This window comes from Phoca vitulina, unplaced genomic scaffold (genome assembly GCF_004348235.1).
Source record: "Phoca vitulina isolate PV1807 unplaced genomic scaffold, GSC_HSeal_1.0 scaffold14, whole genome shotgun sequence".
NCBI lineage: Eukaryota > Metazoa > Chordata > Mammalia > Carnivora > Phocidae > Phoca > Phoca vitulina.
Genome location: NW_022589717.1, coordinates 1,038,570 through 1,182,748, shown reverse-complemented (window position 1 = coordinate 1,182,748; position 144,179 = coordinate 1,038,570). Strand labels below are relative to the sequence as shown.

The 144,179-nt window shown below is 38.0% G+C and overlaps 1 protein-coding gene and 1 non-coding gene across 2 annotated transcripts; both read left to right on the top strand.

The window, feature by feature from the left end:
- Positions 1-33,403: 33,403 nt before the first annotated feature.
- QRFPR (pyroglutamylated RFamide peptide receptor) lies at positions 33,404-77,880 on the top strand. The gene is made up of 6 exons (XM_032412747.1): positions 33,404-33,743; positions 68,245-68,403; positions 71,273-71,334; positions 75,186-75,421; positions 76,622-76,719; positions 77,470-77,880. Exons 1-6 carry the CDS (start codon positions 33,404-33,406, stop codon positions 77,808-77,810), a joined length of 1,236 nt encoding a protein of 411 aa, XP_032268638.1. The 3' UTR covers positions 77,811-77,880.
- On the top strand, positions 44,696-44,826 carry LOC116637679. Its single transcript, XR_004300537.1, has one exon. It is a non-coding gene; the product is annotated as a small nucleolar RNA SNORA63 (small nucleolar RNA).
- Positions 77,881-144,179: the final 66,299 nt, after the last annotated feature.

The window sequence follows — 144,179 nt, the reverse complement described above, 5'->3', positions numbered from 1 at the left end:
AAGATACAAAGAGAAAAACAAAAATCTACTAAACTCCAAGATACAGAGAACAGATTGGTGGTTGCCAGAGGCAGGGCCCAGAGTAGGGGGCGGGGCACAAAAATGGGTGAAGGGGGTCAGAAGGTACAAACTTCCAGTTATAAGTCCTGGAGATATAATGTAAAATATATTAAAAGAGAGAGAGGGACAGACAGACATACTATGTGAACAGCAATCTAAAGAAGTAAAGGAGAGAACATGGTAGAAATCTGGAGGAAAGATCCTTCTTGCTTGACTTGGTGTAGTCAAAGAGGAGCAAGAAAGCACTGTGGCTGAAGCCGAGTGATCAAAGAGACTATTGGCAAGAGATGAACTTGGGCAGGGCTAGACCCTGTAGGGCCTTGGAGGCCTTTGGTAAGGAATTTGGATTCTTTTTTTAAGTATGATGGAATAGTACTGGAGAAATTTGAAGAGGGAAAAGATATAATACTACTTACATTTTAAAAGACCACTTTGGTTGTGGTGTAGAAAGAATAGATTGTGGAGAAGGAGAAGACCGGAGACTAGTTAAGAAAGGTGTTCAGAGCCTAGACAAGAAATTATGGTGGCTTGAACTGGACTGGAAGCTGTGAAGATGGTGGGAAATGTTGGATTTGGGATATATTTGAAAGTAGAGTCCATAGATGAGTTGTGTCATGGGTTGAATGGTGGCTCCTCAAAAAAATATGTCTACATCCTAACCCCTGGAACATGGGAATATGACCTTATTTGGGGGGAAAAAGGAGTGGGCCTTTGCAGATACAATTAAAGATCTCTAGATGCGATCATTCTGGATTATCTAGGTATTCCCTAAATCCAATGCCAGTATCCTTATAACAGACAGAAGAGAAGATATATACACAGAAACAAACAAAACCCACAACGACCATGATGATGAAAGCAGATTTCAGTTATGTGGCCACAAGCCTAGGAAGGTTTGGAGTCATCAGAAGCTGGAAGAGACAAGGAAGTTTTCTCCCCTATGGCCTTGGAGGGCACAGAGTCCTAATAACACACCTTGATTTCAGACTTGAGGCCACTAGACCAATAATACAATTTTTGTTTTAAGACACCAAATTTGTGATAATTTGGTATAGCATCCCTAAGAAATTGGATATGCTGCATGAGTCTGCAGTTCAGGGGAGACCCAAGAAGGTCTGTACCAATACATATAGCAATGAACATGGCAAAGAGTAGTGATAAAAACAGAATTTTAAAAAGAGAAGAAAACAGTTATGTACAAGGGAAATTCCACAAGACTGTAAGCTGAGTTTTCACCAAAAAACTTTGCAGACCAGAAGAGAGTGGCATGGTGTATTCAAAAAACTGAAAGGAAAAGTCTGCAGCCAAGAATACTCTACCCAGCAAAGCTATCATTCAGAATACAATGAGAGATAAAGAGTTTCCCAGACAAACAAAAGTTAAGGAGCTCAAGACCACTAAAGCAGCCTTACAAGACATGTTAAAGGAGACTGAGTGGAAAAGAAAGACCACAGGCATGCATAAAAAAAGTAGGAAGCATAAAAGTAGTAAAATTAAGTATATCTATAAAAATCAGTCAATGGACTCACAAAACAAAAGGATGTAAGGAAGGACACAATATACCTAAAACAAGGAAGAAGGGGGAATAAAGAGTGGGTTCAAACATAAATACCCATCAACATAATATGGACTGTGATATGCAGAAGATGTTATATACAAACCAGATGGTAAGCCCAAATAAAAAAAAACCCATAATAGATACACAAAAAGTAAAGAGAAAGGAATCTAAGTATATAGCTAAAGAATGCCAGCAAACTGTGAGAGCAGAGAACAAGAAAGAAACAAAACAGAACTACAAGAACAACCACAAAACAAGTAACAAAATGGCAATTAATGCATACCTATCAATAAGTCCTTTGAATATAAATGGGCTAAATACTGTAATCAAAAGATAGAAGGTGAGGAAGTGGATAAAAAAAAGGGACCTATCTATATTCTGCCTACAAGAGACCCATCTTAGACGTAAAGACACACGTAGATTGAAAGTGAGGGAATGGAGAAACGTTTATCATACAAATGCATGTGAAAAGAAAGCCAGGGTAGCAATAACTATATTGAACAAAATAGACCTTAAAACAAAAACTGTAACAAGAGACAAAGACGACACTATATAATAAAGGGAACAATCAAACAAAAAGATGTAAGCATTGTAAATATGTGCCCAACATGGGAGCACCCAAATACATAAAGCAGCTGATAACAAACATAAAGAAAGTAATCAGTAGTAATAAGATAATAATAGGGGACTTTAACACCCCACTTTCATCAATGGGCAAATCATCTACGTAAAAAATCAACAAGAAAACCATGGCTTTGAATGAGACATTGGACCAGATGTTTCTAACAGATTTGTTCAGAACATTCCATCCTAAAACAGCAAAATACACATTCTTTTCAAGTGCACATGGACATTCTCCAAAACAGATCACATATTAGGCCACATAACAAGTCTCAACAAATTCATAAAGATTGAAGTTATATCATGCATCTTTTCTGACCACAACACTATCAAACTAGAAATCAACCACAAGAAAAAATCTGAATGACCACAAATACATGGAGGTTAAATAACATGTACTAAACAATGGATGGATCAACCAAGAAATCAAAGTGGAAACAAACAAAATACATGGAGACAAAGGACCACAAGACACAACAGTGCAAAATCTTTGGGATGCAGCAAAATTGGTTCTAAGAGGAAAGTTTATAACAATACAGACCTACCTCAAGAAGTAAGAAAAATGTCAAACAATCTAACCTTACACCTAAAGGAGCTAGAAAAAGAACAAAGAAAACACATAAACAGCAGAAGGAAGGAAATAATAAAGAGTAGATTAGAAATAAGTAAAATAGAAACAAACAAAAAACATTAGAACAGATCAATGAAACCAGGAGCTGGTTCTTTGAAAAGATCAAAAAAATGATAAACCTCTAGCTGGATTCATCAAAAACAAAAAAAAAAACAAAAAAAGAGAGGCCTCAAAAAAATCAGACATGAAAGAGGAGAAATTACACCAACACTAAAGAAATACAACAGATTGTAAGAGAATATTATGAAAAAATACATGTCTAAAATTGGACAACCTAGAAGAAATGGGTAAATCCCTAGAAACAAATAACCTACCAAAACTGAAGCAGGAAGAAAATTTGAACAGATCAATTACCAGCGTTGAAATTGAATCAGTAATCAAAAACACTCAAAAAAACAGAAGTCCAAGATAAGACGGCTTCACAAGTCAATTTTACAAAATAGTTAAAGAAAAATTAATATCTATTCTCAAACTTTTCCAAAAAATAGAAGAGGGAGGAAAACTTCCAAATTCATTCTATGAGGCCAGCATTACCCTGATACCAAAACCAAAAAAAAGACACTACAAAAAAAAAAAAAAGAGAGAGAGAGAAAGCTACAGGCCAAGATCTCTGATTTTGCACAGATGCAAAAATCCTCAACAAAATATTAGAAAACTGAATCCAACAATACATTAAAAAAATCATTTACCATGATCAAGTGGGATTAATTCCCAGGATGCAATGGTGGTTCAATATTTGCAAATCAACCAACTTGGTACATTACATCAACAAGAGAAAGGATAAAAACCATATAATCATTTCAATACACACAAGAAAAGCATTTGACAAAGTAAAACACCCGTTCATGATAAAAGCCATCAACAAAGTAGGTTTAGAAGGAACATGCCTCAACACAATAAAGACCATATATGAATAACCCACAGCAAACATCATACTCCATGGTGAAAAACTGGAGCTTTTCCCGTAAGGTCTGGAACAAGACAAGGATGTCCACTCTCATCACTTTTATTCAACATAATACTGAAAGTCCAGCCACAGCAATCAAACAACAACAATGAAAAATAAATAAAAGCATCTTTGCTTTTGGCAAAGAAGTTAAACTTTACCTATTTGCAGAGGACATGATATATATATATATATATATGTCCTAGCCTCAGCAATCAGACCACAAAAAGAAATAAAAGGCATTCAAATTTGCAAAGAAGTAAAACTCTCTCTCTTCACAGATGACATGATACTTTATGTGTAAAACCCAAAAGACTCCACCCCCAAATTACTAGAATTCATACAGCAATTCAGCAATGTGACAGGATACAAAAATCAATGCATAGAAATCAGTTGTTTTATACACTAACGATGTGACTGAAGAAAGAGAATTTAAGGAATCGATTCCATTTACAATAGCACCAAAAACCATTAGATACATAGGAATAAACCTAACCAAAGATGTAAAGGATCTATACTCTAGAAACTACAGAACACTTATGAGAGAAACTGAGGAAGACACAAAAAGGTGGAAAAACATTCCATGCTCATGGATTGGAAGAATAAGCATTGTGAAAATGTCTATGCTGCCCAGAGCAATCTACACTGTCAGTGCAAAACCTATCAAAATACCATCAACATTTTTCACAGAGCTGGAACAAACAATCCTAAAATTTGTATGGAACCAGAAAAGACCCTGAATCTTCAGGGGATTGTTGAAAAAGAAAACCAAAGCTGGGGGCATCACAATGCCTGACTTCAAGCTGTATTACAAAGTTGTGATCATCAAGACAGCATGGTATTAGCACAAAAACAGACACATAGACAAGTGGAACAGAATAGAGACCGCAGAAACGGACCCTCAATTTTATGGTCAACTAATCTTCAACAAAGCAGGAAAGAATATGCAATGGAAAAAAGACAGTCTCTTCAATAAATGGTGCTGGGAAAATTGGACAGCCACATGTAGAAGAATGAAACTGGAGCATTCTCTTACACCATACAGAAAGATAAACTCAAAATGGATGAAAGACCTAAACGTGAGACAGGAATTCATCAAAATCCTAGAGGAGAATATAGGCAGCAACCTCTTCGACCTCGGCCACAGCAATTTCTTTCAAGACACATCTTCAAAGGCAAGGGAAACAAAAGCAAAAATGAACTTTTGGGACTTCATCAAGATAAAAAGCTTCTGCACAGCAAAGGAAACAGTCAACAAAACAAAGAGGCAACCCACAGAATGGGAGAAGATATTTGCAAATGACATTATAGATAAAGGGCTGGTATCTAAGATCTATAAAGAACTTCTCAAACTCAAAACCCAAAAAATAAATCAGTCAAGAAATGGGCAGAAGACATGAACAGACACTTCTCCAAAGAAGATATACAAATGGCTAACAGACACATGAAAAAATGTTCAATATCACTTGTCATCAGGGAAATACAAATCAAAACCACAATGAGATACCACCTTACACCAGTTAGAATGGCAAAAATTAACTAAACAGGAAACAACAAATGTTGACGAGGATGTGGAGAAAGGGGAACCCTCTTACACTGTTGGTGGAAATGCAAGCTGGTACAACCACTCTGGAAAACAGTATGGAGGTTCCTCAAAAAGTTAAAAATAGAGCTACCCTATGATCCAGCAATTGTACTAATGGGTATTGACCCCAAAGACACAATGTAGTGAAAAGAATGGGCACCTGCACCCCAATGTTCATAGCAGCAATGTCCACAATAGCCAAACTATGGAAGGAGCCAAGATGCCCTTCAACAGATGAACGGATAAAGAAGATGTGGTACGTATATACAATGGAATATTACTCAGCCATCAGAAAGGATGAATACCCACCATTTGCATTGACATGGATGGAACTGGAGGCGATTATGCTAAGTTAAATAAGTTAAACAGAGAAAGACAATTATCATATGGTTTCACTCATATGTGGAACATAAGGAATAGCATGGAGGAATACAGGGAAAGGGAGGGAAAACTGAAGGGGGAGAAATCAGAGAGGGAGACGAACCATGAGAGACTATGGACTCTGGGAAACAATCTGAGGGTTTCAGAGGGGAGGGGGTGGGGGGGATGGGGTAGCTGGGAGATGGGTATTAAAGAGGGCATGTATTGAATGGAGCACTGGGTGTTCTATGCAACTAATGAATCATTGAACACTACACCAAAAACTAATGATGTACTATACAGTGGCTAACTAAGCATAATAAAGAAAAAGAAACCCTAAAGACTCCACCAAAAAACTCCTAAAAAATGATAAATGAATGCAGTAAGGTCAGAGGACACAAAAATCAATTTATAGAAATCTGAATTTCTGTACACTAATAAATGAAACAGCAGAAAAAGAAAATAATCCCATTTATAATTGTGCCAAATAGAATGAAACACATAAAAATAAACTTAACCAAGGAGGTAAAAGACCTATACTCTGAAAACTATACAACATTAATGAAAGAAATTGAATACAACACGAAGAGAGACTTTGTTTTGAAAGATATTCCATGTTAATGAATTGAAAGAATATTGTTAAAATGTCCACACTACCCAAAGCAATCTACAGATTCAATGCAATCCCTATCAAAATACCAATGTCATTTTTCACAGAACTAGAACAAATAATCCTAAAATTTGTATGTAAACACAAAAGATCCCAAGTAGCCAAAAAAAAAAAAATCTTGAAATAGAAGTACAAAGCTGGAGCTATCAAAATTCCAGATTTGAAGTTATACTACAAAGTTGTAGTAATAAAAACAGTATGGCATTGGCATGAAAATACACACATAGATCAATGGAACAGAAGAGAGAGTCCAGAAATAAACCCATGATTATATGGTCAATCTTCAACAAAGGAGGCTAGAATATACAATGGGAAAAAGTCTCTTCAACAAATGGTGCTAGAAAAACTGGGCACTTATATGTGAAAGAATGAAAATGGACCACTTTCTCACACCACACATAAAGATGTGGTATAGATATACAGTGGAATATTATGCAGCCATCAAAGAAATGAAATCTTGCCATTTGCAAGAACGTGGATAGAACTAGAGGGTATTATGCTAAGCGAAATAAGTCAATCAGAGAAAGACATGTATCATATGATCTCACTGATATGAGGAATTCTTAATCTCAGGAAACAAACTGAAGGTTGTTGGAGTGGTGGGGGTGGGAGGGATGGGGTGGCTGGGTGATGGACATTGGGGAGGGTATGTGCTATGGTGAGTGCTGTGAATTGTGTAAGACTGATGAATCACAGAGCTGTACCCCTGAAACAAATAATACTTTATATGTCAAAAAAAAAAAAAAAAAGATAGAAGGGAAAAATGAAGGGGGGGAATCGGAGGGGGAGGTGAACCATGAGAGACTATGGACTCTGAGAAACAGACTGAGGGTTCTAGAGGGGAGGGGGTGGGGGGATGGGTTAGCTTGGTGATGGGTATTAAAGAGGGCATGTACTGAATGGAGCCCTGGGTGATATATGCAAACAATCATGGAACACTACATCAAAAACTAATGATGTAATGTATGGTGATTAACATAATAAAATAAAATTTAAAAAAATCTAAACTCAGAATGTATTAAAGACCTATGAGATCTGTCTGAAACCATAAAAATCTTAGAGGAGAGCACAGAGAGTAATTCCTTTGACATTGGCCATAGTAACTTCTTTCTAGATAAGTCTTCTGAGGCAAGGGAAATAAAAGCAAAAATAAAGATTTGGGACTACTTCAAAATAAAAAGCTTCTGCACAGCAAAGGAAATAAGCAAAAGAACTAAAAGACAACCTACCAAATGGGAGAAGATATTTGCAAATGACATGTCTGATACGGGGTTAAAATATATAAAGAATTTATACAACTCAACTCCAGAAAAAAGAATAATCCAATTTAAAAATGGGCAGAAGACATGGACAGACATTTCTCCAAAGAAGACAACAGATGGCAAACAGACACATGAAAAGATGATCAACATCACTAACCATCATGGTAAACACAAACACACACACACACACACACACACACACACAGGGAACCAGAAATGTTGGCAAAATTGTGGAGAAAAAGGAACCCTTGGGCACTGCTAGTAGGAATGCGAATTGGTGCAGCTACTATGAAAAACAGTGTGGAGGTTCCTCAAAAAATGAAAAATAGAACTGCCATATGATCCAGAAATTCTAATACTAGGAATTTAATCAAAAAATACAAAAACACTAATTTGAAAAGATGTAAAATCCTCTGTTTATTGCAACATATTTACAATAGCCAAATTATGGAAACAGCCCAAGTACCCATCAATAGATGAATGGATAAAGAAGTGGTGGGCATGTGTGTGTGTATCACTCCATCATAGAAATGAATGAAATCTTGCCATTTGTAACAACATGGATGGAGCTAGAATGTATAATTCTAAGGGACATAATTTAGAGAGAGAAAATTCCATATGATTTCACTCATATAGGGAATTTAAGAAACAAAGCAAATGAACAAAGGAAAAAGAGACCAAAAAACCCAGGCTCTTAACTATAGAGAACAAACTGATGGTTGCCAGATGGGAGATGGGTGGGGGATGGGTGAAATAGTTGAAGAAGATTAAGAGTACACATATCTTGATGAGCAGTAAGTAATGTTGAATCACTCTATTGTACACCTGAAACTAATATAACACTGTATGCTAATCATACCGGAATAAAAAATAAAAGCAAAAATATATTTTAAAAATCCCATCTAGAATACATAACCTATGTACAAAGAAAAATGTAAAAATTCTGGATGTTTGATCACACTACATAATTTTTTTAAAAAGGTTATTGGTTGAAGGTTTTTCTAATTTACTCATTCCTTTAAAAACATTGTGAATTTTTATAGTTAGTTCAGTTGCATTTATGGCACAAGATTTTTTTCAAAACAGAGGAACCAATTTCCCTTAAATGTAACAGCACTCTATTTCCAGCAACAATTATATTTTTAAAGATTAATTTGTAGAACAAATGTACAACTAATTTTCTACTCTGCTCACCAGTTACATTATTTACAAGGCTAACATCTACATATAGAACAATCTTTCACTTGTCCCCCCTCCTCCATCTTATTCAAAGGTTTTTTCCCCCTCCCACTTCATTTCTGACTTAGTTGGGGAAGTACAGGAGTTTCAGACAAGGTATCTATGTTTTTTTCAATGGGATTTTTTTCCCTTTGGTAATCCACCTGAAATGCTGTCCCAAGTACTGATGGCAGGGGTTAGTGATCTTGTACATGATATTCTTAGAGGTAATGCATGAACTTGTTTTACAAACTCTTGGACTATGTATTTGATGTAAAATATGTACAGTCTTAATGTCAACCATCTCTTAAAAGTGAGCCTATAGGGGCGCCTGGGTGGCTCAGTTGTTAAGCGTCTGCCTTCGGCTTAGGTCATGATCCCAGGGTCCTGGGATTGAGTCCCACATCGGGCTCCCTGCTCAGCAGGAAGCCTGCTTCTCCCTCCCCCACTCCCCCTGCTTGTGTTCCCTCTCTCGCTCTCTCTCTGTCAAATAAATAAATAAAATCTTAAAAAAAAAAGTGAGCCTATAAATACTGTGGAATAATTTTCTTTGGTCAGAAACATTTGGACTGAGTAGTGCCCATGGGTCAGGATTTTCTTCAATGCCATTTAGCAAATGGTCTTTAGCCTATGCCATTAGCAATAATTTTGTATAATGCAGGGCGCCTGGGTGGCTGTCGTTAAACGTCTGTCTTTGGCTCAGGTCCTGATCTCAGGGTCCTGAGATCGAGCCCTACATCCGGCTCCCTGCTCCGCTGGAAGCCTGTTTCTCCCTCCCCCACTCCCCCTGCTTGTGTTCCCTCTCTCGCTGTGTCTCTCTCTGTCAAATAAATAAATAAAATCTTTAAAAATAATTTTGTATAATGCAGCAGAATACCTTGCAGTTGTCTCACTTTAAACTTCACATGAGGGATTCTTCGCTATTCTTCAGAACCTAGTCTAGCAAAATTAGAGGAAAAGCCCTAAGGAGATTTATTTCTGTTAAGAGAAAAAGCCTACGTTTTCAAGCTCAACAGTTGAATCCAATACAGATAACAAATAGTGTCCACTATCTCAACCCTTCAGAGTTGACAGTGTTTTCTGTAATCAATTTGTGCTTTCTGTGGGGCAGTTGGATAAAATTGAGCAGCTAAAATTTCGAATCCCATGAATCTCCTAGTTTGTAAATTGACTTGCAGACACAAAGTAACAACTATCCTGCATATTTATTGTTGGTTTTTCTGTTTAGTTGTGTTTTTTGTAAACAGGCGAAATTTCCAACCAGGCACATGTCATTCAATTTTCTGTCAATCACACAGTTGTATAAAGCAGCAAAACTGAAGAGGGGAAGGATTGTTGTATACACTCTAAATTGCTTTGCATAGTCTCATTTGAGATAATTGGTGTAAGAATCTTGACTTTTATATTACTATAAACAAAAGTGGAAATGAAGAAAAAAAATTGATTTGAAGGTCACATGGAAAACCTGAAAAAGAAGATCTAGTAGTATATAAGGGATGCCTAGTCCCATTAGGTACCAAGACATAAAGCCACTATACTTAAAAGCAGTGAATATTGGCACACACACAGAAAGACCATTGGAGAAGAAGACAAAAGTCAAGAAACAGACCCAGGTACATGTGAAGATTTAGTACTTGATAAAGATGATAAAGATGGGCTTTTTTTATTTATTTTTATTTTTTTTTAATGTAGTGTTCCATGATTCATTGTTTACGTATAACACCCAGTGCTCCATTCAATACGTGCCCTCTTTAATACCCATCACCAGGTTAACCAATCCCCCCACCCACCTCCCCTCTAGAACCCTCAGTTTGTTTCTCAGAGTCCACGGTCTCTCATGGTTCATCTCCCCCACTTCATTTTTCCCTTCCTACTATCTTTTTTTGGGGTGTATGTGCTATGGTGAGCTCTGTGAATTGTTTAAGACTGATGAATCATAGACCTGTACCTCTGAAACAAATAATACATTAAATGTTAAAAATAAAGATGGGCTTTTAAATTATTGATGTTGAAACAAATGGTAGCTATTGGGAAGAGAAAAGCTCAGGTATCCATACCCCACACTATAGATTAATCTCAAATTGATGAGCTAAGAGTTAAAATAATAAGTACCAGAATAACACACAAGCAAAGTCTTTTATTTCTTGGAATTGAAGGTTGTTCTAAATAGGCCTCTAAATTTTAACATATAGTGTAAAAAAAAAAAAAGCATATTTTCATCAAGCTCCAATATATGCTGTGAAAACTCAGTTTACCCATTAGCCTTAATATAAACATTTTCAATGTGAGCCAGGCTATAAAATGTCAAGAAGCACTGCTCTACACACTTTTTCTGCACATTCCAGACACTTAGCCTTTTGTTAGGATTCCTCTATTTTTAGGAAGTTAAAAATCAACCAGTTAGAACATTTGTAGGCAAATGACAAGGAATCATTACATACATGAAACTTTTTACTTTTGCAAAGAATAACATCTTTTTGCTCCTTGACGGTGCCAAGATACTTGAATTCAAATAAATACAATTCTTAAGGAAAGTGTCATTATAAAAAAGCTTTTGTTCTTTTACTTCAGTGTTCAAAGTTACATTTAACACACTTCAGAATTAAAACTTACATAAAAGCTTTTTATTTTGATGTAGTCCCAATAATTTATTTTTGCTTTTATTTCCCTTGCCTCAGGAGACATATCCAGAAAAATGTTTCTATGGCCAATGTCAAAGAAATTACTGACCATGTTCTCTTCTAGAAGTTTTATGGTTTCAGGCCTCACATTTGGGTCTTTAATCCATTTTGAGTTTACTTTTGCATATGGTGCAAGAAAGCGGTCTAGTTTCATTCTTTTGCATGTAGCTGTCCAGTTTTCCCAGCACTGTTTATAGAAGAAACTGTCTTTTCCCCATTGTACATTCTTGCCTAGGTCCCAGATTAACTGACCATATAAGCATGGGTTTATTTCTGGGCTTTCTATTCTGTTCTATTGATCTAGGTGTCAATTTTTTGTGCCAGTACCAAACTGTTTTGATTACTACAGCTTGGTAGTGTATCTTGAATACTGGAACTGTGATACCTCTAGTTTTGTTCTTGTTCAAGATTGTTTAGGCTATTTGGAGTCTTGTGTGATTCCATACAAATTTTAGGATTATTTGTTCTAGTTTTGTGAAAGATGCTGTTGATATTTTGATAGGGATCTCACTGCATCTGTGGATTGCTTTGGATAGTATGGACATTTTAATATTAATTCTTCTAATCCAAGAGCATGGGAATTTCACACATTGCTCACTGAGAAATCATGTTCTACAACACACACCCCTAAGAAAACTGTCTACAAATTCTTAGAGAAAAAAATGAATTTAGGCAAAGATAATATCTAGAAGGTGCAGATGACAATTCTACCAACAGAACAAAAGTTAGAGTTTTCAGTTGTCTTCAAAATATTCTTCATTCTTGGGATGTAGGTAAAGCTTGTGTGATACGGATATAAATGTTGTCATTTCTCAGAAAAATTGGTTTTAAGATTTAAAACTGTTTTCTCTACTGTAACCTCCAGTACTATTTCAAGGCATGGTTTTATTACATGGTCAGCTAAAAGTTTAGAATTAGTTTTAGGAACGAATGTGGTCACTCAACAGAAACAAATTGCTTCTAAGAGAGTTGCAGAATAGTGTGAGTTTAGGATTCTACCAACAATAGTTCTTGTTTCCCAGAATAAGATGGAATGAGAAGCCATTCAAGCCATATGGGCTCTGAACAGAACATAAAATTAATTTGTTCCTTCAAATCAGCTACAGATCTTCCTTATGGCCTGGTAAACCCATTTTAATTTGAAAATCTTGGAAGTTAAAGATGCATTTAATGTACCAAACATCTTAGCTTACCCTTAGCCTACCTTAAACATGCTCAGAATACTTACATTAGCCTACAGTTGGGCAAAATCATCTAACAAAAAAAGCTTATCTTATAATTGTTGACTATCTAATGTAATTTCTTGAACATTATACTAGAAGTGAGAAATAGAATAATTGTAAGTTTATCAGTTGTTTACCATCATGATTGCGTGTCTGACTGGGAGCTGTGGCTTGCTGCTCCTACCCAGCATCACAAGAGAATATTGTATTGCATATCACTAGCCCAGGAAAAGATCAAAATTCAAAATTACAGTTTCTACTGAAAGCATATTGCTTTTGCAACATCATAACATTGAAAAATTTTAAGTTGAACCATTCTAAGTCAGAGACAGTATTTATATCAAAATGGTTACACCCAAGAGAACATTCCTATTATGGCTACATAGTCAAGGTAGAAATAAATTTTAGGTCCTGAGATTTTGTTTCTTACAAAGCAATTTGGTTGTTCTGCTAAAGGCAGGTCTTATTCATCAGACCATGTAAGTGCCGTGTATATCATTTATTAGTAGTGTCCATGCTGATTAGAACCATCTAGGCTGACTCTGCTAGAGCTCAGGAAAACAGACAGCAAGTTGGGGTCACTATGAAGGAGAAGTCTTAGGTGGGTAACTGGAAATAGAAGAGAAAGTTGAGAAAGGAGACAGAGTAGGTACACAGAGCTCTTAGGATTGTCAGCCACAAAAAGGACCTCATTGGCATTCTTAGTGACTGGAGGTCTCCAGTGTAGAGGATTGAACACTGAGTGCTAAGAAAACTTATAGAACTGGTAATGTAACAAGAATAGCAAGAATGCACTTTACTATAATAGAAATTAAGATACCTTCATTTTTCCCTGTGCTTGACTGGTTACTTTTTAATCACAAAGGAGCTCAAAAGTCTAGTAGTTTTGTGGGTGCATGTGGATGAAGGTGCATGAATGCATGAAGGGGTTCTTAAGGATTTAAACCTGGCCATGCCTTGACTTTCTAGATTGGACATCAAGAAACTTGAGTTTTTCTGATTTGTATTCATCTTGGGAAATTCACTGGTCTGAACCCAGAACACTTCAAAGACTGGTACCTTGGTGATCTAGAAATTCTAGCCCCTCTAGGACTATGTGGTCCTAGTCACAATTTATTTTTCTTGGTGGCGGACACTGGTAAAGATTTGTAATTGAGGGGGCCCGGGTGGGTCAATCGTTAAGCGTCTGCGTTGGGCTCACATGCCCCTCCCCCTGCTTGTGCGTGCTCTATCAGATGAATAAATAAAATCTTAAAAAAAAAAAAAAAAAAAAGAACCGTGTCTCTATTTTTCTGTTCTGTATACTCACCTTCACGTTCCAGCCTCTGATGCAGGCCCCAGCCTGAGATAATGGCCCTTCCTTATTTCCTTGCAGCCCCCTGGGGTCTGTAGTCAAAGCCCCTAATTCCAGCCCCCAGCCTGGACTGGTCACCAGCAGCTAGATCTTGCTGATACCCACAGGCTGCTCTCGTGGCCCTCAGCCTCTGGCCAGGCCCCTCGGAATGTATTTGCCAATCTCCCCAGATGCTTTTTGCTTTCCTATCAACTGCTGAGACTTGTCCCAGTGACTTTCTCTGCCCCTGGGGTTTTGGTGTGCTTCTGATTATTGATCTTTTTTAGCCTGACCTATCCCATGTGCCATTTGAGCCTGAGGTTTGGCTGCCTTCTTTCCACTGGAGATGGAGTTTGTGATAAATTATTTAGATGCACATGGAATTTAGTTTTTACTGAGCTATATCACAGGATTCTAGCAATTTCTCCCACCTGTCTCAGGATGGCTGGCCCAGATGGATCCTTGATTAATGGGGCCGGGTTCTTTTTAGTAAAACATTTAAAAACCACATCCAGGGAGGCCTGGGTGGCTCAGTTGGTTCAGCGTCCAACTCTTGATTTCGGCTCAGGTCATGATCTCTCAGGGTCATGAGATCAAGCCCCACAGATGAGCTCCATTCTGGGCGTGGAGCCTGCTTAAGATTCTCTCTGCCCCTCTCCCTGCCCCCCTCCTCCTGCTCTCACATTCTCTCTCTCTCTAAAACAAAAACCAAAAAACCCACATCCAAACAGGACACATTTGTAAGCAGGTGCCCAGTAGTTTCGTAGGGCATCATTCCTTCCCACACACTCACCGTTTCTCATCCTCTTCTGCCATCATTGTCCAACCTCCACCCCAGGCCCATCCTCCTTTACTCCTGCACTCCCTCCTCATATGCACTACCCATCAGTTTCAATACCCATTCTTCAGGCTGTGGTTGCATATTAGATTCACCCGAATCACTTTAATTAAATCAGAATCTCTGCAGACAGGACCCGGGCAGTGGTGTTTTCACGGGCTCATCAGATGATTCTAAAGTACCTGGAAGCCTGACTTAGCAAAATTTAGGCTTCTGTTCTTTTATATGAAGACCAAAAGTCTCTGTCACCCAGAATTGCATTGTATCCAATTTATCATTTTATTCCTAATATATAACATAGCATGTAGCATATCTTGGAAACAGTGTATATTTGATGAATAAATAAATAAATATTCTGAAATGTGTTTGACTTTTTCCTATGGCTGAAGCCTATGATTCCTGTTCACTAAACCCAAAGTGACTAGAAAATTTAAACAAACACATTCCAGGGGCGCCTGGGTGGCTCAGTCGTTGGGCGTCTGCCTTCAGCTCAGGTCATGGTCCCAGGGTCCCGGGGTCCTGGGATCGAGCCCCACATCGGGCTCCCTGCTCTGCGGGGAGCCTGCTTCTCCCTCTCCCACTCCCCCTGCTTGTGTTCCCTCTCTCACTGTGTATCTCTCTGTCAAATAAATAAATAAAATCTTTAAAACAAACAAACAAACAAACAAAAGAAAACAAACACATTCCAAGTGTGTTTACATCTAATTATAAAAATTTTAGATATTGACATTCCTGATTGCTCTACTTTTTACAATTTAATATATATAAATATTATATAATATATATATATAGCTTCTATATATATATTCATTGTAGGAAAAATTTAAAAATACTTATAACCAAAACAAAGTAACTAAAAAACACCTGTACTTGTACCACCCAGAAATAACCACTGTTAATCCTTATCCTCTCTCCATTTATTATGTACATACATTCCTGCATGTATTAGACTGAATCTGAATCATACCTTGATCAATACCTAATATATTGTGTTTAATCTTACTTTTATTAAAACATAATTTATAGACAAGTGAGCTAAACATTAGGGAGGTTAAAATATAAATGTCAAAGTTCTCTAGAAGGCCCCTAAGACCTTTCTAACATTCAGCTACTCTTGTGTTCCACTAGTAGTCAAATCCTTAAATAACATTTGTGTTTGCAAAATATAAAAAGTTACTCTCCAGTGACTATATATGGGAACAAAAGAAAAGATTTTCATGAAAATGAAAACATTTCCTGAGGGTTTTGAGTCTTAAACTCATAACATTCCTTCAAACTTGTGCTTACTTTTTTAAAAAAAAAATTTGTTGTTATGTTAATCACCATACATTACATCATTAATTTTTGATGTAGTGTTCCGTGATTCATTGTTTGTGCATAACACCCAGTGCTCCATGCAGAACATGCCCTCTTTAATACCCATCACCAGGCTAACCCATCCTCCCACCCCTCTCCCTTCTAGAACCCTCAGTTTGTTTCTCAGAGTCCATGGTCTCTCATGGTTCATCTCCCCCTCCGATTTCCCCCCTTCATTCTTCCCCTCCTGCTATCTTCTTTTTTTTTTTCTTAACATATATTGCATTATTTGTTTCAGAGGTACAGATCTGTGATTCAACTTGTGCTTACTTTTTTAATTTTGACAGAAAACAAATCACAATAACTAATGTTTATCAACCACTTTTTTAAGGGACTGTACTAAACAATTTACATGAGTTATTTTGTTTTCTGTCTCTCCGTAGAAGTGTTCAGTAGGTATTAAAATCCCCAGATCAGAGTCAAGAAGACTGTGGCTTAGATGGGTTAAGAAAATCATGGGACTTCTGCAGTTAGTAAGCAACAGAGCTGAGATTCATGAATAAATACGTTATTCCCTGCCCCGTGTTCTGCTGTTACTAACAACACAAAAAAATATGTAGTACTTGGACAAAATTGATTTTACTAAAAACCTGTGCTGATTATCTCCCCACCTTTATTATGTCACTCTAGAATTTAATTGGCATCAAATTTATGGTTTAAAATCCCCATTTTCCTTGTGGGGGAAGTTGAGAATTTACCCATGTCTAGTCTACACTGTGTTTCTTTGTCTTCTGATTTCCTAAAGATTTTCAGCAGTTGTTCTTCCACTGGTTGTTAGTCCTCGTGCTGCACGCGTACCAATCTGTTGCTGACTCCATGCAGAATTGGAGGGACCCACTTGAACAGTAGGACAACACAGCTGAGCCCTTTAACTTTTCATAACGAATTCACTAATTGGTGAATGTGTTGTATCCAGAGCACATGGATCTCTTTTCAATCAACAGCAGAGATTACCTCATTTATCTCAATTTAGAGCCATTTCTTGTATAGCTCCTAGCTAAAGCCTGACAAATCAATTGATAGTCAGGGCTGGTAGTTTATGAGTCACGAGTGGTTACACATTCCCTAAGCTTTCTCTTACTGAATCAAATCACCAGGAAGTAGCACACCTACATTCTGGCTCTCCATACAAACCACTTTAAGGACTGCGACTTGAATTACGCCATTAGCTTGCCTCAAGTTTACATTACTGCTATGTGCAGAATGATCACTGCTATTGAAGACACTGTGCATTATGTATGTCAATGTTTCTTATATAAAGACTAATATGGTAAATTCTTCCCAGAGTTCAGAGCCAGAAAAATGTTGGCCTCTTCTGATATACCAAAATGCTTCTTTTCTTTTTTTAGATGATGAGGACTGCAATATTCCTTTATATTTTTCTTTTGGCCCTGACTCTCTAGTGGTCAGGAATCGAAATATTCTCCTCAGTTACTGTAGCTTCCTATAGTCTAGATTTGCTGGTATAATTACCTGCTTGGCTTTTCTCATCGCCAGCCTCATGCCCCCATACCCTCCCTCTCCTTTTTCCTTTGTCCTAGTAAGTTTGCAGCTTTTTGCTTGGTAGTAAAAGCAGTATGGGCTTAAGAGTGTGACTTTCTGGAATTCTGAGAAACAAACTAATAGTTTTTAACTGTGTGAGCTTGAGCAAGTTTCATAATATTCTCTATGCCTCCCATTTTCACTTATAAAATGCGGATAATAAAAGCACTTGCCTCATGGTTGTGAATTTTTTTAAATGATAAAGTATGGTTCAAATGATGTTATTAATGTGATTTTTTTTCCTTTTTAAAAATAATTATGGGGGTGCCTGGGTAGCTCAGTTGGTTAAGTGTCTGATTCTTGGTTTCAACTCAGGTTGTGATCTCAGAGTCGTGAGATCCACCCTCAGCATGGAGTCTGCTTAAGATTCTCTCTCCCTCTCCCTCTCCCTCTGCCCCTCCCCACTGCTCTCACTCTCTCTTTCTATAATAAATAAATAAATCTTTAAAAAATAAATGAAATGGGGCACCTGGGTGGCTCAGTCGTTAAGCGTCTGCCTTCGGCTCAGGTCGTGGTCCCAGGGTCCTGGGATCGAGTCCCACATCGGGCTCCCCGCTCAGCGGGAAGCCTGCTTCTCCCTCTCCCACTCCTTCTGCTTGTGTTCCCTCTCTTGCTGTGTCTCTCTCTGTCAAATAAATAAATAAAATCTTTAAAACAAATAAATGAAATGAAAAATTATGATCAACTGTAAATAACATAAAATGTAATATCTTAACCAATTTGAAGTGTACAGTTCAGTAGTGTTAAATACATTCACATTGTTGTGCAACCAATCTCCAGAACGCCTTACTTCTTGTAAAACTGAAACTCAATACCCATTAAACAACAGTAATCTATTCCCTCCTACCACTAACCGCTGGCAACCACCATTCTACCTTCCATCTTTATGAATTTGACTACTCTAAGTACCTCAGATAAGTGGAACCATACAGTATTCATCTTTTTGTAACTGGCTTATTTCACTAAGCATAATGTCTTCCAGGTTCATTCATGTTGTAGCATGAATGAATTTCCTTCTTTTTCAAGGCTGAATAATATTCCATGGCACATACAGACCACATTTTGTTTATTCTTCCATTGATAGACACTTGAGTTGCTTCCACCTTTTGGCTATAGTTTTGTTTGTTTTTGTTGTTGTTTAAAGATTTTATTTATTTATTTGACAGAGAGAGAGCACAAGCAGGGGGAGCAGCAGAGGGAGAAGGAGAAGCAGGCTCCCTGCTGAGCAAGGAGCCCCATACAGGGCTTGATCCCAGGACCTTGAGATCGTGACCTGAGCCAAAGGCAGATGCTTAACTGACTGAGCCACCCATGTGCCCCAACTTTTGGCTATTGTGAAAAATGCTGCTATAAACACGGGTGTATAAACATCTCTTTGAGTCCCTGCTTTTAATTCTTTGGGGGATAGACCACAGAAGTGGAATTTCTGGATGGTAATTCTACTTTAAATTTTTTGAGAAATTATCATTCAGTTTTCTATAGTGTCCACACCATTTTACATTCACACCAACAGTGCACAGGTTCCGATTTCTTTACGTTCTTGCCAACACCTGTCATCTCCTGTTTTTGTTTTTTTTAAAAAAAATAGTAACCATCCTAATGAATATGAGGTGGTAGCTCATTGTGATTTTGATTTGATTTCTCTAATGATTAGTGATGTTGTGCATCTTTTCATGTGCTTGTTGGACATTTGTATATCTTCTTTGAAGAAATGTCCACTCAAATCTTTTGCCCATTTATTAATCAAGTTGGTTTTTTGTTGTTGTTGAGTTGTAAGAGTTCTTTATACACTTATCAGATATATGATTTAAAAATATTTCCTCTCATTTCATAAACTGCATTTTCACTCTGTTGATTGTGTCCTCTGATGCATAGTTTTTAATTTTATTGTAGTCTTATTTATTTTTACTTTTGTTACCTGTGCTTTTTGTGTCATATCCCAGAAATTGTTGCCAAATCCAGTGTTCTTAAGATTTCCCCCTATGTCTTCTTCTAAGAGTTCTATAGTTTTAGTTTTTACATTTTTGATTCATTTTAGTTAATTTTTACATATGGCATAAGAGTCCAGTCTTTGTCATGTGATATTCAGTTTTACCAATAATTTTTTTTAAAAGATTTCCCTTTCCCCACTGAATGGTCTTGGCATCCTTGTTGAAATTGGTTGACACATATGTGAGAGTTACTCTTGGGCTCTCTATTCTATCCCATTGGTCTATATGCCTGCCTTTATGCAAGTACCACACTGTTTTGATTAATGTAGCTTTGTAGTAAATTTTAAAATCAGGAAGTCTGAGACCTCCCACTTTGTTCTTCTTTGTCAGGATTGTTTCAGCTATATAGGGTCTCTTGAGATTCCATATAAATTTTAGGATGGCTTTTTCTGTTTCTCAAAACAAAATAAGAATTTTGGTAGGGTTTTCATTAAGTCTGTCAATCACTTTGGGTAGTATTGACATCTTAACAGTATTAAGTCAGTCCATGAACACAGGATTTTTTTTTTTTTATTTATTTGTGTCTTCTTTCATTGCTCTCAGCAACATTTTGTAGTTTTCAGTTTCCCTGGTTGAGTATATCCTTAAGTATTTTATTCTTCTTGATGATCTTGTAAATCAATTTTTTGATTTTCTTAATTTCCTTTTAGATTGTTCATTACTAGTGTATAGGAACATAACACAACTGGTTTCAGTGTGTTGGTTTTGTGTCCTGCAACTTTGCTGCATTATTTATTCTTACATTTTTTGTGTGTAGAATTGTTAAGGGCAATTTTTTTAAAGACATAAGGTATCTCTAATTTTCTTTTATGATAATTAATATGGATATAAAAATATCCAATATATATAATTAAATGATCTTATTTTCAAATTAGTGGACCTAGCTTTTACTTGTTCAACTTCTTGCTTTCAACTTAGAAAAAGCCCTCTCTGTTTCTCTTTTTCTTTTTTGCTGTAAGCACTTTTTACAAAAATTAGTTTATTGTAGGCCTTCCCAAGACCACTTTTGTTAGGTGTAATCAAATGCAATTCCTGCTCATAATCAAATGAATTTCTGCTCTGTAGTAGAGTTCAGAATATTGATATTATGAATCCTTACACCTTACACTATTATGAATCCTTACACTATGTGCCTGCTTTTTGTTTGTTTGTTTTTCTCATTTTGATACTCTGCTACTATGTTGTGAAAAATTTAAATTGTGGAGCTGCTCGGCCCTCCTTCGCCAGTTTCTATTTTAAAAATTCAGACTGAGAGATCATAGGGACCTTTCTAAACATCATTAACTGTGTTCTGGAAGCTTAGAATTCCCATCTGACTGTATGTAGCATGTCCTACCTCACTTCATACTTGAAGTTGACAACAGCAATCTTCTCAGCAAGCTTTCTGTCACTCTCACATCACCATCAACTCTTTCCACATCGGCCAGAATTAAGAACAGAATACCAGTTCTTCCAGATACCTCTTCCTTCTGAGTGACAAAATTCCCAGCCAGGTGAAGAAAACATTTACTATATATTGTGCTTTTAGACTACTTATATCTTTAGCCATTGTATAGTTAATCCCTCATCTCTGACAATTTTGTAATCTTTTCTAAGAAAGACTTGATTATTATACCCTCTGTCTGGTATGTTCTAAACCTCAAGGTTTTAGAACATTCTCATAAAAGTATGGCTTGCCTCTTCCTTTGCACTTTATCCAGTTACTTTCTTTTGTTGTTCCTACCCTAAAGGGGAGAGAGCTCTTCCATGCTTCCCCTTCACTTGGTCAGCTGGTGTTTTTTATTTGTTTTTTTGTCTTTTAAAGGGACTCTCTTTCACTGCTATCTTCTCATCATGGGTATCAGAAGCCCACCCTACATTCCATGCTTTATATTTGTCAACATTCCCTATCTTTAGCATAATCATTTCTACCTCAGTGCCTTTGGGGAGGCTGTTCCCTCAGTGTGAAATGAGTGGTCTTTCTTTCATCTCTACCTTTTCTTCTAGGCCCAAGTCACACTCTCCTTTCTCTATGCAGCATTGGTGGATCTGCCTTGCTTGAATGTCTAGAACATGTCTTTTCTGTGTATGGGTGTGGCTTTTACCACCTTGCTTTGGGCTATGCATATTTGTGTCCATCCTGCCTCTTTAACAAGATCAGAGGTTGGCAAACTTTTTCTGCCAAGGGTCAGTTTGTAAATATGTTCTGCTTTGAGGGCCATACAATCTCTGTTGCCAATATGCAGTTCTTCCATTAAAACATGAAAGCAGCCATAGGCAATATGCAAACAATGAGCATGGTTGTGTTCCAGTTAAACTTTGTTATTTTTATAGACATTGAAATTTAAATTTCATACAGTTTGCTGTCATGAAATATGTTCTTCTTATGATTATTTTTCAATCAGAAAATGTAAAAACCATTCTGTGTTAATGGGTTGTACAAAAGTAAGTAGTAAACCATGTTCAGCCTGGGCTGTAGTTTGCTGACCTCTGAACTAGATTATGAGCCGCCCAAAGGGTGGCTATATTTTATGCCCCTGTGTGTAGGCTACAGTTCTCTGCCCATCAGGAGTTGCCTCTTAAGAACAGGGGTTGGGTCTTTTTCTTCACCACACTACTCCCAATGATGAGTGCAGTGCCTGGTACACTACAGACATCCAAAAAATTACTGAGTAGAGGAATACATAGTAATCTACTTTTTCAGTTTTCTAGCAGTAAGCAGAGATCTGATAAACTGGACCACAAAGAGTTCGTGGGGTTAGGATGGAGGAGAAGGTCAGGAATACTGGGAATGCCCTATGAGATCAGACTTGGGTTGCCTTAGTATGGATAATTTCACTTGGATAGGGACTGGAAGTGGATGGCTGAGATGGAGTGGGTTGAGAGGATAGGGAGTGAGGGTTGAAGAGGTGAGGATAAGTGATAGAAATGACAACTTGTGTAATATTAATAAAGAGAAGAAAACAGAGAGAGAGTTTGAAACTTTAAAGGTGAACTTTATCTTTTTCCATATTTAGCTCCAATTCAACTCTAACATCAATCATATATTATTTTGATTAAAATTCTCTATGGGGCTTTTCAATACAACCCAGGGAGCCACTGAGAGAGTTAATCTTTCCTTTTCCCAACCCTCCGATTCTCTAATACCCCTTCACCTGTTTTGAAGAGTGCTGCATAGACCTAGGGCTGAGGCGGCCAGGTCAGCACCACTGCTGTCCAGAGTAACATATGTCTACAGAGTGTGAGGAATTGAGTATAGTGACATCAGACTCACTTCAGCCTCTAAGAGATCCTGAGACTTCTTCTGTGAATCACCTAGAGTTAGAATTGGTGTGCAGCTGTGCTGCTAGCCTTCCTTGATCCCAACACCAAAGGCCTGGGAGAGGGAGGGCGTGTCCTCCATCTCTGTGGTTTCTGCACCATTTGAGGGCTGCCCTCTGTGACCCAAACCTTCAACCCACAGCCCAGAGAACCAGGCTCATAGATGTGGGCTATCACTCCTATAAAGAGGTTTAAGTGGATTACAATCATAAAGACATCTTTTCTTAGGCTTCCCTCAATAGTTACAATGTTACTCTTCATTTATCATTGCTTTTTTGGAATTTCAGACATTTTGTATATAATAGCATGACACTATTGCTTGTTTTTTAAAATTGCCATAACAACATTCCCAGACATTTGCATTAATATGTGGTAGATGCCAGGGTTGGGTTTAGATCAATACCAGGTGTGGGTCAGCATGTGGATTTCTGAATATTCATATTCTGAGTTTTTATATTTCTCAGTTTTTATGTTATCTTGAAAGACAATGAGAGAGAACAATAGCTACAAGATTTCTATCAAATTAAGGAAAGAACTGAGGCAAAGCAAAATTAGAAAAAATGGAGGTGTCTTAGTCTGTTTAGGCTGTCATAACAAAATACCTAGATAATGTGATTTAAACAACAAAAATTTATTTTCTCAGAGTTCTAGAGGCTAGAAAGTTCAAGATCAAGGTTTTAGCTTATTCAGTTTCTGATGAAAACTCTCTTCCTGACTTTTATGACCACCTGCTCACTGTGTGTTCACATGGTCTTGGTACATGCACATGGAAAGAAAGATATCTCTCTTTTTTCCCTCTTGTAAGACCACTAGTTCTATTGCATTAAGGCCTCATCCCTATGATCTCATTTAACCTAATTACCTCTAAATATCCTATCTCCAAATATGGTCACATATGGTGGGGAGGACACAATTCAGTCCATAGCAATAAGTGTACATTATAATACTTATATTATTATTTGAATGTAAAAGACTGGAAGGCAGTGGTGGTGAGGGGGGAGGAGGGATGGATATAATGAAAATAGTTTTCCACAAAATTTCGTTACAGCCTTCTCAGTGTCTGGAGTAATCACCTTGAATTGCCAAAACTTCTATTGCAAAATAGACAGGTGAATGCTCCAGAGCAAATTTATAAATTCTTGTATTTCTGGATTTTCACCCCTGCCTGGCAGTAATGCAGGGGTATCTTCTATTCCCCTGATGGAGAGGTGTTAGCAGATGTCAACAAAAGGAGAATTTAAATTAGATTCAGAGTCTCATAACATAATACCTTCAATTTCTAGTTTTAAGGAAAAAATACTCATTATATCAGTAACCAACAACATTTCGACTTAATACAAAAAGATTGACATGAACACTGAGATATCAGGGATGCTAGAATTATCTGACAAGAATTTTAGGGGCACCTAGCTGGATCAGTTGGTAGAGCATGCAACTCTTGATCTGAGGTTTGTGAGTTCAAGCCCCACGCTGGGTGTAGAGATTGCTTAAAAACAAAACCTTAAAAAAAAAGAATTTTAAAGCATCCATCATAAAAATGCTTCAACAAGCAATTATAAACACATTTTATGCAAGCAAAAGGAAAAAAAGAAAAAGAAAAAGTGTCAGTAATGAAATAGAAGACACAAAGAAAAACCAAATGGAAATTTTGGAACCAAAAATAATACCATAACCAAAAGGCAAAACTGAGTAAATGCGCTCAACAGCAGAATAGAGGGTGAAGAGGAAAGAATCAATGAACTTTAAGATAGAAATGTAGAAATTATCTAATCTGAATAACAGAGAAAAGAGACCAATAAAAAACATAAAGAAAAGAAAAAAAACAGAACCTCAGGAACCTGTGGGATTATAAAAAAAGATTTAGCCTTCATGTCATCTAAGCCCCAGAAGGAGAGGAGAAAGAGGGCAGGGTTGAAAAAAATGTGAGGAAATAATGACCAAAAATTCCCCCCATATGGCAAAAGGCATAAACTTACAGATTCAAGAAGCTCTGGAAATCCAATAAAAAGGTCCAAAGAAATCAACATCAAGACATCATAACAAACCTTCTGAAAACTAAAGATAGTAAAATAGTCTTGAGAATAGTGAGAGAGAAATGACACCTTACCAATAGGGAAAAACAATTTGAATGATAGTGAATTTTGCTAGAAACCATAGATGACAGAAAAAAGTGGCAAAGGCTCTGTCAATGCTGAATAAAACAAAAGAAAGCAAAACAAAAACCACCACCACCACCACCACCACCACCACAACAAAACACTATCAATTTAAAATTCTATAACCAGTAAAAAATATCCTTCAGGAATGAATGAGAAATCAATACATTCTCAGACAAAGGAAAAACTAAGAGAATTAACTACCAGCAGACCTACCTGAAAAGAATGGTTAAGAATGTTTCTCTATACAGAAACGAAAGGATAAGAAAAGAGATCTGGGAATATCAACAAGAAAAAGAGATCAGTAGAAGGAGGAAAAATATTAGTAAATACAATAGATTTTTCTTCTCTAGAGTTTCCTAAATTATCTTTGATAGTTGAAGCTAAAATTAGAATATTGACTAATGTGGTTCTAAATTTATGTAGAGGCAATACTTGTGACAATTATATTTGGGGAAGGATAAAGGCACATGAAAGGAAGTAAGCTTTCTATACTTGACTCAAATGAGTAAATGTTGACACATTAGACTATGATGAGTTATGTATATATAATGTGTCATCTACAGTAGTCAGAAAAAGGTATGTAAAGAGATATACTAAAAAACACTATAGAGAACTCTAAATGGAATCTAAAAATGTTCATGTAACTCACAGGGAGGAAATAGAAATTATAAAAATTAATAATACAAAAAAAACCAAACAGAAAACAACAACAAAAATAAAATGGCTAACTTGAAACCTAACATATCAATAATTGCATTAAATATAAATGGTCTAAATACACCAATTGAAAGAGATTGACAGAGTGGATTAAAAAATGACCCAAAGGCAGATTGTCTAAAGAACCTCAATTTAAATGTAATGACATAAGTAGGTTGAACGTACAAGGATGGACAAAGTCATGGCATGAAAACATTAATAAAAAAGAGCAGGGATGGTTATATTACTATGACATAAAATAAACTTCACAGCAAAGATAATGATCTGGCACGGACAGGGTTATAATATAATGATAAGAGTCAGGGCATCAAAAAGACATATTAGTCTTAAATGTATATTCAGCAAGCCACAGAACTACAATATGTGTAAAATAAACACTAACAGAACAGAAATGAAAAATAAACATATCCACAATTATGGTTGGAAATCCTCTCTCAACAATTGGTAGAATAAAAAGAGAGAAAATCAGCAAGGAAATAGAACTCAACCTCACCATCAGTCAAAAAGATCTAATCAATGTTTGTACAACACACCATCCAACACACCAGAATACATATTCTTTTCAAATGCCCTTGGAATGTACACCAAGGTAGATCATACCCTGGAACAGAAAAAGACTTCAATAAATACAAAAGAATTGTAATCACATGGGGTGTCTGGGTGGCTCAGTTGGTTGAGCTTCTCTCTTTTTTTTTTTTTAAGATTTTTAATTTATTTATTTGAGAGAGAGAGCACGAGCAGGGGGAAGGAACAGAGGGAGAGGGAGAAGTAGACCCTCTGCTTAGCAGGGAGCTAGACATGGGGCTCGATCCCAGGACTCCAGAATCATTACCTGAGCTGAACACCCAACTGACTGAGCCATCCAGGCACCCCATACTTCTGACTCTTGGTGTGGGCTCAAGTCATGATCTTGGGATCATGAGATTGAGCCCCATTTTGGGCTCCATGCTCAGCACAGAGTCTGTTTGAGATTCTGTCCCTATGCCCCTCCCCCATTCACATTCTCTCTCTCTCTAAAGTAAATAAAATCTTAAAAAAAAGAATTGTAATCACACAAAATATCTTCTCTGACCACAATGAAATAAAATTAGAAAAAAAAAAGATAACAGGAAAATCCTCAAACACTTGAAGACAAACAGACTGCTAAATAATTCGTGGGTCATAAAAGAAATCTTAAAGAACATTAAAAAACATGTTGAGTGAAAATGAAAATATAACATATAAAAACATATGGGAGACAAAGTAGTGCTGAGAGGGAAATTTATGGTACTAAATGCTTACATTAGAAAAGAAGAAAAGTTGCAAGGAAGTAAATTAAGCTTCCATCTCAAGAAACTGGAAAAAGATCAGCAAAATAAACTGAAAGCAAGTAGAGGAAAGAAAATAATAAGGGTAAGAGCAGATATCAATGAGATTGAAAATAGAAATATAATAAAGAAAATCAATGAAACAATGAGCTGGTCCTTTGTAAATATCAATGATTACCAAACCTCTAACAAGACTGACAAAGAAAAAAAGAAGACAAAAATTATCAATATCAGAAATAAAACAGAGGTTATCATTACTCATCCTGAAAATATCAAAAGGATAACAAGAAAATACTATTAACCCTATACACATAAATTTAATAAAATTTATCAGTTCCTCAAAAAACACAAACTACTACAACTTAATAGGAAATAATTTGAACATCCCTATAATATTAAGGTAATTAAATTCATATTTGAAAAATCCTAAAATAGAAATCTTTAGACCCTGATGACTTCATTTAAGAAATCTATCAAACTGGGGCACCTTGGTGGCTCAGATGGTTAAGCATCTGCCTTCAGCTCAGGTCATGATCTCCAGGTCCTGGGGTCGAGCCCCATGTCAGGCTCCCAGCTCAGCAGGGAGTCTGCTTCTCCCTTTCCCTCTGCCTCTCCCCCTGCTTGTACTCTCTCTTTCTCTCAAATAAATGGATAAAATCTTTTAAAAAATTCTATCAAACTTTAAAGAATAATTAATACCAATGCTACACAATCTCTTCCAGAAAATAGAAAAGAAGTGAACACTTCCCAATTCATTCTATGAATCCAATATTACCTGGAGAGCTGTAAAGGAAAAATGCACTTCTATATATCTCTCCTTTACACTCACACTACTACCACCTGCAAACTTCTGATACCAGCTGTGTGGGGTTTCCACACATCATGCAATTTTCTGACACCAGCTGGGGGTCCTTCAATTTAACTCAATTCTGACACTATCTTCCTAGAGATACTGTCAGATCATATAGCTTAAGAGTTCAATTACACAATACACCCCCCCACACACACACGCACCATTTCAGATGCAAATTGCAAGTCTCAAGTTGTCATCTGTCTGTCTTACCTACCAGCTATACATCAGGATTCCCATCACCCCCTCCTTGGGTTTGATATTTGCTAGAATGGCTCACAGAACTCAGGGCACCACTTATGCTTACTGGTTTATTATAAAAAATATTATAAAGAATGCGTATGAACATCCAGATGGAAGAGATGCATAGGGCAAGTTATGAGGGAAGGAGCACAGAGCTTCTATCCTTTGCCAGGAGTGTTATCCTCCCTGTACCTTCATATGATTAGTAACCTGGAAGCTCTTAAACCCTGTGCTATTAGAATTTTTATGGAGGCTTCATCATATAAGCATGATTGATTATTAAGTCCATTTCTAGCCTCCCTCTTCTCTCCAGAAGATGGGGATGAGGCTGAAAACTCCAACCTTCTGGTTATGGCTTGGTGTTTCTGGTGACAAGCCCCCAACCAGGAGCTCACCAAGAGTCACCTCAAGTGACAAAAGATATTCCTATCAACCAGGAAATTTCAAAGGATCTAAAAACTCTGTGTCACAAAAACAGACACATAGATCAATGGAACAGAATAGAGAACCCAGAAATGGACCCTCAACTCCATGGTCAATGCATCTTTGACAAAGCAGGAAAGAATATCCAATGGAAAAAAAGACCGTATCTTTAACAAATGGTGTTGGGAAAATTGGACAGCCACATGTAGAAGAATGAAACTGGAACGTTCTCACACCATACACAAAGATAAACTCAAAATGGATGAAAGAACCTAAATGTGAGAGAGGAATCCATCAAAATCCTAGAGGAGAACATAGGCAGTAACCTCTTCGACATTGGCCACAGCAACTTCTTACTAGACACGTCTCCAGAGGCAAGGGAAACAAAAGCAAAAATGAACTATTGGGATTTCATCAAGATAAAAAGCTTTTGCACAGCAAAGGAAACAGTCAACAAAACTAAAAGGCAACCTACAGAATGGGAGAAGATATTTGCAAATGACATATCAGATAAAGGGCTAATATCCAAGATCTTTAAAGAACTTCTCAAACTCAACACCCAAAAAACAAAAAATCCAGTCAAGAAATGGTCAGAAGACAGAAAAGACATTTCTCCAGGAAGACATACAAATGGCCAATAGACACATGAAAAAATGCACAACATCACTCAGCATCAGGGAAATACAAATTAAAACTACAATGAGATACCACCTCACACCAGTCAGAATGGCTGAAATTAACAAGTCAGGAAACAAATGTTGGCCAGGATGTGGATAAAGGTGAACCCTCTTACACTGTTGGTGGGAATGCAAGCTGGTATAGCCACTCTGGAGAACAGTATGGAGGTTCCTCAAGAGAACTACCCTATGACTCAGCAATTGCACTACTAGGTATTTACCCTAGAGATACAAATGTAGTGATCCAAAGGGGAACCTGCACCCCAATGTTTATAGCAGCAATGTCCACGACAGCCAAAGTATGCAAAGAGCCTAGATGTCCAGTGATGGATGAATGGATAAAGAAGTTGTGGTGTATATATATACAATGGAATATTACTCAGCCATCCGAAAAGATGAAATCTTACCATTTACATTGACATGGATGGAACTGGAGGATATCATGCTGAGTGAAATAAGTAATCAGAGAAAGACAATTATCATATGGTTTCACTCATATGAGGAATATAAGAAACAGCCCAGAGGAACATAGGGGAAGGGAGGGAAAAAAAGAATGGAAGAAATCAGGGAGGGAGACAAACCATGAGAGACTCTTAACTATAAGAAAGAAATTGAGGGTTGCTGAAGGGGAGGTGGGTGGGGGGATGGGATAACTGGGTGACGGGCATTAAGGAGGGCACATGATGTGATGAGCACTGGGTGTTACATGCAACTGATGAATTACTGAACTCTACATCTGAAACTAATGATGTTCTATATGTTGGCTAATTGAATTTAAATTAAAAAAAAATAAAAGCTCTGTGTCAGGAACTAGACTCAAAGACCAAATATTAGAACAAAAGATGCTCCCAGTGCTCTTATCACTTAGGAAATTACAAGAATTTCAGGAGCTCTGTGCCAGGAACTGGAGGCAGAGAGATATATATGTTTTCTGTTATTTTATAATATCAAAACCTGACAAAGATAGTACAAAAAGAGAAACTCATAGACCAGTATTACTCATGAGGAGAGACATGAAAATTCTTTAAAAAATGGTAGAATTCAACAATATGTAAAATCAACTATATACCATGACTAAATAGGGTTTATTTCAGATATTCAAGGCTGGTTCAATATTCAAAAGTCAATCAATGAAATCCACATTAACAAGATGAAATAAAACAACAACAACACATGATCGTATTAATTGGTGCAGAAAAATTATTTGACAAAATTCAACGTCACTTATGATAAAGTCACTCAACAAATTAAGAATAGAGGGGAATATCCTCAAATTATAAAGAACATCTATAGCTAACATCACTCTTAGTAGTGAGAGACTGAATGTTTCCCCCTCTGAGACTGAGCATAAGGAAAAGATGCCCATTCTCATCACTGCCATTTAACATAGTACTGGAAGCTCCAGCCACTGCAATAAGGCAAGAAAAGGAAATATAAGTCATACAAATCAGAAAGGAAGAAATAAAACTGCCCTTCCACTCAAATACTATGATTATCTATGTAGACAATCTCAAGAAATTTACAATAACAACAACAACAAAATCTCCTAAAACTCATAAGTGAATTCAGCAACATGATAGGTTTTGAGATCTACATACAAATAAATCACATTTCTATAGTAATGAATACATGGAACTGAAAATTAGAAATACGATACTGTGTACAAATGCTTAAAAAAGATATACTTAAGTGCAAATCTAACAAACATATACAGGACTTATATGCTGAAAACTGAAAAATGCTGATGAGAGAAATCAAAGAAGGCCTAGTTATATGGTGAGACATACTTTATTCACAGATTGGAAGACTCAACAGAGTAAAGATATCGATTTTTATCAAAATCCTAGCAAGGTTTTTTTTTTGGACATAAACAAATTTATTGTAAGATTTATATGAAAAGCCACAGGCCTTAGGATATCTAAAATAATTTTGAAAAAGAGGAATATAGTGGGAGAAATCACTCTACCTGATTTCAAGACTTACATAACTAAAGAATTCAAGACTGTGTGGTACTGTAGCAGTTAGACACATAGATCAACACATGGAACAGAACAGAAAGCCCAAGATGAAAATGTAAAATTATAAATTTTTAGAAAAAGACATAGAAGAAAATTCGGGGGACATAGGATTTGATGAAGAGTTATTAGACTGGACATCAAAAGTATAATCAATAAAGGAAAAATTGATAAATAGGACTGATTAAAAATTAAAAACTTTGATTTGTGAGAGCCCCTGTTAAAAGAATAAATAACAAGAAACAGACTAGAAGGAAATATTTGCAAACCACTTATTTGACACAAGATTGGTATCTAGAGTATAAAAGAACCCTCAAAACTAACAGCAAATAAACCAAACAGTTCAATTAGAAAATGGGCAAATTACATGAAGAGACATTTCACTGAAGAAAATACTAGGATAGCAAATAAGCACACGAGAGAAGATGTTCATCACTAACTATTAGGGAAATGAAAATTAAGGCTGAAGGAAATACACTACACCCTTATTAGAACAGCTAAAAAAAATAATAATGACAAATGCTGGTATGGATGTGGAGAAACTGAATCTCTCATATGTTGCTGTGGAAAATGTAAAATGGTACAGCCACACTGGAAAGTAATTCGGCAATTCCTTCAAAATCAAAATATATAAACCATAGACTCAACAATCAAACTTCTTGGCATTTCCCAGAGAAAGAAATAACGTTTGTTCACACAAAAACCAGTACATGATTCTTCATAGCAGCTTTATTTGTAATAGCCCCAAACTGGAAACAACCCAAATGCCTACTAAACATGAATGGTTAAACAAGCATGATACATCCTCAGCAATAAAAAGGAATAAGTATCGATATACCTAACAACTTGGGTGGATCTGAATAGCATTATGCTTGAGTGGGAAAAAAAAATATCAAAAGGTATTATAATGTGTGATTCTGTTTATATAACCTTTTGTCAAATGTATAGAGATGGAGAACAGATTAGTAATTGTCAGGGCTTCAGGGCTAAAATGACACAGACTTTAGACACAACACAGTACCTATGTCAAATTCCGAATTTTGTATTGAACCATAATTAAGTAAGATGTAATCAATGGGAGAAACTAGATGAAGGATATGTGGGACCTCTCTGTACTATCCTTGCAATTCCTGTGTGCTGTAATTATTTTTGAAAATTCAGAAAAAATTAAAATAATCCTATTTTGCCTTGGATAGCACATTACTTCCTCAGAGGAGAAGCCGTGAGACGGTGGAAACCCCCATACTGGGTTTTACATATAAGCATGACCTGGGGCAGAAGAAAGGCATTGGGCGGCAGAACGTGGGGAGCCAAAGTGGTGTTTCCCCGGCCCTGGGGATGTGGGAGGCAGCGTCCGCGCCCCTGAAGCTGGGAGGGGAGTGGCGCGCCGCAGAGTTCCAGCCCCACCCTCCGTGGCTCCTGGAGCCGGTTGGGTGAGTGCACCAGAAGGCTGGGCAGCCAGAACTCTTGAGTGACGCTCCAGCGTGCCCGACCGCCCCAGCCCCTCACCTTAGAGAAGAGCAAGAGAACTTTCTTTGAACTGCGAACATTTTTGGTAACAGGATAATCTCCCAGGCTTTGGCTTTCCGCCTCTTGATTGTGAGTTTGATCCCGCGCTGCTTTCCTTCTCCCGAACCTCGTGGGGTGCAGCCGGGAGCCCTCCAGCGCGCCAGAGTCCCCCGCGGACGCTGCGCTGGTCTCCGAGGGTGGGAAGCGGCCGCCCGCCCGGTCTCCTCGCAGTCCCCGCCCCGCCGCGCCGCGGTGCGTGGGGGGGGGGGGGGCGGTGGATGGCCCGGCTGTAGCGGACGGTGCCCGGTGCTCGGGGAGCACCCGCGGCATGCAGTCTCTCAACATCACCAGGGAGCAGTTCTCCCGGCTGCTACGGGACCACAACCTGACCCGCGAGCAGTTCATCACGCGGTACGGGCTGCGGCCCCTGGTCTACACCCCGGAGCTGCCGGGGCGCGCCAAGCTGGCCTTAGTGCTCACGGGCGTGCTCATCTTTGCTCTAGCACTCTTTGGCAACGCGCTGGTGGTCTACGTGGTGATCCGCAGCAAAGCCATGCGCACCGTCACCAACATCTTTATCTGCTCCTTGGCGCTCAGCGACCTGCTCATCGCCTTCTTCTGCATCCCGGTCACCATGCTCCAGAACATCTCTGACACCTGGCTGGGGGGTGAGTCCGCGTCCGCACCTTCTTTCCTAATCCCCCAGCCTTCCGCGGCACTCTCCGCGTACCTCTGTTCCTTACATTTCTCTCTCTACCAAATGAATCAGAGCTCTTTCTTAGAACTTCCTCACCTGCGCTCACTTGGAGAGAAGTTTTTTGCTACTTGATTCGGTCCAACGTTTCTTCTCCTTGTCGCTTAAAGACACAGTTAGGTTTCTGTGCATTGCCCGGAGGACCACAGGGGAAGGGAGGGAAAACAGAATGGGAAGAAATCGGAGAGGGAGACAAACCATGAGAGACTCTGGACTCCGGGAACCATACTGAGGGTTACAGAAGGGAGGGGGGGGGGGGGGGATAGGGTAACCGGGTGATGGGTATTAATGAGGAGGGCATGTGTGGAGATGAGCACTGGGTGTTATACGCAACTAATGAATCATTGCACACTTCATCAAAAACTAATGATGTACTATATGTTGGCTAACTGAACATAATTAAAAAAAAAAAAGACACAGGAAAATGCTAGGAAAGGTACAAGGCAGTGAGATGAGGAGTGGCACTGCTCACCAGTTATTTTAGCTCCTTTTCCCATAAAGCCAGGATTTTTTCTATTTTTTTTATAAAAGTAAGATAAAAATATTTCAAATAATAAAAATACTGATATCCGCTCATCCTCCCAACCTCCAGCTCACTCCACAGTTGCCTATTGTGGCTTCTAAACAGGTATTTGTAGGACCCAATTTATATAGGGACTTAAAACTATATGTTTTATATATGTATGTGTATATATACACACACACATACACACACACACATATATCTCCCCTGCAAATGTATTATACATATATGTGTGTGTGTGTGTGTGTGTGTGTATACACCCACACATATATTTGCAGGGGAAAAAAATCTTGGATTAGTCATTTTTTTCAGACTGGATTAACAGAATCAAGCAGGGAGAAGGAACACAGAAAACATATCCCCTTCCTGACTGATAAAGAAAGAGACCTTGATTCCTTCTCCTTCCTTAAAAGGGGAGTGGAAATGGTAGAGAAGCCTTTCAGAGTTCAGAGTCATTGAGCTGGCAGCAGTATGTGGAGGTTGAGAAAAGCCCAACACTGCACTTCCCCAGGTGATCCAGTCTCCAGACACACAGCTGCAGAGCATCTTCTAGTCCCTAAGCAGTCGTGCCTTCTATTGTCACCAGTGTTTCATGGTGGGCCTCGGGGATGAAGCACTGGCTGTACTCCCATTGTCTTGGATGCGTGCATTCTTGAAACCACATCAAAATTCTTAGAAAGTGATTGCCAATACAGAGAGACTGTGAGAGAAATGCATCATTGTGCCTTCAAGCCTTGCCATTCCCATCCTTTGCTACTTCCTTTTAATCGCATGGGAAGTTTCTTTTATCCTACCATTAACAATTTGAGATCTTCAGTTTCTTTCCCTGGCATTGCTTTTTTTCCCATTAATTTACATTGGGTTTATCTTTAGTGGATCAAGAGGCTAAAATCTTTGATTCCCATTTCATCTAAAATTAAACATTTCCAAAAATGCCCTAACCATTAGAGAACATAGCATTGCTGTGGGAGTGACACGTAATGCAAGAAGTTGCAAACCAACCTATGGCTTACAGCCTTTCTTATGCACTCTGATGAAATCATTGTGCTTGGGCATTTTAAAGTTGTCCCGTGCAACTAACCCCGTAAAATTAATGGGTAAATTTTGATCATCATATAAACTTAGTTTTTTGAGAAAAGGGCACAGGAGTTTTCATTTCTACATGTTGGTGAAGGCAGATTTATGAACCATATACGTATTGCTGGATGATGATAGCTCTGTATGTTAAGGTGAACATAATTAAGAAAAGTGGGATGTTATACTGGAAATCCAAAGACCTGGGTTCCTACTTTGGCTCTAATACATGTTAATTTAACACATCTGGGCCTCAGTTTTTTGTTAAAATATTAGAACTCTAGAAGCTTGGAAGTGGAATGAGGCAGATGTTTAGCCCCGAGGCAAAATAGGAAATCACGCCTGGGAAGACTACAGAGTAGATCTTCCTTCCCAAGGACTTTGGTGGTTCATGCAAAAGTTTTTCTTAAACTTTCTGTTTTCCTTGCTTCCTAGTTCATGGAGGACATTTCACTTTAGCTTCTAAATGCTGAGAAAGGGTAATGCATTGTGTATGTATTTTACAGGTTAGAGCGAGGATAAAGTATATTAGTAAAAGTGCTTTGAAAAAATTGATCATTCCATGAAAGTGTAAGGTATTAATTCTATGAAGGAGTGTTTCATTTTAGGTGGCTTATGTTTATCCAGGACTAGATTTATAGAATAAATATTCTTATAAATCAACTAAGTCACACCCAAATTGAAGATCAGGGGAGAGGATTGAGTTGGCCGAGTTTTTGGAGCTAGTGATGCAAACAGAATTAACTTGTCCTTTATAGGATAGGATAATAATTACAAGACTCCCTTGATAAATTGACAAAAGAGCTTTCAATGGAGTGTAATCTAATAGTTCAAAGGTAATTCACAATTTATTATTTCATAAAGCTATTGAGGATCTTCTTTAAGGCAAAACATTCTACCTTGGTAATCCAAAAAAAAAGGAATAAAGCTTATCTAATCCCTTTTTGGGCCTCCGAAAATAGGAAATATCCCTAAATGAGTAAATATAGGATTTAATAGAAGATGATCCGCTCTGCTGTGGGAGCACAGAAGTCAGGAAGGCTTCTCCAAAGAGGGGACTTTCGAGCTACATATTGAAGAATGATTCAGATTGTTTCCAGCAGAGAAAGAAGGATGGAGTGTGTTCTGGGAACAGGGGTCAATCCAAAGTTTGGAGGAAAGAGAGAAGGTGATGAATTCCAAGAACGCTGTATAAGCCATTTCAAGAATATAGTTTATACATGAGGAATGGTGGGAAATGAGACAGAAAGGTAGGATAGTGCAACTGGGGAGGAAAAAGTATCAGTTATGCTAAACCTAAAATATGAATACCCCTCAAATTCCTCCAGAGGTAAAGGAGGAAATATAAACAAAGCGGTGGAGACCACTAGGAGGCAACAGAGGCAGGACAAAGTCTCAGTACCACCCCTAGAGGGGGCAGGATCCCTGCAGGCAGGGCTGTGTGCCCTGAATTGACAGATCTTTTGTTGTTGCTGTTACTGCCCCCCCTTTTTTTTCTCCAGAGAAGCTGGAGAAATGGAATTTTGGAATTTTATGATCTTGGCATTTAGTTCAAATTTAAAAAAATAAGATGCAATTGGGTAAAAGAAAAGCTCTCTGTGGGTTTGGCCACAAGTCATTCATGGACCTCCAGTTTGTGACTTTTCTTCAAAACCTGCCCCTCAAATATTTCTGACAAAGGTAGGGCTATAAATGACTGTTTTCGTCTTCTTTTTTTAGTCCACTTATCTCCCTTGCTAGGGACCAACGTTACCTACTGAGTCAAAGCCGGCATTTGGACAAGATTCCCAGGTGATTCATAAGCACATGCAAATTTGAGAAGTACCACTATAAGTAATGATTCTCAGACCTGGCTGCACAGAGAACCTCCTGAGGGGCTTTAAAAATGTTCTGTGCCAGCCCCAGTCCAAACTAGTTACATCTGACTCTCTGGAACCAGGTTGCACTGACTTACAGAGACTATTGTGCACATCTCTACCCTTTTCCCCGTTCAGAGACGTCATGTTATTGGCTTGAAATCAGTCATGGCGGGAGTATTTACACTGTGGATGTCAGCAGCAAAAACTGTCTTTTAAAAAAAACTAAACCAAACCAAACCATACAGTTGTTTTCCAGCACACCACTGAGCAGTTGAGTTTCCTTTGGTATAATGATGGTGCCGTAAATGACAGGTGCAACAAAGTGTATCCGTAAACGTTTGGTTTATGTGAGTTACACTCAATTTAGAAGGAGATCTAAATTCAGCATCTAAGTGTTGGTCAGCATTGAGGCAGGTGTACGTGCAATTCTTGTACATGTCTGGCATTAGCATCCCAATGCCAACACTCTTTGATCCACCAGTTGCTTTACTCCCACACTACTCCCCAGAACATCCAACACAGAGCTTGCAGGAGTGGGGATTCTCTTCCCACAAGAATAGTAAATAGCATTTGCTTATGGTTTTTTTAAAATCACTAACATGAGGATGGGGTTGTGTTGTTATAGCAATTATGAGTTAGGCTTTGGAAGTTCTGTGTGCATTCTGCTCACCAATCGATTTGGTCCACCTCTACCAGCGAACTTGCCCATTGTACTCTTGGGGCCATGGAATTTACCTCTTCTTATTTGCAGTCTGTTTTTCCTCATTTTGTCTCTTTTTCCTCCTCCTTTAATCTCTTTCTTTGAAATATCTACATGTTCCTCCAAATTCACTGTCTGAATATGTTGTTTTATTCAACTAAATTCCACACAATAGATTTTGCTTCTCAACAATGATCCAGAACACTTTTCTCTCTTCTCTAGGTTTCCATAAGCTTCTCTTTTCCTTCTTACTTTGTTATCTTTTTGTCTGTCTCTTTCTTTATATTCTGCCCTTTGATGGTTCTCGTAATTCCTCTTAGTTTTTGAATGTGTGTCCACTTAAGCCTAGCATACAATCTCTTCTTTCATCATCCATTTCTGCATAGAGGCTCCAATCAGAACTCTCCTTTCTTTGCTGATAATTCTGAAATCAGTATCTAGTTATCTGAAGCCGTAATCCCCCTGATCTGAGAATAGGCATTTACATATAGATGTCTTATTAGCATCCAACATTCTCTTGCTCTACCTTATCTCTCTGCCCAGGGTCTAAACTATTACCATTAATACTCTGAGTCATCTTTGTATTCACCATTTTCTGGGTATCTGCTGTGTGCACTGGGATATTAAAGGTATAGAGAAAGCTGTGTCCTTATGGAATTGCCAGGTTTTGGTTAAAGGAGGATGGGGAAGATGGCACTCAAAGAAAAAATGGAGAAGGCAGGGGATTTTGTTGTCAGAGTTCCAGAGTGCACTGTGGAGAAAGCACAGGGGAGGTGTTGGGGAACGGGGGGCTTGGATCAGAATGGGGATGTTTAGAGCTTGGATTCGGTCCAGGGGCAAGGGATGGTCTAAGAGAATGGGACTCATGGTGACTGAGGTAAATGTGAATTTAAAACATGGGGGGATTAATTCTGAAGAATTCCCAGAAGGAGGTAGAAAATCAGTTCTCATTCTAGCCTCCTTTATGGCTCTCAGCGTTCATGAATTGAGATGGGGAGGCCTTGAAGCTCTTGCCAGGAACCACAGCACTCTCTGCCGGCTTTTATCCTGTTGTGGGTAGAGTGACAGCCGGGGGTGGGGAGGGAATGATCTCCCCAGGTGCACCCAGAGCTCTCTGCATCTCCCTGCAATCCTGCTGTGAGCACTGAAAAGAATTTTCTAAGGATGACTGGTAAATTGACTAAAAGCAATTACAGAAACGGAATTCCAAAAATAGCCTAAGTAAGGGCAGCCTCACTGGGAGAAGTGCACTTTCGTGTATACTTGCTACATCTGAAGACTGCTTGCTTGGGCAAGAAAATATAAAAACTTATTTTCTCAGCAGCTGATAGGAAAATTCCTCTCAGAGTGGTGGTCCTCAGTCTTGTCAACACATAGAATCACTCAGGGAGTTTTTAAAATGATGCCTGGTTCCTACCCTTGGAGATTCTGATTTAATTGGTCTGAGTACCCAGGTATTGGATTTTCAAAAGTTCCCCAATTATATAATTTGTAGCCAAGGTTGAGAACCACTGATGTAATGCAAATGCTGACATCGCTGAGACGTGGGCTATTGTGAAGATGAAAAGAAATAATGGATATAAGGTGCTTCCGTAGCACAGCGCCTGCCCCATATGCCCACGCAAAGTTGCTCTATATTGTAAGGAAAAAATAGCCGTCGGAGTTACAGTGGTTGGAGGATGCACAAGTCAGTTGTATAAAATGAAGCTAGACATGGAACTCTGAGGCAATTCTCCCATGATACTCAGTCAATCACGTCTTTACTAAAGCCTTGAAGTTTTTTGGAGTCTTTCAAGGTGGGTTTAGAAAGACGTCGAAAATGATTAAAATGTTGGGATACCTGAGATATGACGAAAGACTAAAAGAATTATTCTCTCATCTGGAGAATAAAACTCTAGTTTTAAGTTAGCACACCCCCACAGCAAGGTTTTCAGTCCGCGTTACCCAGAGCCTTGGTGTGGAGCAGGCAGGTTCCCAGGCTTCATCAAAACAGCTCCCTTCTCTCTTTTTAATAAATTGGGTTTTGCATAAGATTTCATGTTTGTAAAAAAGGATTTTACTGGAAGGAAGAAACTGGAGGGAAGGAGGGTAGGAGAGAAAAAAACACTCACTGTACATCATACAAAAATTTTAGGTGGGGGGCACCTGAGTGGCTTAGTTGGTTGAGTGTCCATCTCTTGATTTTGGCTCAGGTCATGATCTCAGGGTCGTGAGATCAAGTCCAGCAGAGCATGGAGTCTGCTTGAGATTCTCTCTCCCTCTAGAGAGAGAATGCTCTCTCTCTCTAAATAAATAAATAAAATCTTAAAAAAAAATTAGGTGAGTTTTTACAGATTTCAACCTGATAAATTGTGAAATGGGTTATTAAAGGAAGTTGTTGGGGTGCCTGGGTGGCTCAGTCGGTTAAGTGTCTCCCTTCAGCTCAGGTCATGATCTCATGATCCTGGGATTAAGACCCGCCCCCATCCCCATCTGGCTCCCTGCTCAGCGGGGAGCCTGCTTCTCCCTCTCCCTCTGACCCGCCTCCCGCATGTGCACTCTCTGTCTCTCTGTCTCTCTCCCTCAAATACATAAATTAAAAAAAAAAATTTTTAAAGGAAGTTGTTGAATTATTATGTGGTGAAAAGATCTTAATTTGGGGGGCCAGCTCAGAGCAGAGGGATTACACTGGAACTTCTTCGGGTCTATTTTATTATTTGATTAGTGGTTAGAAAACATCACTTACAATAATAATTTTCCCTTTTCTATAACATTTTAGAAACTTCAGAGTTCCTGGGGGAGATTAAATATGGTGAAACTGATATAAAATCAACAGTATTATGGGGCTTTTAAAAAACTTTTAACAGGAATGATGAAAGCTGTTGTCAAAGAATAGACTCACTGAAGTAGAGAAGTTTAAAAAAATAAAAGAAGTAAATCAAGAGAAGGCCCAACAACAGTAGTTTGGAAGTCAAATAAAAAATTGTGCCATAGGGCTAGCCTCTGGGTGATCTTCTCTTGAATCAATTATATGCACACTTTAAGAAAACATGCCACAGTCAAGAAATTCACTAAGTTTTCTCAGGAGGCTGGAAGGTGGTAGTAACAGCAGTAGGATTTGTATGAGTCTCTACATAGGGCAACAACATTTTACAGTTAAAATAAGGACACAAAAGGATTTGGCAATGAGAAAATTTGAAAAATTTCATTGTGTACTTAGGAGGCATAAAAAAAATTCCCTCTTTCATTTGCTTTTCTAGAACATAGCTTAGCATGTTCTTTGACCAGTGGTTGGTTTATTAGGATTTTTGTTTGCAAGTAGAGAAGCCCATCTTAAACTAACTTAAGAAAAGGGGGCAGGGGATATTCTGTCTCATGGAACTGAAAAGCTCAGGATTAGGTCTAGCTTTAGGCACAGCTGGATCTCGGTCCTCCAACAGTGACTCCAGGGCTCTGCCATTCTCCCTGCCTGTGCCCAGCCTCACTGTCTTCTGTAGTGCAGTTTCATTCTTGGATTAGCTTGGTCAGTTCGTTTGAAAGATGGTCCTGGAGCTATTGGCTCATGTTTTCTTTGAAACTCCCTATTTCAGGGGTGCCTGGGTGGCTCAGTCGGTTAAGCATCCAACTCTTGGTTTCTGCTCAGGTCATGAACTCAGGGTTCTGGGATCGAGCCCCATGTCCAGCTCCACACTCAGCATGGAGTTTGCTTGAGACTTTCTCTCCTTCTCCCTCTGCCCTTTCCCCTTCTCTCTCTCTCTCTCAAATGAAAAAATAAATCTTAAAAAAAAAAAAACAACTCCCTATTTCAACTCAAATGTGTATCCACAGATAATTTTGTAGTTTCATTTCCTATTTTAAAATTAAGAACTGGGGCACCTGGGTGGCTCAGTTGGTTAAGTGTCTGCCTTCGGCTCAGGTCATGATCTCAGGTCCTGGGATCAAGCCCTGCGTCAGTCTCCCTGCTCAGCGGGGAGCCTGCTTCTCCCTCTCCTTCTGCCTGCCACGCCCCCTGCTTGTGCTCTCTCTTTCTCTCTGTGTCAAATAAATAAATAAAATCTTTAAAATTTTTAAAAAAATAAAATTAAGGACCGATTTCTAATGATTAATTCTGAAGTAGTCAAGTGTTTAGTGTTTTTATCTATCTAGACAAGACTAAATTTGTTCTTCCTGTGGCTGTGTTTCTGAGAAATACATCATCTATAGTACCAGGAACACTGCAGATTATTAAGGACTAGTGGAATTCTCCTTAAAATATAATGTGTTCTCATAACCTGGGAGAAATAAAAGAGATAGACAGTTTGGTGCGATGAAAATGAATATGTACTCTAGAGTGGACAATATTGGGCTCTAATCCTGTTGCACCATTTATGACTCATAAGGCTAGTAACTACATTTCCTTGCATTCTGCCTGCCCCTATTAGGAGACCAAGGAGAGAAGTTATAAAATTGTATCTGATGTTGCCCCCCAGTGGTCAATGCAGCAGCAGAAATTACAACAAGGATGCAAGATTTATATTTTTTTATGCTGTATTTTATCAAAAATATTAATGCATATCCAGCTTTTATGATTTCCCATTGTATTTCAGTATGAAGTATGCAATATTTACACATTTCCACCTATAAAACTTGAAACAAACTTGAAGGTCCCTTTCAATGCATGCTTAAAAAATATTATTTGAAAAAAAAAAACTCTTTGTAAAATTGAGAAGCATTTAATATCTGCAGTGTTCTTTGCATGTTGTCAAACACCGTGTTTCGCATTGGGACAATTATTTTATTTCTCTTTGCTATGGTTTCCCCATCTGTACATTTGGGAAAAGCTATGCCTACCTTATAGGGCTGCTGTGAGAATGAATGACCCTGTGTGTAAAGCACCTGGCACTTAGTGGGTAGTCAATGGAAGGAAGCTGATTGTTGTTTACAGTTGCAAAGTATTACTATTTAAAATGTTAGGCATGTTTGCGTACAATAGATGTATAGCTAATAAGGATGATAGAGTTAAAAAACTAATTGCAATATTAATTTCTCAAAGACCTCTGATATGCATTTATATAAAACCACTATAAATAACCCTGTCCATGTATAACTTATTTTTGTTAATAAAGTCTTGAATAATTACTGTGAAAATACTCCTATCCTCAAACAATGAAAATTCAAACTAATCGCTTGTACTCAGAAAACAGAAAAGAGTGTTTGCTTTCATTTATCTTAGAAGCAATTATACATCCTGAAAAGAGGCTGAAGTGCTAAAAGATTGGTTGGGGCTGATATAGATTCCGTAGTTCCTTGCCAGGCTCGTGTATCTCTGCCCAGGACACTGCAGATTGGTAGGCACACGGTTGCCACACTGGTATTAATACAGAGCCATCCCCAAGACTCATGCCCCGGTCTTGTAATGCAGGACTTCCCCATCCCACCCCCAGGGAACCTCCCTTGATTGTGAACCTAGGCTGCCAGTAACCTTGTGAACATTCTTGCTGTCTAGCTCATGGCCTGAAAAGGGCTCATGACTGCCCCTCAACGTGGCCACCGGAGTCAGGGTGAAACAGTGACATCAGTTCCATGACTGCTGTCCTTTGCTGCCCTAGCGTGCTGGCACAGATGCTGGGATCTGGGCAATTCTGACTGCCAGAGCCTCACTCCGCACCGTAGAGAAGTGGGAATAATGATATCAAAATGAATGCCAAACTCCTAGAGCTTACTGTGTGACAAGTATATTATCATGCCCATTTTACAGAGGAGAAAACGGAGGCACAAAAATGGGGTTAGTATCAGTTATCTCTTTTGCATTGCAAACTTCTCAAACCTTAGTGGATTAAAGAAACCACTGTTTTGGGGCGCCTAGGTGGCTCAGATGGTTAGGCGTCTGCGTTCGGCTCGGGTCGTGATCCCAGGGTCCTGGGATCGAGCCCCACATCGGGCTCCCTACTCGGAGGGAAGCCTGCTTCTCCCTCTCCCACTCCCCCTGCTTGTGTTCCCTCTCTCACTGTCTCTCTCTCTGTCAAATGAACAGATAAAATCTTTAAAAAAAATTAAAATAAATAAAATTTTTTTAAAAAAATAAAAGAAACCACTGTTTTTTGTTTTTGTTTTTGATTTTTTTTGCTCGTGATTTAGTGGCTCAGCCATTTGGCTTGTCTCCACTGGGCAGTTCTTTTGCTAGTCTCACCTGAGGGCCCTCATAAGACGAGGTTCATCTGGTGGCCTGATAGAGGCTCACCATTTTCGATGGCCTCAGCAGGGACAGGCTATCTTTGTCCCATGTGGTTTCCTTCTTCAGCAGGGTAGTCCCCAATTCTTTATGTGGAAGTACCGTGTTCCAAGAGAGTGAGAGCAGAAGCTTCAAAACCTCTCGAGGCCCAAGACTGGAAGTTGCACCGATGTCACTTCCGTGATAAAGCAAATCATGGCACGGCCCAGATTTAAAGAGTGGGGAAGGAGGTCCCTCCACTTGATGAGAGACCTGGCAAAGTCACATTGCCCGGGGTGAAGGGGACAGGGTGTGGGGGAGCTTGCAGACAGTGACAGGGGAAATTGGAGCCTTTTTTTTTTTTTTTTTTTGTATTTTCATCACTTTTTTAAAGGATTTTTTTTACAGTCAACTTGTCAGTGTTAGAAACGTCCCTACACTGGTGCTATATTTAGATTGTAAACAGCAAAACTCTAAACATGCAGTTGGGATATCTGGAACCTCATGTAGATCATAAGAGTAGTTAAGAATAGTCATGCTTATGCAGGATCTAGTTATAATGTAGCTGTAAAGTGCTGCCTTGTCTTTGCCCCCTGCTCAAAATAAAGCTGTTACCTTTCTAGCCCTGTCCGCCATGGTGCTTAGCAGCCAGGGATGCATGGTCTCAGACATGTTTACCAAGTAAAACACTGACTAGAGGGACGCCTGGGTGGCTCAGTCGTTAAGCGTCTGCCTTAGGCTCAGGTCATGATCCCAGTGTCCTGGGATCGAGCCCTGCATCGGGCTCCCTGCTCAGCGGGGAGCCTGCTTCTCCCTCTCCCACTCCCCCTGCTTGTGTTCCATCTCTCGCTGTGTCTCTCTCTGTCAAATAAATAAATAAAATCTTAAAAAAAAAAAGAAAGAATAGTCATGCTTTCCACTGTATCTGCATTTACTTCATAGAATCATCAGTTGTTTCATTATTTTTATTGCATTTTCTTTTTCTTTTATTTTATTATGTTATGTTAGTCACCATACATTACATCATTAGTTTTTGATGTAGTGTTCCACGATTCATTGTTTGCGTATAACACCCAGTGCTCCATGCAGAATGTGCCCTCTTTAATACCCATCACCAGGCTAACCCATCCCCCCCCCCCCCCCCCCCCTACACCCCTCAGTTTGTTTCTCAGAGTCCATAGTCTCTCATGGTTCGTCTCCCCCTCTGATTTCTCCCCCTTCATTTTTCCCTTCCTGCTATCATCTTCTTTTTTAAAACATATAATGCATTATTTGTTTCAGAGGTACAGGTCTGTGATTCAACAGTCTTACACAATTCACAGCGCTCACCATAGCACATACCCTCCCCAATGTCTGTCACTCATTAATCTATCACATTTAGGACATTGCTCATGCTCATATAAATAGGAAGTGCTGCTGCCGGGATTTGCGAGCAAGAACTGTGCTTCTGTGTCGGGCTTTTCACCACAGCAACTCTACCTGAATGGGGCATGAGTTCTGTTTCTGCAATGCGTTGTTCCATCCCCTGCTTCTACCCTGTTTGTGCACAATGCTGCTTACCCAGTTAGACCTCAGATACTCTATTTCTGGGACCTGGAGGACAAATTTCTGAAATGAAGAGTTGTCCTGGTCTTTTCCCCAGAAACCTCCCTGAGAATGGACTCCTGCCCATGGTCTCTCGGTGGCTCTGCGCACCTGCCTGCTGACGCCTGCACCTTAACACACACATAGTCATAGAAGTCCATATTGACTCAGGTTTAGGAGCCCTGTCAAGCCAGTCTACAGATTGAGCTTGGCTTTTTAAAACTTTTCCTTTACTGCATTATCTATAAACAATAAAGAATTTATTTTTATAAGGAGGAATTTTATCGGGTCAAAATCTAATCTAAGTATCAATATAAACCTGATCCAAGCAGTGATTTCCTCAGTGGGTCTGAGGAAGAGACAGTGGAAATGTATTTTAAGAGGACAGTTTTACTTTTTTATAAAAAGGCAGGGTGATGAAACCTTGGAAATTGGCACTGATCTAATGCTTAAAACAAATTAAAGGAAGACTTAATGAAAGAAAACTTCACTCTGGGCAAGATGTAGATCCTGTTAAAATTTTATATTACCTATCAATAAATCATTAGGTATAAAATACAGATCTTCACACTGTGTTTGCAAGATGCACAAACAGCTGGCTAATTCAGTGAGCACACTTTTCAAATTAGATTTTCAGTGGTGATGAAATAATGCATGTGAATTTTATGACTTTGAAGATACAATCTATTTGTTTATTTTTGTTTCCTCCACTAGAATATGAGCTCCATAAGGTCAAAGACTTGATCTCTCTTGTTTATCCAGCACTTAATTGTGCAGGAACAGAAAGCTCTCAATACCATATAGTAGGTTCTCAATAAATATTTTTTGAATGTATTGAAGTATATCACCTTATTTGTCCTTGTACTAATATTTGAGGCTTTTAAGAAATCAGTTGTATTTATTTTGGGGATATACAAAAGAATGAGATTGTATTTATCTTTTGTATATAGTCTTTTTTGGTTGCAAGGAACAAAGATTCAATTTACCTCAAATAATTGGAGTTATGGCAAGCCTATTTTGTAGCAGTAAAGAAGAGGGGGATCTCTTGAATTTAAGGACAATAACAGGTGGGTCTCCTGGAAATTGAAGGGGGATCTAAAGCAGCAGCTGTGTGGAGCTCAGCATGAAGAATTCATGAATCTCCAGGGCTCGGCCATAAATGTGACTTTGGTCCACTGCACCAGTGGACGAAGGCTTGCTTATTAAGTCTGATTGCTTTCTACTACCATAGTGTGCAGTCTTTCAGTTTATTCAATCTTTTTCCTACCATATTATCTGCCACCTTCTGCTTTATATTCTTGGAAAACTGAATAAATCCTAGTGCTCCAAGTGTCAAATTCAAAGAGCCTTAGTCCAGTGACTAACACTAATGTAAAATAATTTTGATCTTTACTTACATGTCTCAAAGAAATTTTAAAAGATTTTAATTCATTACTCACAAGACTGTTCCTTAAAACCCCTTTCTTCCATTTCATTCGGGTCTTTACTATTACACTTAGTAGTGTTCCACAGAACACTTTTCACCTTGCAAAGATCACGTGTCTTTTCAGGTCACCCCAGACTGTAGACACAATGTTGCCACACTAATATTAATACAAATCCATCACTGACTCATGCCCCCATCTTGTAATGCAGGACCTCAAGGTCTCTCAACTTCCCCATCCCACCCCAAGGAAGCCTCCCTTGACTATGAACATATGCTCCAGTTCCTTGTGGACACTCTTGCTGCCTACTTCCTTCCCTCCATCCTCATCAGCCTATCTCCTTCTTCACTGTTCTCCCTATTTCTAATCCTTCTCACTCCTTCTCTCTCTTTCTTTCTGTCTCTCTCCCTCCGCCTCCCACCCTTTTTCTCTCTCTCTCTTTAAATCTCAGTCTTATTTATGCAAATATCCCATCCTGATATCTGACCCAAATTATTCTGCACAATCTGGTGAATAAAATGGCCCATAGAGGGAACTATCCAATAGGCATGTCTTTTAGTTAAGGAGAGAAAGAAGCTAGGAAAACTCATACCCTAATTTTAGCCCTGTTTTATTTGTTTGTCTTTAGATTTTCTACTTTCTCATAACCCTTGTGGCCCCCACTCTTACTCATGGCTTTGTTTTGAAGAAAAGATTCACACAGCCGTACTCTCAGTTTCGAAAAGGAAAAAAAAAAAAAAAACACTTTACTGCTATTGTAAAAATCTAATAGAAACAGAAAGAAGAAAAGGGAAATCTACGCATAGATGAGAGCAATAGTAAGCAGTAAAGCAGAATAAGACAGAGTTACATCAAATGGGGTACTTACAACCTCATCAGCTGGGGAAGCCCCTTGGAGATAGCCAGGCTGGAGTCTGGTTTGAGAGGCCTGGGTGGAGCATCCTCCCCTCAGGTGAGACTTCCAACTGACCATCCCCATAAGGGCCATATTTATGGGACAAATGACAGGGCCTGAAGTTGAACATTTGTTCGTTAGCCTACGTGCAGTTTGGAGCAGCTGCATTTCTGTGTCATCACGTCTTTACATCTTCAAGGAGCCTGGGCTAGGTGTGCAGATCCCATTCTGGGGGGACAGCCCAGCTTGGAGCCGGAGGGGAGGTTAGGCAAGATTTACAACTCTTGGCATCCAGACCAAGAGGGCCAATTCTGACCCGGAAGCCAGCTAATGTCAACTAACCAGGCTCCCAAGGACACTCATGCAACACAAGTCTCGCAAACAACATTCTTGAGCCTGCCTGTGTTTATGCAAGTCGCAGTGGTCAGTTATGCAGGACAAATCACAGAAATCCTCATCCCTACAATACAGGCTTTTCTGTATATCCATTGGCTTCATCTCACAATGCATCCTTATTCTATTTGCTACGTCCTAGCCCAAAGAGAAGCAATTTGACTGGCTTAGACTTTGGGTCCAATATGGTTCAATCAGTAATGGGCTAGGAGGAACAGGTGGCTTCATGTGACCCATATAGGGCTTCTCCTTCCACAGAGCTGGAGAGAAAGGTCACTACTTTAGCCTGGCAGGATTGGCGGGAGGTAAGATGTAGTTTGGGCTCCTTCTTTAGGAAATCCCTAGAGGCTGAAAATGCACTAGGCTTGCATGGATTGCAGAGAGGTTAATTGACTAATTCATTTCTTTTAAATTATCTGTGGCATTCTCAAATTTTTGTAAGAACAGTTCTCTGTAATATATTTGCAATGTTATTTCAATAACAATGATGAGAATTTTAAGTCAGCTAAGTAGGAACCTTGGTTATTATCTAAATTGGCTTTGCTTTATCCTTGTCAGACTTCATTTTCAATGGTCTTTCTTGTAATAAACATGTCAAAGAAAGTTTTTCTGTATTTAAAGTAACTCTGTATACCTGCACTTTTTTTCTTTTCCTGGGGAAAGGTATATAGCAAAAAGTAAAAAAGAAAAAAAAAAAAAAAAAAAAAAGAAAGAAAAGAAAACTTTTAAGAAGGGAGAGAACTGGGGTAAAAACATCCACACTTTTCTAATGTTGTCAGAAAATCTTGACTTGCAGATGTTACTGACAGATGGGAAACTGACTATATGAGAATGGAATTTGATTATCTTCCATTAAAAACCTTCAGGAAATCTCTAACAGAAAAAAATTATTAAGTGAGAGGCATGCAAGTCAAAATTCTATACGGAGCTATTTGGGTTCTGCATGGCTTCTATTCATCTTTTCCCCATGTTTTCAGGTCTTGGTAGTAGCAATGTCGAGTATTACAGACAATTGAAGTTATTAATTTCTTTTAAGGTACTGACATGAAGAGGTAAATAAAAAATGGCTGCTTCACTGGTAACTAGAAGATACTTTATTTGGGGAAAAACTGTACTGGTTCTTATAATTTGAAAAGGGAAAAGAAGCTCCTTGTCAGAGAAGCAGCCTAAGGGAAGGAGAGGCTGCTCCTTTACTAAAACAGTTCTGCCGGCACAGTAGGTCTTTAGGTCAAGTAGTGGTAGGACCCACTTGTGGCCCAGTTACCTCGGTAACGAAAATGTTTGTGTCAGGAAATAGTGTTCCCTAGGAGCAAAACAGTCTTCAATATACTGTGTACTTTTCTGGCCACTTAGAATCTGCTCCATGGACCAGCAGCATCAGCATCACCTGGAACCTTGTTAGAAACAGTCTCAGGCTCCATCCCAGAACCTACTGAATCAGAATCTGTATTTTAATGAAATTATCAGTGTGGTGCCTATGCAGAAGGAAGTTCAAGGCTGGTTTATAATATACCATTGCTGTGTTCCACTTTTGCCTCTGAGGAACTCAGGATAGATTATTTTGACCAATGGTGAAGGGCTACCAGTTAGCAAATAGATTGGCTAAAACTTCTCTTTAATTATCTGTTATACCATAGAGGCAGTTACTACAATAACCAGGACTTATGTCATTACAGCTTATTTTTCCAAGTCATCATTATACCGAGAAGGGCACAGAATTTAATACACAATCAGCTGTACTTGTGGGCTTGATTTATTGATGACAAAAATCAAGCTGACCCTAAATGGGTGAAAAATTCCTGAGTAAATAAGCTTTTATGAAACGGATTACTCTGGTTTTCAGAAATTACAATTTTCCTTAATAAACCTCTAGGTTATTGAATGCTTTTTCTCCTTTCTGTAACCAATGTCTGGGTTTTCACAATGAAATCAATGGGATTTTATTGTCAAAGTATATTCTTTAGATGCTGAAAGACCTTTTCCATTTGTTCATTTATTCACGCATTTACGCATCCAACTATTATTTATTGAATATAGTAATAAGCCAGCCACTATGTTGAACTCTAGAGACAAGGGTGAATGGTACACCATGTAGATATTTTAAAGGTTTTGAGAGATACCAGGCTTCCCGGAAAATATAAGTAGTTCTGTAGGCCTGGACTTTAGCATTCAAAGCAGGAGTGGTGAGAGATGAAACTGGAGAGAAAGGAAGACAGATCATGAAGAGCCTTCTAGTGCTATTTTAAGGAGTTTGAATGTCATTTTGGAGCAGAGGCATCTCTGTTCTAGGGCAGTGAATTTCGAAGTAGGAGTTGCAATGTCTTAATGAGTCAGGAAATTATTTGGCTAGTCAGGATTAGCAATTGAGAAAAAAACCAAATATATTAGAATATAAAATATCAAAGAACATTTACATGGTAAAACTTTTGGTTGTGTGTGTGTGTATATATATATACACACACACAGAAAGAAATACTTTTACGTGTGTGTATGTATATGTGTAATGGAAAGGTATTTCTTATTATTGTAGGGTTTGGTCAAATCCACTGCTGGAAAGGGAGTCTGGTTAGAGCAAGTACAGTTGACCATGAACAGGTTATAACCCAGCAGGACTCAGCAACACCATGATTCGGGCTTATTGCTACACAGTGACTATACTTCAGTTCAGCCAACTCTCACAACTGGGTTACTAAACTGGAGAAATTGATGATGCAATTTATAAGGAACACAGATAATTGAAGAACTGATTTACCTCTGGTTAGTTGCTAATAAAGTAGTATTTTATTCCTCTTGGAATGTGTGGGTATAAATGAGACTGTGACAAAGGAGAACTGTTTAGATTAGATTATGGCAGAAGACACAAGTGGTGGCTGAGTGGAAGAATGGCTGTCTTACATAGGATTTTTGCCTAGGGCCTCCTAGCTCTCTGTTTTTTATTACTGCAATAAAAACAGCTTTTACGGGAAAAAAAAAGTATGTACTCTTTCTGGACACTATATTTTAATTTTTAGACCGTGTGAAGTTAGAGATCAGTAAATTATAGCATAGGAGCCCCACTGTTCAAATAAATTTTAGAAAAACATTACCCCAGGGGCACCTGATGGCTCAGTAGATTAAGCAGCTGCCTTTAGTTCAGGTCATGATCTTGGGGTTGGGGGCCCTGGGATGGAGACCTGTGTCAGGCTCCCTGCCCCTCGCCCACTCATGCTCTCTCTCTCTCAAATAAATAAATAAAATCTTAAAAAAGAAAAGAAAAGGAAAACATTACTCCAATAAGATTTGAAAAGCTAATGTTTAGAAAAACAGGGTGGGAAAGCAATAGGAAATGTGAAGAATATAGAGATGAGATGTAGAGAAGAAGGAATGGAGATAATCAACATCTTTAAGTCTAAATATACACACAGGCAGAGAATAAAGTTGTATTAATTTGGCAAGTAGTGAAGTAATTTAAAAGAATAGCATTGATGCTTCCAAACCATTGAGATACACTGAATACTCACTTCTTTGTAAGGCCTGCACTAGTTCTTGAAAACCTGTGATTTAGGGGCTGTTTTTCAGGGTGGCAAAGAGCATAGACTCTGGAGCCAGACTGCTCACTGTATCACTATGGAATATAGGAATGACCTTAGGGAATTTGCTTTAGTCCTCATTTCTTTCTACAGCTGGAGATAGTAACAATTTCTACCTTATAGTGTTGCTGTGAGGACTTTATGGCATTCATGGCTTGAGTTAATGCTTGCTAGAACGGTACCTAACACATGGTAAATGCTCAATAAACGTTACTAGAGTGGAAGTTAGTCCTTTAATTTTGAAGATCATCATCAGTGGCTCAGCCAAGGACACTTCTGGCTGGTATAGGGTACTAAACAGGGACAAAAGAAGAGAGAGCAGAGGAGAGCAGAGATGGAATTTCATGCTGTTGCAAAACTCCAGAAGTTAATGAGAGCAGTGCAGAGAAAGAGATGAAAGATAACATATTAGTCAGGCTTCTCTAGGGAAACAGAACCAATTTTATTATTATTATTATTATTAGAATTGGCTTATATAGTTATGGAGCCTGAAGAGCCCCACAATCTGTTGTCTGCAAGCTGGAGAGACCCAGGAAAACCACTGGGGGTGATAGTTCAAAGGCCTGAGAGCCAGAGAGCCAATGTGTAGATTCCAGTCTGAGTCTGAACGGCTGAGAATCAGGGACCTCCAGGGTAGAAGAAGATCAGTTTCTCAGCTCAGGCAGTCAGGCGGAGAGTAAATTCAACCTTCCTCTTTTAGTTCTATTTAGGCTCTTAACAGATTAGATGCCCACTCATGTGGGGAGGGCCATCTGCTTTACTCAGCTCACCAATTCAAATGCTAATCTCTTTTGGAAACGTCCTCACAGACACAACCAGAGATATTGCTTAACCAGATATGTGGGCATCCCATGATCCAGTCAAGCTGACATCAAATTAACTCTATAACAAGAATTCATCTATATTCTGTCTTCTCATTCATTCATGCATTTGTTCATTCATTCACCTATGGGTCATATACAACTTAAGGCTTTTTGAATACAGAGCAAGACAAAACATAAACACTCCCAACTGTTCTTCATGGAAAGAGAGCAGACATTAATATTCCACAAATAAACATTTCATTACAAAGTAGTATTCCAAACAATTCAGTTTGAATACAGTCAAGGATAAAGGAGTCAAAATATTTAAAAACCAAAAGCAAAATGTTGAACTAAAGTTGATTGAGAAATGACAAAAGAAAAATATGCATTAAAACAATATTGGCAAGTAATGTCTAGAATGCTGTCTATAGCTTTTTGCTTTATTACCCTAATGTTTAATCTGGGCTCATTTAATTCTATTATTTGAAAGTCTTATTATTGCCATTAATGGAGAGGAAAAAAAACCAATTCAGTTCTTTTTCTAAAATAATATTTGTAGCTATTAGAATAATGAAAATTAGAAGAAAAATACCATAAGACACAATTTTACTGTACTGAACTTGTTTTCTGGCACAAATGTACACCCAGAAAATTCTTCTTATAAAGCAATTGAAGGAAGCACTCTGAGCAGAACTACAGAATTAGTATGAGATTTGGCTCCACAGAGAAAAACCTGAAGGTTTTGCAATCTGTTAAGTCCCTACTCATTCTAAATCAAAGTCTTTCTGGGGATCACTCCAGCCCATGTACGCACAGAATGCCAGTTGTCTTTCATGCTGCCACATTCTTAAATATGTAAAGGCAACTAAGGATTTGTAGACAGTTTGAAGAAAGTTTGCAGAATAAAAGGGAACAAGACAGATAAGTGAAATTAGAAGAAATGGATTATTTATAAATATATTTAGAAATAAAACTCTAAGTAGTATTTTTATATTTACAGACATATCCTGAAAAATGTCTTCTCATTTAATATTTTCCCAGTGGAATTAGTATTTGTTTTGTTTTGTTTTTAAGTAGGATGTGGAACCTAATGCAGGGCTTGAGCTCACAACCCTGAGATGGAGACTTGAGCTGAGATCAAGAGTCAGATGCTTAACCAACTGAGTCACCCAGGTGCCCCCAATTTGTTTTTAAGTCTTGAACTTCTACAATAAATGTGTCATTCAGCGCCACAATTTTTAAGCTCATGTTTACATAAGAAAAACTTATGTCCCCAAAATTAATAAAACATTTTAAACAAAAATGATACGTAGAAAAATTCTTGAGCTATATTCCAAATATAGTTGGTAGAACATCAAAATTACAAATAGATGTTTTGAAAAGCATGCCTAGTGTCCACAAAGGGCTGTGTGTGCCAAATGTTGCTGATATCGGAGGAAGCATCACATCATTTTATACATTCTTTGCAATTGAGCCATTCTTTGCAACTCTTTGTTAATTCTTGCAGAGAAGACTGGCTTTGAGAAGAGATGGATGAAGAAGATGTTGAAGAATCCTTTAAATATCATGCTGACAAATTAACAAGTACTGAACTTGTTTAGAATATCAGTTGGGGGGGGGCGCCTGGGTGGCTCAGTCGGTTGGGCAACTGCCTTCGGCTCAGGTCGTGATCCCAGGGGTCTGGGATCAAGCCCCTCATCAGGCTTCCTGCACAGCAGAGAGCCTGCTTCTCCCTCACCCTCTGCTATTCCCGCAGCTTGTTCTCCCTCCATCTCTCTGTCAAATAAATAAATAAAATATTTTTTTAAAAAAGAATATGAGTTGGAAAAGTTAATCACAGTGATAACCTGGAAAGCATATAATTAAACCACTAGATATTGCTTGCTGAAAATAATTTGATAATTATTAATGATAATAATTATCTTTGAAAGTGGTGGAGATATTATTGCTTGATATTTCTTATAATGACATGCAAAGAATTCTATAAACATGAACTAGAGGAGAGTAAATAAAGCTCTGTTCTGCCTCCCTGAAGATCCATTTAGGTCTCCCTACCTCAGTATAAGAGCGATAAAGAATCTGTAAGCTTTTGAGGGCGCCTGGGTGGCTCAGTCGTTAAGCGTCTGCCTTCGGCTCAGGTCATGATCCCGGGGTCCTGGGATCGAGTCCCACATCGGGCTCCCTGCTCCGCGGGAAGCCTGCTTCTCCCTCTCCCACTCCCCCTGCTTGTGTTCCTGCTCTCGCTGTCTCTCTCTGTCAAATAAATAAATAAAATCTTTAAAAAAAAAAAAAAAAAGAATCTGTAAGCTTTTGAGTCTCATAGTTTGCCTGAAATTGTACCTTTGCAACCCAGTTTACCCATGACATCACTTTTCACCACCAATGACAATGATTATACTCAACCCCCCTCTCCTGTCAAGTTTCTGGGCTGTTCCTTTCTTCATGAATAACAGAACAACCAAGGTTTTTGTCCCACTGTTGTTGCAAATTTTACCTTCATTTTTCTAACATATTTATTAATGTTTGCTATTTGCTATGCCTTGTTGAAAAAGAAATATTTATGATGCACCATGAAAATGCTGATACAGAGCAGCATACATACATACCATTTGATTACAACCATTCTGTTTTTGTGTAAAGAGCATTATTTTAAACATTTTATATAGTAAATGATGGTTTTACTGTGTTTTAGTTACAAGTTACACTTGAAATGTGTTGGAAATTTAACTTGGCTTTTTAAATAATGGGAAATAGGCTACCAGTGCACATTTCACACAGAATATCTCCTTTTCACGAAGGAGTTACCAATGTTGAGTAGGAGATGTCTGGATTTAAGGAGATACTGACTTCATAAATCATGAGGAAGTTTCTCTGAAAAGAAACACTTTTGAGAATAAGAAAAAACTCTTAAAAGTGAAAATATGACCGTAGAATTAATATATAAATTATAAGAGCTAGAAGACAAAGACAAGTGAATCTCCATAATGTGGAGCAAATAGACAAAGGAAATTTATAAGGCAAAAAATATATATAAACAAAAGTGGTAAACATAAGAATATCAATCCAGGAATTCCAACATCTGATTAATAGGCATTCCACACAATAAAAGCACAGAAATAAAAGAGAAGTCTCGAAATTCTAAAGGTGCAGACAAGGCCAAAGACAAAGAGTAAAAAATGACACATGCTTCAAAAATTCCAATTTTTGGAATTTGGAACACAAAATTCCAATTACAAAGAGATCAATAAAAGCTTCCCAATAGTAAGCAGGATACTTGTAAGGGAGAAAAAATCAGATGGACAATAAAAATGCATTCACGCTAAAAGTCAATAAAGCAAGGTCTTCAATATTCCAAAAGAAGATGATATTGAATTTAAAGTCATATTATAGCCATTTTCGGATATGCAAGAGCTTAAGGAGCTTACTTTAAAATCATTATTTTGAAGAAATTACTTGGAAAATATTCACATGAAACACAAGAAATAAGAAGCCATGAAATTAAAGAAACAGTGGAGAAGGAATCCAATGAGAATGAATTTTAAGATAATAGCTATACAGCAGTCTCAAAAAAAAAAAATTAAAAAACTTCAGTCATCAAAATTGGAAGTCAGTAGGGGCACCTGGGTGACACAGTCAGTTAACCATCTGACTCTTGGTTTTGGCTCAGCTTGTGATCTCAGGTTCGTGAGCTTGAGCCCTACATCAAGCTCCATGGAGTCTGCTTGAGATTCTCTCTCCCTCTCCCTCTGCCCCTCCCACTCATGCTCTCTTTCTCTCGAAAATAAATGAATAAATCTTAAAAAAATTTGTTAGTAGTCTTCTAGAAGAATCTTAAAAGAACAAATATTGATGAAGTCCCAATAGTTCATTTTTGCTTTTGTTTCCCTAGGCTTAGGAAACATATCTAGTAAGAAATTGCTATGGCTGATGTCAGAAAGGTTACTGCCTGTGTTCTCCTCTAGGATTTTGAAGGTTTCCTGTCTCACATTTATATCTTTCATCCATTTTGAATTTATTTTTGTGTATGGTGTAAGAAAGTGGTCCGGTTTCATTCTTTTGCATGTTGCTGTCTAGTTTTCCCAACACCATTTGTAATTGATTTGCAGTAAATATGCTATGTGAAAAGTTGAGATATAATAGTAAGAGTAATGAGGATGCTGATGATGGTGATGATGACAGCAATAAATGTAGCTAACATTTGTGAATGCACTTTCACATAGTGCTAAGCACTGTTGTAAGCACATTATACTTATTATTTCATTTGATCTTCTAACAGCTATATGGGACAAGTACTATTATCATCACCTACTTTAAAGATAAGAAAACCCAAGACACAGAGAAGTAAGATAATTTCCTTTAGGTCTCACAGTTAACTAGTGGTAGATCCAGGATCTAAACATAGGCAGTAATTCCAGAGGTCACACTATAAACCACTAGAATGTGTTGAAAGAACATACATGTTTCTTCTTCCAAATAGAAAAAAATGCAATAAAAAACTCCAGGAAAAATTAAATAAACAAAAATGCTCTGCTAGAAAGTTATGGCCCAGATTAAAATATGGCATACTTTGGAGCAATAAGTAAGTTAACAAGGATCATAATTATAAAATCAGAGAAAAAGAAATGTATTTAGAGCATACATGTTGGCTTTGTCATTATAGTGTTTAGTCATAATAATGAAAATGCTGTTTATAGTTTTAATCTTTTATAATTAAAATGTAGGTCAAGTGCAGAAGACTTAATATGGCTATGAAACAGAATGGAAAGCTATCCTGGTTGATAAAGTAAATGTAAAGACAAGCTGACAGAAGTTTGAAGGAAGAAGAGAGAAAGAAAAGGAGGTGGAATATCATTATCTTGCAAAGTGGGGAACAAGATAAACTGTTGGAAGTTGATAGGCCAGTGAATAGGATTTTAAGTATATTACTGTATGAGTCTAAGATAGAGGAATCTACATGCAAGAATTTAGGAAATAATCTCCCAAAACCTTTCCAAAGGAGTTATTGAAGAGTGTTATTACTACAAGAAAATTAAAAGCTGTAGGGAAAGGAATAAGAGGTGATAAAAGTGAACCAAAAGCCCATCTATCCTAGAAGAAAGTCAATATATATCATGTAAAATCAGTAAATGAAGAAAAGGCATCTAAAGCACTTTGTTTCAAGATGTGAAATTACCTGGTAGAAGAATTAAAAACAAGTAGGTGTTGGGGACTAGGACAGCAGGTGAGCAAGGGTGGGCAGAGACCTATTCTTTTTCATTGTAGCCCTTCTGATTTTAAACCATATGTTCATAATTCTGTGATTTAAAAGACATTTTTTGGGGTGCCCAGGTGGCTCAGTCAGTTAAGCATCTGCCTTCAGCTCAGGTCATGATACTGGGGTCCTAGGATCAAGCCCCACGTTGGGCTCCCTGCTCAGTGGGGAGTCTGCTGTCCCTCTCCCTCTGCCCCTCCTCCTCCCTTCCCCCCACTGGTGCTCTCTCTCTTGCTCACTCATTCTCAAATAAAAAAATAAATAAAATTAAAAAAAAATAAAAGACATTTTAAAAACGAAAGTGACAAAAAAATACTTTGCACCTGAAAATCTCCCAAAAAGAAATCTCCAGGAATTACACTGGAGAATTCTATGAAACATTTAAAGAATTAATGCTACCTTTACACAAACTTTTCCAGAAAATTTAAGTGGAGGGAACAATTATTAATTCATTTTATGAGGCCTTTATTACTCTGATAAATCAACCAGAGAGAGACAATACAATAAAGGGAAAACTGTAGGCTACTATCTTTCATGAAATTAGATACAAAAACCTTGGTTTTTAGCAGACAGAATCCAACAACATATAAAAAGGATGATCAAGTGGGATTTATCCTAGGTATATAAGACTGACTCAATATTGACTCAAAATTTATTAAAATAATCAATGTAATCTACCATAGCTAATCAATGTAATTAGCTAAAGAAGAAAAATCATATAATTATAGCAATTGGCAGGGAAAAAACATTTTACAAAATCCAGGACCATTCATGATAAAATTCACAGCAAGTTAGAAATAGAAACTTCCTCGACTTGATAAAGAAAATGTAAAATGTAAAAACCTACAACTAGCACCATATTCAATGGTAAAAGACTGAATACTTTTGTTCTAAGAGCAAGGATGTTTGTTCTCACCACTCTTATGTAACATAGCTCTCAGAATTCAAGCCACTGCACAAAGGCAAAGAAAGGAAATAAAAGACATACAGTTTGGAAAGGAAGAAATAATACTATCTTTATTTTCAGATGACATTATTTTCTGCATAGAAAATTCCAAGGACTCTACCAAAAACTCCTATAATAAGTGAATTCAGCAAGGTCACAGTATACAAGATCAGTGCACAAAACTCAATGGTATTTCTACATATTAACAAGTAACATTCAGAAACAAATGAAAAATACAATACTACTTATAATTAATCCAAAGAAAATGAAATACTTAGGTATACCATGAAACAAAGCATACAGGCCCTATATGCTGAAAATTGCAAAATGCTAATAAAGGAAGTCAGAGAATACATAAGTAAATGGAGAGACATACTATGTTCGTGGATTGGAAGACTCGATGTATTAAAGATGCTTGTCTGGTTTTGGGATCAAGGTAATTCTGGCTTGAATGAGTTTGGAAGTTTTCCTTCCATTACTATTTTTTGGAACAGTGTCAGAAGAATAGGTATTAATTCTTCTTTAAATGTTTGGTAGGCCTCCCCTGGGAGGCCACCCAGCCCTGGACTCTTGTTTGTTGGGAGATTTTTTGATTACTGATTCAATTTATTTCCTGGTTATGGGGCTGTTCAGATTCTTGTTTCAGTTTTGATAGTTTATATGTTTCTAGGAATTCATCCATTTCTTCCAGATTGCCTAATTTGTTGGCGTATAATTGCTCATAATATTCTCTTATAATTGTTCATATTTCTGTGGTGTTGGTTGTGATCTCTCCTCTTTCATTCATTATTTTATTTGGGTCCTTTCTCTTTCCTATTTAATAAGTCTGGCTAGGGAGTTTCAATTCTTGTTAATTCTTTCAAAGATCCAGCTCCTAGTTTCATTGATTGGTTCTACTGTTTGTTTGTTTGTTTTTAATTATTTCTATATCATTGATTTAAGCTCTGATTATTATTTCCCTTCTCCTGCTGGATTTAGGCTTTATTTGCTGTTCTTTTTCCAGCTCCTTTAGGTGTAAGGTTAGGTTGTGTATTTGAGACTTTTCTTGTTTCTTGAGGAAGGCCTGTATTACTATCTACTTCTCTCTTGGGACCACCTTTGTTGTATCCCAAAGGTTTTGAACTGTCATGATTTCATTTTCATTTGCTTCTGTGTATTTTTTTAAATTATTCTTTAATTTCCTGGCTGATCCATTCATTCTTTAGTAGGATGTTCTTTAACCTCCATGTATTTGTGGTTCTTCCAAGTTTTTTCTTGTGGTTGATTTCAAGTTTCATAGCATTGTGGTCTGAAAATATGCACGATATGATCTCAATCTTTTTGTACCAGTTGAGTCTGTTTTGTGATCCAGTATGTGAACTATTCTGGAGAATGTTCCATGTGCACTTGGGAAGAATGTGTGTTCTGTTGCTTTAGGATGAAATGCTCTGAATATATCTGTTAAGTGAAGGTCCAGTGTGTCATCCAAAGCCCTTGTTTCCTTGTTGATCTTCTGCTTAGATGATCTGTCCATGGCTGTGAGTGGGGTGTTAAAGTCCCCTATTATTACTGTATTATTATCAATGAGTTTCTTTAAGTTTGTTATTGATTTATATATTTGGCTGCTCCCAGTTAGGGGCATAAATATTTACAACTGTTAGATCTTCTTGTTGGATAGACCCCTTTATTATGACATAGTGTCCTTCATCTCTTATTACAGTCCTTGGTTTAAAATTTAGTTTATCTAAATAAGGATGCCTACTCCAGCTTTCTTTTGATTTCCATTGGCATGATAAATAGTTCTCCACCCCCTCATTTTCAATCTGGAGGTGTCTTTGGATCTAAAGTGAGTCTCTTGTAAGCAGCATATTGATAGGTCTTGTTTTGTTTTGTTTTTTTTTAATCCATTCTGGTACTCTGTGTCTTTTGATTGGAACATTGAGCCCATTTACATGCAGAGTAATTATTGAAAGATATGAATTTAGTGCCATTGTGTTACCTGTAAAGTCCCTGTTCCTGTAGATTGTCTCCATTCCTCTCTGGTCTTCATTACTCTTGGTCTCTCTTTATGCTCAACGTGTCCCCTGTAATATTTCTTGCAGAGCTGGTTTAGTGTTCATGAATTCCTTTAGTTTTTGTTTGTCTTGGAAATGCTTTATCTCTCCTATTCTGAATGACAGCCTCACTAGATAAAGCATTCTTGGCTGCTTATTTTTCCCATTTAGCACGTTGAATATATCATGCCAATCCTTTCTGGCCTGCCAGGTCTCTGTGGACAGATCTGCTGCCAGCCTTATGTGTCTACCCTTGTAGGTTAAGGACCTTTTCGTCTCTAGCTGTTTTTAGGATTTTCTCTTTATCTTTGTAATTTGCAAGTTTCACTATAATATGTCCTTATGTTGATCTATTTTTGTTAATTTTTTTGTGTGTGAGTAAAGGGATAGAAGTTTATTAAGTGAAGATACAGAAAAAGCTCCCAAGAGTGAGAGGGGTCCCAATAGAGTTGCCTTTTTTGGTTGATTTTTGAGGAGAGTTCTCTGTGCCTCTTGGACTTGAATGCCTGTTTCCTCCCCCAGATTAGGGAAGTTCTCAGCTATAATTTTTTCAAATAAAGCTTCTGCCCTTTTTCCCCACTCTTCTTCTTCTGGGATTCCTGTAATTTGGATATTATTTTACTTTATGGAATTGCTGAGTTCCCTAAGTATGCCTTTGTGATCTAATAGTTTTCTTTCCATATTCTTCTCAGCTTTATTATTTTATTTTATCTGCATCATTTTATCTGCTTTATCACTGATTTGCTCTTCTGCTTAGTTCATCCTCATTTTATGGCCTCCACTTGGGACTGTATCTTGGTTATAGCATTTTTAATTTCAGCCTGACTAGATTTTAGTTCTTATATCTCTACAGTAAGGGATTCTCTAGTGTCTTCTCTGCTTTTTTTAAGCCCAGCTAGTATCTCTATAATCATTGTTTTAAATTCTATTTCAGACATCTTACTTATATCTGTATTGATTAAATCCCTTGCTATGAGTACCACATCCAGTTCTTCCTTTTGGGGTGAATTTCTCTCGTCATTTTGTCCAAAAAAGAAAAGAAGAAAGAAAAAGAAAACAACAACCACAAAGGAGACTTCAGGAAGTGTTGCTGGTGTATGCTGTGTGAACTCTGCTATTGTGTTTTGTCTGCTCTTTCCTACTGGTCCATCCTCTACAGAGTTCCTCATTCCTTATAGTGGGGAGTGTTTGGACCTTTAACCAGGTGTGCTTTGCTGGTCTGAAAGTTAAAGTAATCTTGACAAAAAAGAATGCAGTGGGAGGAATCCTTTACCTGATATTAAAGCTTCCTATGTAGATAAAGTAATCAAGACATTATGGTATTGGCAGAGATAGACAGATGAATAGCATAGAATAGAGAATTCAAAAATATATCTACACAAATATGCTCAACTGCTTTCAGTAAAGGTGCATGTCAATGGAGGAAGGACTTTCCTGTTCAACAATTATTGATGAAGCAATTGACATTCATAGGCCAAAAGAAACAAACAGAACACACAAAAACTCCTTAAATCTCACACTTTATATAAAAATTCTCTCAAAATGGATCATAGAGTTAAAAGTAAATGCAAAACTATAAAACTTATAGGAAAAAAAAATGAGAAAATCTTCACGATTGGACACAGAGTTCTTAGAGTTCTTAACTGACACCAAAAGCACAATGCATAAAAGGAAAAATTGATAAACTCACCTCATCAAAATTAAACACTTACTCTGTGAAAGCCCATGTGAAGAGATGAAAAGACAAGCTAGACTGGGAGAAAATTCTTATAAAGCATATATCTTTTGTCTGACAAAGGACTAGTGTCTAGATCATATAAAGCACTCTTAAACCTTAGTTGTGGAAAGACAGTTCAATTAGAAAACAGACAGCAAAAGATATGAAGGGACATTTTATCTGAAAGAATATACAGACAGCAAAGAAACACATGAAAACATGTTCAGCATTATTAGAAATCAGGGAAATGAAAAAAAAAAGGCAAGATATCACTCTACAGCTATCAGAATGACTAAAATTTAAAAAATGAAAAATCTAAATTTTGACAAGAATATGAATAAACTGGGGTGCCTGGGTGCACATTTGGTTAAGTGTCTGACTCTTGGTTTCTGCTCAGGTCGTGGTCTTAGGGTTGTGGGATTGAGTCCTATGTCAGCTTCCACACTCAACACAGAATCTGCTTTAGACTCTCTCTCTGCACCTCCCACCTGTGCACTCCCTTTCTCTCTCTTTCTCTTGCTCTTTCAAATAAATAAATAAATCTTTACAAAAAAAGAATATGAAGAAACTGGGTCACTCATACTTTGCCAATAGGAATGTAAAATGATACAGCCACTCTGGAAAATTGTTAGACAGTTTCTTATAAATGTAAACATGCAATTGCCATACAACCTGTAAATTACATTCTTGGGCATTTATCCCAGAAAAATGAAGACTTGTGTGTACCAAAACCTGTACACAAATATTCATAACTGCTTTATTTGTAGTAGTAAAAAACTGAAGTAGCCCAGATGTTTTTCAATGGATGAATGATTAAACAAACTGGGGAATATTGGTAAGCCATACAAAAGAATAAACTACTGATACATGCAAAAACTTGGATGAGTGTCCAGGGGATTGTGCTGAAAGAAAAAAAGGACAATCCCAAAAGGTTATGTATTGTATTAATTTATGTAACATTTGTGAAATTAGAAAATTTTACAAATGGAAGACAGATTAAAAATGGAAGAAGACAAATGGAAGATTGCCAGTGGTTAGGGACAGGGATGGGCAGAGGCAGGAGGGGCTTGGTTGTGGTTATAAAAGGGCAGCAGGAGGGACCCTTGGGTGTTGGAACTGTTTAGTATCTTGATGTGGTGGCAGATACCTAAACCTACACAAGTAATAAAATCATATAGAACACACACACACACACACACACACACAGGAAGGACTTAAGTAAAACTGGAAAATCTGAATATAATCAGCAGATTGTATTAATGTCCATATCTTGGTCATAATATTTTACTATAATTTTGCAAAATGTTACCATTGGAGGAAACTGGAAAAACTACACAAGGGATCTCTCTGTATTATTTCTTACAACTGCATGTGAATCTATAATTACCTCATAAAAATTTCAATTAATAAAAAGAAAAAATGAAAAATGAAAAATAAATCAAAGAATGTCTGTCACAGTGATTGTTACATACCAAACAACCCTCTTTTATTTCAGGCAGCATTATTTCAATCATGCAAACCCAACCAACCCCAAGAGTTCTGTGCCTCTGAGTTGAGAATCTCCCCAAGCAACAGGCAGCACCCACAGGGAATATGTGTGTGTCCGGTCCTAGGAAGGGCCAGACTTCTCTCATCAGAGAGATTACCAGAAGAAGAAGCTGAAAAAGGAAGGGAGGGTTGGAAATTTAATGAAACACAGAGAAAACAACAACAACAACTCTTCAATGCCTATTTTGCTTTAGTCTTCTAGACCTTGGAAAATAATGTCCAAATTTAAAAAGAGCATATCAAAAATGGTTAGAATGAAAATAAAGATCTAATATAAGTGAGTAGATGGGAAAAGAGCATCTATTTATTTTTTTAAAGAACTCAAAGCTTCAGCCTAGATAAATACCATGCCATAACATTGAAGAAACTTGGCAATGTAATCAAGATAACACTGTCAGGGGGCACCTGGGTGGCTCAGTCAGTTAAGTGTCCAATTCTTGATTTAGGCTCAGATCATGATCTCAGGGTCATGGGATCCCGAGCCCCGCATCAGGCTCCATGCTCAGCACGTGGAGTCTGCTTGAGATTCTCTCTTTCCTTCTCCCTCTGCCCCTCCCCACACTTGCGCACTCAAATAAATAAATAAATAAATAAACTTTTTTTTTTTTTTTAAAGATTTTATTTATTTATTCATGAGAGACAGAGAGAGAGACAGAGGCAGAGGGAGAAGCAGGCTCCCCGCGGAGCAGGGAGCCCGATGCGGGACTCAATCCCAGGACCCTGGGATCATGACCTGAGCCGAAGGCAGACGCTTAACCGACTGAGCCACCCAGGCGTCCCAATAAATAAACTCTTTTTTAAAAAAGAAGAAAACACTCTCAGTAATTTCGTAGAATATTGGTTGAAGAAATATCAGAGGGATGAGTTGGGCTAATGCTGTCTGGATGCATTAAAAGGATAAGATGACAGATTATAGAACTACTACAACAGTACAAAATTCTCAAGTGGACTATGAAATAAGATAATTAAACATTTATGAGACAAGAAAACTGCCATATAGCATGGGTGTATTAAGTTAAGTGAAGGTGACATAGTGAAAAGAATTGGATTCAGATGACCTAGGCACATGCCTTAATCTGTCAATAAACAGCTGTGTGGACATGGGGAAATTGCTTGAATTTTTTGAGCTGCAGTATCTTTATCTGGGAAACGTTATAAAACTATATGTTCTTTAATGGGTAGTTTAGAATCTATTCACAAAAAATCTGTTAGCTCTAAATGTACCAAATTTACCTCAATTCTTTTAACCAGGTTGTCTGATGATAAAAGAGCTTCCATTTATTAAGAAACACATCTGTGCTGGGTATTTATGTGATTTTATAAAGCACACACTTTGGTCCTATGACAGATGGGTGTTATTAATCCCTTCTTACAAATGATAAAATCAAGGCTGAGTGGCTAACTAATAGATCAGGTGAATCAGGATCACAGTGTGTCCATTCTGATAGCAGGGGATCAGTTGACCAATTTCTCATGCTATTATGAGAAAGATGAGTGTATTTAGGATGGATAACACTACCATGAGATAAGACTACAGTGAACATTACCATAATAATTATTAGTTGCTTGGCTAGTTATACCTAAACTGTGTTGATAATGAGTCCATGTTTTCATTTCATGGAAAGTTTCTTCTGGTGTTTCTTTAACCTCAGCCTGTCCAGCTATTTTTTTTTTTTTTTTTAATAAACAACTTGGTTAAAAGAATAGAAGAAATTCTCATCAGATTTAAAAACAAAAACAAAAAAAGGAGAAATATTCAGATAAATAATTTATTCATATATTCCTTTATTCAAGTCTCACATCCAAAACAGGATTTAAGGTAATTTAATTCTTTCACAGTGTGATCAGTATTCAAAGAGTGAAATACATTAGTATTGAAAGCAAATTTCTGCACTTGGCATATAAACTATCTTGCTAGATAAGGAAAGACCTTAACATTGAACAGGGTTGGGATTTGGGGAACTGGAACAGAGGATGAGAATGAATGTGATTGGCTTTTGGGTTGAAATTTGGAGCTTCCAAAAAGGACTGGAAAGGGGGTATCTAGAGTGATATCTAAATACATTTTTTTCCTTAGTCACAAGACCTTGGATTAACAAAAATTTTCTATAAAAACAATAATTTTCTATTGGACAGATCCAGTTTATTTCAAGTTGATTTCAAGTGCAACAGAAACCAACCATGTGAAAATTCTAGCACCAAAGGCTGATGTAAATTTTAGTTATAGTCACAGAAGAGGGTGTTCAGACCCTAGGAGGCAATATAGTCTTGCAGTTTCTGCTTTAGCCAGGCCACATCTTGAGGATGGTAGGTTTCCTTCCTTCTGAATCGTGTAGTTACTAACCAGAGGAAGTCCTTGGAAGGTGTCCAAGGAATTGAAAGGTCTGAAAAGCATGTCAAATGAGGAACAGCTGGGACAACCAGAAAGGAAAAGACTTAGGAGTGACATGAAAGCTTCTTTCAAATATAAGAAGAGCTGATGTTTGGAAAAGATAGTTGGTTAGTTCTGAAACTCTCAGAAAGCAGAAAGCGAAACTGGAAGAAGTGGGTGGAACAATTAAAAAGCACTTTCTCCAGTGAGAGCCTTTCCAAAGTTGAATGCGGGCACTTCTAAAGGTCAAAAGCCTCCTGGGTTACTCATTATCTTCAATTCAGTGAATGTCAGTTGAGATCCTTCTTGTGCCATTCTAAATGCTTGAAATGTGTCAGTGAGGAAAACAGACAAGAATCCTCACTCTTGGGTGTTTACATTCTGGAAGGTATGGGGAAACTTTTAATGAGCAATGAAGCCAATCAGTAAATTATGTAGTCTGTTGGAAGGTGAAAGAGTTATGGGAAAAGAGTAGAATAAGACCAGAGTGATGAGAGGAGGCGGAAGGGGAATGGGGCAGACCTTAGTTACAGATACACTGTCAGAGCAGGTCAGCCTCATTGAGGAGGAATTTGAGCAAAGTCTTTGGTGAAGGGTGGGAGGGAGTTCTCTGGGGGAAGAGCATTCTAAGCAGAAGAAAAAAAAAAAAAAGCCAAGCATCAGCTTGAGATGGGAGTATGCTGGCAAGCAAGACTCCTCTGCAGGTGTTTAAGCAGAGCTTGGCAGAGCATCTGAGAGAGAAGCTGAAAAGACGATTTCTGGTTTTGGTGAGAGCTTGGACTCCATGACTTCTGAGGTCTCTTCCAACTTTTCATATTCCTTGAGCTTCTGATTCACTGATAATTCAGAATAATTAATTTGGTAGCAATGAACAGGATAGATTCGAGAGTGGAAACACCAGACCAGGGTTACAAATAAGTGGTGGAAGGGCAAGACAGATAGTGTAAACATTTCATAATGCTGACAATGTATTCACATATTGTAATAATATTGTGTAAATCATGCAAAGCATGTGTGCAGACCAAATCTTGCCCAGGGGCCACCAGTTTGAGACTTTGCATTGGAGAAAGTGCAATCAGTTGAGTGTAATGATGTAAGCCACACGTAAGGTTGTGGACAGAAAGTCAAAGGAGAATAAAAAAAGAAGAGAGCCAAGTCTTTGGTGAGAATTCTTCCTTTGTTATGATTTGACAGAGAACAAAAAAAGAAGAAATAATCAAAGATTACTGTGTGGTTGAGACTCCAGGAGACCAGTTCACACTGCCTTTGCTCCTTCTTAAGCAAGACTCACATTGATTTTCTTTTTCCTGCCTATTATCAATAACCAGATACTTACTTGCCTTTTCATTGTCCTCTTACAAGTAATCACCTATAATTTAGGTACTTAGAGAAAATATCAGCCAGTCCAACCTTTCTCAATTATTTTGAATCTATAATGTAATTATAGTCATAAAACTTTTGAACAGAGGCTCAGAATTAATTAACTGCAACAATTACAGAGACACAGATAAAACTTTTACTCTTGATGTTTAACTTGTCCTGTTTCCTTGTTGCAGGTGCCTTCATTTGCAAGATGCTGCCATTTGTCCAGTCTACTGCTATCATGACAGAAATTCTCACCATGACCTGCATTGCTGTGGAAAGGCACCAGGGACTTGTGCATCCTTTTAAAATGAAGTGGCAATACACCAACAGAAGGGCCTTCACCATGCTAGGTGAGGATGTACCAGGGGCAGCATTGCCATTCTTTATTACAGAACACACAGAATTTCTTCACAGTGAACCGTATCGATGAACCAGACAAGTAGCTTCTTGTCTAGCTTGTAGGCATCGGGGTGTAACTTCAGGATTTTAGACCTCTCCCCATTTACCCTGACCCTCACTCCTTTTCTCCTTTAGGCCTATCCCCACACTTAAAATCTCCCATTTCAGAGTTACTTCTTCAGTTTAAGTCTTAACTTTTAAGCACTAGTTCCAGCTAATTTAAGATAACCTTTCAGTGGCATTACTACATTAACATTTATTAGATTAGTAAATGGTCATCCTCAGGTAAGAGGCATCTAAGCTAAAATGCCCTTCTTAGAACAGGTGGATTTTGATAGGGGAAGGAAAGGTGCTTTTTAGAAAGGTAAAGAATAGGGGTGCTGCTCAGAGGTGGCCCCAGTGGTGAGGCCGCAATAGCAGAAGTCCACAGGGCTCATGAGATCCCTGGGTGCTGAGTGCTAGAGGTGCCTGACGAACACAAATTCCATCCACTTCATAATTTTGCTTCAGGCGTTCCTGAATCCTCAGTTTGCTGTAACCATTCCTGAGTCAGCAAGTCATGATGAGCAGCTACCTCTTGATAAGTGGCAAACTTGAAGCAATGTCCTAAAACCTAGCATAGTAAGAGAGAAGAATTTCTCTATTCGATCATTATCATTGAGGCATTTAAAATTTTAATGTGCTTCCCAGTGGTTTGAATGTATGATAGTTCATCAATGAGAGATTGAGGGAACAACTAATGCGATAACCAAAGAGCAATTTTTACTACTATCTCACTTGAGAGTAAACATTTATTTCTGCTATAAGAATTTAGCCAGCATGGGAGAGTAGAATTACAGAAAGAACTCCTGAAGTCTTTGCAATGCCAAACTTATTTTACATAGTTTGAAATGAATAGATAAATCAACAGGGAAAATATTCATCAGTTTTAGTTAGTTAGTTTCAAATGTATGGCATATCCTCCCTACAAAGAATTCAAAGGCCTCATTGCTTTTAATAATTGACATCTTTCCACCTTCAAAACATCTGAAGAGCATGTGTGGGTGTGGAAAGCGGGTGAAAAAAGGAATACATGGAGGAGGGAAGTTATTAAAAAAGGAAAGAGAAGTAGAGAGTCTCAAGATCTGAAGGCAAAGTCAATAATAGGAAGTCAAGGCAATTTCTACTCAAAAAAGTCATGGGAGACAGAAAGGATTTTAAACCAAGAAGTCTCATCTCCCCATGGGACTTTCGTGCAGTGTTGCCTGATATCTTCTCTCTAGCTCTGTTACACTGGGAACCAGCCTTGTCTTCATGCCCAGTACCTCCTAGCTGAGACTGCTTTGCCCCCAGGCCCACCACCAGCAATGACCTGCCAGACTCACTTGCCCACAAGTGTTCACAGATTATACCAGTAATATAAATCTAACCCTGGCCCTTCAATCCCTGAACAGGCAGTAAACCCAGAAGGACTGGCAATGAAGTCAATCCAATTAGACTCAATTCCTCCAGAATTTCTACTGAAGATTGGAAAAGTGATTGGACATAAGATAATATGAGATACTGATCGGACTAGAATAGAATATATGTGTATGGCAATGTGGAGAGAGATTGATTTGTGAGTCAGAACTGTCTTAAATCTTTGAATAATAATGACTCTCTATAGGCAGTGCCAGTTCATGTGTTTCTTTATAATAAACCCCAGTGACAGTTTAAGTGAGTCTCAGTTTCTTGAAACCCAAGGCAATATACTGTTTTCTCAATGGTGCTACTCAATATAGAAAGAACAGGAAGAATTTGAGCCAAGAAATTGCTCTCAGAATTGATGTTGGGTCTCTTGGTTCTGGCCTCATCCTAGTCTGTTCAGATTGTCTTTTGTTTCTGGCTAAGGACACATCATTAAAGCAATTCCCTCACCAAACATGGAGGACGGGGAATTTGGAAAGAGCACTCTGGTTTCTGGTTTTAAGTGTTTGTTTTTGTAAAGCCTCATGTTATGAGGCTCAAGATAAATGATACTCAGTTGTAAGAAGAAACCGTAGATGGTGATCTATATCATGTTTAAGTTATTCATCCGTTTGAGAACCAAACAGCAGGTGCTTGATCAACATCTACTGAGGGCCAGGAGTTTTCCTTGGACTCTTGTTTGGGGAAACAAACAAAAAAAGTAAATTGCATTGTCTTTGCCCTTAATGAGCTTAGAGGATGTTGAAAAGAAATGACTAAGGGCAGCAAATGACTAGAGGGCACATGGAGACAACAGGGAACTAGCAGTCAGTTCTATCTGGAAATGATGGTGGCCTTCAAAGATTTCCTAGAGGAAGTGACATTTGAGTCAAGTCCTGGAAAATGAGTTCACAGATAGTGGGAATAAGGTGCCAGTCCAGGGTGACAGTGTCGGGGCACAGAACAGCTCAATGCATTCTGGGATATAGGGACTGAAAGCAACTATTTAAGTTCCTCAGTAGAGGACTCTGGTTTAAAGAACAAGGACAGAAATGTAAGAGGAGAGAGGGGCAAGTGAGAGAACCTCAGGAACCATGTTAAGGGTTTGGGTTTTATCTTATAGTCACCAAAACACTATTCAGGAGTTTTATTGTTTATTGTTTTAAGGAGTTTTAATTAAACATTTAAAAATGTTTCAGGAAGACTATTCCAGCAGCAATTTTGAAGATGGTGAAAGAGTGGCCGTGAGAACAGGTAGAGCCCTGCACTGCTTGAGGGCAGAGATGATTGCATATAAGGAGTCTTTATGATCAGCGCATGTGCTTTATGCATAAGCATGCATGTGTTTTGCTTCACTGATGGAGCCATGTTCTGATGATTTTAATGTTTTGGCAGGTGTGGTTTGGCTGGTGGCAGTCATTGTTGGATCACCCATGTGGCATGTGCAACGCCTTGAGGTAGGTTGGGACTGGGATTGGTAGTCATATTATTGAAATGTTTCCCAGCCCTCTCAATGATAATCTGATTTCTTCCTGCAAATTTGTATGATCCCAGTTATTTCACTGAAAATTTTTCAAGTGGAATAAATTAATTTGTTTTAAGATTTTTTCTCCCCTCTGTTTATCTAGCTCTCCCTTGATTTTATATTGTTAAGCCTTTAATGCTTAAAAGAAAATTTACCAGGGTCACTTTCTACTTTGTCTTGTTACATTTGAAGAGTTCAGTGGTTGCTCTAGACTTTTCTTTTCTTTTCTTTTTAAGTCACATTAAAAAATTATCATCAATTATCTGCTTATTAGTTGATTCTCCTTCACAAGTCCTTTCTTATCTATCTCCCATACATTGACAAATTGAAATTTGAATTGGAATGTGTGGCAAGATCATCTTATCTGACCTCTCTCTTTCCCTCACACCTCTATTGGATGGGCCCAGCATTGCATGGGGATTCACAGTGGAGGGAGCATGGTGCTGTTTTTGGCGACCCAGTCTCCCCAGTGGGGCATACATGCTTCAACATGTCCTGCATAGGTGATCTAGCCCAGACGTAGTCTTCAAAGGCAGTAGGGAGTTGTTCACATACACACTAAGATAATTTTTTAAACCATGTGTTCTTTTTATACCTTTTTAAATTGACGGAAGCAAGTGTGAAACTTTATTGGATTTGCAATGTCCATTGGAAGGATAACAAATGAGCCCTCAGGCAAGGATACATTGAAAACATGACTTGATTTTTTATGTAACCGGTATATTGAATGAGCTAGACTCCATAGGTGAGAGCAGGAGGTAATTTTATTCTGTCCCTTGCTACCTACAGAAATGTGATCTGAGGACTTCCCAGTACTCTGATGCAATGTCGTGGATGAAGCCCTGAGCAGGCCCTGTTACTTTTCCAACCATTCAGAGAGCAACATTCCTCTGGTCACTTTCAGTCACAACAGCAGTGTTAAGTCTGTGGTTAAATGCCCAGGCCAGTGTCACAATCACATAAATCCCTACTCTCAATCGATGCAAAACAACCCCTTCCCTCAGCTTAAGCTATTTTTAGGTCTAGAACCCTACAATATGGAAAAGGGGCATGATCCCCCTCTCCTCCCCTTCCTTACTGTGCATTTCTCTCTTCCCATTCAATTGACTGCCTCTGGCTCCTTGGGAGCTGGTTAGAAGGGTGAGGAGAGGAAGGGACAGCTGTACTCTGGTAGTGACGCCCTCTGCACGCGACTGTTGCCCATGCTCCACTCTTTGCTTGTGGGGTTTTCAAAGATAACATCACTGAGGCTTCCGACTGCTATTCCCTTCTCCAGCAGGCTGCTCATCGAGACCCTTTAGCTTCCACACACAACTTTTTGTGGCCAGCTCTTTTCTGCAAGGCCGTCCTTACCCCAGCAGGAATCCTGTACCAAGGGAGTCCTCTCATAAGTGACCTAACCCAGCACTCCTTTGTGGGGTCCATTCCTGGCCCCTAGCCACAAGGGGATTTGTCTATTTCTTCAAATAAAATTATTTTATCATATGCTCTAAATATAGTTTAAATATGTAACTCATTTAGTTTGTAGAAAATGCATACGTAATTGGCAAAGCCAGTCCTCCGTGTCAGACAAATCAGCCGAATCAGATTTGCTTTCTGTCAGGAAGAAGTGTGATTTCGTTTTTCATACCAGATAAATGTATTAATATGCATCCTCATGGCCTCCTTCTCACTTTTAAAATTCTACTAGAGAGAATGTGTGTGAGCATGCACAAAGCCTGAATTTCTCACCTGGGTGAAACAAAGCACCACCGACTTCACCATTTCCATCCACTGAAGTTCTCTTTGCTTTGCTCTCACTGGGCTCTCTCTCAGGAGTGATGTATTTGACAATTTTCAGGGGATGGAAGCAATGAGGTGGTTAAATTAAAATTGTCATCACTTCTGCCCCTTCACTGTATGAAAAATGTAAATTTACGACATCTCAACACCTGTCAAAGGACCTTTTTTCTAATGCCAAGCTTTACCCTGAATAGAAATATGTTTAATATAGGGAGAAGCACAAAGCCCTGTCATGTATTTATGGTTTCTTGATCATGGTGGCTTCACTGGCATCAGTAATTCAAACCACCTCCTTTTTCAGTGCCTCCTAGTAAGACTGGGGCTGGGTAAGAGATCTGGCTTAGGTAGCTGGGAAGAAGAGGGATTAGAAACGAGGAACTGGGAACGTAGAGCCAGCACAACACTCAGTCTCAGGCTTCTCCTAGGCAGTGGAATTTTAAAGATTTTATTTATTTTAGAGAGAGTTAGAGCTAGAGAGAGAGCATGAGCAGGGGGAAGGGGCAGAGGCAGAGGGAGAGAGAGAATCCCAAGCAGACTCCCCACTGGGCACAGAGCCTGACACAGGGCTCGATCCCAGGACCCTGAGATCATGACCTGAGCTGAAATCAAGAGACGGCCACTTAACTGACTGGGCCACCAAGGCACCCTGAGGCACTGGAATTTTAGAGAACTGTACAAAGATCTGAAATTGGCTCCTTTAAAGCCATCTGCCCGTGCCCTGAGAAAGTCTCCCCAGGGCAACATGCACCTATTTGGAGACTGCTGGGGTAGCTTTGTGTCTTAAGATATACCAATGTGTTGACCCCATGGCTGTTGACCTTTGTGGGCTTTGCCTACATGGAATCACTTTCACTTTATATCCGGTTCACTTTATTTCCGGTTCCCAGGGAGTCTGGATCTTGAAATTATTATCCAATAAGTGTTTTCATTCCTCATTTATTTGTAAATAACACCTCAATCAGAGCTTGAATTTTCTTACCTTTGATGAGTATACGAGGAAGCTTTTTCCCCAATTCAACTGACTAAAGATTGGTGATAAAATTTGCAGGAATGAAGGCAGAAATACGTCTAAGACCTAGGTATTCTTCATCTGGAAAGCTCTTAAGAGAATAAAATGGCAGTAGTTTTGCTAAATTCCCTTTTGTTCTTATTATCCAGATAAATGACTCTTGAATATGCTTTGCTTAGTTTGTCCCTTATTAGCATTCGCTATTATTATTAATATTGTTATTAATAATATTTTGAACTCATGAGTCTGTCAGAAATAGTATTAATAAAGAGACATTGCCTTTCCATAAAATATCTACCTCAGAGGCTTATAGCTGAGTCTGAATATTTGTAGATTGACAATAGTTTGAATCCCAATTTCTTATTCATCTCAGAATCTTAAAGGTATCAGTTACCTTTCTAAAATCTTTGCAAGCAACCTGATCATTCCAGTCTGAAATAGCAGTAACAAAAGACAAGCTTTCAGTACTATCAATTGAGAGACATCTGATGCCTTGCCAAAATTTGTCTCTTCAACAATTGAGGAAGCAAAATAATGTAACATTAAACTAGCTGGCATACAAATACAAAATACTTTTCTCATACATACTTTGGTTATTGTCATGTATTCTTCATCTGGAAAGCAACGTTCTTCATCTGGACGGTATACATACATACTCTGGTCAAAGAGTATAGCTTTCTTTCACAGAATTCAAGAATTATGACTATCAGGTAAAAAGTGCTAAAAGATTAAAAAAGTAAATAAACCAGCTATTGACCTCAATTCCGTTTAAAATAGAAAAGAAAGTATAAAACCATTAAGAACATAAGGAATGAAGTAGAAAAATGACACTTCACAGCAAAAGAACAATAAAAATGTATCTCATTTGCAATATGTACCCACAGTAAATATGTAAGGATCTGAAAAATGCAGCATTAGAATAGTACTTGGCTGCTTTCTGTTCTTTTGATGCTGACTCTGGTTCTTCTAATTGAATTGTTCTTATGTTAAAGGTTAAGTATGACTTCTTATATGAAAAAGAACATGTCTGCTGTCTGGAAGAGTGGGCCAGCCCTGCACACCAGAAAATCTATACCACCTTCATCCTTGTCATCCTCTTCCTCCTGCCTCTTATGCTGATGCTCATCTTGTACAGTAAAATCGGCTATGAACTTTGGATAAAGAAAAGAGTGGGCGATTGCTCAGTGCTTCGAACTATTCATGGAAAAGAAATGTCAAAAATAACCAGGTCTGTTTAGTGAAATATTCACCTCTGTTTAAAATACTTTTAATTAGTCGTGCTTGAAGGAGCTGTTGCCAGAGCTTTCTGAATTCCTGGGAAATTTAGCCCAAGTGCCATTTCTAATTCATGTTTAGGGCATGGGCTGACTTTAAAGTTTGGAGATTTTAGGTATGGTAGGAATTTAGAAAATAGTTACATTTTCATCTCCATGTCAGTATGACATGGTGGGAAGAGCGGTGGTGTGGTCTTCCCCGCCACCCACCAGCCACATGCTGTGGATGAGCATCCTTACTCCTAAGCCTCCGGCTTTCCTCCTGTGTACCAGGGAGCTTAATAAATATCCATTCTCACTTCCTCCTACCCAAAAGTGATGCTAAAAACATGAGATATGTATGAAAGTCCTTTGGTGACCAGAGTATGCTATTTACTTTAAATTATTATTATTGGTATAATAATAAGGGCTTTCTTTTCTGATCACATTCATTAATAAAAATTTTAAAACACAATTTACTGATATGGTACTTGTAGTCCATATGGTTTATTTTGTAATCTACATGGAATGGCTATTACAAACAAAAGCAAAAACAAAAACCTTATAAAGAGTTTTGTGGTTTCATGAAATTTTCTTATTTCTTCAAGTGTGCAGCGACCTCTAGTGACGCAGTTTGTATGAAGCAATCCTCCCTGTCAGTGCAGAGCCCTGGACTATTGAGCACCTTGGGACTTATTGCTGATTTAGCTCTCCCACTTCTTCAGAAGAGTGCTCTTCAATATAAAGTGAATAAGAGCTTAAGCACTGAAGTTAAGCTGCCTAACTTTAAGTCCACACTAGCTCTTACAGTTAAATGCTTACTGGTCATCTGACTTTGCAAGTGACGTAACCTTCTCTGTGCCTCAGTTTCTGCATCCATCAAATGGCTTACTGAGAAGATGAATGATGTTATCCATGCCAAGCATCTAGCAGAGTGCTAGACCCGTCTTGAGCATACATCATAAGGATGTTTATAATCTCAGAAATATAGGGATGAGGGTAAAAGCGATGGTAAAAGATGAGAAACAGTCCACAATTAACCTGTCATGAGCTTTATTAATATTTGAAAAATTATGGTTGAGAGCTTTAGGCTCAAACTTGATTTAAGAACGTTGATATCAATGTGACAAATTTGCCAAGAAGTTAACTCATACAATGTATCCTTATGGGTCCAGGAAGAAGAAGCGAGCTGTCATTATGATGGTGACGGTGGTGGCTCTCTTTGCTGTGTGCTGGGCACCTTTCCACATTGTTCACATGATGATTGAATACAGTGAGTGCTTTTCATTCTCACTTGATAGACGTTCTAGTTCATTTCCTGCTAGAATGGACAATGAATCAATGAAAGTTGTTGCTATTCACTTGGGGAATCAAATATCAAACACTAAATGGGATTCTTTCATGTTTTCAAGACCACCAGATCGTTACATGGTAGGTAATTATGTATGACTTTGACCAAATCTTTAATAATTACAGAAGATACAGAAACGTTTTTGAGTCTTCTTTCATGCCATGCTTCCCATTCTCCCTAAGCCATTCAAACACTGGGAGAAGTGTAACATCCTCCGAGTGTTCTCTGTTTAGATTTTAGAATACTGACTTGAACCACATGTATTTAATAACACCTAGGGTTTCAGCCAGATTGTCAGTGTATCACCTCTGATAATCTGAGACTTAACATAATTCTCAGGTGATTGTGTTTCCATAACACAAGCAAACATTTGAACGGTAACTGCTGCTTCCAGTTTACATGAAGCTTGGAATCCAGTGGCAATGCCGTAAGCTCTCTAATATGTGCTGAGTGCCAGGTTGTGCTTGCGAGCCAAGACTCTCGAAGAATGAGGACGCATCACAGAGCTTATTTTTCTTCAGAAATCAGATGGCTCTTCCCAAAATTGTCTTGACACTTTTTCACACCTTTAGCCACTTGTTAAAGTGTTCGGTAAAGACAGATGATAAACAGAAATTTTACTTTCTGCTCATTAGAACATAATGCATTCTACACTATTACTTTTTATTTCAGGCAATTTTGAAAAGGAATATGATGATGTCACAATCAAGATGATTTTTGCTATAGTGCAAATAATTGGATTTTCCAATTCCATCTGTAATCCCATTGTTTATGCATTTCTGAATGAAAACTTCAAAAAAAATTTTTTATCTGCAGTTTGTTATTGCATAGTAAAAGAAACCTTATCTCCAGCTCGAAGGCATGGAAATTCAGGAATTACAATGATGCAGAAGAAAGCAATGTTTTCCCGGAGAGAGAATCCTGTGGAAGAGACCAAAGGAGAAGCATTCAGTGATGGCAACATTGAAGTCAAATTGTGTGAACAACCAGAGGAGAAAAAATATCTCAAATGACATCTTGCCCTGTTCAATTCTGAACTTTCTGAGAATTCTGCTTTAGTCAGTGGGCACTAATTATAACAAGGTCTTCATAATTAGTACCATTCATAGCTTAATCAGAAGAGAAAATTATTTTGAACAAAGGTCAAATAATTTTTATTCTTGGAATGATAAAAAGAAGGAAACAAATCATTTTGTCATAAAAAAATATAACATACATGAAAACACAGTTTTGAAAAATTAGTAAATCATCCTTCTAGATCATAAAAGTGGATTTAAGAAAAAAACCTGTACAGAAATAAATGTTCTTCCCCCCAATGCAGTCAATGTAATATGACTTTTTTTTTTAGACTTGTTTATTTATTTTATTTTATTTTATTTTATTTTATTTTTTTTAAAGATTTTATTTTATTTATTTGACAGAGAGAGAGGGAGACAGCTAGAGAGGGAACACAAGCAGGGGGAGTGGGAGAGGGAGAAGCGGGCTCCCGGCCGAGCAGAGAGCCCGATGCGGGGCTCGATCCCAGGACCCTGGGATCATGACCTGAGCCGAAGGCAGACGCTTAACAACTGAGCCACCCAGGCACCCCTAGACTTGTTTATTTATTTTAGAAAGAGAGGTGGGGGAGAGGGGCAGAGGGAGAGAATCTCAAGCAGACTCCCCATTGAGTGAGGAGCCCAACGGGAGCTCCATCTCAGGACCCATGAGTCATGCACGACCTGAGCCGAAACCAAAAGTCGGGTGCTTTACCAACTGAGTCACTCAGGCACCCCTGTAAGGTGACTTTCTATGTATTGCTAAATTCCGTGAGAAAATAACTTAAAAATTATACCTTCTTAAAAAAAAAAAAATATACCTTCTTTCTTGAATAATTTAATAGTTGAATACAGTAATGTAATTTTCAGTGCACTTTTGGAGCTTGGTGATACAGTCTCTTGCAAATGAGGTCTGACCAATAATCATAAAGTCCAAGAAGATGGAGAAGCCGCAAAATGACAGCTGGATGAGATTTAGAGGCAGATGCCGGGTTTGAGCTCCTTACGGCCCAGCCAGGTGCCACTGCCATGATGACTGGCAAGGTACTGAGCCACTTTAAGCCTCTATATTTTCCTGTGTCAACTGGGGTGCTGCCTCCTTTGCCTCACAGGGCCACTGCCAGCCCTTCGTACTCTAAAGCACCCTCATGTTCTGAAGCATTTTCCAGGCCTCCCCTTTCTGCTTCCCGAGAGTGGCCCGTAACCCAGTCCAGCTTTCCACCTGTGCCTGGTTGGTAGCTGGTTCCTCTAATTCAAAAGGAGGCTATTTCTGGGATCCTCATGTATAGGTTGACTGTAATAGACGTAGGCCAGTCTAACTATCTCAACTATTTCTATTTTTAAACCCCTTATTTTACTGGTGGGATGAAAGACTGACTGTTATATAAAAGGACTTTCTGATGTAGTTAGCAGATGAGAGAGAGAATCAGCTCCAAGCCCATGAGATTTTACTGTGCCCAAGGCTGACCCCCAGGAGAGCGAGGCCAGGAAGAACAACAGAGTTCCCCACCCATATTCCTGACCTAAATCTCCCTTGAGCTTAACCCCTCTTCTTTCCAGTCTTCTCTTCTTACCCTCAAATGTCATGGAACCAGTGACCACGTCCCAGGGCCCTGTCACTTCCCCTTTAACACCTGAGGTTCCCGAAGTCCATTGACAGCCTCTTGGCTCAGGTGGTTCTTCTGCCTCCAGGTTTCCAGCACTTCCTCTTCCTGCCAGAAGGACAGAAAGGAAGAGAAGCTCACGAATTCTCACAGTATTTCACTTGTGAAGCTTCAAGGCTTGGGAACCAGAGAACTCTGGCCATGGGGATCTTTCAAGATATAGACATTTAACTTTATAGGTGTGTCAAGATAAGCATGGATAAAGAAACAAAAATGTAACATTGTGTGGTATTAAGAAAAAATGGCAATATGACACAAGAAAATTAACAAAGTCAAGAGAAGAAACCTGATGATTTGGTTTGTGTTGAAATGGACTTATTATGGGTTATGTGTGTGTATCCTCCTGTTATGACTAGCTACCCTGTGGCAAAACAATAATTGTCATCAAATCATTAAGCCATTACATATGAATCAGATTCTCTGATTTTGGTTATCCTTATTTAATCAGTAAATATCCATCTAACTCTTCCTAAATTTGGTGTGTACACATGCTCCAAATATAACTTAATGAAGAACGGATAAATCAACACTGTTACCATTTAATTATTAAGATTAGAGATTTTTAAAATTCCTAAGCATTGCACACCTTGATCTAAAAACATTTAGATATTAAATTATAATTTAAATAATTACTCTAAAATGTCCATTCTATGAAAGACTTTCCCCCCCTCACATTGCATTAATGCCATTTCAGAAACAAAAATAGAGCACGTTTTAAAAAATATTTTATTTATTTACTTGACAGAGAGAGACACAGCGAGAGAGGGAACACAAGCAGGGGGAGCGGGAGAGGGAGAAGCAGGCTTCCCACTGAGCAGGAAGCCCGATGCGGGGCTCGATCCCAGGACCCTGGGACCATGACCTGAGCTGAAGGCAGACGCTTAACGACTGAGCCACTCAGGTGTCCCAATAGAGCACTTTTTAAATTGTCCTTTAAACATGCAATCTTTTTACTCTGTTATAAAGGTTTGGAAGAGAAAACTGGTCCAATCCATTATTGAGAAACTGATACAATTAGCCAAAGCAGCTCTGAGTCCAGTCTGGGCACTGAGTCCTGACGAAGTTGTAACAGCTTATGGAGCCCAGAGAGAGTTCACCCTCGATTTGCAAAAGGAGCCGTGGTTATGGTATTTATTTTGCTTTCCTCTGACTTCACAGGCCCCTGAGTCTCTTAGGGCCTTTGTCCTCCACCCAGGCATCTGCTTCCTCCCCCCCTTTTTTTTCCTTTGCCTTGGGCTGTCATTCATTTTATTCCATCTGATTTCCCCTTAATTTGTGCTTGAAGTGAGAATTGAAAAGGTCTCTTTGGATCCAAGAGGTAGGGTTGTGGAGGGGTACAGAAAGCTAGTCATTAAAACCATTCATTAGCATTTGGGTAAAATGTCTATGAAATCAGTGAAAAGATATGCATCCCTGCTCAGACCTTTAAGCCTTTTATTTCATTATCGATCATTATGTCAAAAAGAGCTGTGTCTTTTCTTCCACTCTACCAAAACAAAAACAAAAACAAAAGCAAAAAAAAGAAATCACCTCTTTTATCATAGTTTGTTATGGATCAGGACATTAGCATTAAGCATGCTAGTTTGACTAAGACTAATTTCTAAGTCCAAATATGTTTTAAAAAGAAGAACCAAGTTGCAGGGCATATACCACCTTGTTTGAAGACCAATTATAAATTACAATAATCAAAAGAGCGTGGCGTTGGCCTACGGATAGACATATAAACAATTACAAAAGAATAGAAATCAGAAGTGGATGCACATATATATGGATGACTTATTTTGACCAAGGTGGCAATATAATTTAATGCAGGAGTCCTTCAAATTTTGAAAGAGACCCACCCATGAAAAAGTGTAGATTGGCTACACATTTTTAGATGTTATTTATTCACTTATTCAACAATATTTTTGGAGTTCCTACTATGTGTCAGACCTAGACACCCTATTTCCATTTCAAGATCAAGAAAATCCTTTCTACTCTGAACTAGATGAGGCTAAAGAGGGTTGGTTGGCAAATGAGAGAAAAGGGGGAAGAAAGTCATAAAATCAGGTGCATCTATGTACTTTAAAAACATGCACAGCCTTGGGTACCTGGGTGGCTCAGTCATTAAGCGTCTGCCTTTGGCTCAGGTCATGATCCTGGAGTCCTGGGATCGAGCCCCACATCGGGCTCCCTGCTTGGCAGGAAGCCTGCTTCTCCTTCTCCCACTCCACCTGCTTGTGTTCCTGCTCTCGCTGTCTCTCTCTCTGTCAAATAAATAAATAAAATTAAAAAAAAAAAAAAAAACATGCACAGCCTTACTGGCTTATATCTCAGGCCCTTTGTCCTTTTGTTCACTCAGATTTTTGTTTTCTAGAACTGAGATTATGATTCATCTATGAAAGAAAAAAAATCAGAAAGATATGAGATAAAAGGACATACTCCAATTTGTGTATTTAGAATCCTGAGAAGACAGAAGTAAGTGAAATATTGTGCCAACTCCACTGGTTTCTGGTCACCATGACAGATGCCCGGGCTGTTGCTATGTTTACAAAACTGTGTTAACTCAGGAAAACCTACATATGAAGAAACCATTTTTATTTTTATTTTATTTTATTGTTATTATTTTTTGAGAGAGAAAGAGTGCATGCACATAGACTATGGGGAGGGGCCGAGCGAGAGGCAGAGAGAATCTCAAGCAGGCTCCATGCTGAGCATGGGGAATTCAATCTCATGACCCTGAGATCATGACTTGAGCTGAAATCAAGAGTTGGACGCTTAACCAACTGAGTCACCCAGGTGCCCCGAAACCATTTTTAAAAGAAATCTTTGATCTGGCAAAGGTAGTTTTAAAAAAGGAGATTTCAATGAAAAAGATCATCTGGGAAACTAATTATTGCTCCTCTTTGTAGGGAGTAGACATTCAAGTGGCACAGTTTTTCTCTAAACTCCACCAGCCTGAATGGGTTCAAAAATAATTAAAGAATTTCTTATTTAAGATAGCGGACTGTGTAAACATTTATTTTCCTTGCTGAAATGCTACCAGAATGATGACAAAAGAGTAATGAAATGCACAAACCCACAACATTGATGAAAAGCAAAGGGTAGTCACTGTGGATGAGAATTTTCAATAAATTTCTTGAAAACATAACTTAGATGTTGATTATGAACATCATAATCATGAAGAAAAACAGAGGAAGTTATAGGTTAGAAAATACCCAGAGAAGACCAAAGCGAGAAGAAGAAATTACTCTCTTCAGCAGAATCCTAGAGAGACTTGGGATCTTTTAGAGGGTTCTGAGAGGGAGAGTGAGAGAAAAAGATGGGTTAAAAGGGAAGGAATTCCTTGATGATTTGTCTACAGAAAAGTTAGCCGCCCCAGTCCATCCCATTATTGGCCATTATGTACAAAATGGCCATAACAAAGGTGTTTACTTCTCAGTACTTAACAATTCCTCCCCCACCCACAAACACACAGGTTTCCTTTTGAATGAAATTGGAGAGCTACAGCAGTTAGTGTGACTATTGGCAGAAACCACAGGGTTTCTGTGTAAACCTGGTGTAATGAATCCACACCCAATTAGCCTAATCAGAGCCAGTCACTTGCCACCATCCGCCCATGTTCATGGAGCTCTCGGTCAGTTCTCATTTCTGCCTCCTTAAAGGATTGTTAGACATTTTAGAACATCCTGAAAAATGAAGGAATGGGACTATGATAGAGGTAGAAAACTAACTCTAGAATAATCAAATAATTCAAGATAGGAAAAGAAAATTTAGAAATGAATTTAATTAGTACTATTCTCACAGAGGTGTAAGAAGTTATTATTTGTATAAAACTATCAATAAAGCATGCTACAAAAGGAAAAACTTGGGTTAATAAAACTCTAAGAAATTAAAAATAGATTGCTGAAATTAAAAATAGATAATTTACTTATCTTTATTCCCCATATATTTAAGAGGAGCCCAAAAAATTTCCTTCACAAGTGTTTCCTAAAGTATGTTTATATGGCAAACCTCTTGAGGCTATGTTTATTATTCAGAGTGTTGTCTAGAGACAGATGGCACACTCAAACTGAGTAATTTGAAGGGACATTAATAAAAGGACAACTTACAAAGGAGTGGGCAGGATACAGAAAAACAGAAGGATTGGTGCAGTACCAACTGCTAATGATAGCAGGGCAGTGTTCCCATCCCTAGGCCTGAAGGGCAGACAAAAAGATGGAGGAGGATGAGCAGGAGGAAGAAGAAGAACAGGAGGAGAAAAAGAAGAAACTGAGAGACAGTGAAAGATCTGTGTGTAGGGAGCCACCTATTGAAGCTGTGACTGTCAGTGGAGGTGTGAGCCAGCCCATGCTACTCCTCATGGCAAGTGCCATGAGCACAAATGCACTAACCTGACTCATGCTTCCTCTGATCTGCAAGTGGTCTCCATTCCCCAAACACAGTTGAGAGGCAAGAGAGCCGCCTTGATCCAGGTATGGAGCAGAATGATGCAGGGTGGATGATTCCCGGTGGACAAACAGAAAATATCCAGTACATGAATGCCTGAACATCTTTAGTCATGTGTTCATACTTAAATAGTGGTTAGGTAGATATAAAAGTCTAAGTTCTCAGTTCATTTCATTCACTACATCTAAATCTGTGATGTTTTGTTTTATTTCAATGTAGCTGTTTAGAATTCTGATGTCAGTCTGAGATATCGTCTTTCTCTTTGGCATCTTTTTAAAATTTGCTCTTTGGCTTAGATCGTATAAAATTTTACCACCATGTATTTAGATGTGTATTTTTTTTTTCCTTTGGTACTCTTTGAGTACTTTCAGTCTGACGTTTCTCATCTTTTTTTTTGGAAAGCTCTAGTTATTATTTCTTCAAATATTTCCTTCCCTCCCTTTATTTTTGTTTTTTCTTCCAGAATTTCTATTCTGTGGATTTGACACTTCTACTTCCACTCTTCATTTCACTCAGTTTTTCATTAATGATTTTTTTCATCTCTTTAAACTTCCTTGATGTCTTCTGGGAGCGTTACTTAATTTGATATTCTTGCTCAATAATTTGTTCTTTTTCTCTATCTACTCTGCCTTTTGATCCTGGCTTATGATATTTTTATTTCAAATTTTATATTTTTCATACTGAGCATATCCACTTGATTTTTCATTGTAACTGTCAGTTTCTTTTTCATATCACCAGCATCCTCAAGATTAAAAAATTTTTTAACATTTCTTGAAGGATATTTATTATGCTTATTTTATTTTTTTAAAGATTTTATTTATTTATTTTATTTTTATTTATTTTTTTTTAGAGAGAGAGAGTGTGTGAGCAGGGGGAGGGGCAGAGGGAGAAAGAGAGAGAGAGAATCTCAGGCAGACTCAGTGCTGAGTGCTGAACACAGAGCCTGATGCGGGGCTCAATCTCATGACCCTAAGATCATGACCTGAGCTGAAATCAAGAGTTAGATGCTCAACTGACTGAGCCACCCAGGCACCCCTGTTACGCTTATTTTAAATTCTTGATCTCCTCATTCCATTTATTTTACATGACTACATAGATTGGTTATTCTACCTTCATCCTTTAATAGCAGCTGTGTTTTTCAGATGTCTCCTTAATTTACTCTGTGTGTCCTTATTGCCTCTTAAAGTGTTAGAGATCTTGGCTAGTAGTATGCAGGAGACCTGAAGAGGGGCTGCATCCAGGTGCTGCCCTCTTCGTGAGTTTACAGAAAGAGAGGATGTCCCTCAAGGCATAGAGTTGCTAGCACCCCGATTTAGACCATTCTATCCTTGTTTACTCCTTTGCCCTCAGGTAACCTTGGCCATTTTATCACAATGTCAACTGAATTCCTTTTTCCAATGAGGATGAAGTCATCACATTTTTATTCTATCCATTTATCTATCCGTCTGATATATATTTGTTGAGTGACTTCTTTTTTTTTTTTTTTTTTAAGATTTTATTATTTATCAGAGAGAGAGAAAGACAGAGGCAGACAGAGGGAGAAGCAGGCTCCCCACTGAGCAAGGAGCCCGATGTGGGACTCGATCCCAGGACCCTGGGATCATGACCTGAGCCGAAGGCAGACGCTTAACCCACTGAGCCACCCAGGTGTCCCTTGTTGAGTGACTTCTATATGCCAAATTTGCATTTACAAGATAGTAGCTCTACTCATTAGTTATTAGTCCATAGAATGGGCTTTGAACAAAACTAACTGATCATCTTGAAAACAAGTAGATACACATAACTACTAATTAGCCATTTTCAAAACTTTTGAGAACATGATAAAGCAAGAATTTATAAAATGTGCAAAACTTACATATTTATGCCTGTAAAATAATTGTTTATACTTTAAAATGCAGCCTTATTGTGAACTCTGAGACAGAACTCGGAGCTGTTCTATTTTTAATAACAGGAAAAAAATAACGAGAAAGCGGAAGAAAACAGGAGGAAAAGAACTGATTTTCTTTGAGTAGATATGAAAGGCTCTCCCTCTCTCATCAGACACAGATAAGAGGGGTGGCTACAGGAGGAGGGTGGGAAGTGTGCACGCCGTGTGGCACAGAAAACATTGGCAGGGCAGACTTCTGTGAGTAGATGAGATTTTGGGTTATCTGGTATCATTGCTTTCGTTGAAAATTTGGTGTGGCTGAGCCTCTGGACACCACCTCTTCCTTATCACCTCTCTGGGTGGAAAAGGAAGAGGGTGTTTTTCTCTTTTGAGGTTCTTACCTTGCTGGGAATAAGGTCCTCTGAGACTGGAATCTCATTGAGTCTTTCAACATTCTGTAGGAGAAATGTTAGCTTTAAGATTGCCCGAGAACTGGTTAAAGTTGTGTGTTTCCATTGTTATAAATGACATCCTCATCCTTAGCTGGTCTTTCGTCAGTACATGCCTGTGTCACAAGAGGGATAGGATAGGAATATATGGTTGAATCACATCCAAGAAGGTATTATTTACTGGGGGAGGGCGGAGAGAAGCAGCTAAAGAATACCATATTAATTTATTTGCTTTAGGTAAAATAAAGTTAAAATTAATAAAATTAACTCTAACTACAGAGTTTCTATTTCCTAGGTTGGCAGGAAGCTGGGTTAAACATTGAGTCACTGGCTACTCCATGTGCAAATATGAAATTTATTTATAATGTATTGTTAACAGAAATGTGTACCATACTGTGTAGATTTAATTTAAATGCCTACTCAATTAAAACTAAGTTTTTCCAGAAACATGATTTTCTAAAACAAACAAACAAACAAATAATAACAACAAAAAGTAAACACATAATTAAATGAAAATAAAAAAGTCATACTATACTTACATTTTACTTTTGGTAAAAGAATAGGAAGTTGGGCTTCATAATAAAAATAAAAGAATGTAGGTAAATGAATAACTTAAATTGGAATAATTCAAGCAATTTTTTATCTCCAATATCTGTTTTGGGTTTTTTATCTGATGATTACCTTACTTTTACAGATCATTGAGAGTATAAAACTCAAGACCTAAAACAAAAGTAGATATTCTTATTTTGCCCACTAAAATTGAAGTACTACTTTTCTCATGTTATAAATCTTTATTGCCTCACATTTGGAAAAAATGCAATGGAAAGTATAGTAAATAGATAAAGCCATTTATATTTGGTATTAGAAGGCAAGTAGATTTAAATTACAGCTGTGCTTGATGTTAGAATTCGTATCACTTTACCAAAATAGTGAAGTTGTCCTTTATTTATGCTCATTAATTTTGTATGTATTTATTAAGTGCCTATGGTGGTTAAAATGCTAGGCATGCAACACAAAATAAATGCTCACTCTGAGAGCTTATAGCCTGTACTAGTATAAGAAAGGGAGAAAAATTTCAGGTAAAATGGGCAAATTGAAGAGAACAATACACCTACTACAGAGAAATCAGCTGGTTTAGAATCAGAGGAGGAGGACTATGTTGGAGATGGCAGTGAATAGTAATCAGGAATAAGCTATGATAGAACTGACCATAAATTGAAAGGAAAAAAGCCTTAAATGACCAGACATATATTCTAAAATTATTTAATACTTTTTAGTCAGAAGCTCATCTGTGGGATATTGAACTTGTATGCCCTGAAAATTTCTTTGGGTGTGTTGTGTGTGTGTGTCTGTATTTATCTTCTAGCTATTTCAATTATTTTTCTATTATTCTGTTCAAGATTTTTCTGAAGTGTTTTTCCCTTATGTTTTATGCATGATAGTTTGATTTTCAAATTAAGACTGACAGTCTTCCAATTAGGATTTCTTGGATCAACTCTTTCCTGCTTACATCCTACTGTGTAGACTTTCTTGTATTCTCTGTGATTATAACAAATGTAATAAATATATATAATTATAGTAATATAATACATAAAGTAATAAAATATCATGCTGTTGTAAGAATTCAGAAAACATTTATGTAAATGCACCAACACCATGATGCATATGAAAACACTTATTCATTCCATTGATAATAGTTTCGTTGCTTGCCCACTCTACCTCTGAAATTTTTTTGAGAACTCACTTATTCCAAGATATTATTTCTGGGAACTGAAACACTTGACATACATAATTTCTTTCTGACTGAGAAGGGGAAGAAACTCTCTAACGAGGCATGTAGAGAGTTAGATTTGGTTCATTTTCATAACAGTGAAAAAAATTTTTTTTAATGCTTAGCAAAAAGAAAATTGCCTTTGCTTTTAAGACACCTAGATATATTTTTTTTCCAATGCATTTCACATAGCGTAAAATTTACCATTTAAAAGTATGAAATTCAATAGCTTCTAGTATATTGACAAAGTTGTGCAACCATCGCCGCTCTTTAATTTCAGAATATTTTCATTATATCAAATCAAAACCTTGTATTCAATAGGAGTCACTCTCTACTATGCCCTTTCCTAGGCTCTGGAAACCACCAATCTACTTTCTGTCTCTATGGGTTTCCCTATTCTGGCACCTATTTGCCTTTTCAGCCTATTCTTAACAACAGTAACAGCAAAATAGAACAATTATAACAATATACTGGAATAAAAGTTTTGTGAATGTGGTCTTTCTCTCAAAATATCATATTGTACTGTACTCAACCTTCTTCTGAGGCTGTGAGATGAGGTGATGTGAGATGATGAAATGCCTCTGTGATGAGATGAAGTGAGGGGGATGACATAGGCATGGTGATGTGTTAGACTAATATTGACCTTCAGAAGGAGGATCCTCTGCTGCCAGACCACTGTTGACCACAGGTAACTGAAACCATGGAAAGCAAAACTCCAGACAAGGAGAGACTATTGTAATGTTTACTATGTTGTCGTATGTACTAGTAGCCCATTCCTTTTTAAGGATGAATAATATTCCATTGAATGGATATACCACTTCTTACCAATTCATCAGTTGATGAACATTTTTTCTACCTTTTGCCTAGTATGAATAATGCTGCTATAAATATTCATGTATGAGTTTTTGTTTGAACATATATTTTCAATTCTGCTGGATATATACCTAGGATGGAATTGCTGGGTCATAAGGTAACTCTATGTTAAGCTTTTTGAGGAAATGTCAAACAGTTTTTCATAGTAATTACACATTTTTTCCTTTCCAGCAGCAATGTTCAAGGGTTCAAATTTCTCCACAATCTCACCACACCTGTTATTCTCCAGTTTTTTGATCATAGATGTCCCAGTGAGTGTGAAGTGGTATTTCACTGTGGTTTCGATTTGCATTTCACTAATGTGTATCTTTCCATGTGCTTATTGTCCATTTGTATATCATCTTTAGAGAAATGTAGATTCAAATCCTTTGTCAGTATTTTAATTGGGTTATTTAGTTTTTTATTGATGAGGTGAAAGAAAGAGTTCTTTATATATTCGAATCTAGCTCTTTATTAGATTTATGATTTGCAAATATTCTCACCAGTCTGTGGATTATCTTTTCACTTTCTTAAGTGTCTTTTGATATACAAAAAATTTAAATTTTGATGAAGTCCAATTTACCTATTTTTTTCTTCAGTTGCTTGTGTTTCATTGCACATCTGAAAAAACATGCTTAATCCAAGGTAACAAAGATTTAGATGTATATTTTCTTCTAAGAGTTTTAGAGTCTTAGCTACTACATTTAGAACTTTCATCCATTTTGAGGTAGAAGTCCAAATTCATTCTTTTGCGTATGGCTATCCAATTGTCCCAGTGCCATTTATTGAAAGACTATTCATTCATTCATTGAATGGTTTTAGCACCTTTGTCAAAAACCAACTGACCAAGAATGTTTAGATTTATTTCTGGACCCTCAATTCTATTCTATTGATGTATATGTCAATTTTTATGCCAGTACCACACTGCCTTGATTAATGCAACTTTATAATAAACTTTAACATCCGGAAGAATGAGTACTCCTGCTTTGTACTTTCTTTTCAAGATTGTTTTGGGTATTCTGGTTCCCTTGCATTTGCATATGAATTTTAAGATGTTCTTTTTTTAATTTCTGCAAAGAAAAAAAAAAAAAAAAAAAAGCAGTTCAAATTTTGATGGAGATTGCACTGAATCCATACATCAATTTGGGGAATATTGCAACCTCAACAATATTAAATCTTTCAGTCCATGAACATGGGATGTCTTTCTATTTATTTGTCTTCCTTAATTTATTTCAACAATGTTTAATAGTTTTTGTGTACAAGTCTTATACTTTTACTTAAGTTATTCCTAAGTGTTTTATTCTTTTTGATACAATTATAAATGAAATTTAAAAAAATTTCCTTTTCTGGTTGTTCATTGCTACTGTGTAGAAATACAACAGGTTTTTGTATATTGAACATGTACCCAGTAATCTTGTTGAACTTCTTTATTTGCTCTGATTGTTTTTATTGTGGATTCCTAAGATTTTCTATGTATAAGGTCATGTCTTCTGTGAATAGAAGTAGTTTAATTTTTCCTTTTCAATGTGGATGACTTTTATTTCTTTTTTTCCCTCATACCCTGACTAGAACCTCTAGAACAATATAGAATAGAAATAGTGAGAATGGATAACTGCATTGTTCCTGATTTGGGAAACAGTATTTCTCCATAAAGTATGATATTAGTTGTGGGTTTTTCATAAATGCCCTTTATCAGGTTGGATAAGTTCCTTTCTATTCATGTAATATCTATTGAGATGTTCATGTGGTTTTTGTCCTTTATTCCATTAAAATGAGGTATTGCATTTGTTAATTTTCATATGTTGAATAAACATTCCATACCTGGGAAAATCCCACTTGGTCATAGGTACATAATTCTTATATGTCACTAAATTTGGTTTGCTAGTGTTTTGTTGAAGATTTTTGCACCTATAGTCATAATAGACACTGATGTATGATTTTATTTTCTTGTGATTATTTTATCTGGTTTTGGTGTCAGGGTCATACTGGCTCATATAATGAACTATCAACTTGTTCCCCTTTTTCTGTGTTTTGTTTTGTTTTTGGAAGAGTTTGTGAATATGTTAATTTCTCTTTAAACATTTAGTAGAACTCATCCATAAAGCCATCTGGGCCTGGGCTTTTTTTGTCGGATTTTTTTTTTTTTTATTACTAATTCAATCTCTTCATTTATTATTAGTTTATTCAGATTTTAAATTTCTTCTTTAATCAGTTTCAGTAGTTTGTGTCTTTCTAGGATTTTTTTTTTTTTTTGGAGAAAGAGAGCACAAAGAGGGGGACAGGTATAGGGAGAAGGAAAGAGAGAATCTTAAGCAGGCTCCATGCTCAGTGCAGAGCCCTACACAGGGCTCCATCTCACAACCCTGAGATCATGACCTGAGCTGAAATCAAGAGTTGGACGCTTACCCAACTGAGCCACCCAGGTGCCCCAAATCTTAGAATTTTTTTTTTTTTTTTAAGATTTTATTTATTTATTGGAGAGAGAGAGAATGAGAGACAGAGAGCATGAGAGGGAGGAGGGTCAGAGGGAGAAGCAGACTCCCTGCCGAGCAGGGAGCCCAATGCAGGACTCGATCCCGGGACTCCAGGATCATGACCTGAGCCGAAGGCAGTCACTTAACCAACTGAGCCACCCAGGCGCCCCCCCAAATCTTAGAATTTTTAAGTTTTATCTAAGTTACTGAATTTTTATACAAAAAAATTGTATAATTTTTATAGTATTCTCTTATGATCCTATTTCTGTAAATTCACAGTAATATCCCACCTTCCATTCTACTACATAGACACACAGAACTAAATTTGGTAATATTTTCTTCAGTTTCCCAGAATTAGGCAAGAGTCCACTAAAATGAGAAAACACATGGTTCTTGATTTTATCCTAAATTTTCTGAAAATGGGCCACAATTCTTCCTCAAAACTTTAAAATCATTCATATTTTTTATTATTAATCTTTTATTGCTCTGTCATCCTGCATCTATTACGGTTCAATTACTGACAGGAGAACACACATAGACTCTAGCCTCATGTATTTAAACAGATCAAGCCTTTCTTTTTTTTTTTTCTTAATTACCCAACATTGACAGGTGGGGAACTGGGAAGCCAGTTCTTGCTGCTGGCTCCAAGACCACACAATTTCTGCCCCTATCCATTCCATGAGAATGGACAACTTATGATCTGCTGTTTAACACTGGAAAATGAGGAACACAGCCTTGGGACCTCTGCATTAGCTGTCGCAGAAAAGCCAAATTTTCTGTGACTATCTTTACCCGCAGCATCCAGAGTTTTGCCCACACTAGTTTCAATTCTCAAGGTGATACCATTGGGACACACACACGTTTCCTAATGCTTTTATTATAATTTATTTATAACTTTAGCCACTTAGAAATGTAAACAAACTTTATGAGTAATTTTCTCTTTAGATACAATATCTGTCCCCAGTAGCATCTTTTTAAATGTGTTCTTTGCTCCTTTCAGCTTTTATAGACTTTTAGAAACTTTCTATGTACTCTTCTTCACATAACTCATGTTTGCAAACCTGCTAGCTTTGACATTTTTGTTCTCTGAGTTAAAGTTTACTTCAACTTCCTCTCTACAACATCATTACATATTTCTGAGATAATAAGTACTTATATTTTCTAAGTATTTGAAAGAACACCTACACTTTAAACCTCTGAAACTATAATGCAATAGCAACAAGCATTTACTTGAAGCCATAAGGAAGAGAAACAAATTACATGATATGGAGGGAGGGCATAATTTAAAAAAAACATAATCTTCACTCAAATCAGTGGAAAAAATTGCCGATGAGAACCCTGAATCAAGAGTAATTTTCAATACTGTTTTCCCTTTTGACTTAAATCCATTTGTCTTATGGTGCAAAATAGGAGATTCTTGGATATGAAAAGCAATACTCTGCATGGGGATTCCCAGAACACAGTGGTATACCTTTGTCTTGCTGTCTTCATTCTACCAGAATACCTAATCTGCATTCATTACACATTCTTTCCATAGAAAATGTCTTATTTATCCTCATCCACCTATGTCCAAGTTTATTTGGATGAAATCTCTTGGCACGTCTCTCTTTCTATTATAAACTTTGTATTGGAGTATTTTATATATTATATATAATATATATATATATATATATATAATATATATATTATATATAATATATATTACATATATAGAGAGAAAAAAGTACATAAATCATAAGCATTGAGCTCAAAAAATGAAAGGAATTTTAGAATTTTTTTCTACTGACACCAGTGTTGGCTTTATTATAAACTATGCTCCATGTTTTCTTACTGAGCGACATCTCAGCTTACCGCATTGAAAATAATTGTCAAATGGTATATAGTTAAATATTTCAGATTTCCAAAGAGATCAGTTACTATATTAGAAACTGAAAAATTAGAAAAAATCTATTAGTTAATCATTTTTGGAGCCACCAGGTGATCGCTCTGGCAACCATATACATGTGTTATGACTGAACCCTCCTGGGAAAGCGGAGGCCAAGGTTTACTGAGGTTTATAGAGGTAGAGCAGCACCAGACCTATATCTACAGCCTGCACTTTTTCATGCACCAGGTTGCTCAGCAAAGGTACACAAGATGAATTTTTGGTGGCATTCAGTTGAACATTTTGAAACTTAAAGGACATATATTTATTTTAATATGCCCTGGAAAAAAAACTAATGGTTCTATCAAGCTTATAATTTCTCAAAGAAGAGTTTGGTGAGTCACAGAAAAAACTTTTAGGCCGAAATCCTGTGAGGCTGGTACTGAAGATTGGCTCCCTACCTCCATTCCCACCTGCATGAAGTGGAGCTTACTGCACATTACAGTCTGGGAGATATGGACTACATTTCCTCGATGCCTGTAGAGGTCAGACTTCCCTGTGATCTACCATCAGCCTGGGATCTAGGAGACACACCTATTACACTTATGTATCTACCTTCATAACTGTCATCCATAATTATTTAAGAGCATAAATGGAATTTAGGAAAAGGCCCCACTTCTGCTGCTCGTTCTGCCTCTGTGGAGAAACACAGCCATGGGAGCACCCGGTTTTCTGTGGCAGCTGCAGCAGAGGCCCCCTTGACTCTCTTCCATCACTAACCTATTTCACCCCTGTGTCATCATAGTTAGGGTTTGGCTGAAGGCAATAGAACACCCGTTAGTCAATTTATGTCAAAAAGGGTTAAATAGCAGTTTTGCGGTGTCTCCTCCTACTTTTGGAAGGGCAGGAGGAGCAAGCTCTAGACTGGGTTTGCAGGAATTACTCTCATAAAGTGTTACTGACCTGACTAAAAGCCCCTTTCTCTGCTACAGTCTGGAAGATGAGGAATCAAGAGACTACCCCTGCAGTTACTGGCTTCAAGACCCCATCTGTTTGTCATGACTCACGTACTACACGGATTGTGATTTGTCCATCCCAAATTTATGATTTTTCTCTATTTTATTTTTTATCTCTTCCTTTTTCACATTTTTTAAAAGATTTTATTTTTATTTATTTGTCAGAGAGAGAGAGAGCACAAGCAGGGGGAGCAGCATGCAGAGAGAGAAGCGGGCTCCCCACTGAACAACGAGCCCGATGTGGGACTCAATTCCAGGACCCTGGGATCATGACCTGAGCAGAAGGCAGACGCTCAACTGACTGAACCACCTTTTTCATATGTTTAAATAAAACAGTCTGTTGATAATGAAAAAATGCAGAGCTGTCTTTTAATGTAAAGATAGCTTAAACTTACCAGGTGCATATAGTAAATACACTGTAAAATGCTATAGTTCTAAAAAATTATATTTTTCCACTTTTTCCACCAAATCTGAGCACCATCTCCGAGGCACCTGTCATTTTTTTACACATTGTTCTGTAGGTGGCGCCATTGCTGCACAGAGGCAGGTCAGCTGCATAAAAATTGGCCTTCCAGAGGACTCAGAACAGGTTAATTTTAAGGATCATCGGCAACTCCGGCACATGGTTGGGTCAGAGCTAAGTTTTTTCAGGTTTGGTCTGTGATTAAATGTTGGTGAATTGCCTTTACTGCCTGGAAAGTAAAGGTAAAAAAGAGTTGGCAGTCTTAATCCACAAGTGGGTTTGTCAGCAAGAAAGAAGGTACAGTGCCTTAACCTTTAGTGGGATGCTCTTGACAGCCCAGCTCATGCCTTGCTTTGCTTCTTTCAGAGCTCACCTGGGCTGGTATGAAAATATGCCATTCTGCTCAAGAGACCATCTTCACCTGTGGGAAGGTGGGTGAGGAGTTGCCTGGGAGAGGAAGCCATGACACTGGGGGAGCCGTTTTTCATTCATCAAACTCATGCCTCGTCCTCCTCTTTCCCTGACGCTCTTTCTTCCCTTAGTAACAAAACAGGGATTCTCTTTCTGATTTTTGCTTTATGGAATAAATCATTCCCTCAAAACTTTATTTTTGGAAGAAAAACTAAAGTAGAATACGAATGTGAGCACTAAAGCCCAAATAAAGATAAATTCTGGGGCTCATTAACCTATTCAAAAGCCAAGACAATGTAACTGAATAGGAACATTGGCTCCTGTGCCTTCCTTTCGACTCTTGAAATCTTCTAGCAAATTTGAAAATGGGTGGAAGAATAATAATTCTTAGAAAACCCCAGTTACTTAGAAATCTATGTGAGCCACATATTTGTAAATGAATGTAGTTGCATTAATAACACTATCAAACAAACATGCTTAGTAAAGATTCACCCAACCATGACTGTGGGTCAGCTCTTTTGGGGAAAGTCCACTGTATTCTCAGCACTGTGATCTGCTATGTGCTTCACAGAATATAGTTTGTACTTCACATGTACATTTTTGATAGAGATTTTTGTGTGTTTGTACTTAAAAAAAAAAAAATAGCCTGGAGGAGTGACTTCCATATCTTAAAACACAAATTTCCTGAGCCCCACCCACACAGATTACAATGCAATTAGGTTTGAGGCAAACCTTGGGAATCTCTATTTCTAAATGCTCTATAAATCACTCCAAGAATTTGGCGAGTCTTGGAAGTCTGGCCTGTAAAGAAGGAATCAGAAAATTGGTGTTAGAAACCAGAAAAGAGAGATGGCTACACTTGCAGGGCTTGTGTTATAATTTAAAAATCAGTACATTTACAAAACTGGAAATTAATAAAAAGATGGGCTGAGGGTGAGAAGTGAAAATTTGGATTTCTGGAATCTAAATCCCTTTACTGCCTTCTGATGACATCTTGATCAAAATTGCTTTTCCTTTCAAGTCCACTTTAGTACAGTGGTAGAGTAGAATCATACTCACCCTCCAATGATATCTAATAATGGGATAGAACATATTTGTGGTAAAAAAAAAAAAATAATCTTTGTGCTGGCCCAATTCTTTATGGGCTGGTCTCTGGCTATTGGACATGCTGCACACTTACATGTCTTGGTATAGCCAACTTTCGTGTCAAGTGAATGGAGAAGGCGGTGGAATCTAATACACACCACTGTGTAATTTAAATTGACTAATAGAGGGGCATCTGGGTGGCTCAGTCGGTTGAGCATCTGACTCTTGATTTCGGCTCAGGTCATGATCTCAGGTTGTGATGGAGACCCACATCTGGCTCTGCGCTCAGTGGGGAGTTGGCTTGTCTCCCTCTCCCTCTCCCTTGCCCCTCCCGTTGCTTGCCTTCTCTCAAATAAATAAATCTTTTTAAAAACTAAAACTAAATAATAAATAAATAAATAAATAAATAAACAAACTAATAGAGAAACGTAGTCCTAAGCTATGGGCATACTGATACAGAATGGGAAAGAAAATGGGGACTATAATAAGGTACATGTTGGTTCTAAGAGCATATTAAAATAACATGAAAAACCCAATGTAGAAACTCTTAGTTCAAATAGTTCAACCTCTTATTTAAAAAAAAAGTAAAAAAAAAAGTCAGAATCATATTCTTCCATTCTTTACTGACTATAGATATTACTTCTTTTTGCATTAATAAATTACATTTTATTATATTTTATTATAACTATTTTTGTTATACATTTTTGCATTGCTATTTTAGAGATTACCTTAGAAATACAAAATACAATCATGATTACAACAAAGTAGTAAAAATAGTAAAAGTCCTAAGTACTGTAAGGGGATTATAATAGCTTAACTCCATTTATCCTTACTATTATTTTTGCTATTGTCACATTTTTTCCTTCAACATAAGTTATAAACTCTTGAATTTCTGTTCCTGTGCTTCTGTTTTTTCATCTGGGGCCATTATCTTTGACATGAAAAGCAACCTTTAGTATTTCTTCTATTATAGGTCTACTAGCAACAATTCTTTCAGCTTTGGTTATATGAAAAGTCTTTATTTCTTCATTTTTTGGAGGATATTTTCACTCTGTATAGAGCTCTAGGTTAGAAGGTTTTGTTTTTATTCTCATTCAGTTCTTTAACAGAACCTTCTAGCATACAGTTTTTGAGTGGTATTTCTGTGAAGGTAATATGGTTTTTCTTCCCCCCCCCACCCCGTTTGAAGGATTTTTCTCTTATTAGTTTTAGAATAACAAGAGTTGAAGTTTTCTTGGTATTTATCTTGCTTAGAATCTGCTGAATTTCTTGAATCTGTGGGTTATTTTTCACCAGATTTGAGAAGGTTATGGCTATTACTTCCTCACATAGTTCTTCTGTCTCAATGCCTCTCTTCTCCTTTTGGGACTCCAGGTGTGTGTATGTTAGAGATCTTAATCATATATCGTATCTCTTCTATGTTGCATTTGGTTTCTTCCACTCTCGTTGGCTGCCTGTGCCTCCTAAATACTTTCTATTGAAAAAGAGTCTACAAACCTTGTGTTGTATGTTCAGCCTGCTCTTAAACTCATCAAAAGATGTCTTAATTTCAAATTCTGTATTTTGCATTTCTAGAATGTTTGATTCTTTCTTACAGAGTCTAATTCTCTATTCTAATCCTCCATCCTTTTATCCGTTTTCTTCATATTTACCTCAACTTTCTTTAACTTATTAATCATGGGTACTTAAAGTCTTAACCCTTAACCACAACTTCTGGATTTTCTCTAAGTTTGTACCTATTGGCTACTTTATCTCATGTCCCCTTTGGATCCACTGTTCTGTGTTTTTATAGTATTTTAGATTCTTGTGTCTTGTATCATTTATTTCTTCTGAGGTCTGTGCATCCACCAGTTCATCTGGGATTTTTAATAGTACTTCTTATTCTATCCTGTTTTTTTATACCATTTATCTCTTACGAGGTCTATGTTGGAAGATAACTCTCAATTGCAAGGAATTCAAAGTTCTTTCTATCTGTAAGTTGTTGCAAAGTCACACCTTGAGAACAAGTGTTTTGAGAAACTGTTCTGAGAAAATTTCTGTGTTCTGGCCACTGCAGAGAAGCATGAAATGCTAAAATCTAAGGATTATTCATGCTTAACATATTCTGCAAATGCTATCTGCAGCTTATTAGTCCAGATTAACTTTATTTTTCCATGATTAAATTTCTCTCTGTGTCTTATTATTCATGGCAAGAAGAGTATTTATTTTAAGTAAATTTCAAAAAGGGAAAACAAAGCTTCTGATTTGCTCCATTATGAAAAGGGTTCTCTCTTTTGAAAATTATAGCTCACATAGAATCCTTTTCCTTTCCCAATTCATCAATTCCACTTCTCATGTTCCACATATTATTATTTTCTTTAACCACTTCATAACCATATGAGCTACACAAATATTATTTATGTATAGACTAATGCCAGAATGGTTTATTTAGCTATAAACTGATTTTCCTCTAAAAAAGTAAACATGTTACATGTGCTTTGTACTTAAAAGAGTCCCAATCAAACATTTGAGACCCACTTAATTGTAGAGAAGGAAGGAAAATTAATCTAGGGGATTCAATCCCTGAGCCCATTTCAGAACAGCATCATACATTTTAAAGCAAAGTTGACCATTTTCTTTGTTTCTTTAACATATTTTATTAAACCTTTACTATCAGGAACGATTAATAAAAGAATATGCCTTTACTATGCAGACACCCTTTCTTCTATTAGGGTCACCATGACCTAAAAGCATTCTTCTGAACTTCCAGCAGAAATGGCCCCAGATTTATTTGTCCTTCATAGTCCTTCAGGGTACATATAATGATACAAATTTGTTTAGATTATGAGTCCATTCGATTTTATATATATAATTTATACATATAAATCCCAGGCAAGCAAGATTTATAAACAAATTTTAAATAGATTTGCAGAAATTATTTGTTCATCTCCCTCAGGTAATAAAGGAAGATTGGTTTTGTTTTGCTTTGCTTTGCTCTTGTGTCTTGTATCATTTATTTCTTCTGAGGTCTGTGCATCCACCAGTTCATCTGGGATTTTTAATAGTACTTCTTATTCTATCCTGTTTTTTTATACCATTTATCTCTTACGAGGTCTATGTTGGAAGATAACTCTCAATTGCAAGGAATTCAAAGTTCTTTCTATCTGTAAGTTGTTGCAAAGTCACACCTTGAGAATAAGTGTTTTGGGAAACTGTTCTGAGAAAATTTCTGTGTTCTGGCCACTGCAGAGAAGCATGAAATGCTAAAATCTAAGGATTATTAATATAGATAAATCTAAGGATTTATCTATCGTTAAACAAGGCATACCTTGTTTAACGATAGATAAAAGACACAGCTTGTTGAATCAGATTTGTTCCTTTAGAAGGAAAAATCAGAGACAGCAGTGTCAAGACAGCCTCAGACCCATGTAGGGGATTTTTCTGAGGTTTTCCAGTAATACCCACCCACCTCCTTAAACTCTGGTTCTGCCTTGACATATAATTCTCACTTAATACTACACACAATTTCCCTCTGATGAATATTTCAGTTCTCACATTCAGATTCACAACATTTTTAACTAGCAACCTCTCAGATATCATCTAATGGTGGTTATAGGGAAAACATTTACTCTATCCTACCTATTATCACTCCATTATCTATCTTCTGACTACTACAAATAATTTATAATCTCCACATACAGTAATCCACACTCAGGAGAATACTTCCCAGCACTGAAGCAGAGAATCATTAGGATATATCATTGGAAAATCCATGAAAAAATTATTACTACTTATCATTGACAAGGCGATTGAGACCTCGCACAAATATGATCCCAGAATGTCTCCCTAGCATATCTGAGGCTGGGTTGCCGTGGATTGAACGAGGTACTGTGCAGAAAGTGTTTAGTGTGATGGCCTACATTCAGGAAACTCAAGCAATTTTAGCTATTATTAATATTATTAATATTAGACAGCAGTGTTTTTTCCAACTCAGTACATAGCCATATTTCTCTTGACATTGATGTGTCCCAGAATTCTTATAAATAAAACATGGGCCATTATCAGAAAACCGTCTTTTTTCCAAAAGATGATTAAGTTGCACATAATCACTTAATTATATCATAGTTAAGCAAAGTCTGCAGTCTCTCAAATATTTGATTTATCCTTGTTGAAACAAAGTTTTAAATTTGTCTTTTCAACTGAATGGCTTACTTTTCTGACAAAGGTGGAACTGGCTCCTAATTTCATCATCATGTAGAAATATGCTGAGTGGATCATAAATGTGTAGCTCCTTGATTGAACATGATTCATAAAGAGCTATCTATTAGCCTGCATAAACATCCATAGACAACCTGCTCAGGTTTGTGGGTGAGTGTGTATAAGGTTGCGAGGGGAGGTGAGGAAGACAGCAGGTCATGTTTGTATTATATCAGGAAAATTCCTTTCTAATCTTCTCATGAACAGATTCAATTGAATGGTTTATTATTTTTAACCAATTCTCTACCGTTAGAAGTTTCAGCTTTTTTTTCCCCTCACAAGGCATTAAAGAAATTCAGCAAGGCCCATTTCACTCATTTTCTTTTTATCATGAGCCAAATGTGCTTTAGTAATATGAGTGATTATGTCATTTGTTAAGTTCGACATGTGATTAAGTGGGCCACTTTAAGCAGCATGCAGTGATGAAAAGGTAGGATTTTAGCCACACATCTACAGCACACTTACATAATGCCAAAACTAGGTGGGTTGTATAATTTATTATCTAAATTGGGACACTTTAGAGAGTAAAAAGAGGCTCTGTTCATAAAGACAACAGGAGAACAGGCATGAACTGAGACTGTCCCCAGTTACCTAGGATGTATGGTCACTCTGACTGTAACCCTCCTAAGATCTTGGAAAAATACTAGAAGACATCAGATGTCTTTTGTTTCCTTGTAAACTATCCTGTAGATCTATATGAGGCCTGGCCAAACTGTAGCTTAATAGTTAGGTGATATTAGTTGGATAAGTACAATCTATTACATAGATAATAAACCTTACAGAGGAGGAGAATGAATTTAACAGCAGATTGGGGACAAGGGAATGATGCCTGAGCATGTTCTTTAGGAACTATATCAGAATGTCTGAGCCTGCCTAGGACTCAGTTTCTGCCAGGTGTTTCCACATTGAGGTCCAGCTCACATTTCCTAGATATTCTGGGGTTCTGGCCTCAGTTACAGGCCTATCTATGCATCCATCGAGACGAAAGTTGGAATTAGGTCTGTCAGGGTCATGCAGAAAAATGAAGGTCTCGGGAATCGTGGCTTGAATGTGAAATAAAAGGGCATACAGAAGTTGTAGAAGAGAAATCAGTCAGCAGGAAGGACCTCAGGAGACCTTGGGTTTAAAAAATCAACATCCAGAAAAAGTTTTCAAACTGAAGGAAAGATTCTGCCTCGGATTATCATATACATCCAAGAGATTAGTTTGAGCCTCAGAGGAGCCCAGGCCTAGGTGGTGCTTTAGTTTAATGAGACCTGAGAGGCAGGATGAAGCAGAGATAGGAAGTTAAACATCTCGGCTGGATTGAAAGGAACTCAGGCAGTCTGAGATTTAAATCTTCCATTCCAAGGTACTGGAGAGAGGTGGCTGCATCTGTAAATGGTTCTTGGTATGTATTAGGACCTATGTTTCTGGACAGATAAAAATGCCAGGGAAAATAGCAGTAAGTAGACAGTGAAAAAAGTGTGGGTTTCAGCACTGAATATTTTCATGTGTCTGCAAGTATCTAAGAAGCCCCTCCTTTCTCTTTCTCAACTCTAGGGAGCAAACAGCCCCAAAAGATTAAGGGCCACAGAGGTCCCGAGAGCTCAGTTTGCAAGTCTTACCCCAAGAACAAGAGGAAGACGTGTTTAGGAAATGTCAAAGAATGACTGTAAAAACATTAACAAAGCTTCTGGGACTTTACTCTTCGGGGAAAATTCATAGAACCATGAGATCAGAGAACCAGAAAGGAACCTGGAGACCAGTGATTCTGCTCCCCTTCCCATGAGAGATGAGGCTACTGAGACCCATATTGTTAGGGTCTCATTAGCCGCATCTGTCCAGAGTTGTCACACACCCAGACAGGGCCAGAACTAGTACTACAGCGCAGGGCTCCTCACTCCCTGTTCAAGTCAGTGGAGGGAGGGTAAGAAAGAAGTGTTTAGGGGGAAAAAAGACTCTGAAATCTAAAAGGTGGGAGATAGTGAGATAAATTTTAAAAGTGGATTTTCAAGGGGCACCTGGGTGGCTCAGTCATTAAGCTCGGGTCATGATCCCAGGGTCCTGGGATCGAGTCCTGTGTCAGGCTCCCTGCTCAGCGGGAAGCCTGCTTCTCCCTCTCCCACTCCCCCTGCTTGTGTTCCTGCTCTCGCTCTCTTTCTGTCAAATAAATAAATAAAATCTTTAAAAAAAATGGATTTTCAAATTTGGAACGTGGAGTTAGAAGAAAGCATAGGAGTGGAAGAAGCAAGCAATAATCAGAAAGTCAGGGAGGCACCATGTCTGGAAGGGGCAAGCACTGGAGAGGATTAGGAGGGCAACATTAAGGAAAATCTCTAAAGGCAACAAACAAAAACACCAATTAGGATCATTCTAGCCATATATCATGGTCACCTGGATTATTTTTTCAACAATGATATTTTAGAGGAGCTGCCTTGACACTCTGTTCCCCAACACCTACAACATTTTCTTTTGTGTTCTCTAAAAATACCTTGTACATTAGTCAAAATGGTTTGTCATGGCATCCATAAACTGGCGGGTGGGGTAATGGCATGGATTCAGATCTGACCTCTGAACTTTTTGTGCAAGTTGTCCAGAACCAAAATCTTTGGTTCGTGGACACAGATGGCATTTCACGCAGGCTAGTATATGCTTACATGTCTCACCACTTGGCTGTACTGAGATAGCCACAATGTTCATGATCTTTCCTGGAATACTCTTCTCCTTCCTTACACTCTTCAAAGGCTGGGATTAGATTTTGTTAACCTCTGCAGGTCCATTACCTACCACATGCCTGGAACATAGTAGATACTCAGTAGATATTTTTCTTTCGAGTCCATGAAGGATAGATGAGTGAATAGCCATCACTAATTACATGATCTAGTGAGGTTGAATTGCCTGGAACATCTCATTCAAAGAGAACTTGTTACTTATTATTGGGATAAGGAAAAGAAGGAAAATGCATATTTAATTTTATACATATAATTTTACACATATAAGAAGCCCTGATAAAATGTGATAACCACGCAATTACTGGAGCATGTCCAACCCCCAAATAATTTTCCAAACATGTGAGGTTTTTTCATGACTCAACTCCTCTACACTTTGTAATAACCAAATACAGAAATGAAGACCATATAGGTCTGTATTTAATCTACTCCTTTGACCTTGTTTCACTCCTCAATCAACCAAAGTCAAATGAAAACTGCCTGAAGGAGCTAAATTTTAATAAAACAAAATTTTAGAGAAAAATCTAAAAGAAAAGCACACTCTGACAATGTAGCTAAGTGGATCAGGGCTTCTGTTTTCATACTGCTGAAGCTTAGAGTCACAGCCGCAGGGAACCGTGTCACCAAGGAGCAGCCAACCACAGCCCCAAAGTTCCCCAAGTAACGGAGCTGCGGGTGGCCTGGAGCCAGCACACACTGCCCTAGGCTGGCTCTGCCTGGAGGATCAGCCCCACAAATGAGAGCTGTAATGTCAGTTTCCGCCAGAAAAGTAGCTGAAGACTATGTTTTTAAAGGCATGCATTGTTTTTGTGTGCATTGTTTTGACTGATGAAAGAGTGGAACTAGTAGATAACATCCTTCTCTTCCCAGTACAGCTAGTTCCGGTGCAAACAGGCTGCATCTGAGAGGGAAGGAAATTTAGAGCATATGAAAGAAACAGTAGCCAATCATGAAGCCCCGCCCCCCCCATAACCTTCACTGGGGGAAAATGGGCACATCAATTAACCACCAAGGATGTTTTTTGAGGCATATTCAGTTACCTGCGAAGAGTCAATCACTTTAAGAGAGCATAGAAGTTGCCTTCTGGGTATTTTCAGAGGAGTGTAGCAGAGCTGCAGAAGAACTCAGGTGTTCAAGCAGAATATAATTCCTTCCTTTGCAGAACTCGCTTGATCCTTCTCATGAGATCCTACTCACCTGAGCTGTGGAGAAAAGCATTTGGTGCAACTTGGAAAACCACGTTTGATCTAATAATATAAATATTCTCTTGGATAACACTCGGTTTTTCAGGAATTGCCTTCTTCCTCACCCCTGTGCTCTACACAGGGAGACCCCAACAGATAGACAGACTCCCCAACAGTGTATGGCTGGGAGTGGGGAGCTTGCATAGCCTCATAGCAACAGAGAAGAGGGGGGTCTCGGGGGCCCCCACATCAGTCCCTGCAGAGCCCTCAGCTCTTCCAGACTTGCCACACACTGTTCCTTCCACCTGATTACTGTACAACCTACGGCATAGAAAGCTGAATTTTTTGGCAAATGAACTCAGCTCTCTCAGGGTCCTTCTTCCTCACTTGGCCCTACTTTGGTTCTGACAGGTTCAATTTCTATTCTTGAGGTTGGGCTCCAACTCAGCTTGTGGCCTTGGATCCAGGGGCATTTGCCTGTGTGGCTGTGACACCCCCTTTCACCTAAGCTGATTGACCTGGGCCACTGCCTACTGTCCGTGTCCCTCCTGAGGGAACGCAAGATGTTTTTTGGGTTTTTTTGTTTGTTTGTTTGTTTGTTTTTTAAAGATTTTATTTATTTTTTGACAGAGAGAGACAGCGAGAGAGGGAACACAAGCAGGGAGAGTGGGAGAGGGAGAAGCAGGCTTCCCGCCAAGCAGGGAGCCCAATGCGGGGCTCGATCCCAGGACCCTGGGATCATGACCTGAGCCAAAGGCAGACGCTTGACTGACTGAGCCACCCAGGCGCTCCACGCAAGATGTTTTTAACACCTTCGTGCCGCAAAGAGTTTAATGGGGACTCTGGAACTTTGATTCTGGCCATGTGGCAACCAGTCGTGGATCCCAAGTCTCTGTTGGTGGTGGTGGGGCAGCATCAGGAAGAGCTGTGTGTGTGTGTCTGTGTGTGTGTGTGTGTGTGTTGTGCATTGCCTTCAAATTATTTAGCATACCTTCTACATTCAGAACTTTTGCTCAGAGATAGGACTTCTGGAGATGGTGTCTCTCTACCTGTTTTGTCTTCGATGCCCATTTTCCTCCCACAAGCCAGCAAAACAGTAAGAAGCAGACCTTCCCATTCTTCTTTCTCTCAGGTAAGGAATTCCCTTACAAAAAACTGAAGGATTAGATCTATCAGGCCAGGATTTTGATATATTTAATAAATAAGTTAGAATAAGTTAGGATTTTTTTTTTTATTTTGATAAAGACTGTGCATCACTACAATTGTCTTGCTGTAGCCTAGAGAAGGCTACGTGTAAGAGGCAAGGTTGATGGTAGACTTCCTACTCTTGGAAAGGTCTGCCCTCTCCTTTCCTACAGGGACCTCAGGACTTAGCCTAGGGACTTCGAGGGAACAGCATTCATAGGAGGAAATGAAACACATCCGTATATTTTCCTCAAAATACTATCCCCACTTTAAGAGTGGGAGGTGGCTGCTGGGTCTGTTCTGTCTCCCCCTTCATTCTCCAGGCTCAGCTGTGCCCTGTAACAGCCCATAGACCATCCCCTCTTCTTTCTCTGGCTTCCTCAGGATCCTGGCAGCACCCCCCCAAACCTGACCTCAACCATTAATGTGAGGAGTGAGGAGAAAAGCATGTCAGCAGGAAGTATAAATGATCATGCAGTTTTCCAGAGACAACCTCAGAACCATCTTAACTGTGGTTAACAAGGAGAAAGGTACACACACAGCATTGTTCTTGAGAGCCCTTTTTTCTATAGTAAGGCAAATTCAAGCTTTTTCTTGCATGCAAGGGAAAACAGAAGACAGTCTTTCCATACTTCTCTTACCTCTGTCATCAAACCAGGAACATGATATCGTAAACTCATTTCTTACTGATGTTCAGAAATGCCAGTGTTTTTTGACAGAGATGGGTGGTATATGAAGAATAACAACAGCAATAATTACACTTCTCCCAAGTGAATGGGGTCAGGATGTCATAGTTCTTGCAGAGGAGGTGTTATGTGAGGCAGAGTCCTCATTTATATATATTGTGACTAATTGAAAACTCAGAATTGAGGCAAAAATTATATTTTAATTTCACACTGCTAAAACCGGAAGAGTGCCTGCCAGGTCCAGCTCGTACCAACAGAGGATTTTATTTTTTGCTTTATAGCATTTTATAATCTTCTAGTTCACAGGCTCCTATGATGTACTAAAGACTAAGTGAGAAACAGTTTGGGAGAATCAGAACCATCTTGCATTTTAAAAGGTGGTTGTTAACCTTTAGGGATTTCCTGGGTGGCCTGGGTCATGGTCCCAGGGTCCTGGGATCTAGTCCCAAGTCAGGCTCCTTGTTCAGTGGGAAGCCTGCTTCTCCCTCTCTCACTCCCCCTGCTTGTGCTCTCTCTGACAAATAAATAAAATCTTAAAAAAAATAACCTTTAAAGAAGGTCTAGCAAAAAAAAAAAAGAAGAAGAAGAAGAAGAAGAAGAAGAAAGAAGAAGAAGAAGAAAGAAGAAGAAGAAAAGAAGAAAAAGAAGAAGAAAAGAAGAAAAGAAGAAGAAAGAAGAAGAAAGAAGAAGAAGAAGAAGGAAGAAGAAAGAAGAAGAAGAAGAAGAAGAAGAAAAGAAGAAAGAAGAAGAAGAAGAAGAAGAAGAAAGAAGAAGAAGAAGAAGAAGAAGAAGAAGAAGAAGAAGAAGAAGAAGAAAGAAGAAGAAGAAGAAGAAGTTTTGGCGATTCTGATGAAAGCAGATTCATGAAGTGAAGGTGGTGGAAATCGGATCCAGGTGGGTTGAGATATGAATGATTGGTGAGGAAGTAGACGCTAAAAGCAAGCAAACGCTTGCTAGAAATTTGGAATTTAGGGGAGACTAAGATAGTTTTTTTTTTTTTCAATAAGAAAGATTAAAGACTTAACCCCAAAGGAAAATGGGACTTCGTTAAGCAATTCAAACTCTTACTTTGAGGTCTTTCTTGGCTTCTAGGGGACCTAATTCTATAGCAAAAATTTTGCAGATTTAAGGATGGTGGGGAAAAAAATACTGAAACCTTGATCGAGAGGATTACAGTAAGTTAATTCTCTCCCACTCTTATTTCTTCCTTCTCGGACCTGGGATACAGTGAAAATAAGTCTTGTGAAGAACAGAAGAATTCAGAGGAATTTGATATTTTTAATCTTTTGTTTCTTATTGATTCAAAAATCTTTCCCCCATCTCACACAATTCACTTTAGCTTAGTGAAATATAGTAGGTGATGACTTGGTAAAAAGCAGAAATCATGATTATATTGACAAGAAAGAGTTTGAGTAAACACTGGTAATTGCATTCATGCGCAGATATGTTATGGACTGTTAAAAGTATAAAAAATAATTTTAACCAAAATGAAGTTATACAAATTTATTTAATCCCATTTTACAAATAAACACTATGTAATCTTTCAGAGATATTTTTGTTGCATTATCTACAAAGACATATAATCAATGTCCCTTTTTTTTTCCAGCAGATTGATTTTTTTTTAAGTAGCTACTTCCTCTTTTATTTTTTTTATTTTTTATTTTTTTAAAGATTTTATTTACTTGACAGAGAGAGACAGAGCGAGAGAGGGAACACAAGCAGGGGGAGTGGGAGAGGGAGAAGCAGGCTTCCCGCTGAGCAGGGAGCCCGATGCAGGGCTTGATCCCAGAACTCTGGGATCATGACCCGAGCCGAAGGCAGACGCTTAACGACTGAGCCACTCAGGCACCCCACTACTTCCTCTTTTAAAGGGCTACACAAAATAGTCTCATAAATCTGGTCTGAGGACTATTTTTCATTTAAGAATTCCTCCTTCTAACAGACCCTCACCACATTTTCTCTGTAGGTGAGCTTCCTTCTCTCCCACAGCAAATCCACCCAGGTCTGGATTAAACCAGCCTTGAGTATCTGCCCCACATGCTCACAAGAAACCAAGGACACTGTCCCAACAGTCTTTGCTTTGGATATCTTTATTTTATACTTTTGAAGACAGATGTGTAATAAAAAGCCTTCCTTTCTTTATGAACTTGATTTAATGATCTACAACTTGTTTTTCCTTTTGTGGTCAAGGGTTTACACAACCCATTTAGACTCTTTATACTCATTTATGCTCTTTTGCTCAATGTATGTAGTGACAAAATGAAGTAATTAATTCAATAACTATTTTTTAATGTGTGCCAGGGTATGTGATAAACCTCAAGAACACAAAGGTGAATAAAACATGGTTTTACCATTTAATAGAGGAAGGAAGGTGTTTAAAGAGGGAAATTTACTGAATATGTTAAAGATGCTATCATAAAATTATGTCTATGGTGACATGGATCCACAAGAAAGGAGCAATCTTTCTGTTGAGGGTCTGGGGGGAGTTGGGGAAATCTTCATGAAGAAGATGATCAGGACCAACTGAATTATAATTCCCAGGTCCTCACTGTCTCTCTATAACAAAATTATGCATCCATGTCATTTTCCATGAGACATTACAGTTGACCGTTGAACAACATGGGGGTTAAGGGCACGCCCCCCACCATGTAGTCAAAAATTCATATATAACTTTAAATGCCCCCAAAGCTTAACTACTACTAGCCTACTATTGACCAGAAGCCTGACCAATAACATAAACAGTCAGTTACCACGTATTTTGTTTGTTATATGTATTATGTACTGTATTCTTATAATACCATAAGCTAGAGAAAAGAAAATGTTATTAAGAAAATCATAAGGAAGAGAAAATACATTTGTAATACTGTACTGTAGGAAATCCACATATAAATGGGCCCATGGAGTTCAAACCTGTTCAAGGTCAATGGTGCTGCGACTCTGGCTGTCGAATGGGGAGAGTATACTTTTCCACTCCGCTGATTTTGTGCTTTGCCATGTACCTTGCATCAAGCAATGGAATGTTAAAAATCTTTAAACTTATTTTAGTGATTGACTGCTTTCTGGACCTGCCTGCCATTCACCAGGAGAAAAAAAAGGCCCTCAGTAGCCCCAGGTCCCATAATGAGAGACACGAGGAGAAGCTGTAAACCTGACCCACAGCCTGACACAGAGCTTCCCCAGCTCATCTGCAAACCTGACAGCATGAGATAAATGATTATGGTTGTCATCTACCAAAATTTGGGGATTATTTATTACCCAGCATACGGCAAATGACACTTCAGTAATACCATGATCCTTGATCAAAGCAAGGAAGACATATGTGTCAGGAGGATGGGGTATAAAGGGTATTCCAAGTGGACAGCATGGGTAAGTTCCTCCAGGTCCACAAAAGTCTTGCTATGCACTGCAAGTTGTTCAATAGATGGTAACACAGGGCACGAGTGGGGCACAGGATTAGACTGAGATAATCAGGAACAGAGTATCATAGAAGAGTTTGTTACCATGCTATAAGGATTTAGCCTTTATCCTATAGGTATTAAGAAACCACTGGAATAGGGACACCTGGGTGGCTCAGTTGGTTAAGTGTCTGGCTTTGGCTCAGGTCATGATTCCAGGGTCCTGGGATCGAGTCCCGCATCGGGCTCCCTGCTCAGCCGAGAGCCTGCTGCTCCCTCCGCTTGTGCTTTCTCTCTCCTCTCTCTCTCTTTGACAAATAAATACAATCTTAAAAAAAGAAACCACTGGAATAATTTAAGCAGATAAGAGATATAGTTAACTCTGCATTTTAGAAAGATTTTAACAGCAGTGTGGGGACAGTGTGGAGCCAGGCCAGAGCCAAGGAGATTCAGGGTACAGTGAGCAATACTGACAGAGAGGAGAATGCAGGCTCTAGAGAGCTTATGGAATTGAGATCATCATCAACAGTGTCATCATTTTTTTTTACAAAATCAACCTTCTACAATACTTTTCAAAGTGAGCTTAGGGGAAGTTCTCACAAAATCAAATTTACTGACAGCCAATATTAAAGCCTGGTGATGGGTATTAAGGAGGGCACGTTCTGCATGGAGCACTAGGTGTTATACGCAAACAATGAATCATGGAACACTACATCAAAAACTAATGATGTAATGTATGGTGATTAACATAACAAAAAAAAGAAAAGAAAAAAGAAAAGAAGATCAATTAGCTAAAGGCACATTCATTTAAAGCCAATTGGCTAAATAATTCATTTCTCCCTAAACAGTAATATAAAGTGAGTATAGGATAGAGTGAAGATACAGAAGAGGGGGAGGCAAGTCCAGACGTTGGGGCAGACGAAAGGGTTGGGTGGGGGAGGGGAAGCAGCAAAGTCAGAGGGGTGGGGAGAGTTGGGGAGAGGAGTAGGGAAACCACAACAAATAGAAAATCTTGAGGAAAACAGTCCTTAATACTTCAGCAAATTAGCTTTTGGCAACAGATTTTCATTGATTTCTGGTGACTTCCTTTTCATCAGTTGGAGCCCCTCAGGGTCTCTGCTCCAAGTAGCCTACAGTGAAGGCAAGGAGAGAAAACATACATCAAGGTAAATAACTGTACGAACTAATATATACTGAATGCTAAATGAGGCCAATGGGTAATTAAAGCCACAGAATTCAGAAAGGTAGGATTAAAGTTAGGTGATTCTCTTTAGTTTATCTTTTAGATTTTGTGACTCATGTGGGTGAAAATGTTTTCCTCTTTTTATTTCAGAGCAAAATTTGTGGCTCATTATCAGGTGGTATATTGAACTTTATGGCAGATGTTTTATGCATATAAACTTTATCCCTGGCTCCATTTTATACTGTGGTCTTTGTTTTCTCTTGCTCTGGTTTTTCTTACATAAAGCCTAGTTAAGTTATTTTCATGTTTTGGAATCAGAAAAGTATGACTCAAATTCTGATGCTGCCATTTATTAGTTGAATGACCTCAGATAAATTAAGTGTTCTGAGTTTGGTCACTTGTAAAAGTTTAACCTAATGTAATTTTGTGAGAATGTATATACTTAGCACATAGCACCGTAGGTTTAGGTTAATCTGAGACCCCTAGTGGTGCTTTTCTTAATCAGGACTTTTGTCTTCGAGATTCAGCTAAAGGAGCAGATGGAAGACAGGGGGTGATAACTGTCCCCACTTTCAAAAATTAACTGCTGGAGGTCTCAATGAGAGCATACAACTCCTCACTGGGGAATTTCTGGAAATTTGAAGGGGTAATTTTTGCTGTCAAAGGGGGTAGGAGTGCTGCTTCTGACAGTTAGTGGGAGGACTTGGGGATGCTTGACATCCTGCAGTGCATAGGACAGTCCCCCACAGTGAATTGTCCCACTTCCCCCACAAACCTCCAATATTCCATCAGTGAAAAACCTCTTTATAATTCTCTAAACCCAGAACTTAACTCCATTGCACATGTAAACACCCAGAACTTCTAGCACCATTTTAACAAAGCCTGATTTTGCAGGAATGGAAATACTGAGTAAATAAAGGGAAGAATGCACGTTGCCTTGTTTGGAAATTAACCAAAAGTTGTTCACAGTTTTGGAAAACTACACAGGAAGCCTCCCAACGAAAATCGCAAATGTGCTCAAAGGGCATCTGGTTCTGCCTGTCTTATAGGGCACTATTATCACATCAATTATAGGACCCTTTGGAGCTTTGTGCCTTTCCCCTACTTGTGTCTTCTGGCCACAACACGCAAGAGAAGGAAGCAAGACATGAATGTTGCAGAGTTGGAAAGGCAGTAGGAAGAACAAGTCATCCTTCTTCCTCGCTGAAGTCTCCAAGCCACAGGACAAAATTGACACTGTGAAATTTTTGTATTGACTGTTAAGAGTCTAAAATTGAACTTCTGCATTGGATTGGACTAGGAAGTTTTAAAGCCTGAAAACAAGTTGTAGTTACTAGAAAGAGGCATAACTGAAAACTATGGGGACTGTCTAAGGTGATTTCAAGGGCAATGTCCGACATTGAAGATGTCTAAAATGCAGTCAATTCCTGACTGTTCTCACTTCGAGATAAACCCATTCAGTTCACCAGTTGATAAGTGATCTAAACCTTATTATCACTTACCCCTATCAGGGTCATGCTCTAAACAAGTGAGCTTGCAGATGCTGTAAGCAAGACTCTTCTGGCAACATTGCGTGAGACACACTCTAGCCTTCAGGTGCTGGAGCATGCTGGTCTCCTTCCAGTCTCTTTTCCACAGCATGCAGGGGAAGTTCTCTAAAATCAAGTCAAAGAAAAATTGAACTTTTAGGGACTCTTAATTAGATAACCAATAAGGAGATAGAACTTGGGGGGTTTGAATAAAACTGGACCAAGGTAAATGCTATTCTTTTAGAAATCCCTGTCTCTCCCCAAAACTTCTGCTCCTTCAGAGAACTACACTATGTTGCTGGGTTGGCCCTTGGAAGACCAAGAGGGGACTGAGATGGGATCAGGGAAAAGGAGCCATGGAATGAGTAACCAGGTGCTGTTTCCATGCTCACATGTCATGGAGGCGAAATCATTAGGATTGGCATGAAAATAGTGATTTGGGATCCACACCAGCTGGTAATCAAGCAAGGTTGTTTGTTTAGTGTATACTCTAACCATGTACTTTTCAAGAAGCTGGTGTATTTGTAGGCAGCAGGATAAAGATTTGAAAGTTAAGACCCTGCCAAATCCTTTCTCTAGATCATGACAACCAACTAACCCCAGAGCAGCCCATTCTAATAGTTTCGTTCTGTATCCTATAAGAACTTCAAACATTTTCTCCCCAAGGGAAATTGGTTTCTAGCATTATTTAATTATGATTTTTAATAATTTGGGTGAGTAATTTGACATTTCAACTATAGAACTGGGTTTAAGAAATACTCATAACAAGAGATAAAAGAATCTCATTTTCTGCTACTTAGGGAATGCTACATGTTTGCATACTTATTAAGTAGCAAGTTTTTTGTTCTTATGCAAATTATAGTGAAAATATTTTGGGGAAATTTTAATTCTTATAAATTTTGCTAAGTTTAAGAAGCAAAAGTGTTTACATATTAAAATTCTATGAGTTATTGTTAGATTATTGACATAATTGTTGTTATCTGAAGAACTAATTCCTAAGAAAGCTTATTTAGACTTGAAAACTCCCAAGTATAAGTTATGGTCTATATTGATTTTCATCTGTGTTCAAATGGCATTCCCCCTGACTTTTCCTAAGGCTTCAATACCAATTTTTTCCTTTCTGTATCCGAGCCTGGGGAGTATCATAGAATAAAACAGGAAGAAAAGGAATCATATTAATTAATCACTCATAGTCAGTCATGGAGCTAAGTGTTTACTTGTGGAGAAATCGTGTTTTGCATTTTAGAATCTCTTCCTAATGAGAATCCTGAGGACAAACTTCTTAGCCTTTTTGTTGGTACTGGATGTCCTCGTGAGCATTGATCTTTTAGATAACTGATGGAGCTGATCATGCTTTCCTTTCTGTTTTTTTTTTCCCCCACAGCAAAAATTAAAGCCAAAATTGAGTTCTCTGTTTTGCAAATATTTAGAATTTCATGGAGTACATTTGCAGATTAGCCTTATTTCTGGCTCTAATATATGTTACTACCTTCTTATCACTTTACATCAGTTCTAATTTATGTTATCTTTTTGCTTTGTATATCTCTTTATAAGATGATCTAAATCCTTATATTCTGGAAAAAGAAGGCATCAGGCATTCATACATGTAAAGCTCATAGATTATGCTTAGCAATATATGTTATATACAGCTACTTATTCATCAATTGCAGGCATTATTCAGGGACAGAAAGCCCAGAGGGAAAGACATTTATTCTGTTGCCCTGGAATACTTCTAGGGCTCTAAAGCAATGGAGAATAGGTTACAGGTACCCTCGCTTTCTAAATAAAGCTGCAAGACATATTTCTATGGACCCATTCAGAGGTGGCTAACTTAGTCCTCTGCATGTTCACCCTGACATTTAGTTCTTTGGGAGAATTCAAGGAAGAGATTACACAGGGGTGGAGAACACAGATTTTTCTTCCCACCCCTGCCTTAAGCCTATGGGGACTTTCCAAAGAAGAATCATCTAAATTCTCAAAATTTGAGAACCATCTCTATTCAGGCAAGGAATGAGTGCAGTGAAAGCGCTCTTAAGAGAAAAGCAATGGGTGTTCCCTAGGGCTAGGAAACGTGAATGTAAAACTGGTCCCTTCTTCTATCTGAAGAACTCTGAAGTCAGGAGGCTGGTGGGAATAGCTTATAATGTCAAGGCAAGGAGACAGGGAAGTAATGAGAGCAGCTCCACTTAGAGAAAAATTTCTGGCAAGAATGTGGAGGAGTAAAAGAACCATGAGAGACTATGGACTCTGAGAAACAAACTGAGGGTTCTAGAGGGGAAGGCAGTGGGGGGATGGGTTAGCCTGGTGATGGGTGTTATAGAGGGCACGTTCTGCATGGAGCACTGGGTGTTATACGCAAATAATGAATCATGGAACACTACATCAAAAACTAATGATGTACTGTATGGTGATTAACATAACATAATAATAAAAAAATATTATTAAAAAAAAAGAATGTGGAGTTTTCCATTGGCCAAGTAGGTACCATCAAAAGTAGCTAAACTCAAGTTTCTTAAAACTGTTCCACTCAATGGTGATCTCCTGCAAGGGAAGAATTACTCCAGTGATAAACCACTAGAGATGGGAGCTTAGGAGGGGTCATCTGGGTCAGTCAGGGAGTTTATTACCTATGTCAAGAAAGTGCAGTTCAGAGGCTCCCATGGAGCCCACATATATGCCTAGGAAATGCCAATATTTGATTACCTGCATCATTGGAGGACATGAAATCCAGTCTGTACAAATCAGCACCAGTTAAATTTAAAAACCTTGGCCCTTTTTCCTTTTTTTTAATTGAACTATAATTGATACACAACATTATTAGTAGAACATAATGATTGGATGTTTGTATATATGCAAAATGATCACCACAATAAGTCTAGTTAAACTCCCTTCACCATACATGTTTATAAAATTTATTTTTCTTATGATGAGAACTTTTAAGATTTATTCTCTCAGGAACTTTCAAATATGCAATGCAGTATTACTAACTACAGTCTCCATACTGTACATTATATTATCATAACTTATTTAAATTTTAACTGGAAGTTTATACCTTTTGACCCCCCTCATACCTTTTGCCCACACACAATCCCTGCCTCTGGTAATTACCAATCTGTTCTCTGTATCTATAAACTTGGTTTTATTACATTTTTTTAAATTTTATTTTATTATGGGCTAACCCATCCCCCCACCCCCCTCCCCACTAGAACCCTCAGTTTGTTTCTGAGTCCATAGTCTCTCATGGTTTTATCGCTTTTTTGTTTATTTTTTAGATTCCCCATACAAGTGAGATCATGCAGTATTTGTCTTAATCTGTCTGACTTATTTCACTTGGCATAATGCCCTCAAGTTTCATCCATGTCATCACAAATGGCAATATTTCATTATTAATGGTTGAATAATATTCCATTGTATGCATGTAATATTTTATTTTATTTATTTATTTATTTTTTAAGATTTTATTTATTTATTTGAGAGAGAGAGAATGAGAGAGAGCACATGCGAGGGGGGAGGGTCAGAGGGAGAAGCAGACTCCCTGCTGAGCAGGGAGCCCGATGCGGGACTCGATCCAGGGACTCCAGGATCATGACCTGAGCTGAAGGCAGTGGCTTAACCAACTGAGCCACCCAGGCGCCCCTGTAATATTTTATATATATAGAATCTTTATCTACTCATCCATGATAAACACAGGTTGTTTCCGTATCCGGGCTATTGTAAATAATGCTGCAATGAACATGAGGGTGCATATATCTTTTTAAGTTAGTATTTTCCTTTTCTTCAGATAAATAACCAGAAGTGGAACTGCTGGATCATGATAATTCTAGTTTTAATTTTTTGAGCAACATTTATACTGTTTTCCTTTATGGCTGCACCAATTTACATTCCCTATAGTGCACAAGAGTTCCTTTTTCCTCCACATGGTGGGTGTTGAATCATCCTTGCATCTCTGAAATAAATCCCACTTGATCATGGAGAATGATCCTTTAAATGTATTGTTCAATTTGGTTTGCTAATATTTGTCAAGAATTTCTGCATCTATTTTCATCAGAGATACTGGCCTGTAGTTTTGTGGTATCTTTGGCTTTCTCTTTGTCTTTAATTTTCTGTAATTTGAATATGATATGCCTATGTGTAGTTTGTTTTTGTTTTGTATTTATCCTGCTTGATGTTCTCAGAGCTTCCTGGATCTATGGCTTGGTGTCTGTCATTAATCTTGGAAAATTCTTGGCCATTATTGCTTTAAATATCTCTTCTGTTTTTTTCTGTTTTCTCCTTTTGTATTCCATTTATACATATGTTACACCTTTTGAAATTTTCCACAGTTCTTGAATGTTCTGGATTTTGTTTTTTGTTTTCATTCTTTTTTCTCTGTATTTCAGTTTGGAAGTTTCAACTGACATATCTTAAACCTCACTGATTCTTCCTTTGGCCATGTGCCGGTCTGCTGATGAGCCCATCAAATGTATTCTTTATTTCTATTACAGTTTTTTTTTTTTTTTTTCCTAGCACTTCTTTAATTCTTTCTTAAAGTTTCCATCTCTTTGCTCACATTAACCATATGTTCTTGCATGTTGTCTATGTTTTCCATTAGAGCCCTTAACATATTAATAATTAATTATTTTAAGTCCCCTGTGTTATATCTGTGTCTGGTTCTGAAGATTGCTTTTTCTTGAAACTGTTTCTTTTTGTCATTTAGCATATCTTGCTATTTTTCCTGAAAACCAGACATGATGCGTAGGGTAATAACTGATTTAAAGGCCTTTATTGTGTGGTTTCATGTTAATATGGCTAAAAATTGAGCTATGTTTATTGTTTTTTTGGAGCTGTAGACATCAGAAACTTTAAATTCCTCTAGTGTTCTCGTTTTTGTACCCCTGTTGTCTTTGGGCATTCCTAGAAATTCCTTCTTAGAGTCTGAGACTTGAAGCTCTTTTAGCTATAATCCACTGTTATTATTCTGGAGTCTTGTTGCTGTGATGGTAAGGTATTAAAAGGGAAAGCATTCTATAATCTTATGATTAAATCTCAGTCTGTTAGTGAGCCAGTGCCCCAGGCTATGACCTTTACAAGTGTTCCTTAGATTTTCTTTTTTTTTCCTTTTTAGGTGAGACAGGATGGCTGGAGGGGACTGAAGTTAGTTATTGTTCTTTTTTTTTTAACTTTTTTAAAATTTTATTATGTTATGTTAATCACCATACATTACATCATTAGTTTTTGATGTAGTGTTCCATGATTCATTGTGTATAACACCCAGTGCTCCATTCAGTATGTGCCCTCTATAATGCCCATCACCAGGCTAACCCATCCCCCCCCACACTAGAACCCTCAGTTTGTTTCTCAGAGTCCATAGTCTCTCATGGTTCATCTCCCCCTCCGATTTCCTCCCCTTCATTTTTCCCTTCCTACTATCTTCCTCTTCTTCTTCTTTTTTTTTTTTTAACATATAATGTATTATTTGTTTCAGAGGTACAGGTCTGTGATTCAACAGTCTTACACAATTCACAGCGCTCACCATAGCACATACCTCCCCAGTGTCTATCATCCAACCACCCCATCCCTCCCAAGTTAGTTACAGCTCTTAGGCCTGGTGGGATGAGGCTTTGGTAAAGCATTTTCACCTGAATAGTAGCTCTTTCATATGGAGAATGCTCTGAGCATGTTACTTTCCCATTCCCTCTGTCAGATCCTTAATGGGTTCTTTCCTGACTCTTCACTGTGAAGACTTGATGGGGTTTCTGAAGGAAAAACCCACGATAATCACAGGAGTGATATCTCATCACATTCATGGAGTCCACCCATACTCAAAGGGAAGGGGACTGTACAAGGGAAAGACTTATCGAGGATAATATTATCCTATCACAGTGACATTTTGCCAAGCTAAATTGATAGCAAGAATTCTAGCTTAACTGAAGTGCACAATGAATGGCCCATCTTACTATCACTCCACAGGAGTAGTAGCCAGAAACCCTTGAGTTATAAGTAAATTGTCTTTCTGAGTATCAATTTTTGCTTCAGTAACATTCTTAACCTAACACAGTTGTTGCAAGCATTTGTATCTCTAGCTTTTATTACAGTAACAACTACATATTACTTGCAAACAGTAATTGTATCTAAATTATCACAGTAGCTTTGAATTTCTCTGTGTCAGAATGACCTCAAACACTGACAACAGGAGAGAAAATTGGGGGTTCTTTAAAGCACAAGGAGTGATGGATGAGTTCACATTGTAAATGGAAAAACCTGTACATATATAGTAACGGTTTCAAAAGCAGCCTATAATAGTGAAGCGATGGAATTGACCTTCAGCTTCCTTCTAACAAAACCAATGTCCTCTTCCAGGTGCCAAGTACATTTGATGGGTCAAGGAATCAAAGCTATTATTAGAAAAGAGAAAATTACTTTTCCAACTGATAGAAAGTTATATTCTTTATAGAAACAGATTATCTGAAAGAATAATCAGGAAATGGTAGCAAGAAGATTCCTAATAAATTATGTAATTAGTAGTAGAGAGTGGGTGAGAGAAGCTAGTTTAACAAACTACTAAAATACATAAAGGTAAAAACTGTAATATTAGCAACACAATTGGAGATAGAGTTTCAAACTGATAGCTAAGCCCTAAAACAGATTTTTTTTTTTTTTTTTTTTTTTTTTTTAAGGGAGTTAAAAGATATCTGTCTGGAAAAGAAGAGTAACTTGTAAATTGGTATAGCTGACCAGTTATCTGGAAGAAAAAGCTATTATATCCTCTCCTTATGCAATGTACCAATATAAATTACAACTTTAGTTTGTTACTACTGTGTAATAATAAGAGGCAATAATCATTACCATTCAGGAAACAGCCCTCAAACGTCTGAGAGTGTTACCTGGTTGATTGTTAACATCCATCGGTCCATGTCCCTCAGGTAGGTGGTAGTAACCTATCGAAAGTCTTGGGCTTTGTTCCTTTCTTCCTCTTTGCTACAGACCAATGCAAGGCTGGATAAGTTCTTCTACTCTGGAGGCTATTTCTTTCAGGGGTGGTGGGAAGTATATATTCCAAGGTGAGTCTTGCAGAGAGAACAAAAGTGTCATTTGACTTCCACTCCAAGCCATATCCACCAACAGAGCTTTATCAGTAGTAAAAGTTTTATTTTTATTTCATCTGCCTGACTTCTACAATTTTCTTCTAACTGCTACTAAACTTGGGCTGGGTAAAGCACTATTATATTACACCTCTCAAAGACCAAAAACTGTTTGCTGAAACAAATTATGTTTGAGTTACTTATGTTATTTTATTCATTCCTTTTTATTAATTTTAGTGACAAATGTTAGTAACCCCATTTTATAGAAGAAAATGTTGAATTTGAAGGGCTTTAAATAATTCTAAAGATCACATAAGTAGTGTAAAAAAATAAAAAAGAAACAAAATTAGGTGAACATAGAAACCATTATTATCAAATCTCTGAAGGGAGTAAGTTGTCTGAGTTTAAAAGCAGTAGAAATATGTACACTTTCACCATTCTTATTCAACTTAGTCCTGAATATTCTAGTGATTACAGTTAGGTCAGAAAAAGAGACGAAAGCCATACAATGTGGAAAAGGAAAAAATAAAGCTTTCCTTATTTACAGATGACATTATTGCATTATTGTCTAAAACACAATCTCAGGGAATCCACTAAAAAAAAAGAAAGAAAGAAAGAAAGAAAGAAAGAAAGGAAATCCTAGAACTAATAAGTGAATTCAGCAAGATCACGGGATACAAGATCAACATACAAAAATCAATCATACAGGGCGCCTGGGTGGCTCAGTTGGTTAAGCGACTGCCTTCGGCTCAGGTCATGATCCTGGAGTCCCTGGATCCAGTCCCGCATCGGGCTCCCTGCTCAGCAGGGAGTCTGCTTCTCCCTCTGACCCTCCCCCCTCTCATGTGCTCTCTCTCGCTCTCTCTCTCTCTCAAATAAATAAATAAAATCTTTAAAAAAAAAATCAATCATACATCTGTACATGAACAATTACACATGTTGAAACCAAAATTAGAAATGCAATACCATTTAAAATTACTCCAAAAAATGAAATGCTTAGGTGTACTCTTTAAAGGACATTTCAGGTGGCACCCGGGTGGTTCAGTCAGTTAAGAGTCTACCTTCGGCTCAGGTCATGATTTTGGGGGTCCTGGGATAGAGTGCTGCATTGGACTTTTTGCTCAGTGGGGAGTCTGTTTGTCCCTCTCCCCCTGTGCTCTCTCTCTCGCTCTTCTCTCTCTCAAGTAAATAAATGAAATCTTTTAAAAAACGTATAAAAAGGGGCACCTGGGTGGCTCAGTCATTAAGCATCTGCCTTCGGCTCAGGTCATGGTCCCAGGGTCCTGGGATCGAGTCCCACATCAGGCTCTCTACTCGGCGGGAAGCCTGCTTCTCCCTCTCCCACTCCCCCTGCTTGTGTTCCCTCTCTTGCTGTGTCTCTCTGTCAAATAAATAAAATCTTTAAAAAATATATTAAGAAAGGACATTTTAGGATCCATATGATGAAAATTACAAATGACTTGTGAAAAAAATTAAAGCAAACCTAGATAAGATTGACCTATTCCATTCATGGACTGGCAGATTCAACATAATAAAGGTATAAATTCCTCCAAATTGATCTATAGGTTCAATGCAATTACTATTAAAATCCCAGCAAGCTTTTTTTTTGTAAATATAGAGAAGCTTATTCTAAAATTTATATGAATAGGCACAGACCTTAGAATAGCTAAGACAACCTTGAAAAAGAAGAATAAGGTGGGACAAGGCTTGCTATTAGTTTGTGGCTATAGTAATCAAGGCAGCGTGGTATTAGCAGAGGAATAGACACTTAAAACAGTGGAACAGAGTAGGGAACCTAGAAATAGACCCATACAAAAATGCTCAAATAATTTTTGACAAAGGTACAAAAATAATCCAGTGGAGGAAGGGTAACTTTTCAATAAATCCTGGTAGAGCAATCGAAAATTCATAAGCAAAAATTTGAACTTCAACCCAAACCTCACATCTTATACAAAAATTAACTCAAAATGACTTGTCGACTTAAATGTAAACATAAAACCATAAAATGTTCATAATGTGTATTATGTTTTACAATGTTTATTAAAATTTTTTATAAAAAACAATGAGAATCTTTTTCAGGATCTAGGGCTAGGCAAAGAGTTCTTAGGACTGACACCAAAGCACAATGCATAACAGGAAAAATTGATAAGCTGAACTTCATCGAAGTTAAAAATTTCTTCTTTGGAAAACACCAAGTGAGGAAGATGTAAAAATAAAGCTACAGACTGGGAGAAAATATTTTCAAACCATATATCTGATAAAGGATTAGTATTTAGCCAGGTGATGGGTATTAAAGAGGGCACGTACTGCATGGAGCACTGGGTGTTATACGCAAACAATGAATCATGGAACACTACATCAAAAACTAATGATGTAATGTATGGTGACTAACATAATAAAAAAATTATAAAAGAAAGAAAGAAAGAAAGAAAATAGACAAAAGACATGAAGAGAAATTTCATCAAAGAAAATATACAGATGGCAAATGAAAAGATGTTCAACATAATTAGCCATTGGAGAAATGCAAATTAAAAATACAATGAGATATCATTGCCCGTCTGTCACAATTCCTGAAATAAAAAAAATAGTGACAACACCAAATGCAAAAGACAATGCAGAGAACCTGAATCAGTCCTGCATTGCTGGTAGGAATGTATAATGGCACAGTCACTCTGGAAAACAACTTGGCATTTCAAATAGAACTAAATATGCATGCCTCTTAGGATGGCTACTATTAAAGAAGAAAAAAGCAGAAAACAACAAGTGCTTGTGAGGATATGGATAGAAGGATGGAAGAAATTGGAACCTTGTGGGAATGTAAAATGGTGACCAACAGTATGGTGGTTCCTCAAAAAATTAAACACTGAATTATCATATGATCCAGAAATTTCATTTCTGGGTATATATACCCAGATTTCAAAAGAATTGAAATCAAGAACTTAAAGAGATATTTGTACACCACATTCAGAGCAAGAGTATTCACAAGAGCCAAGATGTGGAGGCAACACAAGCATCCGTCTATGGATGAACGGATAAACGAAACCATATGTACATATAATGATATACTATTCAGCCTTAAAAGGAATGGAATTCTGACACATATTACAACGTGGATAAACCTTGAAAACATGCTAAATTAAATATGCCAAATACAAAAGGACAAATATTTTATGATTCCATTTATAGGAGGTGTCTAGAATGGTCAATTTATAGACAGAATGTAGAATAGTGGTTATATAGTGGGCTGGGGAGGAGGGGTCATGGGGAGTTACTGTTTAATGGGTAATGAGTTTTAGTTTTGGATGAGGAAAATGCTCTGGAGATTGTCAATGGGGACACAACAATGTGAACATACTTAATGCCACTGAATTGGACATTTAAAAATGGTTTAAAATGCAAGTGTCATGTTATGTATCTTTTACCACACACATACATACAAACTAAGTTAAACATGCAACTACCATAGGACCCAATAACTACACTCTTGGATATTTATCTTAAAGAAATAAGAAGTTGTATTTAGGGCTCCTGGGTGGCTCAGTTGGTTAAGCGACTGCCTTCGGCTCAGGTCATGATCCTGGAGTCCCTGGATCGAGTCCCGCATCGGGCTCCCTGCTCGGCAGGGAGTCTGCTTCTCCCTCTGACCCTCCCCCCTCTCATGTGCTTGCTCTCTCTCATTCTCTCTCTCTCAAATAAATAAATAAAAAATCTTTAAAAAAAAAAAAAGAAGTTGTATTTAAACAAAATGCTCTATACACATGTTCATAGCCACTGTATTTGTGATAGTCAAAACCTGTCATCAGCCCAGATACCTCTACATGGGTGATTGGCTAAACTGCGGCACATACTTACCATGGACTACCACTCAGCAATAAAAAGGAATTGACCACTGAAACAGAACCACTTGGAAGGATCTTTAGGGAAGTATGTTGAACAAAAGATAGCCACTTCCAAAAGGTTACATGCTCTATGTTTCAATTTATACAGCATTTTTTTAAAGATTTTGTTTATTAGAGAGAGAGCACAAGCAGAGGGGAGGGGCAGAGGGAGACAGAGAAGCAGACTCCCTACTGAGCAGGGAGCTCCACGCAGCACGGGACTTGATCCCAGGACCCTGGAATCATGACCTGAGCTGAAGGCAGACACTTAACCAACTGAGCCACCCAGGCACCCCCATTTATACAGTATTTTTGAGAATATTTTAGAAATTGGAAAAACAGATTCGTGATTTTCGGAGGTTAGTGATAGGGAAAGAGGGGAGGTAGAAGGCATGTGGACATGGTTATAAAAGGGGAACACAAGGGGGTTTTGAGGTGATGGAACTGTTCTGTATTTTGACTGGACACAGGTGCCTACACATGTGAGAAATTTATGTAGGAGTAAATACACACACTTCATACCCACAAATGAGTAAAAATAAAAACTGGGAAATCTGAATAAAACCAATGCATTGTATCAGTATCAATAACATGGTTGCAATATTATACTATTTTTTTGCAAAAAAAAATTTTGTTTTATTTTGCTCATTTGTTACCATTGGGGAGAAACCTTGCTAAAAGTTTCCTGGGATCTCTGTGTATTATTTCTTACATCTGCATGTGAATCTACAGATATATCAATAAAATTTGAATAAAAAAGAAAGCAAGAAATGGCATTACACACAAAAAAGATCCAATGAATAAGAGTATATAAATGTTTAAAAATCTGTGAATAAAAAAAATAATTTCAATAGCAAATATTATAACAAAAGGTTAATATCTATGGTATATAATGAACCTATACACAGGAAACCTCTGATAGGCAAATGAAGAAAGGATGCGAATAAAAAATTCACCTTAGTAATAGTGGTCTGACTGTATTGTCTGTGGACCCCTGGAAGTCCCCAAGGCACTCTATGTTGACATTGTTCAAAAGTCATGTTGGGTAAACTGTTGGTGTCTGAGCATGAAGCACGGCAACGGCACCAAAGTCGTATCACTGCATTTCCCACTGCCATGTACTCATAGTAAAACAGAACGAAACAAAATGAAGCAAAACAAAAAGGCCAATTTTACTGAAGAATGTCCTTGATGAAGCAGCAAAAGCTATGTTATGGATTTTATTAAATCTTAATCCTTTAGGACACATATTATTAATTTTCTGTGTGAAAAAGTGGGAAGTATGAGCAAAGCATTTCTGGTGAGTACCAAAGTACAATAGCATTTCGAGAAAGCACTTTGTCATTGTTTAAATTGCAAGCTGAACTAGCCATTTTTTTTTTATGAAACATTTTTACTTGAAAGAAATGACAGGCAAATTATCGCTATTCAGACTTAGGTATTTGGCAGACATTTTTTCGAAATTGAAGGAAGTGAGCCTGTCACTTGCCAATGATAAAATCTTAGCTTTCAAGTGAAAATTAGAATCTTGGAAAATATGTAACTGCCATTGTGAACTTGATATCTTTCTAGTTCTTCAAGATTTTTCTGATGATATTGGTGGTAACATTAACAAGTTTGAATTTTGACGTTTTATAATGAAATATGATAACATTTGGAAGATTTGCATTACTCAGTGAACTAATATTTTTTAAATAGCTAAGGCAGGATATTTTAAAATCATGCATGGGTAGAAAAAAATCTATTCAAAGGCTAGAAACACCAATGGATTTTAATGAATAGAACACTAAAGTTTCATTGATATGGTTTCATATTTTTTTAAAGTAATCCTTAAGAAACAACCACTTGTTGAGTTCTGATGTATCGTTGAAAAAGAACAGCTAGGACTTCTAGTACTATGTTGAAGAATAGTGACGAGTGGGCATCCTTGTATTGTTCCTGATCTTAAGGGAAAGGCTTTCAGCTTTTCCCCATTGAGGATGATATTCGCTGTGGGTTTTTCACAGATGGATTTTATGCAATTGAGGAATGTTCCCTCTATCCCTATACTCTAAAGAGTTTTAATCAGGAAAGGATGCTGTATTTTGTCAAATGCTTTTTCTGCATCAATTGAGAGGACCATTTGGTTCTTCTCTCTCCTCTTATTAATGTGTTCTATCACATTGATTGGTTTGCTAATGTTGAACCACCCTTGCATCCCAGGGATAAATCCCACTTGGTCGTGGTGGATGATCCTTTTATTTATTTATTTTATGTATTATTTTATGTATTTTATTTATTTATTTTTATTTTTTTGAAGATTTTTGAAGATTTTATTTATTTTTCAACAGAAAGAGAGGAAACACAAGTGGGGGGGGGATGGGAGAAGGAGAAGCAGGCTTCCCTTGGAGCAGGGAACCCAATGCAGGGCTCCATCCCAGGACCCTAGGATCATGACCTGAGCCGAAGGCAGGTGCTTAATGACTGAGCCACCCAGGCACCCTGGATGATCCTTTTAGTGTACTGTTGGATCCTATTAGCTAGGATTTTGTTGAGAATTTTGGAATCCATATTCATCAGGGATATTGGTCTGAAATTCTCCTTTTTGATGGGGTCTTTGCCTGGTTTGGGGATCAAGGTAATGCTGGCCTCATAGAATGAGTCTGGAAGTTTTCCTTCTGTTCCTATTTTTTGAAATAGCTTCAGGAGAGTAGGTATTATTTCTTATTTGAATGTTTGGTAGAATTCTGCGGGAAATCCATCAGGCCCTGGAATCTTGTTTTGGGGAGGTTTTTGATCACTGCTTCAATCTTGTTACTGGTGATTGGCCTATTCAGGTTGTCAATTTCTTCCCGTTTCAGGCTTGGTAGTTTATAGGTTTCTAGAAAGGCATCCATTTCTTCCAGGTTGCTTAATTTATTGGCATATAGTTGTTGATATTTCTAATAATTGTTTCTATTTCCTTGGTGTTAGTCGTGGTCTCTCCCCTTTCATTCATAATTTTATTAATTTGGGTCCTTTCTCTTTTCTTTTGGATAAGTCTGGCCAGTGGTTTATCGATCTTATTAATTCTTTCAAAAAACAAGCTTCTAGTTTCGTTGATCTGATCTACTGTGTTTCTGGTTTCTAATTCATTGATCTCTGCTCTAATCTGAATTATTTCTCTTCTAATGCATGGCTTAGGCATTGTTTGTTGCTTTTTCTCCAGTTCTTTAAGGTGTAAAGCTAGTTGGTGAATTTGGGAATTTTCTATTTTTCTGAGTGAGGCTTAGATGGCTGTGTATTTCCCCCTTAAGACCACCTTTGCAGTATCCCATAGGTTTTGGACCGATGTGTTTTCATTCTCATTGGTTTCCATGAATTGTTTAAGTTCTTCTTTGATTTCCTCGTTGACCCAAACATTCTTAAGCAGAGTGGTCTTTAGCTTCCAAGTGTTTGAATTTCTTCCAAACTTTTTCTTGTGATTGAGTTCCAGTTTTAAAGCATTATGGTCTAAGAATATGCAGGGAATAAAACCGTGATCACCAAGACAGCATGGTACTGGCACAAAAACAGACATATAGACCAATGGAACAGAATAGAGAGCCCAGATATGGACCCTCAACTCTATGGTCAAATAATCTTCGATAAAGCAGTAAAAACTAGGCAATGGAAAAAAGACAGTCTTTTCAATAAATGGTGCTGGAAAAATTGGGCAGCTATATACAGAAGAATGAAACTTGACCATTCTCTAACCCCATACACAAAGATAAACTCAAAATGGATGAAAGACCTCAATGTGAGACAAGAATCCATCAAAATCCTAGAGGAGAACATAGGCAGTAACCTCTTCGACATTGGCCACAGCAACTTCTTACTAGACACGTCTCCAGAGGCAAGTGAAACAAAAGCGAAAATGAACTTTTGGGACTTCATTGAGATAAAAAGCTTTTGCACAGCAAAGGAAACAGTCAACAAAACAAAGAGGCAACCCACAGAATGGGAGAAGATATTTGCAAATGACACTACAAAGGGCTGATATCCAAGATCTATAAAGAACTTCTCAAACTCAACACCCAAAAAACAAATAATCAAGTCAAAAAATGGGCAGAAGACATGAACAGATGCTTCTCAAAAGAAGACATACAAATGGCTAACAGACACATGAAAAAATGTTCATCATCATTAGCCATCAGGGAAATTAAAATCAAAACCACATGGAGATACCACCTTACACCAGGTAGAATGGCAAAAATTGACAAGGCAAGAAACAGCAAATGTTGGTGATGTTGTGGAGAAAGGGGAACTCTCTTACATGGTTGGTGGGAATGAAAGTTGGTACAGCCACTTTGGAAAACAGTTCGGAGGTTCCTCAAAAAATTAAAAATAGAGCTACCCTATGACCCAGCAATTGCACTACTGGGTATTTACCCCAGAGACAGTGATGTAGTGAAAAGAAGGGCCATATGCACCCCAGTATTCTAGCAGCAATGTCCTCAATAGCCAAACTGTGGAAAGAGCTGAGATGCCCTTCAACAGATGAATGGATAAAGAAGATGTGGTCCATTATATACAATGGAATATTACTCAGCCATCAGAAAGGATGAATACTCAACTTTTACATCAACATGGATGGGACCAGAGGAGATTATGCTAAGTGAAATAAGTCAAGCAGAGAAAGTCAATTATCATATGGTTTCACTTATTTGTGGAACATAAGGAATAGCATGGAGGACATTAGGAGAAGGAAGGGAAAAATGAAAGGGGGGAAATTGGAGGGGGAGATGAACCATGAGAGACCATGGGCTCTGAGAAAAAAACTGAGGGTTTTAGAGGGTAAGGGGGTGAGGGGATGGGTTAGCCCGGTGATGGGTATTAAGGAGGGCACGTATTGCATGGAGCACTGGGTGTTATATGCAAATGAATCATGTAACACTACATCAAAAACTAATGATGTACTGTATGGTGACTAACATAATAAAATTAAATTAAATTAAAAAGAAAAGAAAAAGGACAGGCATATTTTTTTCAGAAAAGTCTATTAAAATATCCTTTCTTCTTTTTTTTAAGATTTTATTTCTTTATTTGACACAGAGAAAGAGAGAGAGAGAGAACAAACAGGGCTAGGACAGAGAGAGAGAGGGAGAAGCAGACTCCCCACTGAGCAGGGAACCCAACTCGGAACTCTATTCCAGGACCCTGGGATCATGACCTGAGCCAAAGGCAGACGCTTAACTGACTGAGCCACCCAGGTGCCCCTAAAATATCCCTTCTTTACCAACTACATTTGACCCTTGAGCAAGGCAAAGGTTAGGGACTCTGACCCCTAGTAAAGTCCTAAATCCATGTATAACTTTTGACTCCCCCCACATGTAACTACTAATAGCCTACTACTGACCAGAAGCTTTACTAGTAACATAAACAGCCAATTAACACATATTTTTTATGTTATATTCATTATATACTGTGTTCTTACAATAAAGGAAGCTAGGGAAAAGAAAATAATATTAAGTTGCAAGGAAAAGAAAATACATTTAGAGTACTGTACCTTAAAAAAATCTGTGTATAAGTAGACCCACACAGTTGAAGACCATAATGTTCAAGGGTCAACTGTAGTTGGTAAGAAGGGTTACATATCAGTGAGAGACTGGATTTTCTGAATATAATTCAACCAAAGCAACATATTGTAACTGACTGCATACCAAAGCAAGTATGAGAATTCAGTTGTCTTCTAATCAGTCTGACATTAAAAATATTTGTAAAAATGTAAAATAATGCCACTCTTCTCAAAAATCTTTTGTTTTGGAAATTACTATTTTTCATTAAAATGTTGTATGTGATAACATGTAATAGATTTATTTTTTCAATGAAGTAATAAGTACATGTTTTAAAACTTCTCAGTTTTAATTTCTAATATGGTAAAATGTCAAAGGATATGACCCACATAATCAAACACTCTAAGGTCCTTAATATTTTTAAGAGGTCAAAGTGTCCTGAAGCTAACAAGTTGAACATTGTTGTACCATAGGAAATATAACTGTTTAGAATAACAATGGAAAAGTATTTGATTTCACTTGCAGTAAAAGAAATGCAAGCTCACACAATAATAATTTTTCCTTTAGAAAGAGCAAAAGTTTAAGTGCTAATGCTCAAGGTGGATAAATTATTCAAGGTAAAATAGATGTATTCAGAGATTACTGGCCAGAATGTTCAACACTTTTTTGGAGGGTGAGGATAAATTAAGAGCATTAAAAGCCTTCAAAATGTTTGATCTGGTATTTAACTTTTAAAGATTAAGGAAGGAAATTTATTGTAAGGGGAAAAGAGTACTGTGCACAAAGATGTTCATTGACATTGGCTTGTACATTAATAAGAGTAGTGAAAATTTTAAAACCATCTAAATATTGGAAAAAAAGACAGTGGCTTAGGAAACAAGAATATTGCCACTAAGTAAAGTTTTATGCAGCTCTTTGAATCATATTTCAAACAATTTGAGCCAAAATAGAAATACCTGTGTTACAACTTAAATTTTTAACATGAGGTATATAAGTTTGAATACAATAGGATTAAAAGTACACATGTAACTATGAGTTTAAAAAAAGATCAAATAGACATACCCTGTGATATTTGTTGTTTTTCTATTTCTATCTTCCTGTGTTTCCCCCATCTTTTATAATGGCTGTATTTTTGTTTATAGTTGACTTAAACTTTATGTAAAAATATACCGTGTTTCCCTGCAGCTCCCTGTGTCAGTCCTTCTTTCCTTTATCTTTTCTTTGGTACTCAACAATCTTCCTTTGGAGAGAATTTGGTGTGGACAAAGTCAAGAAGTGTCCTTTGATTTACATGTAGGGTGTCTATAAATTCCAGTTTGCCCCCAAAGTCCCAGTTTTATATATATTTAACACAATTATTAGTGGTATCCCCTTTCACTTTTTGAAAAAGTTTTCTAGTTTTAATGATAAATTATGGTCTTTAATAGGTATCATGTAGATCCAAATCTAATCTCTTATCATTTTCTTGCTCTGAATCCTCTAAAGTATCTTATCCTAGGTTTTTTTCAACCTTGCATATCTCCCTAACATTGAAGGCCATATTTCCTTATGGTCCTCTTGGATTTTGTTCTTTCAAACTCATAGAGTCTCAGGGTGATTTTCTTTAGCTTTTCAATCTCTGCACACCTCTAGTGGACAGAGAGTCTCTGGGCTGTTTTTCGGGACAGTTGGCAGAATCTTCTAACTAAAGATGACCCTCCATGAAGTCAAAGAACATCTTGAGTTGAGGTTAATTTGAATCCAGTCCAGGAAGAGCCCATTTGTGTGTGTGTGCATTTCTCGAACTATCTATTCAGTAACTTAATCTCCTAACTTCTTACTAAGCTGGCAGCTAAGGTCATTTTTATAAACTTGTTCATGTTTGTTGGAAGAAGAATGGGGAGATAGTCCTAAGTGTTAGATACAAAGGTTAAGTTTCCATCTCTATTAGTCAGGGTTCTCCAAAGAAATAGAACCAATAGGAGATTATATATATATATATATACACACACACACACGTATATACATATATACAAATATATACTTTTACATTGGTTTCTCCTCATAGGAGGCACATATAGTAAAAAAAAAGTCTTTATATTCATTGTTTTTATGCAAAGTACAAGATCCATGAGGCACAGAGCCATTGCATATCTGCCTCAGGACAGATTTGTAATACCTTAGAATTCTCTATGAAGAGTACCTCTTTTTATAGAAATCATACTTTTTTATTTCTACATTTTTTTTTAATTTTAAGAAAAAAATTTTAATTTTAATTTTTTTTAATTTTAATTTTAAGAATTTCAACGTTTGAAGTGAGCAAAGAAGCAAAATGGGTTAGGACACTTCCCTCCCCTTGTCAACTCTTTGAAATGGTATCTGGTATGGAACCAGAAAAGACCCCGAATAGCCAGAGGAATGTTGAAAAAGCAAAGAAAAGCTGGTGGCATCACAATTCCAGACTTCCAGCTCTATTACAAATCTATCATCATCAAGACAGTATGGTACTGGCACAAAAACAGACACATAGATCAATGGAACAGAATAGAGAGTCCAGAAATGGACCCTCAAGTCTATGGTCAACTAATCTTTGACAAAGCAGGAAAGAATGTCCAATGGAAAAAAGACAGTCTCTTCAACAAATGGTGTTGCAAAAATTGGATAGCCACATGCAGAAGAATGAAACTGGACCATTTCCTTATACCACACACAAAAATAGACTCAAAATGGTTGAAAGACCTCAATGTGAGATAGGAGTCCATCAAAATCCTAAAGAAGAACACAGGCAGCAACCTCTTCGACCTCAGCCGCAGCAACTTCTTCCTAGAAACATCGCCAAGGCAAGGGAAGCAAGAGCAAAAATGAACTATTGGGACCTCATCAAGATAAAAAGCTTTTGCACAGCAAAAGAAACAGTCAACAAAACCAAAAGACAACCGACAGATTGGAAGAAGATGTTTGCAAATGACATATCAGATAAAGGGCTAGTATCCAAAATCTATAAAGAACTTCTTAAACTCAACACCCAAAGAACAAATGATCCAATCAAGAAATGGGCAGAAGACATGAACAGATATTTTTCCAAAGAAGACATCCAAATGGCCAACAGACACATGAAAAAGTGCTCAACATCGCTCGGCGTCAGGGAAATCCAAATCCAAACCTCAATGAGATACCACCTCACACCAGTCAGAATGGCTAAAATTAATGTCAGGAAATGACAGATGTTGGTGGGGATGCAGAGAAAGGGGAACCCTCCTACACTGTTGGTGGGAATGCAAGCTGGTGCAGCCACTCTGGAAAACAGTATGGAGGTTCTTCAAAAAGTCAAAAATAGAGCTACCATATGATCCAGCAATTGCACTACTGGGCATTTACCCCAAAGATACAAATGTAGTGATCCAAAGGGGTATGTGCACCCCGATGTTTATAGCAGCAATGTCCACAATAGCCAAACTGTGGAAAGAGCCAAGATGTCCATCAACAGATGAATGGATAAAGAATAAGTGGTATATATATACTATGGAATATATGCAGCCATCAAAAGGAATGAAATCTTGCCATTTGCAACGACGTGGATGGAACTGGAGAGTGTTATGCTGAGTGAAATAAGTCAATCAGAGAAAGCCATGTATCATATGATCTCACTGATATGAGGAATTCTTTTTTTTTTTTTTTTTAAGATTTTATTTATTTATTTGAGAGAGAGAGAATGAGAGACAGAGAGCATGAGAGGGAGGAGGGTCAGAGGGAGAAGCAGACTCCCTGCCGGGGACTCCAGGATCATGACCTGAGCCAAAGGCAGTCGCTTAACCAACTGAGCCACCCAGGCGCCCTGATATGAGGAATTCTTAATCTCAGGAAAGAAACTGAGGGTTGCTGGAGTGGTGGGGGGTGGGAGGGATGGGGCGGCTGGGTGATGGACATTGGGGAGGGTATGTGCTATGGTGAGCGCTGTGAATTGTGCAAGACTGTTGAATCACAGATCTGTACCTCTGAAACAAATAATACATTATATGTTAAAAAAAAAAAAAGAAGGGCGGGGAACCGGAGGGGGAGATGAACCATGAGAGACGATGGACTCTGAAAAACAAACTGAGGGTTCTAGATGGGAGGGGGGTGGGAGGATGGGTTAGCCTGGTGATGGGTATTAAAGAGGGCACGTTCTGCATGGAGCACTGGGTGTTATATGCAAATAATGAATCATGGAACACTACATCAAAAACTAATGATGTAATGTATGGTGATTAACATAACATAATAAAAAATAATAATAATTATGAAATGGTATCTGGTGAGTGCTATAGGGAAAAAAAAGGCCACCTTTCTGATCTGCTCCAATCCTGGAGGAGAATCATTAGCTCTGGGTGTCAGATCTACTGGGACAATTTTACTTATAGGAAGAGGAACAGAGCAAGTACTGGAATAACCTAAATATTATTTAGAATGATCTTTTACAGGAAATAAAAGAGCTGTAAAACCCTTTAGGTTTGTCTTTGTCTCTTGGTGTCTGAAATGAATTAAATTATGCTTTGGTCTAAAATATGCTTTGGGAGGCATCCAAAATTTCATTAGATGTGCTAAATATTGTTGAATGATGATGGAATAAATGTTGCTTCATATTCCTGGCAAAATAATCTTCAAGTAAGGTCATAAGTAGTTATCTTAGTAATGGACTTGATGCCCTTTTATATATATATAATAAGGAGCAAACTGAGACATATTTCCTTCTGACCTAAAAATATTAATAATAGGAAATTTTATCTTGTATTGAAACATACCAGGCTACATAGAGGCATAAAATTTAAGATAAAGAAGCAATTATTAGCAAATTCATTAGATTCATATTTGCATATTGCATATTCAAAAAATCATTTTGAAGTGACACTGTGAAACTTCCAAGGTTACCCTTTTCAGAAAAGGGTTATATCTTCGGCCTCTGTCTGGCTCTGGCTCTGGCTCTCTGTCCCTCTCTGTCTGGATGCTTGCCCTTGGAACACATCTGTCATTCTGTGAGGAAGCCAAGCTGCCACAGACGGAGGCCACGTGGAGCTGTCCCCACCCACCCCACAGCTGCCAGATGTGTGGGTAAGCGAGTCTTCAAATGACTTGAGCTCTCAGCCTTGAAGTCACCCCAGCTTCAAAATGCAGTAGAGAGTAGATCAGATACAAGTTTTGCCCACTGAGCCTTGTCCAAATACAAGTGAGCAAATACATGTTGCTATTGTTTTAAGCCAATGTGTTTTGAGGTTGTTCGCTACCCAGAAAAAAAAAAAGATACCTAACTCTAAATTCAAGCTAACAGATTTTTTTCTTATTGTTATAATAGAAGGCATATATTTTTTGTTATTTTTTCCTTTTTGCATGTTCATTCTCTCTGTCACATACACACTCTCTTCCTTTTACACACACACACACACACACACAGGTTTTAATATCCTGATTACTTACAGTCTGAATCTAAACAAATCCTGAGATCAGCCACAAAGAATTACCTGAACATGATCTGTTCCAGTAACAGGTGGTCCAACAGTATGAATGTGCTTCCCAGCTCAAGCTATATATTGATGACTTATAGTAAAAGAACACATCTGGAGATGACACAGCTGATCGTGAATGGCGGTGGACTTAACAGAAGAGAGAGATGATGTTTCCAGCAAACATTAGCATCCTGTTATGACTCACTGTGTCCTCGAGCATGAGAAGGCACAATGTGTGTTCCCTTATCTTTAGAACATTGGAGGCATTTTGTCCCCACTTGCAACACTGAAAGAATGGGTGACGAAGCAAGAAGAGGTGAAAGTAGTGCTGACTCTTCCGAATACATTCAGAAAATCTCTGGCAACAATAATGTAACTGTTCAATTATCCCTATTTTTCTCTGATGGCCCTCAATTTAAACACAAGTATTCGTCCTTCTGTGTCAGGCAGTGTGCTAGGTACTTGGGCTACCATCCTAAACAGGACACAATCCCTGGCCACAGGAATCTTGCATCTAGAGGAGAAAGATACATATATAGACAATTTCAGTACAGAGTGATAAAGGCTATAATGGAGTTGAATACAGAAGCCTATGAGGCCCCAGAGGACAGGCACTAAGCCAGTTTGAAGAGGACTGCTTTCCACAAGGATTTCTGGAGAAAGCAGGATCTGAATCCAGCCCTGAAGGAAGAATAGGAGGAGAAGGAGAGAAGGACGGGCATGTGTGCCTCATGTTGGGTGCAGGGCAGGATAGGGACAGGCTGGAGGCGAGCTTTCTTATGCAAAGGGTATATGGTGTCTATACAATCAAAAGCAAGACATTGCAGCACTGTCAGGGAATGGAAAGCCCTTTTTATTCTTTTTTTGGTTGGTTGTCTCTGTTTTTTAACAATAGAATGAGGGGTGCTAAGAGATGAGACTGGATATGAGAGCCACTGTTTGATCATGGAGTACACAGGGGTTTCAATTTGGAGGCCAGTGTAGGAAGTTAAGTCAGGAAGTAATATAAAAACAACAATACTGGTTGCACCAGGAGACCAGGTTTGTAAAAGGTGAAAGATTTATGCGATCTGAAGAGAAACCAGAGTGTAGGAGGAGACCAGGTTAGAAAGGGCAGCATTCAAATGGAGAGAGTTATTGGAATTACTGGTTATATGCTGAGGAGGAGGAGAGCTGCCTCTGGTGATTCCCTTGGTGCAGCTCCTCTTCAGGTCCCGGAGTAAGGATGATGGCAGCTTATGTGTTCAGTGCCCTCCCGCTTCGCCTTTGCCTGTGTCCCGTGATATCATGCCACCCTTTGGCTGCTTGTGGAGCCCAGAACTTTTCCGAACACCCCAGCCCTGACATAGCAACTCAACTATTCATTTCCCCCTTCCTCCTTTTATTTAAGTCTGCATTCTGCTATTATGGTATTATTATGATAAGGAATGAAAAATAATTACCACAGTGGTGCTAACAACTAATTATGAAATAAAGTTCAGATAATAATACTGTGGTAATATCTGAATATCAAACTCTTCAGTTTAAACATACATAGTTAAACTCTTCATCAAACATACATCTCTTCAGTTTAAAGGTAAGACTGTAAATAATATAAAACAGAATAGACATTTTGATGGTAAATAAGGGGCAAGAAGGGGATAATTTGTGTAATGTTTGATGTTTAAGAGTTAATGTATATTACTTCTAAACCCTAATTTTAAAATATCATACATAGGATCATTTTCCTCTGTGACTCTATCTACTTGGTATTTTGCCAAATAAATCTGAGGATATCAAAAGTGATTATACCATACCTTTGAAGCAAATTTATAATGCTGTTATTTAAATAACTCATTAAATTTCAGAGATGGCCTCCATTTTCACCTCTGCCTATATTCTCACATTTGTGGCTTAATTTTGTAGTGCCCTACCATTTTGACTTTGAGCTTAACCATGTAACTTGATTTGGCCAGTGGGAGCAAACTGGAAGCAAATAAAGACTTGAAAAGCACTTGCACAATTGGGCTTCCTCTGTCTTGCACCTCTGCCTTTGCGATGAGAACATACTTAGACTAGTCTGCTGGAGGATGAAAGACCTGTGGAGGGAAGTTTAGTCACTGTGGTTGTCATAGCTGAAGCCAGTCTAGATCAGTATGTAGCCAGCTGACCCTCAAACAACTGAGGAAACCAAGCCTCGATCAAGAGAGCCATCTAGTCAACCCCCATCTTCTTCCAGTCTCATGAACAATTATGCTTATTGTGGAATGCCTCGGTACATAGCATTACGAACGTAATAAATAACTGACACAGAAAAAATAGAAAATTTCCTCTAGAGTGGTTGGTCAAAATTTATTGTTTCTTTTGATATTATTGCTTATTTAGAAAAGTCTCTTTCAACTTCATCACTCATTATTGATAATGTCATTATTTGTAAGATTGACAATTGATCTTGGTAATACAACATTTTATTTTATTTTATTTTATTTTTAGATTTCATTTATTTATTTATTTGAGAGAAAGAGAGAGAGAAACAGCATGAGAGGGGAGAGGGTCAGAGGGAGAAGCAGGCTCCCTGCTGAGCTGGGAGCCCAATGTAGGACTCAATCCCAGGACCCTGGGATCATGACCTGAGCCGAAGGCAGTCGCTTAACCAACTGAGCCACCCAGGCGCCCTGTAATACAACATTTTAAAATCATTGTCAAGTTTGGGGAAAGTTCTTTCAAATTGCCTTAATATTTGTCACAGATATAATTGCTGTTTGTATTAATACTGCTACTATTGGTTTGTGTCTTACAAACACAGGAATTCTGGAAAGATCTATTTTGTATGATTTTTATCAAAATCAGGCAAAAAACATATGGCACAATGGCATTTGTATTTACTGCATTACTTAATATATTCCTGACAGAGGATACCTTCTATTTTGAATAGTGCTCTATGGGATCTGAATCCTCTAATTAAAATTTTACACATATGATTGGAAGAGTTTTATGCAAGCTATCTCCTAGCTTTGTACATTTCAGATCTTGATTTTCCTCCTATTTCCATGTACTTCTGATATCAGTCTCTGCAGAACATATTCATATTTTGCCATGACCTCTGGCCCTGCTCTGCATTTTCTAAATCCTGGTGAGTTGCCACATGGAGCAGTAGGAATATTCCTGGCAGCCATTTCTAGGTGAGGATAGCAAGCAAAATTTAATCATATGTGACATAATGATTATGAAACACATACATAAATATTTCTATACTCAAATTAAATGTATCACCAACTAAACACCCCTGTAGCTGGATCCCAAAAATGTCTATGGCCACTCCAAATAGCATACAATGAGGGGGAATTACAACAGAGGAAGACAGACAGCAAAAATATCTTACATTTGCAAAATTTTTGAGAAGATATGACTAAGTAAACACATTTCTAAAGCTCCTCCTCCCAGAGCTTTGAAGGGAACCCATTCAACTGGAGAACCCTAAAGCTTAAGCTTTATTAGCTTTGTGTTAAATCAGCCTCTGTAGGTTGATGCTACTAAGATATCCCTCCTTTATAGCTCAGAGAGATTTAAGGAGATGAAGTAATTTGTTCCAGGACACAAAGGTGGCAAGGGACAAACTGAGACTCAGACCCAAACTGTCTAAATTCAGGGTGCAAAGATTGTAACCACCCTCGTACCCTGACTCCTGCTGCAGGAAAATGTTTAACGTGACCCAAACTACAGTTAATGATAGTGAAGAAAGAGCAAGAGGTATTTGGAAGAAAGCTTGGACTAAGCTGTTACTAACTGGCTAAATTGGTGTGGAAGACCTGAGGTTCAGCTAGGACAGTCTGCAGGTAGGGATTAAACACGCACTATGGGGAGAGGAGAGATGCAGAGACTAGAAGGCCAGCTGGGCCTGGAAGTCAGGTGGGAAGATAATTGACCCTGGGGTGGGGGTCATGTTAAGTAACTGAGAAGGAAGGACAAGATGGTGAACTGGAGGAAGCAGGGACTGAAGGGTGATTTGAGTGGATAAAGAGACTTCAGACTTTAGTGACGCAGTAGTAAGCCCGTAAGTGCTTCATAGTCGTGAGTTACATCAGTTATAAGTTGAAATCAAAGTCTACAGAGCTAAGAAGGAACTGGTTTTGAGGTTGCAAAGAATAGAGAGTTGGGGAGAAGATGAAAAGAAAAATTCAAGCAAAATAATGAAGGTCTATCAAGAAGATAAGAAAGAAATTGATTGCCTCTTGTTTAAAAGTTTCTATCATTTGAAAGTTATTATTAAATCCCTCACACCTCTCCATTAACCCAAAGTAGACCATCAGGCCTTCATCAAAGGGTCTAACGTTATAGTTACTTTTGACTTTTGACTACTTGGCTTTCTTATTTTCAATTACAGTATCTCCAAATGAGTCTATCACACAACCTTCTAATAATGTTCAGGCTAAGGGCAGAATCAGAGAGATCTTCATTTGTACTGGTTAACCACAGCAGTGTGTTTGTTTACATCTATAATACTGTGGTGGTGCATGGCCCCTCTTGCATCAATGCCAATTTCACAATACATAAGAATGTAGGGGTAAGTTGGTTAGGATCTTCAAAATCAACACCACCATGACTTCCCTTCCAGAGTTCATGGTTTTATGTTCATAAGTTTTGACATGAGGTCTAAACCACATAAACTTATTCCAAGCAGACAAGGGCCAAAGGCACTCTAGCTCTACAGTGACAAATGGACTGTGAACTTTAATCTTTTGAAATACTTTGCAATGAAGAGCTGTAAATAGATCCCAGTCTTTTCTCCACTCAACTTTCTATTTAGACTGCAGTACTGAGTCTTTGTCTTCTCCTTGGTAAAAGAGATTGCAGGCTAAAAGGGAATTGAATACCAGAGGCAGTATAAATTACCCCCTCTGTCCCTTGGCTCACTTATTGATCTAACGAGTTCCATCTTTTGAAGTCATAGAGAGTGGAGGCCAAAGCTTTCACTTCTGAAATGTCAAGAAATAATTAAAATCATAACACAAATGACACCAAAGGAAACTCATGGTGTTCTTGGTATCCTGAGAGAGAATTTCAGTGCTTATCTCAGCCTTAAGTGTATAGTTTTGCTGAAAACACAGAGCGGTGAAATTGTCAGTGATTTGGAAAGCCCAAATCAAATAGCCTTTGAGGGAAAATGGCTTTTTAATAATTTTAATGCAATTTGATTGGTCCCATTATACACAGAGGCCTAATTAATGCTGCTCTGAACCACTGAAAAGGAAAGGTGACCTTGAAGAGACTATTTTCACTGTCTAATAAGAATAGAATAAACTGAATGTGATTGCTATTGAACTGCTTTGAAGAGAAAAAAAAAACAAAAAACTTTTACTGTTTTTATACAAAACTTGCTATTGCAAAATACCTATTAAAATCACAGTTTACAGTTTGTTCATAAAAACCAATTTCTTTTATCAGTACAATAAACCTATTTGATAAGTAGGGTATTATTATCATATTATAGCTACAGTTTACATATGAGGAAACTGAGGATTTGTGGTATCAAGTTCACTTACAGAAACACACAGAGCTAGTAAGAAGTGAAGTCCGCACTTGATCTCAGGTTTCTGTCTTTTAAACCAGTGATCTCCTCACTGACATCACCATCACACTCGCTCCACAGTCAGCCTTAGCCTTGCCCTCTTCCTGACATGAGGGAGGAAGCTACTGATAGGATCTTTCAGAGCTCCTTCTAGGTGTGCAGGCCCCAGGCAAATAATTTTTGTGGATCCCCTGTTTATATTAATGTTTCAATAAAAAATTCGTTATCAGATTTATGGCTACATGGGAGGTATAGTGTTTTATTGATGAAGATTTAGAATAATGGGTAGAGATGAGGGACTTATGTATTTGTTTATTGTGTAATCAGTTCAATAAAGATTCTTTGAATGGATAAAGAGGTGGTATATGTGTGTGTGTGTGTGTATGTGTGTGTGTGTGTAGGAATATTCCTCAGCCATCAAAAAGAATGAAATCTTGCCATTTGCAACAACGTGATAGAACTAGAGGGTATTATGCTAAGCAAAATAAGTCAGTCAGAGAAAGACAAATACCATATGCTTTCACTCATATGTGGAATTTAAGAAAAAAAACAGATGAACATAGGGGAAGGGAAGAAAAAATAAGAGGAAAACAGAGAGAGAGGCAAACCATAAGAGACTCTTAACTATAGGAAAGAAACTGAGGGTTGCTTGAGGGGAGATGGGTGGGGGATAGGATAACTGGGCGATGGGCATTGAGGAGGGCACTTGATGGAATGAGCACTTGGATGTTGTATGCAACTGATGAATCACTAAATTGTACCCCGAAACTAATAATACACTATATGTTAACTAAATTGAATTTAGATTTAAAAAAAAAGATTCTTTGTGGTATCCAAGCACCATCTCTTCCTGTTCAGATCCAGGAATCACCTTCTCATGTTCTTTATTGACACATGCAGCTTCTGGGTAATTTCATATCTCTCACCACAAGCAAATGGTAGCAATGCTGTTATAACTCACAATGCCATGGGTCTTTAGAATCTGCTTATATGGAAAAAATATAGCTCTTCTTGCCTCTTCAATTATTTTATAACATTAAAAGCTGGTTACATCATTACTTTTGACACTGTGTGATCTATCATGCTGCCCACAAAATGCTGGTTTCTAATGACTGCACAGAAAGTTTGTGCTTTATTTATTTATTTATTTTTTAATATTTTATTATTTATTTGACAGAGAGAGACACAGCGAGAGAGGGAACACAAGCAGGGGGAGTGGGAGAGGGAGAAGCGGGCTTTCCGCGGAGCAGGGAGCCTGATGTGGGACTCGATCCCAGGACCCCGGGACCATGACCTGAGCCGAAGGCAGACGCTTAACGACTGAGCCACCCAGGCGCCCATGTTTGTGCTTTATTGAAGGAGGCCACAAATGCCAGTTTTCCTCCATCTATGTAGGAAAATGAGAATAATTCATTTTATGGTGACGTTAAATTTACCATCTAGAACTTTATGTCTTAAGAATAGAACACATCTTCCAAGTATATCTTCTCTTGATCTCATTAGTCCATAATCACTGTATTCTTAGAATGTTCTCTCTTTCAGTGTCACCTGCACTGTTGCCTTCCACATACTGTTGCCAGTGAGAAGGATAGGCAAGAGGCTGGTGAATGAAATGAGAAGGGTGGTCCCATTGTGCAAGGACTGTCTACACTTATCTGGCATGGTCCAAGACAGACCTGAGAGTACAACATCACAATATCAATCAGAAATGAGAGAGAACATGGAATGAAGAGCCTACTGGTATCATGGTGCTTTGGTCTTGAACATTTTCAAGGAGATATGTGTGGCCTGGTCTGGGACACTGACCAATATATGGTCAGGAGCCTGCAGAGGGGGTGGGCCTGGGCACAAGAGGGGGTACATGGGGCTAAAGGGTATCTTCTGCCATGCCTACCACCTTTGAGTTTTATAGAAGGGAGGTGACACCCTGGTTGAAAGATGGACAGGTGAGAGCCATGCCACAGGCCATACCTGCAGTTTGAGGCCAAGGGTAAGCAGTAGAACAGAGTCTTGAACTTATCATGTGTCTGACCTGAGTGAGAGTCACATCAAGTCACTGTATTACCATGATGCTGATGGCCAATTTCATATGATCCCATAAAAGAAATATACTAGGCAACAGAACAAAACATTTGTCTGTCCACCCTCCTGGAACTAGAGCCTGGTCAGGAAGACTAGGGACAATATCACAGCAGAAGTCCCAGAGCTCCTGAGGACATGATACACTCTTGTGTGTGTGATAGAGCATCAGAGAGTGCTCTGGTGGGGAGAAACAGAAACCAGGGTCATCCAAGTCCCAATATACATTCAGAGCACCCTGCCCAAGTGGCTCTGCTGGCTTCAGCTGGTCTCAGGCACCAGAAGAGTCTTAGACATGGAGGAAGAAGGAAGACATTCCAAAGCTCAGTGCACTGAGTGCAAAACAACTGTAGTGCAAGACCTGAACAGGGGCCTTTCTTGTCCAGGTATCTGAGTGTACTGGTCCCTCCATTCACTGCTTCTTGGTTAGCAAGACAATCAAAAGATCCAAAATATATGATAAAGACTCTCACTTGCTGTATGAACTATCATCCATTTACCCTACAAAGAATCCATTTCCACCAGTTTTTACCTGCCCCTCTGCCCCAGAGGCTGACTAGAAAGGAATACATGTTCAGGGTTTTGGTACCTTCTGATTTCCAGCTAGGTTTGATGAAAGGAGAGCCCTTGCCAGAGATGAGCAGAAAGTAGACAAATGTAGTTAGGGAATTACTCTCCCAGATCCTTCCTTGTGAGGCCATTTTGGCTGTGTCCATCCACCAAAGGCTGCTGCTCCTCTCAGGCAGCAATCTTCACACTAGCCTCTCTCGGGTTCTGGTCACCATCTCTCAATGGACCAATCTGGGTGCTTCTAGCCTCAGGAAATTGCACTATCCCTGGGGTGGTTTCAAACCTCCTTATAATTAACCTTTTAAGAATTAGCCTTTATTGATACACATACAAATGCAATGCTTTGTTAAAAGATACACAGATTAGAGAGAAAGTTGACAACTAGAGAGGGCTCTTAGTCAGGGGCCTGCTGCCTATGTGAACTGCCTGCCAGCCTCATGAATAAGCTAACCTCCTACAATTGGCTATTGGGGCCCACACTTTAAGTTTCAGATGAATGGAGTCCTTCAGATGTGCACAAGGAGCATGCCACTCTGCCCGTTTGTGGAGGGAGGTGGGTCCATTTCCTCGTCCTCTGCAGACAGTGTTGTGGTTTGGCATAGGGTTGCCGTCAGTCATTCTGGTTGGTTCCTCCATCTCTGAAATAAAGGAGTCAGACTAGAGGATCTCTGAACCAGTCCAGCACTAGAGTCTGGAATGTGGAGAATGTTACAGAGGCAGTAGTGCCTCCCCCCAGGTCTACCCCTAATATTTGCAGGTCTCGGAGCAAGAGTACAAGGGAGAGGTTAATTTACTATAACTCTAAATATTTAGAAGCTACAAATAATAGTTACAGCCAAATAAAGTGAATTCTATATTTCTACCCTAACAAATATGTCTTCATCACAACAAAATGAAAAATATGCATAAAGGTATAGTTTTTTTGGCAAAATATCAAAGATATTTGAATTTATTCATGATTGCTCATATATGAGTGTTACTTTCACAATATTAGGGTGAGTAATAAAATATATATATTAATTATAAATAATTTTATATTAATTCTAAAATTTTTGCCTTTGTTTCAGTAAAGCTACTAATAATGGTATGGTTATCAAAATTTCTCCATAATTTGTGTTCTGTTGATCTAAATGATTAAAAAATAAGTATAATTATATTCAATCTATACAACATTTAAATATATTTTATACAAATATAAATTACAGTAAATGTAAAAAATTTAAACATTAAAATTATTTTTCATAAATGTTTCAATTTTCTTTTAAATATTCATAACCATGAAAATTAAAATGCAAAGTAAAATTAATGACTATCAAATACTCAGATCAAAATTATTTAAATCAGGATTAATTTTTTATTTGGTTTATAAATAGAATAAAATTTTTGTATATTAAAAAATTTCTAGGGGCCCCTGGGTGGCTCAGTCAGTTAAGCATCTGCCTTTGGCTCAGGTCATGATCCCAGGGTCCTGGGATTAAGCCCTGCATCGGGCTCCCTGCTCAGTGGGAAGCCTCCTTCTCCCTCTCCCATTCCTCCTGCTTGTGTTCCCTCTCTCGCTGTCTCTCTCTCTCTGTCAAATAAATAAATAAAATCTTAAAAAAAAATTTCTAGAGTTCAGTGTTCAGCTACTGGGCAATATAAAATATTAGTATTGAATTAGTATTGCAAAATGTTACTCACCAGTTACATGTCACTATTTTTTTTTTTTTTAAGATTTTTTAATTTATTTGACGAGAGAGACACAGCGAGAGAGGGAACACAAGCAGGGGGAGTGGGAGAGGGAGAA

Bases quoted from the DNA above. Each gene is read 5' to 3' on its own strand.
- QRFPR (XM_032412747.1), top strand. From the start codon at position 33,404: ATGCAGTCTCTCAACATCACCAGGGAGCAGTTCTCCCGGCTGCTACGG. The intron at 33,744-68,244 runs GTGAGTCCGCGT...TCCTTGTTGCAG, and splicing joins CTCTGACACCTGGCTGGGGG to GTGCCTTCATTTGCAAGATG. The intron at 76,720-77,469 runs GTGAGTGCTTTT...TTTTTATTTCAG, and splicing joins TCACATGATGATTGAATACA to GCAATTTTGAAAAGGAATAT.